This window comes from Humulus lupulus, chromosome X (genome assembly GCF_963169125.1).
Source record: "Humulus lupulus chromosome X, drHumLupu1.1, whole genome shotgun sequence".
In the NCBI taxonomy this organism is placed as follows: domain Eukaryota; kingdom Viridiplantae; phylum Streptophyta; class Magnoliopsida; order Rosales; family Cannabaceae; genus Humulus; species Humulus lupulus.
The window spans coordinates 165,093,779-165,237,957 of record NC_084802.1 but is presented as its reverse complement, the minus strand read 5'-3'; positions in this window follow the sequence as shown (position 1 = coordinate 165,237,957).

Sequence of the window (144,179 nt, the reverse complement as noted above, 5' to 3'; positions counted from 1 at the left end):
CATGAGGCCTCAGAGCCTGGAAAATTCATTTTTCTTCATTCTTTAATTTCCTCGGATCTTGGAGCATTCATCTTCCGTGGTTCCTTGAATTCCTTGGAACCTTGAACATTCATGTTGCTTGGTTCCTTAAGGTCCTTGGAATGTGGAGAATTCATTTTGCTTGTGTAACTCCCTACTACCTTAGAGTCGTTACCATGTGATTTTAAAATGTTCCATTAGCTCACTAACTGAGGTTTTAGACTGAAAAGTGTGATTAAATCGGAATAAACTCATTTAGTGAAAATTAAGTATAAAAGGTTTGGACATCAATAAAAGTTATAAAAGTGATACATTGGGATTCCAAACTACTGTTTCAAAATATATTTACAACTCAAAAGTTAGAGTACAGTCGACCTAAGCAACAAAGTCAAACGTTCAGAATGTGTCCCTAAAAACAACCCTAGTTGTGGCGGCAAGGTAGGCCAAACATGTACGTGCTGCTCCATGCCCTCCAACTTATGCTTGGTCGACCTTTCCCTTGACCTTACCTTCACCATAGAGCACTTGTGAGCTAAGGCTCAGCAAGAAAACTCACACACATAGCATATAACAATTCATTCCAGTAAATGCATCACTTTAAATAGATAACAGACTATTCACATAACGAACTATGCCGACCCAGGTGCATTACCAGGCATTGGGTTCATGGTATTCACTGAACGGATGAGTACAAAACCCTAGAAGGCCATGCCATGGCAGCCTGCATTCAACATGCTTGATGTTGTTCGGCCTACATTCAACATGCTTATCGCCTTTCCCAACTTTGCTAATCCCAGCCTTCGCCGATCAGTCATAATCATACAAAAATACATAACAATTATAAACACTCATACATATCATTAAGCATAGACAGTCGGGCCATGCCCTGATCTATGGGCATAAAAAAATTTCTTACCTGTGTCCTGAACTGACTTACTAGTGCGATCCCGAGCACGATTCCCTAACCCGAGCCTTGGCGATAAAACCTAGTCACAACGCAATAATAATGAACACCCATTGTTATACCCAAATTTCGAGCCATGAGAATTGTGACCTCGAAAGCTAGATTCATAATGAATGAACTCGTAAAGTCTGGAATATATTCGAAATCTAAACATCGAGCCTACGAAGCAAAGACGACTTCGAAGATGATAGCCTCGAAATCCTCACAAGCTTGAAAGATAGACCCCGAGGTGCATCTGTTCTCGGGGATGATCTCGGATCAGGGGCTCCGAGCCTGACGCATGTACGAGCTCGAAGTCATGTGGCCTCGAGAGATGTTATGGCTCGAAAGTCAATAAGAAACTTGGGAGAATAGGGCCTTGGTGATATAGGATAACAACTTTGAACATCCTAATGAGTCATCTATAAGAGACGCGGTCTACATTTATTACTGTAAATCCCCTACAATCAAGGGATATTATTTGATCAGCTATATGCCCCCTGATGTTCAGGGGACGTTTCCTTTTATATCGGATTGCAGGCATTTAATGCCATTTAATTTATTTGCATATATAGAGTAACTTCTCGAAATATGTGGGAGAGTATTCTGAAATCTTCTCTATAAATAGAGAGGTCATGCACCATTGTAAGGGACCGAATTTTTGTGATCTTGAGAGAAAACTCTGGAAAATTCATCCTTGAAGAATTTTCAGAGGTCATCTTAAGTTTAATAACAAAGAATCGTGGACTAGGCAGATTTAACTGCTGAACCACGTAAAAAATCTTGTTTGTATTATCGTATTTTTTGGCCATTACTGATTATTGTTTTCGTGCTCTTCTTTCACTGTTGACGAAAAACGGCGTCAACAGTTTGGTGCTTTCATTGAGAGCCTTAAGCATTCAGTCCCTGAGTAAGTTATGGCCACTAATAATCAGGACGCTCCTGAAGAGAATTACCCAAGACGTCCTGGGAAACAACCAATGGAAAACCCAGATGTTGAAGAAAGAAGTGGATCTTCCGATTCTCGGGGACCACCTGCTCCACCAAGGGATGAGGATATGTATTACAATCCTGAGGGGTATGTTCCCATTGTGGAACTTGAGAACCGGAAACTGAAACAGCAGTTGGCAGAGGCCAAAAAACGGAATGAGGAGTTGGCAAGGATAGCCGTAGAGGCGCAGGTGGCTCAGCCCCCACCTCCGCATGAAAACCAAGCCCCTCCTCCAAAGGACGTACACGTTCCTCCCCGCAGACCCTGTGGGCGTCCACGAAAAGATGCTGCCACAAGGAGGCCGGCTCAACCTCCGGCACCAGCAGAGCCATTCGCTCCCCCTAGGCCGCAGAGAAGTACTCGAGCTAGGGCCCCGATTAATCCACCTGTGGAAGTACCTGCAGGAACTGAGAACAACCGAGCCCCTGCAGAGGCTCGGACTCAAATCCCTGGGAGCGCACCAAATGCAACCAACCCATCTCGGGCAAACTCCGGACCGTCTAGGCCACGAAACGGATGGCAGCCACTGTCACCCATACGGTTCCCTCCATCACCTAGAAGATATCCTTCACCCCCTCACAGGAATGCTCAACCATTTCGAGATCAGGGCGAGAGGCGTGCGGGAGGGAGATAAGGAAACGGGGAAGCTTTCCAGGAGCGGAGAGGCGCCCCATCAGAAAGAAGTCAAACATCTCGGTCTCGCACGACGGAGACAAGGCGGCATGGAGGAGATCCATCTCAAAATAACTATGTGACGAGTTTTACTAGTGACGACTCTGGAGATACCAGGTTGGTCAGCAAGCATGATCGAGGTCGTAAGAATACTGGAAGCCGCAGAAATCGCCCCGACCTGTGAGAACACCTGAATCAGAGTCGGGGTAATGTTGACCCGATAAATCCGGACCTGAGGGATCGCTTGAATAGGTGTAAAGATCCCTTACGGAGGCGCGAGCCTGAAATTGTGATCGATGACAACCGATTCCATACAGTACCTCTCGCGGACCCAGTCCAAGAAAGAATTGATCAGCTTGAAAAGGCCTTTAGGCTTTTGAAAAACGAGCAAGAACACGACCGATATGAAGATTCTGACGAGGAGCTTGAGCCGTTTGCTCCCCATATTTCCAATACTCCATTTCCCCAAGGGTTTTGGATCCCTCACGTCCCAACGTTTGAGGGAAAGACCAACCCGTATAGTCATCTGAGTACGTTCAACACCATAATGAGAGCCAGTAACGTGGGCTACGAGCTCAGATGCATGTTTTTTCCAGCATCATTGACAGGACTAGCCAAAAGCTGGTTTGAAAAATATAAGAGACACTCAATAACTTCTTGGGAGCAGCTGTCTAAAGACTTTAAGAAGTAGTTCAGAGCCATGATGGGGGTTAGACCAGAGGCATCAACCCTAACTAATGTTCGGCAACAACCGGGCGAAACATTAAAAAGTTACCTCACAAGGTTTAACCTGGAAGTTGCCCGAGCTCGGAACGTAGATGACAGTGGACACCTAATGGTTGTCCAAGCCGGAGTAATGCCAGGAAGTGCCCTCTGGGACGACATGCAAAGGAAACCGGTGAGGTCCATAACCGAGTTTAACAGACGAGCGCAGAGGTTTGTCAATGTAGAGGAAGCGAGGTCGACACTTAATGTGACTTCCCAGCCTGAAACTACAACGATAAACGTCAACTCTGCCTCAACCTCGGCGGACCCAGTAGCTTCAAAGCCTGCTGTAGAAAACCCCTCCAAGAGAAAAAAGAACGAAGGGAGTAACCCCGAGGCCGAGGGAGGAAAGAAAAAGAAAGGGGAGAGATATTTCTCCGTGTACAGAGTGTACACCGAGCTCAACGAGTCTCGGGAGAACATATACCTGGCCAATGAAAACTAGGTCCCCTTTAGGCGTCCGGACCCGATGAGAAATCAAAAGTCCAAGAGGGACTCTAGTAAGTATTGCCAATTTCACAGAGACACTGGACATACTACCGATGAATGTCGACAGCTAAAAGATGAGATCGAAGGATTGATCTTGAGAGGTTATTTCAGGCAATATGTCAAGAACCAGAGTACTAGTCAGGCGGCCGTGAGCCAGAAAGTAGCCGCGCCTCCACCTGCACAAAACAATAATTCTCGAGCTCGGGAAGAAGATAGGCCCCCGCCGATAGATGGAGAGGATGTAATAACCATCTCGGGAGGGCCTCATCCCGCAGGAATAGGCAGGAATGCCCAAAAGAGATACATTAATGAGCTGAAGACTGGGGACGGGTCTCCCTATGAACCCAAACCTAGGGCTCCAAAAAGCTAGAGGATTGAATCCCAACCAATAACCTTCACTGAGGAAGACGCGTCCCATGTCCAGTTTCCTCACCATGATCCACTGGTCATCACTCTCCAGCTGGCCAATAAAAGGGTCCACCGAGTTCTCGTAGACAATGGGAGCTCAGGCAACATTCTCTATAAGGCAACCCTTGAGAAGATGGGACTCTCCCTTCGCGACCTGAAAGCGTGTGCAACTACTTTATACGGACTTTTAGGAGAAGGGACCGCCTGCATGGGATCCATCGAGCTCCCCGTAACCTTGGGAGACTACCCAGTCTCGGCAACCAAGATGATGGAGTTCGTAGTAGTAGATCTACCTTCAGCCTACAATGTGCTGCTCGGGAGACCCGCCCTGGTTGGGCTGGGGGCAGTCTCATTAGTAAGGCATCTGGCCCTTAAGTTCCCGACCCCAAGCGACGTTGGAACATTGAAGGGAGATCAATTGGCTGGGAGGGAATGCTACAGCATCTCCTTGAGAGGAAAGAAACAGACAAGCGTACAAACACTCGTCATTATTCCAAATAAAGACGGCATAGTCTTAGAGATTGATTAAGAGATTGATCCAAGGGTTGAGGAGAAAGCTAACCTCAAACCTTAGAAGAGCTCGAATAAATTCAGCTCGAGGAAACCGATCCCTCGAAAAAAGTGAAGGTTGGAAAATACCTCCAAGATGAGACAAAATAGCAACTAATTTGCTTTTTGTAGAAGAACCAGGATGTCTTCGCATGGTCACACTCGGACATGGTGGGAATAAGTCCGAATATAGCTATCCACGCACTGAATATAGACAAAAGCTTCCCTCCGAAGCAACAAAAGCGAAGACAGCTGGACGAAGACAGAAAGAAGGCACTAAAGGAGGAGGTTGATAGGTTAAAGGCAAACCAATTCATTAGGGATGCATTTTACCCTGACTGGGTAGCCAATCCAGTGTTGGTCCCAAAACCCAATGGAACATGGCGGACCTGTATTGACTATTCAGACCTCAACAAAGCTTGCCCGAAAGACTGTTTCCCATTACCAAGGATTGACCAGCTCGTGGATGCCACGGCGGGGCATGGCCTGATGTCCTTCATGGATGCCTATTCTGGATATAACCAGATTCCCATGCATGCCCCCGACCAAGAACATACGAGCTTCATAATGGATAAGGGACTATACTGTTACAATGTCATGCCATTCGGGCTCAAAAATGCTGGGGCCACATACCAGCGGCTTGTGAACATGATGTTTTCAGAACAGATAGGCAACAACATGGAGGTTTATGTTGATGACATGCTTGTCAAGTCTCAACTTAACAATAACCATGTTGATGACCTCGAAGAGTGCTTTGGCGTGCTCCGAAAGTATAACATGAAACCGAATCCTCAGAAGTGCACTTTCGGGGTATCTTCAGGAAAATTCTTGGGCTTTATCGTGAACGCTCGTGGAATAGAAGCCAACCCGGACAAGATCAAGGCCCTGATTGACATGCCCTCATCTCGAAGACACAAGGATGTTCAAAGTTTGACTAGCAGGATGGCGGCCCTAAGTAGGTTTATTTCAAAATCTACGGACCGTTGTCTCCCATTTTTCAACCTTTTGAGGGGAGGAAAGAAATTTGAATGGACAGAGGAGTGCGATCTGGCATTCCAGGAACTTAAGAAGCACCTCGCTAAACCCCCTATCTTATCAAAACCTGAAACGGGAGAAGTATTGTACCTATACCTTTCCACCACCGAACACGCAATAAGCGCAGTACTCGTTCGAGAAGAAGAGAAGGTACAAAGACCCGTTTACTACATCAGTAAAAGATTACTGGGGGCAGAGTCAAGATACCCCCTGATGGAGAAGCTGACGCTTAGTCTAATTCATTCATCTCGTAAGCTCCACCCCTACTTTCAAGCGCATCCCATTCATGTGTTGACTGATCAACCACTTAGGCAAGTCTTGTCTAAACTAGAAGTTTCAGGTCGACTTCTTAAATGGGCAGTTGAACTCGGACAGTTCGAGATCACCTACCACCCGAGGAGGACCATTAGGGCACAGGCGTTGGCGGACTTTATAGTAGAATGTACTGGCATGACCAACGACGAAGTCATAACCCCGGCCCACGAGCTGTGGAAACTATACGTCGATGGCTCACCCAATGAAAATGGATCGGGGGCAGGAATCATTTTGATTAACCCCGCAGGAAGCAGATTTCATTCTGCCTTAAGATTCAAATTCAAGGCGTCGAATAATGAAGCCGAGTACGAGGCTTTACTGGTTAACAAAATTGTATAGCGAAGGAGCTCAAAGCTAAAGCAATACATTGCCACAGCGACTCCCAGCTCGTGGTTAACAAAATCTTAGGAGAATACCAGGCTCGTGGCACGAGAATGGCAGCTTATTTGGTGTAACGACCCAATTTCACTAATAAGGCTTAAGGGCCTTGATTAGTGTGCCAGGAGGGCATGTTGGGATTTATGTGTGATTTTATGAGTTAAAAGCATGTTATATGACTATTTGTTTATCTGAGATGCATGGCTATGTATATTAGTATGCATGTAGGCCCGGATCGTGTTAGAAGGGCATAATTGTAATTTTGGCCATGTTGGGCATAGCTGTATTGATATGTGATGATTGTTGAGACCACAGTGGTATGTGGGTGTATCTATGATTTGTGACTCGAGGCGATCCCAGTGAGCAGGCTAGCGGAAAAGTCATGACGAGAATTTATACCCGGCTCGGGGCGAGCCTGGGGGTATAAGCAGGAATTCAGAGAATAGATTGAGATTAATTTTGATGATGGGGAATACTTATTTGGTGATTTATCAGGTGTTGGAAAGCAACGGGAAAATATTAGAGACACTTGAGGATTAGCGGGAATTGGGTAAATTGACTAAAATGGCCCTACGTGGACAAAAAGGGTTTAGAATTAATAGGGAGGGCATTTTGGTCAATTGGATTTGTAGAGATTGATTATTGGGGATTTATATACTTAGTGGGATTGTTAGGAAAAGTGTAAAGGCTGTGGAAAAGAAAGAAAAAGGAAGAAAAGAAAAGAGAGAAAAACAGAGGGGTTTTCCAAAGGATCGGTTTGGGGTTCTAGCACCTCTTCTCATAAAATTTCTTGGGGCAAAGCTCAGTGGGGTGCTAGGATAGGCTGAGCATCAAGAATCTTAAGGTTATACTTGAAGATTTGGCAAGGATTAGCAAGAACACATCAACTTTTGAGGTAAGTTTTTAGAGATTTCAGTTTAAGGGTTTTTGATGGTTTGAGCTGTGTTTTGAGCTGAGTTGATGGGAATTTTAGGGAATTTCTGGGCAAGCTTTGAGGATGAACAAGCTAAGGAGGTCTAGGGTTGAATCAAGGTCGAAATTTGCATCAATGGTAAGAATTCTAAGCCTTTAACTTTGTTGTTGATTGAATTTCTGGGTTTAGGGTTGTTCATGGTGAATTTGGAGATTTGGGTTGAATGTGCTTGGGTTTTGAGTTCTTGGGATGCTTGGGATGAGTGTGAGGTGTTTATAAGCTTGATTTTGGGTTTGGAAAAGGTTTGGACAAGTTTGGGGTTGAATTGGTTGAAGGAAATCGCAAGAAGCGACTTTTGGGTTCTGCTGGGCTGCAACTAGCGCTACAGCGTTAGTCAGTGGGCGCTGTAGCACTAGCCCCTGTTCTGGGGGGGGGGAGTGTTCTGCTTGTAGCGCTACAGCGCCCTCTTTAGAGCGCTGTAGCGCTGCACTGTTCACAGAACTGGATTTTTGGGTTTTTGATGAGGGATTTTGACCTAGGGTTCGGGGCTCGATTCCGCCACTTTGTTTTGGGGATTTAGGACTTCCCGGGGGCTCGGGATTGGTCCCGAGGCTAGGTATTCGGACTTGGGGTTCGGTGTTGACTTTGACCTATGTTTTTGCCTAGGTGTGCGCTAAGGCTCGAGTGGGATCGTGCTCAAGGAGTCAGGTGATCTAAGCTATTGATTGGAAAGGTAAGAAAACTATAACACCCGTAGGATGGGGCATGGGCCCATAGTGTGATTGCGGGGCATGGCCCTATATTGCATGTTGCATGATGAGATGATTGCAGGGCATGACCCTATATTGCATTACATGTTAGGGTGCAGATTTAAATGAATTGATATTCGTTTGAATGTTATTTTGAGATATACTATATGTGTGATTATAGTGAAATGAACGGCTATGGCCGAGGGCGGCAAGGCCGAGAACGGCAGCAGGGCCGGAAGTAACACTTAGCACATGGGATGCTTATAGTTAGGGTAGGACCCAGGGAATACATGTGATATCCCTACGGTGAGGACCGAGATCCCAGGCTTTGGTAAGGCTTCTGGGGCGGCATGTCCGTGTTTGCTTAGTCTAATGGTTGACTTGTTTATCTGTGGATTATCTGATATGATAAACTGTATAAATTGCATATGTTATGTTCTGCATGAGTTTTCTTGCTGGGCTTCGGCTCACGGGTGCTCTGTGTTGCAGGTAAGGGCAATGACTGAGTCAACCAACCATGAGTACGGAGAGCGTGAAGCGACGCGTACATGTTTGGCCTGCTCGACTGCTTTGGTTGGGGGTTTTTAACGAGAAATGGCTGTAATGATCTATGATTTTTATAACTAATCAACTGTAAGCTTATTTCAAGATGTAAATAGTTTTCGAACCTTATTTTGGGATCCCAAATGTTTAATACTAGAAGTTTTTAATGAAACGACGCATTTTCAAAGATTACAGCCTCAACTTTTTATTAGTCACACTTTTGTTTTAAAAACCTCGGTTAGCGAGTTCATTGCACACTGTTCTGTCTTAAAACTCACTTGGTAACGGCTCTAAGGTAGTAGGGCGTTACATTTGGAGAAGGCAAAATCCGCATTGGAGTGTTTCGAATTTTATACAATCGAACAGGTTCCCTGAGAGCGGAACTCAAATGCAGATGCCTTAGCTCGGCTCGCCACCTCCGCCGAAAATGAAGAGCTGAATGTTGTGCCCATAGAACACCTATCGGCACCTAGCATTAACAAGCCAGAGGAGGAAGATGTGTGTATGATTGAAACAGAGCCTACCTGGATGACCCCAATAGTTGAATATCTTGAGAACGGAGTCCTTCCAAAAGATCGGAACCAGGCTCAAAAGTTAATGTATCAACTACCCTGGTACACCATTTTGGACGGAAAGCTATACAGAAGGGGATATTCCATGCCATTACTTTGGTGCGTAATTCCACCCGAAGCTAAGAAGATCATTGAAGAAATTCATGAAGGGTTCTACGGAGATCACACCGGGGGGCATAGCCTATCCAAGAAGATCATACGCCAAGGATATTTCTGGCCTACTATTAAAACGGATTCTTTCGAGTACGTGAAGAAATGCGACAAATGCCAGAGATTCGCCACGATTCCCCGAGCTCCACCATCCGAGCTGACCATGTTGACTTCCCCATGGCCTTTCGCGGTATGGGGAATTGACCTCATAGGCTCTCTCCCAACTGGCAAGGGTGGAGTAAAATACGTTGTAGTCACTGTGGATTACTTCACGAAGTGGACGGAGGCTGAACCATTGGCAACAATAACTTTTAAAAAGATCCTTGATTTCGTGGTAAAAAACATCGTATGCCGGTATGGGGTGCCAAGGAAGATTGTATCCGACAACGGAACCCAGTTCGATTGCGACTTGTTCACCAAATTTTGTGAAAAGAATGGAATAATAAAGAGTTTCTCATCAGTAGCTCATCCTCAGGCGAATGGCCAGGTCGAGGCTGTGAACAAAAATCTCAAGAGTTCTCTAAAGAAAAAGTTGGAGGAGGCGAAGGGACGATGGCCCGAAGAATTGCCCCAAGTCCTATGGGGATATAGGACCACAGCTCGAACATCAACGGGGCATACCCCGTTCTCTCTAGCATACGGTTGCGAGGCAATGTTTCCTATTGAGGTCGAAATCCCAACAATCCGAACTCATATTTACGACCAAAATTCAAACCACACTCAGCTCGAGGAAACCTTAGACCTGATTGAAGCAAAGAGAGAAGAGGCTCAGTTGAGAAACGCTGCCTACCAGCAACGAGCTACCAGGTATTTCAACAAGAGGGTTCGAGATCGAAAGTTTGGAATGGGGAATCTGGTGTTGAGACGCGTATTTTTGGCAACACGATATCCGGCAGCTGGTGTGCTCGGGCCGAATTGGGAAGGACCATACCAGATAGAGTCAGTCATCCGGCTCGGTGTTTACAAGATAGCAAGATTGGATGGGAGCCTGGTACCGCGAGCATGGAATGGCGAACACCTAAGACCTTACTACCAGTAGTATAGGAAAAGTGTTGCCTATAACCATGATTTTCTATCTATATTAATTTTTCTGCTTTTGAATTCCATCAAATTTGTCCCTAAGTTCATCGGCCATCTTAAGCTGAAGATCCCTCGACTCTTGGGCCAGAGACATACTCGTGTGCACCTCGTTGGTCAGCTTATAATTAAGCTGTGCTGAAACGACAAGGGCCTGAAATACAAAGAATGAATTAGATCGCGAGCCGAGACACAAGCAATTAAAGGAGAGTCGCGAAGGCTACAGCAGAAGTGAGTTCAATACTCTTATCATAAAGAGCATTACAGTCTGAGGCCTTGTGCACAAGGTCCCAATGGTCGGCGCCAAAGCCTGAAAATCTCTGACCCACTCGAGAGAGAACGTCCGAGCTAAGCACAGCCCCTTGGGTCCCAGCAGCACCGTCAAGCACGAACTCCTCAACATGAGGTCGGGCCGTCGGCAGTAGGACCTTTGAGACGGAAGGTTTCTTCGGGGGCCGGCCGACTGTTATTTGAGTGTCGGCTGGAGGAAGCAAGGTGGGCGCGATTGAACCAGATGCATCAACTTGGACATTTGGCTCCTCAGGTGTGCTCGCCGTAGCCTGAGCCGTTGGGGTCTTCTCAGAGCGTCTGGGGACCTTGGATGGTCGGTCGGACCTCCGCGAGGCTCTCGGACGCTTACTCTTCTGAGCTCCAGCTCCCTCATCACTAAAAAGCACAGTGTCAAGGTCGGGATCCATGGCACCTGCACAGTTCCAATCGAAGTTAAATATAATGCAATTAAACTTGGAAGATAAAAAAGAAAAACCAAGTATAGAAAGACCTAACTGGAACTCTTCCCCGAACTTGAGCTCGGGGACCATGAAATTCCGCCATCTTCAGAAGAGGCGGGGGGAGTACCTTCCCTATAGGTGGACGTCAACCTCGAAAGGTCCCTATAGTCATTTGTCCCATGTTGGACGGCTATCCTGTCCCACACCTCGTTCAGACTATATATGGTGTCATACTTCCCGAGCCAACTATCAAACCTATGAACTCGGTCGTCTACCCAAGTCCAAATATAGAAGTGGTCCCTATCATTCGGGCACAAGACTAACCTATCGAGTTTGTATTTTAATAAGGTAGGGCACCACATTCTCGAGCTAAGGATGACTTTACCTTGATCATCCGAGTCTGAACTTGAGGCTTCATCGTTAGCCTCATTCCCCGATGGCGGGCTTCTTCGGCGAGCTGGGGGTGGAGGCCTCGCCTCTCTCCTTGGAGGGAGGACGCCTGTGGGCAAAGGCACCTCCTTCCAACGGTCATACTTTTTATTGGACCAGTCCGAGGTGGACTGGCCATCTCCCAAAAGCCCACAATCTAGGAGCTTACTCTCATGCAAAAGGTACGAGAGAGACCTCCTGACGTAAGGGAGTTGGAGCAGAGTCTCCCTATGCCCCTTCATTATCTCGTCGGGAGTAGGATGGTGAAAATTGGCTGGAAAGCAAGACACATTTCAATTAAGTACGGATTTACAAATAAAATCCCGAGCACGGAGATAAAGAAGATTGGAATACTTACGAATCCGTCTGAATGAGTAGCATCGAGACGGGGACAAGCCATCAGTCCAGAAGAAGGCTTTCTTAAAATCAGGTGGGTGATTAGGAAGATCCTCAAACACATTTTTCTCTTTGGGATAGCTCGAAAGGTAGTAAAATTCGTCTCCTCCCCGAGCTCAGGAGGGATTGCTTTTCAGAAAGAAGAGGTATAAAATCTCCTGCGGCGAAGGTCCCTTCCACTTCAGCTCGTGGTATAATGACCTCTGGGCAGACAGAACCCTGTAAGAATTGGTGTTGAGCTGGAACGAAGCCAACCCAACAAAATCCGTGAAGTCCTTGAAGAAAGACTTCAAAGGCAGTAGCGCTCCTGCCTTCATGTGTTCCTGACTCCAGGCCGCGTACCTCAGCCTGTTGTCAGGGTTTCTAGTCCCTGGAGCATGGTAGCTGCGTTCGCTAGCGGTCGGAGCTCGACATCTCAAGGAGCTCGACAACCTGAGGCCATGGAAGGCCAGAATATCAATTATCTGATTTGTCGAGGTAATCGAGCTCCAATAGTGCTCGGCCTCAAAGATTTCCCTCCTCGGTTGCGAGGTAGAAGACTCCCCCATGAGTGAAAATTGGAGCTCTCCCGGACTATATGCAACGGTCACTTTCAATTTAGGGTCGAGCGGGATCGACCTGGGCCCTGAATTAAATTCTGGATAAATTGCCTCTCGAAGGGTTCTCCTTTTCTTCTCTATGACCTCGTCAATTTGGCGGCGATAATGAGCTCGAATCTCCTCTTGTTCACCCGCGAGATCGTACTCGCGAATTCGACGTTGATTCCGAGCAAACAGCGACTCCGGGCTCAGGGTTTTGGGCGAGTAAGGGATTGCCAGCAACGACCCCCACCGTCTTTGTAGATTCTGTGACATCTAGCGAGAAAGAAAAAATGGTGAGGGCCATGCATGCAAGAGTTCAAAGGTTACAAGCTTGACAAGACAAACTCGGAGCTTAAGAACGAAACGAGCTCGAAACTAAGACCCTTATTAATGAGTCGGAACGTGTATTCCACGAGAAAGAGGAGGAGAGTGGACAAATTTTTTTGAAAATCCCGAAGATCATGGGAAAAAGTGTAACGCCCTACTTCCTTAGAGCCGTTACTAAGTGAGTTTTAAGACAAAACAGTGTGCAATGAACTCGCTAACCGAGGTTTTGAAACAAAAGTGTGACTAATTAAAAGTTAGGGCTGTAATCTTTGAAAATGTGACGTTTCATTAAAAAGCTTCTAGTATTAAACACTTGGGATCCCAAAATAAGGTTTGAAAACTATTTACATATTGAAATAAGTTTACAGTTGATTAATCATAAAATCATAGATTATTACAGCCATTTTCGAATAAACCCCCAACCAAAGCAGTCGGGCAGGCCAAACATGTACGCGTCGCTTCACGCTCTCCGTACTCATGGTTGGTTGACTCAGTCATTGCCCTTACCTGCAACACAGAGCACCCGTGAGCCGAAGCCCAGCAAGAAAACTCATGCAGAACATAACATATGCAATGTATACAGTTTATCATAACAGATAATCCACAAATAAACAAGTCAACCATTAGACTAAACAAACACGGCCATGCCGCCCCAAAAACCTTACCAAAGCCCTGGGGTATCGGTTCTCACCGTAAGGATAACTCATGTATCCACCGGGCCCCGCCCTGACTATTGCATCCCATGTGCTAGGTGTTACTTCCGGCTCCACTGCCGTACCCGGCCTACGCCGCACCCGGCCCTTGCCGTTCATTTCATTACAAACATATATAACATAAATCAAGCAACATTCAAACATATGCCAATTTATTTTAAATCTGCACCCTAACATGTGATGCAATATAGGGCCATGCCCGGCAATCATCTCATCATGCAACATGCAATATAGGGCCGTGCCCGGCAATCACACTATGGGCCCACGCCCTATCCTACGGGTGTTATAGTTTTCTTACCTGTATTCTGAGCCCCCTGATGCACTAAAGCCGCGAGCACGGTCCTCTAGCACGAGCCTCACCAACAACCTAGTCACAACACACAAGAAACATCCCTCAATACTAATCAACCCAAAACCACTTCTCGGGACCAATCCCGCACTCTCGGGACCTCTAAAACCTTAAAACAACACCCCAGAGACATCCCCCGAACTCCCGGAGCAAAGGCCTAAAATTGCCTAAAAATGCCATCCTGAAATTAGCCTTGTGCCGCGGCACCCAGAAACCAGAGGCTCCCCGCCGCGGCAAGCAAAACCCGTGCCGCGGCACGCCCTCGGAGACCCAGAATTCTGGGTTTTTCCTTCGCGTTTTCCCGAGCTTCAACCTCTCCAAATCACCCTAAACCAATATCTAAACCCCAAAACTCAATTCCAAGCTTCATATGAACAACTTAACAACCTATAGGCACTAGATACAAGGCCAAAACATCAACACACTCAAGAATCCACCCCTTGATTCCCATTTTCAGCAACTCAAACCAAAAACTCAAACACACTAACTCAAGCTCTAGATTTTACAAATCAAAACAGAAATCAAAACTTAAATGTGTATAAAACCCTTACCTCAAATGGAGAACCCACACAAAGTCCTTGATCTCCTCCTAGACTCCGACTTCTCCTTCTCTTCTTCTTCTTGCCCTAACTTCTTTCTCCTTCTCTTTCTTCTCTTCAATTTCTATCAAGCCTCAAGTGACATAAATGCCCAAACCGTATACCCCTAAATCCCAGCTGCAAAATGTCTATAACCCTTGCCAAATGACCATTTTACCCTTTCCTACTAATCCTCCTTAGCTAAACCTCAAAGGACACTTAAGTTTTTTCATTTCTACCACTTTTTACCTTAAAACTTGTTACCCACAGCAGTAACTAATGGTTACCCAGGTTACTAAATCCCCAATAACCATTACCCGCTAAATCTCAACTTAACCATAAAATTCCCAAAGTACCCCTAGGCTCCTCCCGAGCCGGGTATAGAAATCCCGTTGTGACTCTTGAGTTAACTAGCTCTCTAGGACCGTCTCGGCACGTGCATTACCATAATTAAACCACACCCACGTGGTACAATTCACAGAATACAATTATCACATATCAATACAGTTATGCCCAACATGGCCAAATATTACAATTACGCCCTTCTAACACAATCCGGGCCTACATGCATACTAGAAAACATAGCCATGCATCTCAGTTAAACAAATAGCCAAATAACATGCTTTAAATCATAACCATGCATTTAACTCACAAAATCACACATAAATCCCAACCTTCCCTCCTGGCACACTAATCAAGGCCCTTAAGCCTTATTAGCGAATTTGGGTCGTTACAAAAAGAGTGGTGGTTATCCAGAAAAGGTAATCTTGGGTAGCGTGAGTTCTTTAAAACCAAGGTTTTATACCCGATATCTTGGTGTGCAAGATATGTCCTTTAAAATTTTAAAACCTAGAAAAAAGAAACCTTATTCTACACAAAAACTGGTTTTGAAACCAGAGATTTAAACCTAGTATGGGAACGTAAATGTAGAAGCCTATCGATCAAAAATTTCCTAGCATATCATACTAAGGAAATATATCCGCGCACTCCCAGAAATAACAAGAACAATATGAACAGAAACTGGCATAAGGGAAAATAAAAATTGGATACTTACACAATAATGGCGATTGCAGAGAAATCATTGATTGAAGGAGAGGCTGCAGGTATGAGCTTACGATCTCGAACAAACTGGCGGTCCTTTGCTTCTTCGGCTGAGAGAACATGCACAAGCAGGGAGTTCTCAGGGAGAGTTTCTGGTTTTGTTTTTGTTCTTTCTTCTGATGAGCGAAAAATAAGAGGAAGACGATGAATGGGGTCTTATATATAGATGGTAAAAGGGGACTAATCTGGGACATTGAATAAAACCCTTGCAAGATCCAATGGATAGGGATTACTGATATGATGGTGCCAGAAAGGTGGCATACGAATGATTGTGGGCAGATTTCCAAGGTACTCGAGTACCCTGAATGGGAAATACCCAACTGACACGTGTCCATTCTCAAGTATGTGACGATACGGTTCCCGAAGAAAGTAGTTCAAAAGTTTCCTTCTCATAGGATTCGAACAAATACTTTTGAGGGGGCAAGATGTTATACCCAGATTTCGAGCCATGAGAATTGTGACCTCGAAAGCTGGATTCATAATGAATGAACTCGTAAAGTTTGGAATATATTCGAAATCTAAACATCGAGCCTGCGAAGCAAAGACGACTTCGAAGATGATAGCCTTGAAATCCTCACAAGCTCGAAAGATAGACCCCGAGGTGCATCTGTTCTCGGGGATGATCTCGGATCAGCGGCTCCGAGCCTGACGCATGTACGAGCTCGAAGTCATGTGGTCTCGAGAGATGTTATAGCTCAAAAGTCAATAAGAAACCTGGGAGAATAGGGCCTTGGTGATATAGGATAACAACTTTGAACATCCTAATGAGTCATCTATAAGAGACGCGGTCTACATTTATTACTGTAAATCCCCTACAATCAAGGGATATTATTTGATCAGTTATACGCCCCCTGATCTTCAGGGGACGTTTCCTTTTATATCGGATTGCAGGCATTTAATGCCATTTAATTTATTTGCATATATAGAGTAACTTCCCGAAATATGTGGGAGAGTATTCTGAAATCTTCTCTAAAAATAGAGAGGTCATGCACCATTGTAAGGGACCGAATTTTTGTGATCTTGAGAGAAAACTCTGGAAAATTCATCCTTGAAGAATTTTCAAAGGTCATCTTAAGTTTAATAACAAAGACTTGTGGACTAGGAAGATTTAACTGCTGAACCACGTAAAAAATCTTGTTTGTATTATCGTATTTTTTGGCCATTACTGATTATTGTTTTCGTGCTCTTCTTTCACTGTTGACGAAAAACGACGTCAACGCCCAACAATACCTAAACCAATTAAAAACTTTGAAATAATATTCTGGCCTCCGAGACCTCGAATCCTACTATACTGGGTAGCAGAATCTTTCCCGAGCCCATAAATTTGAGTTTTGCAGCTTAAAACCCTGATTTGGCCAAAAACCCATATTTGCGTCGCGACACCATAAATTAGAGCCACGACACCCCCACATTTAGAGTCGCGACCCTCTTCAAGTTAGAGAGCCCATATCTCAATTTCTCTGGACATTCGCCGCAATGCACCCTGCCCAGCGTTGCGACACTAAGGCGATTAAGAAAATCCCCTTAGGCCCCTAAGTTCATGCAGGCCGCGACGCTCAAGAACAGCGCCGCGGTGCGACCCCGCAAACCCAGAATTTCCTACGATTTCATAAATCACAAATCCTTCCCAATCCACCCCAAACTCAATTCGTAACCCAATTTAACCACAGAATTATACAAGCAACTCAAACTAAGCAATAAGTAACAACCCATAGCTTCTAAAACACAAAATTACCACTTAATATCCTAAAAACTCAGACTTAAGTTAACATCTATAACTCAGACAAATACTTAGATTAAAACAGGATTTAAGCTTACCTCAACAACGATTTCGTCCAGGAGGTAACTCACCAACACATCCAACTTTAAATCCTCAATTCGCAGCCTCAAATTCTGAGCTTTTCCTTCAAAGTTTCCCAAAACACTCCAAGCCACAAAGAGAGAGAGAGTAAGCTGTAGAGAGAGAAAGAGGGAGAGAATGTTTCTTCTGATCAGTTCTTGAATCCTAATGTCTAAGTTATACCTTTGCACCACAATGACCAAATTGCCCCAAAGTTAACTCTTATCCTTTTAATACCACTAAGGGAAAATCCATCATTTGCCACATTCCTGGTAATTCCTCGAGTATTTTGATAAATCCCCGATTAATCTCGACATACCCAAATAATCGATAAATAATTACCTGTTACAGGGTAGATCCCAAACGCACGCCAAATTAAAAAAATACCCCTAGGCTCACCCCGAGCCAGGTATTCGACCCCGTTTTGACTATTCCGCTAATCCGCTCCCTAGGACCATCTCGGAATGAACATCTTAAATATATCTCCACAATACTGTGATCTCAGTCATAACACACATAATTTACATTTATGCCCTCAATGTGCCAAATTTACAAATATGCCCACATTACCACGAACGAATCCACATGCATATTTAATTTACCAAAACAATCATATCTAGTCATATAATCATCTAATTCAAGTAATCATGTACTATTACACATATATCACAATTAACCAGGTAATAACACAATTAAATCAATTATTTCCCCCCGGCACTCTAATACAGGCCCTAAGCCTTATTAGCAGAATCAGGATGTTATAGCTTGGTTCCTTGGGGTTCTCGAAACCATGAGCATTCATTTTACATGGTTCCTTGAGGTCCTCAAAACCTTGAGCATTAATCTTGCTTGGTTCCTTGACGTCCTTGGAACCTCGAGCATTCATTTTTCTCGGTTGCTTGACGTCCTCAAAATGTGGAGCATTCATTTTGTTGAGTTCCTAGAAGTCCTCGGAACCTTGACCATTTAGCTTTGCTTGGTTCCTTAAGGTACTCGAAGTCTTTAAGCATTTATCTTGCTTGGTTCCATGAGTTCCTTGAGGCCTAGATCATTCATCTTTCTTGGTTCTGCGAGGTCCTCAGAACCTTTGAGCATTAAGTTTGCTTGGTTCCTAGAGATCATCAGAAACTATGAGCATTCCCATTGCTTGGTTCCCTTGAGGTCATCAGAACCTGGAGTAATCATCTGGCTGGGTTCCTAGAGGTCATAGGAACATGGAGCATTCATCTTGCTTGGTTCCCAGAGTTCCTCGAAACCTTGAGAATTCCTCTTGTTTGGTTTCTTGAGGTCCTCAGAACCTTCAACATTAAAATTTTCTTGGTTCCTAGAGGTCCTCGAAACCTATAACATTCATTTTGCTTGGCTCCTATAGGTCCTTGGAACCTTGGGAATTCATGTTTCTTGGTTCCATGAGGTCCTCGGAAACATTGAGAATTCCTTTTTGCTTGGTTCCTTGAGGTCCTCAAAAACTGGAGCATTTATTTTTCTTGCTTCCTTGAGGTCCATGGAACTTGGATTATTCATTTTACTGGGTTCCTAGAGGTCCTCGATACTTTGATTAGTGAGCTTTGCTTGGTATCTTAAATTCCTCAGATTTTGGAGCATTCATTTTCCTTTGTTCCTTAAGGTCCACTAATCATGGAACATTCATCTTCCTTGGTTCCTTGAGTTATTAGAACCATAAGCATTCATGTTGCTTAGTTTCTTGAGGTCCTCAGAACCTGGAGTACTCCTTTTGCTTGGTTCCTCCAAGTTCTCCAAACCATGAGCATTCATTTTACTTTGTTCCTCAAGGTCCTCAGAACCTTGAGCATTCATTTTGCTTGGTTCCTTGAGGACCTCAGAATGTGGAGCATTCATTTTGATGAGTTCCTAGAGGTCCTTAGAACCTTGAGCATTCAACTTTGATTGTATCGTTGAGGTCCTCGAAACCTGGAGTATTCATTTTGTCGGGTTCCTAGTGGTCCTCGGAACCATGAGCATTCAACTTTACTTTATTCCTTCAGGTCCTCAGAACTGTGAGAATTCATTTTGCTTGGTCCCTAGAGGTCCTCTATTCCTTGGGCATTAATTTTTCTTGGTTCCTTAAGGTCCTCAGAACCTTGCAGCAGTCATCTTTGCTTGGTTCCTTAAGGACCTCAGAACCTGGAGCATTTATTTTTCTTGCTTCTTTGAGGCCCTCAGAATATGGAGTATTCATTTTCCTGGTTCCTAGAGGTCCTCAGAATCTTGATAATTCAACTTTACTTGGTTCGTTGAGGTCCTTAGATCCTAGAGCTATTATTTTGCTTTATTCCATGAGGTCCTTGGAATCTGGAGCATTCATTTTTCTTAGTTATTAGAGGTCATTGGAACCTTGAGCATTCAACTTTTCATAGTTCCTTATTGTCCTCAGAACATGGAGAAATTATCTTGCTAGTTCCTTGAGATCCTCAGAACCCAAAGTATTCATTTTACTTTGTTCCTCGAGGTCCTCGGAACCTGGAGCTTTCATTTTGCTTGGTTCCTATAGATCCTCAGATCCTTTAAGAATTTATCTTGCTTGGTTCCTTGAGTTCCTAGGAGCCTGAAGCATTCATATTTATCGGTTGCTAGAGGTCCTCAGAACCTGGAGTATATGTTTTTCTTGGTTCCCAGAGGTCTGCAGGACATTTGGGCACTACTCTTGATTGGTTCCTTGAGTTCCTTGAAACCAGAAGCATTTATTTTGCTTGGTTTGTAGAGGTCCTTGGAACCTTGAGCATTTAGCTTTGCTTGGTTCCTTAAGGTCCTCGGAACCTGGAGAAATCATTTTGCTTGGTCCCTAGAGGTCCTCGGAACCTTGAGCATTTAGCTTTGCTTAGTTCTTTCAGGTCCTCAGAATGTGGAGAATTCATTTTGTCTGGTTCCTTTCAGTTATCGGAACCATTAAGCATTCATCTTGCTTGGTTCCTTAAGTGCGTCAGAGCCTGGAGCATTCATATTACTTGGTTCCTAGAGGTCCTCGGAACGTGGAGCGTTTATTTTTCTTGGTTCCTAGAGGTCAGCAGAAACTTTGAACATTACTCTTGATAGGTTCCTTGAGTTCCTCAAAACGTGGAGCATTCATTTCGCTTGGTTTCTAGAGGTCGTCGGAACCTTGAGGATTCAGTTTTTCTTGGTTCCTTAAGGTCGTTGAAACCTGGACCCTTCATTTTTCTTGGTTTCTAGAGGTCCTCAGAACGCATTCATTTTGTTTGGTTCCTTGATGTCCTCAGAACCTTCCAGCATTCATCTTTGTTTGGTTCCTTTAGGTCCTCAAAACCTTGAGCATTCATTTTGCTTGGTTCCTCGAGGTCCTCGGAAACTGAAGCTTTCATTTTGCTTTGATTCTATTGGTTCTGGATTCCTTTATGCATTTCTCTTACTTGGTTCCTGGAGTTCCTCATAGCCTATAGTATTCATCTTGCTTGGTTGCTAGAGGTCCTTGGAGCTTGCAACATCTATTTTTCTTTGTTCCTAGAGGTCAGTAGAACCTTTGAGCATTACTCTTGATTGGTTCCTTGACGTCCTCAAAACCTAGAGCATTCATTTTTCTTGGTTCCAAGAGGTCCTCAAAACCTTGATCATTCAACTTTGCTTGGTACCTTGAGGTCCTTGGAACATGGAGCAATCATTTTTCTTGGTTCCTTGAGGTCCTCGAAACATGGAGCAATCATTTTGCTTAGTTCCTAGAGGTCCTCCAAACCTTGAGCATTTAGGTTGGCTAATTTCGTTGAGGTCCTTGGAATCTGGAGCATTCATTTTGCTTGGTTCCTATAGATACTCGGAATCTTTAAGCATTTATCTTTCTTGGTTCCTAAGTTCTTCAGATCCTGGAGCATTCATATTTCTTGTTTGCTAAAGGTCCTTGGAACCTGAGCGTTCATTTTTTTTTTTGGTTCCTAGAGGTCCGCGGAACCTTTGAGTATAACTCTTGATTGGTTCCTTAAGGTCCTCAAAACCTGGAGCATTCATTTTTCTTGGTTCCTTGAGGTCCTCGAAACCTTGAGCATTAAACTTTGCTTGGTTCCTTGAGGTCCTTGGAACCTGGAGCAATCATTTTGCTTGGTTCCTAGAGGTCCTCTGAACCTTGACCATTAGGTTTTCTTAGTTTCTTGAGGTCCTCGGAAACCTCGGAACCTGGAGTGTTTATTTTTTCTTAGTTCCTAGAGGTCAGTGGAAATTTTGAGCATTACTCTTGATTGGTTACTTGTGTTCCATGAAACTTGGAGCATTCATTTTACTTGGTTCCTATAGGTCCTCAGAACCTTGGGCATTCATTTTATCTTGTTCTTTGATGTCCTCCGAACATTTGAGCATTCATCATTGTTTGGTTCCTTGAGGTCCTTAGAACGTGGAGCATTTATTTTTCTTGCTTCTTTGAGGTCCATGGAACCTAGAGTATTCTTTTTGCTGGCTCCTAGAGATCATTGGAACCTTGAGAATTCTGGTTTGCTGGGTTCGTTGAGGTCCTCAGAAGATGCAGCAATTATTTTGCTTTGTTCCATGAGCTCCTCGAAACCTGGAGCATTCATTTTGTTTGGTTATTAGAGGTCATTAGAACCTTCAGAATTCAACTTTGCATGACTCATTATGGTTCTCGAAACACAGAGCATCCATCTTGCTAGTTCCTTAAGATCCTCGGAACCTAGAGCATTCATTTAGCATCGTTTCTAAAGGTCCTCGGAACCTGGAGCATTTATCTTTGCTTTGTTCCTTAAGGTCCTCAGAACCTAGGGAATTCATATTGCCTTATTCCAAGAGGTCCTCGAAACTTTTGAGAATTCATCTAGTGTGGTTCATTTTGGTCCTTGGAACCTGGAGTATTCATCTTGATTGGTTCCTAGAGCTCCTTCGAACGTTGAGCATTCATCTTGCTTGGATCCTTGAGGTCCTCGGAACTTAGAGCATTCATTTTGCTTGTTTATTATAGGTCATCAAACATTGAGCATTCAGTTTTGCTTGGTTCCTTAAGGTCCTCAAAACATTGATCATTCATCATGCTTGTTCCTTGAGATCCTCAGATGCTGGAGCATTCATTTTGCTTGATTCCTAGTGTGACGACCCAAAATCACTAACAAGGCTTAAGGGCCTTGATTAGCGTGCATGGAGGGCATAATTGGTTTATGTGTGATTTAATGATTAAATGCATGATTAGATGATATGCATGATTATATGATTATATGGATATGTGAAATGCATGTTTATGAGTATTAGCTATGCATGTGGGCCCTGCTTAGTTTAAAAGGGCATATTTGTAATTTTGGCTCGTTGAGGGCATAAATGTGAATATATATATGTGATATTAGTGCGAGACCACATTATTATGTGGATGTATTTGGATTATTCGGCACGAGGCAATCCTAGTGAGTGGTTTGGCGAAATAGTCATGACAGGGATTTATACCTGGCTCGAGGGAGCCTAGGGGTATTTTTTGGGAATTTAGGAAATATATTGGAGATTATTAGACATTGGATAAATAATTGGAGATTAATTGGATGATGGGATTTAAGTGGTAAATATTAGGAACACTCAAGGAATTAGTGGGAATTGGGAACAAATGACTATTATACCCATCGATTAAGTTAAAGGTTAGTTTTATTTTGGGAGGGAAAAATGTTCTTTCCAAAGTCTAAGGATATACTTAGTGTTGGGAATTGGAGGAATTAAAGCTTGAAAGGGCATTAAGGGCAACCTAGGGTCAGATTCATCCATCTGAGGTAATAATTTCTGGCTTTAATTGTCTGGGTTTTCTGGTTTTAGATAGTGTTCTTGTGCTTAAGAGCTCAAGTTTGGTTTCTATGTTTGGTGAGATTCTTAGCTATTTATTAGGTTGTGTTGGATGAGATATAGTGATTCATGGACTCAATTTTGTGTTTGATTGATGATTGGATTAGATTTTTGGAGCTTTGGCTCGGGAAAGTTCTAGGAGAGAAATCCTGAAATTTGCATATCTGGTGCTAGCGCAGTAGCGCTAGTCTGTGTTTTTGGGGGGCTTGAGTCTCTGACTCTAGCACTGTAGCGCCCATCAGGTAGCGATGTAGTGCTACTCAACCTTCTGAAAATTGGATTTTGGGAACTTCTTAGGGTTTTTGCTTGGGGGCTCGGGGCGACGATTTCACCACTTTTTTTGGTGGAATTAGAGGTCCCGTGAGAGTAAGTTTGGTCCCGGGATTGTCCTTTGGAATTCAAACTCATCGAAGTACCATTTATGGATTATGACTAGATGTACGCTAGGGCTCAGAATGGGATCATGCTCGAGGGTCGTCTTTATTTACCAAGCACTCGGAATTAAAGGTAAGAAAACTACACCCTTATATGATTGTGAAGGACTGAGATTCCCTGTACTTGAATGCATATATTGTGTGATTGTGATATGCTATGTGAGCATGAAATAAACAACCTAAGAGTGTCGAGAATGATATTTGCGCACAAGATGCGACTCGGCCATTGGTAGCTGAGTATAGCTAAATAATCACTGAGCTTGGCTTAAGCGGGTCGGAGTCAGTGGGTTAAACACTAGGCTCAGCCTAAGTGAGCTGAATAGAGTGGATTAAATAGAGGGTGCGGCCTAAGGGTTTCTACCTTGAGTATTATATCATTAATATTGTTATGTTATCATTGTTTTCTGATGTGTATAACTTGTTTCATACTGAGATGAATGGCTTATGAATAATTGATTGACCTCTCTGATTTGATGACCATTATGGCATGCTAAATACTAGGTTAACAATTTTACGGATTATTTGATTGTCTGTATTGTTTATGCTTTGCGTTATGGTTTTCTTGCTGGGCCTTGGCTCACGGGTGCTACATGGGGCAAGTAAAGGCAAGGGCAAGGTGGACCAATCTTGAGTTGGAGAGCTCTTAGGCAGAATGTACATAATCAGCTTCTTATTCGCCACGGCCGAGGGATAGTGCAGGGACAGGAAAACTGTCCTTTAAAAACCTGCTTTGGGATCCCATGTACTAGACGTTTATTTAAATGAGAAATTTCTCGTTTATGACCAAAATATTTTAACCCTAACCTAATTATGACTTTAGAATCACATTTTCAACTACATGACTTGATTAGCAAGTCTTGCAGATTTATAATCACACTGTGTAACGACCTTGGTTATCCAGTGTGTTACAACTTGGTATTAGAGCGTTGTATGAGCGGTTCAGAAGACAACATCCTCTAACTTTTGAGGGGGACTAGATCCACTAAAATCCAAACAGTGGATGAGTGTGATTACCACTATCCTGGATTTCATGAGGGTAGAAGGTCATGACAGAGTGCCCTGTGCCATATATATGCTGAGAGAGGATGCCCGCATTTGGTGGGAAGCGGCATCACAAACTAGAGATGTTACTACGCTGGGTTGGGATGGATTCAAGGACTTGTTCAGTCAAAATTATTACAACGTTGCCGTCAGGGCAGCAAAGGTTAATGAATTTGTGGGGTTAGTTCCAGGCAACATGACAGTTACAGAGTATGCCCTAAAATTCAATAGACTTGCGAAGTTCGCACCAGATCTTGTGCCTACTGATGCTGCTAAGCAGGATAGATTTATCAAATGGCTTAATGGTATGATAGCCTAAGATGTGAGAATTACAACAATACCTGGGGGGCCGACTTATGCCTAGGCTGTTGAGAAGGATTTTACCGCTGAGGAGGTGGAGAATAAGATTTTGAGGGAGAAACCTGCGAGACGGGAGGTTTGGAGAACGGTGCCACCATATTCAGGATCTGGTAGGGGTGGGGCCCTTAGTGATTTAAAGAGGAAGACTCCTGACACTTCGAACGCTATTGGTTCTGATAGGAGGGGTCGGGATGTTCAGGGTGGCCACCAGGGAGCGGTGACACATGGAGGTGTTACCCGGAGTGCACGAGGTGCAAAAGATGCCATCCGGGCGAATGTCGGGCCATGGCCTGTTATATGTGCTGGGTTGTGCGACACCTTAAGAAGGACTGCCCAACAGTGAAGAAAGGGGATGCAGGGTAGGTTGACAGCTTGACTCCAGCTTGAGTGTTTATCTTGATGCAAGAAGAGGCCGAGGCTAGTCCCTCGATGGTGATAGTTTAGCTTTCTAGTGTTGGTTCTCCATTTACTGTATTGATTAACTGTAACACCCCAAGTTGCTAATAAGTATTAAGACCTTGTTTAGCGTGCCTGGAGGGCAATAAATGAATTAGCATGATAATATATGAATTTGAATGATTATGTGATTAGTAATGCATGTTTAGGTGGTATATAGATGCATGTGGGCCCCGTTTGTATGTTAGGGGTAAACTGGTAATTTTAGCCCGTTGAGGGCATAAATGTGATAATTGTATTATGTGATTTGTACCACGTGAGTGTGGTGTTTTTATTGTGATGCACGCGTCGAGACGGTCCTAGTGAGCTAATTAGTCTAAAAGTCACAACAGGATTTTATACCCGGCTCGAGAGGAGCCTAGGGGTACTTTGGGAATCTTATAAGTTGGGTTGAGAATGAGTGGTTATGGTTATTGGTGTTTGAGTAACCTGTGTAACCATTAGTTACTGCTGAGGGTAACAAGTTTAGATGGAAATTGGTAAAATTGTAATATAGGTGAAAGGACAAGAGTGCCCTTGTGGTTTAGTTAGGAAAGGATTAATATGAAGGGGTAGAATGGTCATTTGGCAGGGGGTTTAGACAAATTTCAGCTGGGATATAGGGGTACTCGGTTTAGACACTTAGTCATATTATGGGTTTTGTTAAAAATTGAGAGAGGAAAAGCTAGAGGGAAATCTAGGGCAAGAAGAAGAAGAAGAAGAAGAGTAGAAGGAGCTGAAGTGGGAATTTAGGAGGAGAATCAAAGAAGCTTAAGGTTGAATTCTCCACTTGAGGTAAGGATTTTATGCAATTTTAAGGTTTGTTTCTATTTTGGTTTAAGGAATTGATGCATGGTTTAATTTTTGAGCTATGGGTTTAAATTTTCTGAAGTTGAAATCAAAGGTGTGGATTTTTGGGTGTGATTGTGTTTTTGATCTTGATACTAGTGTTTATAGGTTGTAGATGGTTCATTTGAAGTTTCAAATTGGTGTTGGGGTCTAGGTGTGTGTTTAGGTTGGTTTAGAGGTGTTTTGGTTCAGGAAATTGCAGAAGAAAAACCCATAATTCTGGTTTCGCATAGGGGCGCCGTGGCCCTGTTCTTCGGCGCCACGGCGCGAGGCTAAGTCAGGGGGGGAGCTTTCTTACTTTTCTGGGCACCGCGACTCTCACGGGTAGCGCCGCGGCGCTAGGCTATATTCAGGATGGGAAAATTTGCATTTTTGGGCATTTGTTCCGGGGGCTCAAGGGATGTTTTCGATGCATTGTTTTAGGAATTTGGAGGTCCCAAGAGTGCGGGATTGGTCCCGGAAAGTGGTTTTTGATTGGTTAGTATTAAAGAGTGTTTTATTTGTGTTGTGACTAGGGTTTCGGCGAGGCTCAAGTTAGAGGACCGTGCTCGCGTCTTTGGTGCACTGTGAGGCTCGGGATACAGGTAAGAAACTGTAGCACCCGTAGGACAAGGCATGGGCCCGTAGTGTTATTGCAGGGCACGTCCCTAGATTGCATTGCATGCTAAGGTGTAAACTTAATTGAATTATTATATGTTTGAATGTTATTTCAAGTTGTACTATATGTGTTTATAGTAGAAGGAACAACAAGGGATCCGAGAACGGCAAAGGGCCGAGAACGGCGAAGGCCGAGAACGGCAGCGGGGCCAGAAGTAACATTTAGCACATGGAGTGCTTATAGTCAGGGTGGGACCCAAATGGACACATGGAATATCCTTACGGCGAGGACCGAGACCCCAGGCTTTGGTAATACTTCTGGGGCGGCATGACCGTGTTTGTTTAGCCTGATGGACTACTTGATATCTGTGGATTATCTGATATGTTAACTATATAATATGCATGTGTTATGTACTGTTTGAGTTTTCTTGCTTGGCTTCGTCTCACGGGTGCTCTGTGTTGTAGGTAAGGGCAAAGATAAAGTCAACCAGCCATGAGTATGGAGAGCGTGGGGGCGGCGCGTACATGTTCGGCCTGCCCGACTGCTTTGGTTGGGGGCATTTTGAAAAATGGTTGTATTAACCTGTTCTTTTGATGGATAATCGATTGTAAATCTATTTTTGATTTGTAAATATTTTGTAAACCTTATTTTTTGGGATCCCAGATGTTGATACTTGAAGTTTTCAATGAAACTAAGCATTTTCAAAGATTACAGCCTTAATGTTTGTTTAGTCACACTTTTGGTCTTAAAAACCTCGTCTAGCGAGTTAGTTGCACATAATTAGTCTTTAAACTCACTTAGTAACTGCTCTAAGGTGGTAGGGCGTTTCATTAACTCTGGTGCTATGCATTCATTTGTTTCTATTAAGGTGATTGATAGGTTGTGTAGAACTAGTGAGTATTGTACTATAAGATTCAGGACAATATTGCCTACAGGGGAACTAGTAGTTTGAAGGAGATGGATTAGAGCACCACCAGTGATGGTTGATGGTAGGGAGTTATCAGTAGATGTGATTGAGTTAGGTATTGAGGACTTTGATATGATTCTAGGAATGGATTGGCTGGTTAGATATGGGGCTACCATTGATTGTAGGAAGAAGATTGTCACCTTTGAACCTGAGGGAGAGGATCCCTTTGTTTTTGTGGGTGCGGTATGTGGACCCCGCATACCCATGATATCGGTGCTGAGAGCTAGGGATTTATTATAGGAAGAATGTATAGGTTTCCTGGCTAGTGTTGTGGATACTACTAGAGTGTTGCCAACCGGGCTGGGAGAGACCAGATTAGTTCGTGAGTTCATGTATGTGTTCCCTGAGGATTTACTAGGGCTACCGCCACCGCCACACAGGGAGATTCAGTTCGTCATTGACTTAGCACCGGGGACAGAGCCAGTGTCAAGGGCACTATATAGGATGGCACCAGCAGAACTGAAGGAATTGAAGATACAGTTACAGGTGCTCCGGTTCAGTTTGTGAAAAAGAAGGACGGGACTCTAAGGATGTGTATAGATTACAGAGAATTGAACAAGTTGACCGTCAAGAATAAGTACCCTCTACCGAGGATCGATGACTTGCTTGATCAGCTGCAGGGAAAGATGGTACTCTCAAAGATTGATCTTCGATCTGGTTTTCACCAGCTGAGGATCAAGGATGAGGATATACCGAAGATGGCCTTCCGAATGAGGTATGGGCACTATGAGTTTCTGGTCATGTCGTTTTGTTTGACCAATTCCCCAACAGCCTTCATGGACCTAATGAACAAGGTGTTCAAGGACTTCTTGGACCAGTTTGTAATTGTCTTCATCAATGACATCTTAGTGTACTCCAGTTCAAAGGTAGAGCATAAGCAACATCTTCGACAGGTCTTGCAGAGATTAAGAGAACACCGGTCGTAAGCCAAATTTAAGAAGTGTGAGTTCTGGCTACCAGACATGACATTCCTTGGACATATCATGGGTGGGATGGGATTAAGGTGGATCCAACCAAGGTGGAGGCAGTGAGAGACTGGTCGAGGCCAAAGAATGCCTCAGATGTTAGGAGTTTCCTCGGATTAGCAGGTTACTATAGACGGTTCTTGAAGATTGTTGCACCAATGAAAGAATTGACATGGAAGAATTTGAAGTTCATATGGTCAGACAAGTGTGAGAATAGTTTTCAAGAATTGAAGCTACGACTTATTACAACACCTATGCTGAGTCTTCCTTCAAAGGAAGGAAAGTTTGTGGTATATTGCGATGCGTCAAGATTGGGTTTGGGCTGTGTGTTGATGCAGAATGAGAAGGTTATAACTTATGCATCATGACAGCTGAAGAAGTATGAGCAGCGGTACCCTACCCATGATTTAGAGTTGGTTGCGGTGGTATTGGAACTGAAGGTGTGGTGACATTGTTTGTGTGGGGAGAAGTGCGAGATATACACCGATCATAAAAGTTTAAAGTACTTCTTCACCCAGAAAGACCTGAATAGGAGGCAGAGGCATTGGCTGGAGTTGGTAAAAGACTATGACTGTGATATTCTTTACCACCCAAAGAAAGCCAATGTGGGGGCAGATGCTTTGAGCCAGAGAGGCCTGGGTTAGTTGTTTAGTTCTACTCAGATATCTAGAGAGTTTGTTGATGAGATGTCCAGAGTGAGGATAGAGTTGGTGGTGGGATGGTTGTCTGACATTACTTTGCAGTCGACCCTACTAGAGCGGATTAAGGAGGGTCAATTAGTAGATGCACAGTTACAGGAGGTTAGAGAGAATGCCTTAGCGAGAGCAGCTAAGGACTATTCTATCTCTGAGATGGGTTTGCTACGGTATCAGAGTCAGATTTGTGTTCTGGCTGATGTAGGGATTAGATGAGAGATATTAGATGAGTCCCATACTATGTCGTACTCACTTCATCCAGCCACCATGAAGATGTATCAGGATCTACGGACATTGTATTGGTGACCTGGGATGAAGAAGGATGTGGTAGAGTACGTGGCCAGGTGTTTGACCTGTTAGTAGGTGAAGGCTGAGCATCAATGACCAGCGGGGTTACTACATTCTTTGGGTATTCTAGAGTGGAAATGGGAGGATATTACTATGGACTTTGTGGGAGGTTTACCCAGGACGGTGGGGCTACATGACTCGGTGTGGGTGATAGTGGATAGATACACTAAGTCAGCTCACTTTCTGCCAGTGTGGATGACTTATACTGTGGACCAGTATGCAGAGCTATATGTTAGGGAGATCGTACGTCTCCATGGGGATCCCAAGTCTATAGTGTCAGATTGGGATCTTATCTTTACTTCCAAGTTTTGTGGTAGTTTTTAGAAGGTTATGGGCACTCAGTTGAAGTTCAGCATGACCTTTCATCCTTAGGCGGATGGATAGTCTGAGAGGAAGATTCAGGTGTTGGAGGATATGCTTAGGGCATGCGTGATCGACTTTGAGGGATCTTGGAGTAAGTATCTCCCATTGATTGAATTTTCATATAGCAACAGTTATCAATCAATGATTGGAGTAGCTCTGTATTAGATGTTATATGGGAGGAGATGTAGATCGCCCATTCATTGGGATGAGAAGGGTAAGAGGAAGTATTTGGGACCAGATATGGTTCAGAAGACTAATGAGGCTATCGAGAAGATCCGATCTCGAATGCTTGCTTCCCAGAGCAAACAAAAAAGCTACGCTGATCCTAAGCGTAGGGACGTGGAGTTTCAGGTTGGGGACCATGTGTTTTTGGGAGTTTCACCGCTGCGAGGGGTGAGAAGGTCTGGGAAGAAAGGCAAGCTGAGCCCTACATTCATTGGACCTTTTGAGATCCTGGAAAAGATCAGACAGGTGGCTTATAGGTTAGCCTTGCCAGCGTCATTGTCAGGAGTTCATGACGTATTCCATCTTTCTATGCTTCAGAAGTATGTCTCAGATACAATGCTTATGTTGAAGTATCAAGACTTGGAATTGCAGACAGATTTGTCTTATGAGGAGCGACTGGTTCAACTTTTAGGCAGGAAAGATAAGATTCTACGGAACAAGACGATTCCTCTAGTTAAAATGTTATGGAGGAATAGCAGGGTCGAAGAGTCGACATGGGGGCTTGAGTCAGTAATGCGGGATCAGTATCCCGAGTTATTCAGGAAAAATTTGGAGGACGAAATTCTCAGTAGGAGGGGATAGTTGTAATGACCCAAAATCGCTAACAAGGCTTAAGGGCCTTGATTAGCATGCCTGGAGGGCATAATTGGTTTATGTGTGATTTATTGATTAAATACATGATTATATGGATATGTGAAATGCATGTTTATGAGTATTAAATATGTATGTGGGCCCTGTTTAGCATATAATGGCATATTTGTAATTTTGTCTTGTTGAGGGCATAAATGTGAATATATATATGTGATATTAGTGCGAGACCACATTATTATGTGGATGTATTTGGATTATTCGGCACAGGGCGATCCTAGTGAGCGGTTTGGCAAAATAGTCACGGCGGGGATTTATACCCGACTTGGGGGAGCCTGGGGGTATTTTTTTGGAATTTAGGAAATATATTGGAGATTATTAGACATTGGGAAAATAATTGGTGATTAATTGAATGATGGGATTTAAGTGATAAATATTAGGAACACTCGAGGAATTAGTGGGAATTGGGAACAAATGACTATTATACCCCAAGATTAAGTTAAAGGTTAGTTTTATTTTGGGAAGGCAAAATGGTCTTTCCTAAGTCTAAGGATATACTCAGTCTTGTGTTAGGACAAAACAGAGAAGAATTCAAAATAATCTAAGGAAGGAAAGAAGGAAAAAGGTCTTAGCTCACTCTCTCTGCTCACCCATCTCCCTCTCTCATGATTGTTCCTTCTCTCACTCTCCCTTGTGGATTTTGAAGCTGAGAATTCAAGAGGAGTCTAGGATAGGATTTGGGGCATTGATCTATGAAGTAACTGAAGGAGTTCAGCTGGAATTAAGCTCCCAAGTTGAGGTAAGGTTTAAGGTTTTTGAGTTTGCTGAGTTTTGTTGAGGTTGATTTATGAGTTTGGATTTTGGGTGGATGTTGAAGGACTTAAGCTTGGGAATTGGAGGAATTAAAGCTTGAAAGGGCATTGAAGGAAACCTAGGATCAGATTCATCCATCTGAGGTAACAATTTCTTGCTTTAATTGTCTGGGTTTTCTGGTTTTAGATAGTGTTCTTGAGCTTCAGAGCTCAAGTTTTGTTTCTGTGTTTGGTGAGGTTCTTAGCTAGATTTTGGGTGTTATTAGGTTGTGTTGGATGAGATATAGTGATTCATGGACTCAATTTTGTGTTTGATTGATGATTGGAGTGGAATTTTGGAGCTTTGGCTCGGGAAAGTTCGAGGAGAGAAACCCGTAAATTTGTATTTCTGGTGCTAGCGCTGTAGCGCTAGGTTGAGAGCGCTATAACACTAGTGAGCGTTTTTGGGGGGCTTGAGTCTCTGACTCTAGCAGTGTAGCACCAATCAGGTAGTGCTGTAGTGCTACTTAGCCTTCTCAACTTGGTTTTTGGGAACTTTTTTGGGTTTTTTCTTGGGGGCTCGGGGGGACGGTTTCACCACTTCGTTTAGTGAAATTAGAGGTCCCGAGAGCGTGAGTTTGGTCCCGGGATTTTCGTTTGGAATTCAAACTCATCAAAGTACCATTTATGGATTGTGACTATGTAACGCCCTGGATAGCCAAGACCGTTACACTGTGTGTTTATAAAGTGCCAGACTTGGTAATCAAGTCGTTTAATTAAAATTGTGTTACTGAAACTATAAAAGAACTAGGGTTTAAAATGGTTTGGTTTCAAAAGCCACATTGTCATTAAGAAGCATCATCTGTTTACACGGGATCCCAAAAATGTTAAGTTTGAAAGACTGTTTACAAAAGACACAAGGTTTATACACAATATCAGGCCATGTTAAGGCAAAACAGACAATTAGATAATCCCTGTCCTGATCCACTCCTCGACTATGGCGATCGAACAGCTGGCTATGTACATTCCACCTCGGAGCTCTCCATCTCAGGCTTGGTCCAATCTGCCTTTGCCTTTACCTGGACCACATAGCATCCGTGAGCCAAGGCCCAGCAAGAAAACACAACAACAGAGCACAAGCAATCAACAGACAAATCCATATCTCACATTGCATCACAAGTTCTCAAACATATAATCATTCAGTATGACCAAGTATTCAACATACTAAGCATATCAATTCATATCACATATCACTGCACAAATGATAACTAGGGCTAGCGCTCTCAGGCTGCTCCCTCCGTTATCCCACTGACTCCGGCCCGCTTAAGCCGAGCTCAGTGAATATTAAGCTGTCCTTAGCTACCAGTGACCAAGCCGCGCCCTATGCGCAAATATTATGTACGTCACTCTTAGGCCGCTCTTACATGTCCCATGGCGTAATACCATCATTGACACGATACAATTCTTGGGAGCACTTAGTCCCATCACAACATATAATCGGGTGCAGTTTTCTTACCTTTTAATTCACTAGCTTTGATCCCTCGATTCCTTGAGCACGATCCCCCACGAGCCCTAGCGCTCACCTAAACACAACCATAGGCCAAATTCATCACCAATCCTCAAGTCCAAAACCTAGCCTCGGGGCCAATCCCGAGCCCCTGGGCAGTCCTAGTTCCACCAAACAAGGTGGTGGAATCAAACCCCAAACCCTAGATCAAAAGCCCTTGCAAATAACCCTAAAATCGCCTTCAGAAGGCAGGGTAGCGCTACAGCGCTCATGGGAGGGTGCTACAGTGCTAGAAACAGAAGCAAAACCCCATCAGCAAACTTGGCCTAGCGCTACAGCACCCAAAGGCTAGCGCTGTAGCGCTAGTCACAGACTGGCCAACACCAATTTTTCCCTCCTGCGATTTCCTTGAACCAACCTCAACCAAAAATCTTCCAAATCTTCCCCAACCTCAAAAACAACCTTATGACCGTACTCCACTCATCCCAAGCACCCCAAATACCTAGAACTCAAGCACATGCATCCCCAAACTCAAAATTCACCATAGCCACTCCTATGCACTAAAACTCAGTAGAAACCAGCTGAACAACAAAGTTAGAGTTAAGGGTTTATACCTTTGGTGGAATTTTGACCTCAAGGTGCCTCTAGACTTCCTTGGCTTGCTTCTCCTTAACCCTTGGCCTGAACTCCCTAAAGTTTCCATCCAATTCAATTTAAACACCATAGCTCAAAAACCAGAAACAAAAAATGAAGGCCTCTAAAGTCTTACCTCAAGTGTTGATGAACTCTTCCTAAACCTCTGCCAATTTCTCAATCCTAGGTTAGGATCCTTGATGCTTAGTTTATCCCAGCTTTCCTCTGAGCTCTGCTCCAGAAATCCTCAAGAAACAGATGAAGGAAATATAAACCGACCTAGAGAACTCTCTCTGTTTTTCTCTCTTTCTTTTCCCTTCCTTTTCCTTCTTTTTCATACTTCTACCCTTTCTCTACAATTCCCATTAACATAAAACCTCAGCATATCTATTCCTTACATGCCAAATGACCCTAATGCCCTCCCCTTTGTTTCTAATCCTTTAGTCCACTTAAGGGCATTTTAGTCATTTTACCCAATTCCCGCTAACACCTCGAGTGTCTCTAATATTACCCGCTTAATTCCCGATACCTCACTGATCAACAATAATATTCCTCAATGTCAAAATAGACTCCGATATATTTGCTAAATTCCCATTTATACCCCTAAGCTCACCCCGAGCCGGGTATAAATCCTCCCCATGACCTTTCCGCTACTTTGCTCACTAGGATCGTCTCGAGTCACAGATCACAGATATATCCACATAATAACGTGGTCTCGACAATTATCACATATATCAAAGCAGTTATGCCCACAATGGCCAAAATTATGATTATGCCCCTCTAACCTAGTCAGGGCCCACATGCATACTAATACACATGGTCATGCATCTCAAATATTCAAATAATCATATAACATGCTTTAAACCATAATCATGCATGTTAATCATTAAAACCACACATAATTCCCATTATGCCCTCCAGGCACACTAATCAAGGCCCTTAAGCCTTATTAGCAATTTGGGTCGTTATAGACTAGGTGTACGCTAGGGCTCGAAATGGGATTGTGCTTGAGGGTCGTCTTTATTAGCCAAAGCACTCGGAATTAAAGGTAAGAAAACTCCACCCTTATGTGATTGTGTGGGACTGAGATTCCCTGTATTTGAATGCATATATTGTGTGATTGTGATATGCTATGTGAGCATGAAATAAACAACCTAAGAGTGCTTGGACTGATATTTGCGCACAGGACGCGGCTCGGCCATTGGTAGCTGAGTACAGCTAAATAATCACTGAGCTCGACTTAAGCGGGCCGGAGTCAGTGGATTAAATAGAGGGTGCGACCTAAGGGCATTCTCCTTGAGTATTGTATGATGACTGTTGGTATGTTATCATTGTTTTCTAATGTGTATAACTTGTTTAATACTGAGATGAATGGCTTATGAATAATTGATTGACCTCTCTGATTTGATGACCGTTATGCCATGCTAAATAACTGGTTAATAACTTTATGGATTATTTGATTTTCTGTATTGTTTATGCTCTGCGTTATGGTTTTCTTGCTGGGCCTTGGCTCACGGGTGCTACATGGTGCAGGTAAAGGCACGGGAAAGGTTGACCAATCTTGAGTTGGAGAGCTCTTGGGCAGAATGTACATAGTCAGCTTCTCGTTTGCCACGGCCGAGGGATAGTGCAGGGATAGGATACCCTGAAATGCGTATTTTTCCATTAGAGTTGCTTATGGTTGTATATAACTTTGAAATTTTGTAAACTGTCCATTAAAAACCTGTTTTGGGATCCCATGTACTAAACATTTATTTAAATGAGAAATTTCCCGTTTATGACCAAATTTTTTTAACCCTAACCTAATTATGACATTAGAATCACGTTTTCAACTATATGACTTGATTAGCAAGTCTTGCAGATTTATAATCACACTGTGTAACGACCTTGTTTATCCAGGGTGTTACTCCTAGAGCACCTCGGAACCAGGAGAATTTAACATTGCTTGGTTCCTTAAGGTCCTACGAACTTGGAGCATTCATTTTGCCTTGTTCCTAGAGTTCCTCAAAACCATTGAGAATTCCTCGAGCATGGTTCTTGGAAGTCCTTGGAACCTATAGCATTCATCTAGCTAGGTTCCTAAATATCCTCAAAACATGGAGTATAAATATTACTTGGTTCCTAGAGGTCCTCAGAACCTTGAGCATTGATTTTTTCTTGGTTTCTTTAGGTCCATGAAACCTGGAATATTCATTTTGTTTGGTCCTCGGAACAACCAAAATTCATTTTGCTTGATTCCTTGAGGCCCTTGGATCCTGGATCATTCTTATTGCTGAATTCCTAGATGTCCTCGGAACCTTGAACATTCACCTTTGCTAGGTTCCTTGAGGTCCTCGGAATCTGAAGCATTCAGTTTGCTTGGTTCCTTGAAGTCCTCAGAAGCTGAAGCTGTCATTTTGCTTTGTTCCTATATGTTTGGGAACCTCTAAGCATTTATCTTATTTGGTTCCTTGAGTTCCTCGAAGCCTATAACATTCATCTTCCTTGGTTTCTTGAGGTCCTCGGACCCTGAACCATTTATTTTTCATGGATCCTAGAGGTCAGTGTAACCTTTGAGCATTACTCTTGATTGGTTCCTAGAGGTCCTCGAAACCTGGAGCATTCATTTTGCTTGGTTCCTTGAGTTCCTCGGAACCTTGAGCATTCAACTTTGATCAGTTCCTTGTGGTCCTTGGAACGTGGATTAATCATTTTTCTTGGATCTTAGAGGTCCTCAGATCCTTGAGCATTTTTCATTTCTTAGTTCCTTGAGGTACTCGGATTCTGGAGCTTTCATTTTTCTTAGTCCCTGTAGGTCCTCGAATCCTGTAAGCATTTATCTTGCTCGGTTCCATGAGTTCGTTAGAGCTTGGAGCATTCATATTGCTTGGTCTCTAGAGGTCCTCAAAACCTGCAACATTTATTTTTCTTGGTTTGTAGTGGTCCGCGGAACCTTTGAGCATTACTCTTGATTGGTTCCTTAAGTTCCTCGAAACCTGTAGCATTCATTTTACTTGGTACCTTGAGGTCACCGGAACCTTGAGCATTCAAATTTGCTTGGTTCCTTGATGTCCTCAGATGCTGGAGCATTCATTTTTCTGTGTTCCTAGAGAACCTCGAAACCTTGGGCATTCATTTTTTTTGGTTCCTTGATGTCCTCGGAACCTTTGACCATTCATCTTTGCTTGTTTCCATAAGGTCCTCGGAAACTACGACATTAATATTGCCTTATTCCTAGAGGTCCTCAAAACATTTTAGAATTCCTCTTGTGTTGTTTCTCGAGGTCCCTAGAACTTGGGGCATTCATCTTAGTTGGTTCCTAGAGCTCATCGGAACCTTGAGCATTCATCTTTCTTGGTTCCTTCAGGTCCTCAGAACTTGGAGCATTTATTTTGCTTGGCTATTAGAGGTCATTCGAACCATGAGCATTCAACTTTGCTTCGTACCTTAAGGTCCTCAGAACATGAATCATTCATCTTGCAGCTTCCTTGAGATCCTTAGAACCAGAAGCATTCATTTGGCTTGGTTGCTTGAGCTCCACAAAAGCTAGAGAATTTATCTTTGCATTTTCCTTAAGGTCATCGGAACCTAGATCATTCATTTTTCCTTGTTCCTGGAGTTCCTCCAAACCTTTGAGCATTCCGCTTGCTTGGTTGCTTGAGGTCCTTTTAACTTGGAGCATTCATCTTGCTTGGTTGCTAAATGTCCTCAAAACATGGAGTATTCATTTTTCATGATTCCTAGAGATCCTTGGAACCTTGATCATTTAGTTTTGCTTGGTTTCTTGAGGTCCTCAATACCTGGAACATTCCTTTTGCTTTGTTCCAAAAGGTCCTTTGAACCTTGAGCATTCAAATTTTTTGGGTTCCTTAAGGTCCTCGAAACCTGGCGCATTCATTTTGCTTTATTCCTAGTCGTCATCAAAGCCTTGGGCATTCAATTTGCATGGTTCTTTGTTGTAATGCCCCGGATTCCCTAATGTGGTTTAATGGCCGGATTAGTAGGCCGGGAGGGCCATAATTGTTTAATTATGCCATTAAATGTGTTTAGCATGTTTATGAGAATTATATTATAATATAATGTTAATTGTATGCATGTCGATGTTATATGTTGAGACCACATTATGATGTGGGTTTGCTCGAGCTATTCGACATGAGACGATCTTAGATTATTGATTAGCGATTTAGTCACAACAGGTTTAAGTGTCGGGACTTGGGTTGAGTCTCGGGGTGATTTTGATGATAAGAGCGTTACCGGGAGACATAGGGTAACGGGATGTGAATTATTGGTGTTTGAGATTATTGAGAATAGCGGGAATTGGAGAGCGTTAATTATGATTAACGAGCTAGGAAGGAAGTACCAAATATGCCCTTGGGAGCCTTTAGAAAGTATTAATTGACCTAGGGGTAAAATGGACATTTCACCCCTAGGATAGATATAACTCTTGATGGCTGAAGAAAGTAGTGGAAAAACAGAGTATGCAAAAGAGTTCTCCCGTTCCTTTTTCTCTTCACCTTTCTTTGTGGTTTTTGAACCAATTTTGAGGATTCAAGCTTGGGAAGCAAGCCTAGGGAGTTTGGGAGTGTGTTCCACCATTGAAGACCATCATAAGCCGAGCTTTGGGTAAGTTTCTAACGATGGTTTTCTCTGGTTTGCCTTGTTTTGGTTCTGTTTTGCAGCTGAGATGTTTAGGGTGAATTCATGGTTTTGTTGGGAGTTTTGGCTAGGGTTCCCATGCTTGTGATGTTTGGGGTGTGTTAGAATAGTTTTTGGGTTCATTTGGCATTAAGAATGGGATCTGGAAGCTTGGAAATCGAGTTAGAATCGAAGGAGTTGAAGAAGGTCGGTTCAGGGGAGATTGGATCTGGAGGTAGCGCTACAGCGCCCACCTTAGGGCGCTATAGCGCTCCTCAGGAGGCTTTCTGGCTCTTGGGAGGTTCTGTGTATAGCGCTGTGGCGTTAGGGGTTAAGCGCTGTAGCGCTACCCTGTTCCTTCTAAGTCCCGTTTTGAGTGTTTTTAAGGGCACTGAGGATGCTGAGTTATGTGTTGAGGGTTTGGTCAATGCCAAATTATTTCTGTGAGATAGGTGAAAGGAGTATTCAAAGAATATCTGAATTGAACTTGTGATTGTCTGGATTGACAGCACAATGATATAATCTGGTTGGAACGTCATTAAGGTTGAAGAATGCCTGGGAAGTGAGAGTTTCCCTAGGCGAGCAAGATGGTACATGTGGTTGGGTTAAATTCCATGCCCTCTTACAGATTAGAATCAATTGTTGAGTTGCTACGACACCTCAAGACAGGAGGAAGTGATGGTCTATGCGTGATGTTGGTTAAAGGATTCGACTAGAATTGGAGTAGAATTTATAGTTTGCTTAATAGCCAGTGGATACTTGGGATTATCATCGTATAAAGGAACAAGAACGACAGTTAAGGAAATCCCAGATGAAAGGAATTAAAGGAAAGTCTTAATTGAGTTAGCTAAGGATTTTACAATGTTGTGTATAAGTTTATCGTGATATAAGGACCAAATCTGGACTCTGATGGACACCGAAATTACATGGAAATTCTGGATGAATCTCATACTACTCTTTTGGTCTTTTCATCCAGATATTAGGAAAAAGGTATAATAATTTGAAGGTTTTATATTGGAGGCCTAGGTGGAGAGGAATACAATGAATGAGGAACAAAAAAATTCGTAACTTGATAGTAGTTTGTGATAGGCATCGCAGCCTTTGAGTATGTTATAATGGGAGTAAGGAAATGTCGTGAAAGGTATCGTGGAGAGACTACCAGGATGGTTGGGTCATCATGGACCAGCGTCTGGGGAGAACTTGCTTTTGTCAGTAAGGATAATTGATACAACTAACCAGTACTCAGAACTCTGAGGGAGATGGATGGTAAGCCTCCATCGAATTTAGGGATTAATTTCATTGAGAGAGGACTTTATCTTATTCTCAGGTCTTGGGAAGGTTAAGGAAGGCGATGAATAGAGAATCGAAATCTGATGAATTTTATTACTTTCAGACTGATGGTAAATCAGAGAAAAAGGGAGTTATTCAGATGTTGGAAGAGCATTTGATAAGATGGGGTGTAATAAAGATTGTATATCATCCGTTCACTGGAATGAGATAAGTGAGATGTTGTATTTGGATCCGGAGATAGTTTAGGGAATCATTGGGATTATTAGAAGATTGGAACGTGGAAATTCGCTTTTTAAAGTAAATGGAAACGCTTTACTGAATTGGGAAACTCATACATTGATTGTTAGGAAATTTGCAGTTAAGGTGGAGTTACTCCATGGGGAGCGACCAGTTCGGTTATGAGATTGAAAGCAAAAGGTTTAAGGAATAGGATTGTACCTTGAGTTAAGGTAACGTTCTAGAACGGTAAGGTCAAGGAATGACCAGAGTGGTTGGAGTCAGTTATGTAGAATGTAGTACAGATAAAATTTCGAGGACGAAATTTCTGTAAGGGGGGAATAGTTGTAACGACCCAAATTTGCTAATAAGGCTTAAGGGCCTTGATTAGCGTGCCTGGAGGGCATAATGGGAAGTATGCGTGAATTTAATGATTAAGACGCATGATTATGATTTTAAGCATGTTATATGACTATTTGAGTACTTGAGATGCATGATTATGTGTATTATGATATGTGATAATTCTAGCCCGTTGAGGGCATAAGTGTGATAATTATGTGATGTGATTTGTACCACGTGGGTGTGGTGATATTAATGCGATGCACGTGCCGAGACGGTCCTAGAGAGCTAGATAACTCAAAAGTCACAACGGGATTCTATACCCGGCTCGGGAAGAGCCTAGGGGTATTTTGGGGATTTTGTAATTTAGTTCTTGTGAGATATTGGTAACCGGTGGTTTGGTAACTTGTGTAACTGTTAGTAACCATAGAGAGTAACAAGTTTGGTTAAAGGAAGTGGTAGAATTGTAAGGAAGTAGGAATGACAAAAAGGGCCTTGAGGTTTAGTTGGAATGGGAAATAGATGGAAGGGTAAAGTGGTCATTAGGCAAGGAATTGGATTACTTCAGCTGAAGGAAAGGGGGGTCACGTATAACACTTGGTGGGGAATTGATTTATGCTGAAATGTGAGGAAAAGATAGAAGAAAAGAGAAGAAGAGGAAAGCTGAAGTTGGGGGACCTAGGAGGGGAGCTTTGATGGTTCTAGGCAACTAAATTGAGCATAAATCAAGGTTACTCAGAGGTAAGGGTTTGTCTATAATTTGTGTGAGTTTCAAGTCTGATTTTTGGTTGATAAGTGTGAATTGAAACAAATTGGTGGCTGGTTTTGTATGAACTCAGAATTGGGTAATCAAAGGGGAAGGAGGTTTAAAGCTAGAGGTTGGACTCACCACTCAAGGTAAGGTTTCTGTGTAATTATTAGGCTTATTTCTATTGAGGTTTAGGGAGTTTGGAATGTGGTTTGTGTTTGGGTTCAAGTTGTTTCTAATTTTCTGGTTTGAGTTACTAAGCATGAAATTCAAGAGTGAATCTTGGGAATAGTTGTGTGAATGGGCTTGGGTATGATGTTTCTAGGGTGCTGTGAGGTTTACTAAGTATTTAGAGTTGGTTTTGGGACTTAGGATGGAGTTTGGGGTGATTTGGAGTAAGTTAGGCTCGGGAAAAACGTGAAGGAAAACCCAGAATTCTGGGCTCGCGAAGGCGTGCCGCGGCACTGTTCTTGTGTGCCGCGACGCGAGGCCCCTGACTTGCTGGGTGCCGCGGCACAATAAAGCTGTGCCGCGGCCCAAGGCCAATTTCAGGGCATGAATTTTTGCAATTTTGGGCCTTTGCTCCGGGGGTTCGGGGGATGTCTCCGGGGTATTGTTTTAAGGTCTTGGGGATTCCGAGAGTGTGGGATTGGTTCCGAGAAGTAGTTTTGGATTGGTTAGTGATAAAGGATGTTTCGTTTGTGTTGTGACTAGGTCTTTGATGAGGCTCGGGATTGAGGACCGTGCTCGCGGCTTTAGGGCATCGGAAGCTCGGGTTACAGGTAAGAAAGCTGCACCTGAGTATGTGGTTAGGTTGGGACTAAGTGTTCCCTATGTTTGTATGCATTGTTATGCGAATGTGGTTAACCATGTGGTCACGATGGGACTAAGAGTTCCCAATATTTGTATATCATGTCGTGAGATGGTGTTATTACGCCATGGGACATGCGATTACCGGCCTAAGGGTGTCGGAATCATTATTTGCGCACTGGGGCGCGGCTCAGCCACTGGGAGCTGAGGCAGCTTATTTATCACTGAGCTCGGTGAAGCTGGCCGGAGTCAGTGAGTATTACACTGGGGGCGGCCCTAATGAGCCGAAGACAGTGTGTTAAATAGAGGGTGCGACTAAGGGCGCCAACCCTGATTGTTATTTGATGGATATGACAACTTATTGTTTGTGAATGTGAGTATTGTGTTATGGATATAGTTAGTTGACTGTCTGGATGACAACTGTTATCACTACTTGAATAAGTGTTATGAATTGATGAATTTCTGGTTATGCACTGTGGAATAATTGGTTATTGATGTTAATCTTATTATGTTATTATGCTTTCTTGCTGGGCCCTGGCTCACGGGTGCTACGTGGTGCAGGTAAAGGCAAGGGTAGGCTGAATCAGCCATGAGCTGGAGAGCTCTGGGGGCGAGGTGTACAACGTCAGCTGCTCGGCCACCACGGTCGACAAATTGTACAGGAACGGAAACCTAAAATGTATATTTTGCCATTAGAGTGCCTTGAACTATTTGTAACTTCTAGAACTTGTTGCAACTTAGACATCTAAACCCTGTTTTGAGTCTCCATGTATTAAACTGTCATTTTTAATGAAAATAGCCTGTTTGTGACCAAAATCTTTTTATTCCTACTCTGATAATGGTATAGAGTTTACACTTTGTTTGAATGATTTGATTAGCAAGTCTTGCACTATTTTAAACACACAATGTAACGGTCTTGGTTATCCAGGGCGTTACAGGCGGGGACTGTAAATTTGAAACGGTAGTGACTCTTTTGTATTACGAACTACTTGTAAACATTTTGAAAGGCTCATGAGCAGTTTATTTACGTAATGAAATGTACCCTTCCTTTTTTATTGGCTTTTGCCTTAACCTAATAATTACACCTAGATCACGTTTTTAACCAAAGGACTCGGGTAGCGGGTCAAATTTTCGGTTCACCATTCACCGTAACTATTCTGGGGTAACCATGGCGTTACATTTGAGGTCCTCGGAATCTATGGGCGTTCATCTTTGCATGGTTCCATGAGGTACTTAGATCATGGAGCATTCATTGTTTTTGGTTCCTTCAGGTCTTCGAAACCTTGAGTATTCATTTACTGAGATCCTAGAGGTCCTCAGATCCATCAGCATTCAGTTGTGCTTGATTACTTGAGGTCCTCAGATCTTAGAGCTTCCATTTTTCTTGGTTCCTTGAGGTCCTCGGAACCTTGAGCATTCATTTTGCTTGGTTCCAAAAGGTCCTTTTAACCATGAGCATTCAAATTTTCTTTGTTCGTTAAGGTCCTCGGAATTAGGTGCATTCATTTTTCTTTATTCCTTGTGGTCCTTGGAGCCTTGGGCATTCAATTTTCTTGGTTCCTTGAGGTCCTCGAAACCTTTGGGGGTTCATCTTTGCATGGTTCCTAGAGGTGCTTAGAAGCTGGAGCATTCAATTAGCTTGGTTCCTTGAGGTCATCGAACCTGCAGTATTCATTTTGCTAAGTTTCTAGAGGTCCTCGGATCCCTGAGCATTCAGTTTTGCTTGATTCCTTCAAGTCCCTAAATCCTAGGGCATCCATTTTTCATTGTTCCTATATGTTCTGGGAACCTTTAAGCATTTATCTTACTTGGTTCCTTGAGTTCCTCGGAACCTGTAGCATTCATCTTCCTTGGTTTCTTGAGGTCGTTGGACACTGAACCATTTATTTTTCTTGGATCCTAGAATTCAGTTGAACATTTGAGCTTTACTCTTGATTGATTTCTAGAGGACCTCGAAACTTGCAACATTCATTTTGCTTGGTTCCTAGAGTTCCTCAGAACCTTGAGCATTCAACTTTGATTGGTTCCTTATGGTCCTTGGAACGTGCAATAATCACTTTTCTTGGTTCTTAGAGGTCCTTGGAACATTGAGCATTTTGCATTGCTTAGTTTCTTGAGGTACTCAGATCCTAGAGCATTCATTTTGCTTGGTCCTTATAGGTCCTCGGATCCTTTAAGCATTTATCTTTCTTGGTTCCATGAGTTCGTCAGAGCCTGGAGCATTCATATTGCTTGGTTGCTAGAGGACCTCGGAACTTGCAACATTTATTTTTCTTGGTTCATAGAGCATTCTACTTTGCTTGGTCCTTTGAAACTGGAGCATTCATTTTGCTTGGTTCCAAGAGATCCTTGAAACCTTGTGCATTCATTTTGTATGTCCTCAGAACCTTTGAGCATTCATCTTTGCTTGTTTCCTTAAGCTCCTCGGAACCTACGACATTCATATTGCCTTATTCCTAGAGGTCCTTGGAACGTTTGAGAATTCCTCTTGCGTGGTTTCTTGAGGTCCACAGAACTTGGGGTATTCCTCTTGATTGGTTCCTAGAGATCCTTCGAACCTTGAGCATTCATCTTCCTTGGTTCCTTGAGGTCCTCTAGACTTAGAGCATTCATTTTGCTTGGTTATTAGAGGTCATCCGAACCATGAGCATTGACCTTTACTTGGTTCCTTAAGATCCTCAGTACATGGATCATTCATCTTGCAGCCTCATTGAGATCCTCAGAACTAGGAGCATTCATTTGGCTTGGTTGCTAGAGCTCCACAAAAATTGGAGATTTTATCTTTGCATTTTTCCTTAAGGTCCTCAGAACCTGGAGCATTCATTTTTCCTTGTTCCTGGAGTACCTCAAAACCTTTGAGCATTCATCTTGCGTGGTTGCTTGAGATCCTTTTAGCTTGGAGCATTCATCTTGCTTGGTTGCTAAAGGTCCTCAAAACATGGAGTATTCATTTTTCATGATTCCTAGAGATCCTCGACACCTTGAGCATTTAGTTTTGCTTGGTTGCTTGAGTCTTCTAAACTTGAAGCATTCATTTTCCTTGGTTCCAAAAGGTCCTTTTAACATTAAGCATTCAAATTTTCTTTGTTCCTTAAGGTCTTCAAAAACTGGTGCATTCATTTTGCTTTATTCCTAGTGGTCCTTGGAGCCTTGGGCATTCAATTTTCTTGGTTCCTTGAGGTCCTCGAAACCTTTGGGAGTTCATGTTTGCATTGTTCCTGGAGGAGCTTAGAACCTGAAGCATTCCTTTGGCTTGGTTCCTTGAGGTCCTCGAACCAGCAGTATTCATTTTGCTAAGTTTCTAGAGGTCCTTGGATCCATGAGAATTCAGTTTTGCTTGATTCCTTGGGGTCCCCAATTCCTAGAGCATCCTTTTTGCTTGGTTCCTTGAGGTCCTTAGTGCCTGGAGCATTCATTATGCTTTGTTCCTTGAGGTCCACGGTACTTGGAGCATTCATCTTGGTTGGTTCCTTAATGTCCTCAGAACCTTGAGCAATCTTACTTGGTTCCTTGAGGTCCTCGGAACCTTGAGCATTCTTTTTTCTTAGTTCCTTGAGGTTCTCGAAACCTTGAGCATTCATTTTACTTGGCTCCTAGAGGTCCTCTAAACCTTGGGCATTCATCTTGTTTATTTCTTTAACGTTCTTGAAACCTAGAGCATTCATTTTGCTTGGTTCCTTGAGGTCCTTGGAACCTTGGGCATTCATTTTGCTAAATTCCTAGAGGTCTTTGGATCCTTGAGCATTCAGCTTTGCTTGATTCCTTGGTGTCCTCAGAACCTTGAGCAATAATTTTGCTTGGTTCCTCGAGGTCCGCAGACCAAGCACGATTAATTTTTCATTTTTCCTAGAGTTTAGTGGAACCATTGAGCATTACTATTGAGTTATTACTAGAGTTCCTCAAAAGCTGGAGCATTCATTTTGCATTGTTCCTAGAGGTCCTCGGATCCTTGAGCATTCGGCTTTGCTTGGTTTCTTGAGCTCCTTGGAACCTGGATCAAAATAAGTTTTATTGGTTCTTAGAGGTCCTTGGATGCTTGGGCATATAGCTTTGTTTAGTTCCTTTAGGTACCCGGATCCTGGAGCCTTCATTTTGCTTGGTTCCTATAGGTCCTCAAAACCTTTAAGCATCTATCTTGCTTGGTTCCATGAGTTCGTCGGAGCCTGGAGCAGTCATATTGCTTTGTTGCTAGAGGTCCTCAGAACTAGGAGCATTTATTTTTCTTAGTTCCTAGAGGTCCACGGAACCTTTGACCAATACTCCTGATTGGTTCTTTGTGTTCCTTGAAACATGGAGCATTCATTTTGCTTGGTTCCTAGAGGTCATCGGAACCTTGAGCATTCAGTTTTTCTTGGTTCCTTGAGTTCTTCGGAATCTAGAGCATTCATTTTGCTTTGTTCCATGAGGCCTTAGAACATTGGGCATTCATTTTGTTTAGTTCCTTGATGTCCCTGGAACCTTTGAGCATTCATCTTTGCTTGGTTCCTTGAGGTCATTGGAACCTGGAGCATTCATTTTGCTTGGTTCCTAGAGGTCCTTGGAACCTGGAGCATTTATTTTTTCCCCTTTCCTTAAGGACCTCAGTACATTGGGCGTTCATTTTGCTTGGTTCCTTGAGGTCCTCAAAACGTTTGAGAATTGCTCTTACATGGTTCCTTGAGGTCCTCAGAACCTGGGGCATTCATATTTGTTGTTTCCTAAAGCTCCTTGGAACCTTGAGCATTCATCTTGCTTTGTTCCTTGAGATCCTCAGAATTGAGAGATTTCATTTTGCTTTGTTATTAGAGGTCATCGACACCTTGAGCATTTAACTTTGCTTGTTTCCTTAAGGTCCTCAAACATGGATCATTCATCTTGTAGGTTCTTTGAGATCTTCACAACCTGGAGCATTCATTTTCTTGGTTCCTAGATCTTCTTATAACCTGGAGAATTTATCTTTGCTTGGATCCTTAAGGTCCATGGAACCTGGAGCACTCATTTTGCCTTAGTCCTGGGGTTCCTCAGAACCTTTGAGCATTCCTCTTTCTTGGCTGCTTGAGGTCCTTGTAACCTTAAGCATTCATCTTGTTCGATTCCTAAAGGTGAACAAAACATGGAGTATCCATTTTTCTTGGTTGCTAGAGGTCCTCGGAACCTTAAGCATTTAGTTTTGCTTGGTTGCTTGAGGTCTTCAACACCTGGAACATTCCTTTCGCTTTGTTCCAAAAGGTCCTCTGAACCTTGAGCATTCAAATTTTCTTTGTTCCTTAAGGTCCTTGAAACTTGGCGCATTCATTTCGCTTTATTCCTAGTCGTGCCCGATGCCTTGGGCATTCAATTTTCATGGTTTCTTGAGGTCCTCAAAACCTATGGGTGTTCATCTTTGCATGGTTCCATGAGGTCCTTAGACCATGGGGCATTCATTTTTCTTGGTTCCTTCAGGTCCTCGAAACCTTGAGTATTCATTTTAGTGAGATCTTAGAGGTCCTCAGATCCATCAGCATTCAGTTGTGCTTGATTACTGGAGGTCCTTAGATCTTAGAGCATCCATTTTGCTTGGTTCCCTGAGGTCCTCAGAACCTAGAGCAATCATTTTGCTTGGTTCCTTGAGATCCTCTGAACCATGAGCATTTAGCTTTGTTTAGTTCCATGTGGTACTCGGATCCTGGATAATTGATTTTGGTTTGTTCCTATAGGTCCTCAGAACCTTAAAGCATTTATCTTGCTTGGTTCCTTGAATTTGTCGAAGCCTTGAGCATTCATATTGCTTGGTTGCTAGAGGTCCTCAGATTTGGAGCATTTATTTTTCTTAGTTCCTTGAGGTCCGAGAAACCTTTCAGCATTACTCTTTATTGGTTCCTTGAGTTCCTAGAAACCCGGAGGATTCATTTTTTTGGTTCCTAGAGGTCCTCGTAACCTTAAACATTCCGCTTTGATTGGTTCTATGAGGCCCTCAGAACCTGGGGCATTCATTTTGCTTGGTTCCTAGAGGTCCTCAGAACCTTGGGTATTGATATTGTTTGGTTCGTTGATGTCCTCGGGACCATTGCGCATTCATCTTTTCTTGGTTCAATGAGGGCCTCAAAAACTGGAGTTTCCATTTTGCTTGGTTCTTGAGTTAGAAACTTGGAGGATTCTTTTTGCTTTGTTCCTTGAATTTCTTGGAACCCCGAGCATTCATTGATTTTCTCGGAATCTAGAGCATTCATTTTGCTTGGTTCTTTGAGGTCCTTGGAACTTGGAGCATTCATTTTGCCGAATTCCTAGAGGTCCTTGGAACATTAAGCATTCAACTTTGCATGTTACCTTGAGGTCCTTGGAACATGGAGCATTCATTTTGCTTGGTTCCTCGAGGTCCTTGGAAGCTGAAGCTTTCATTTAGATTTGTTCCAATAGGTCTGGGGAACCTTTAAGCATTTATCTTAATTGGTTCCTTGAGTTCTTCAAAGCCTATTGCATTCATCATGTTTGGTTGTTAGAGGTCCTCAGACCTTGCACCATTTATTTTTCTTGGTTCCTAGAGGTCAGCAGAACCTTTGAGCAATACTCATGATTGTTTCCTAGAGGTCCTCAAAACTTGGAGCATTCATTTTGTATGGTTCATAGTATTCATTAAAACTTTGAAAATTCATCTTGCATTGTTCCTTGAGGTCGTCGGAACCTTGAGCATTCATCTTGCTTGGTTCTTTGAGGTCCTCAGCACTTGGAGCATTCATTTTGCTTTATTGCTCTAGGTTCTCAGAACCTTGAGCATTCATCTTAACTTGTTCCTTGAAGATCTCAAAACCTGGAGCATTTATCTTGCTTGGTTTTTTGAATTTATCGGATTTAGGAATATTCATTTTGCATGGTTCCTTGAGGTCCTCGAAACATGGAGGATTCATTTGGCTGAGTTCCTCGGAACCTTGAGCATTTAGTTTGCTTGGTTCCGTAAGGTCCTTGAATCCAAGAGAATTTATTTTGCTTGGTTCCTAGAGGTCTTCGGAACATTAAACATTCATTTTTCCAGGTTCCTTGAGGTCTTTAGAACCATTGAGCGTTCATCTTTGAATGGTTCCTTGAGGTTCTCAGAACTTGGGGCATTCATTTTGCTTGGTTCCCTGAGGACCTCGAAACCTGGAATATTCATTTTGCTTTGTTCGTAGAGGTCCTTGGATCCATGAGAATTTTGGTTTGCTTGGTTCCTTGAGGCCCTTGGTGCCTGGAGCATTCATTTTGCTTCGTTCCACGTGTTTCTCGGAATGTGGAGCATTCATTATGTATGGTTCGTAGTAGGCCTGGGAACCTTGAGCATTCATCTTGCTTGGTTCTTTGAGGTCCTTGAAACATTGAGCATTCATCTTACTTGGTTCCTTGAGGTCCTCAAAAGCTAAAGCATTCATTTTTCCCTGTTCCTCGAGGTTCTCGGAACCTTGAGCATTCATTTTCCTTTGTTCCTCGATGTCCTCAGAACGTTGAGCATTCATCTTGCTTGCTTACTTTGGGTCCTCGGAACCAGAATCATTCGTTTCTCATGGTTCCTTGAGTTTCTAAGAACATGGAACATGCATTTTGCTAATTTCCTAGAGTTCCTCAGAACCTTGAGCATTCAACTCTGCTTGGATCCTTGAGGTGCTCAGAACCTAGAGAATTCATTTTGCTTTGTTCCTTGAGGACCTTGGAACCTGGAGTAATCATTTTGCTTTGTTGCTAGAGGTACTCAGATCCATGAGCATTTAGGTTTGCTTGGTTCCATGAGTTCCTCAGTTCCTAGAGCATTCATTTTTCTTTGTTCCATGAGGTCCTCGGAACCTAGAGCGTTAATTTTGTATGGTTCGTAGTATTCATCGGAACCTTGAGCATTCATCTTGCTTGGTTCCTTGAGGTCCTCAGAACCTCGAGCATTCATCTTTCTTGGTTCTTTGAGGTCCTCAGAACCTGGAGCATTCAATTTGCTTAGTTGCTCGAGGTTCTCAGAACCTGGAGCATTCGACTTTGCTTGGTTCCATAAGGTCCTTGGAACCTGGAGCATTCATTTTTCCTAGTTCCTAGATGTCCTCGAACCTTGATCCTTCACTTTGCTTGGTTACTTGTGGTCCTAGAACCGTTGATCATTCATCTTTCCCTGGTTCCTTGAAATACTCAAAACATGGAGCATTCATCTTGCTTGGTTTGTTGAGTTTCTTGGATCTTGGAATATTCATTTTGCATGATTCCTTGAGGTCCTCAGAACATGGAGGACTCATTTGGCTGAGTTCCTCGAAACCATGTGCATTCTGCTTTGCTTGGTTCCTTATTATCCTCAGAACCTAGATCATTTATTTTGCTTGGTTCCTAGAGGTCTTCGAAACATTGGGCATTAATTTTTCTAGGTTCCTTGAGGTCTTCAAAACCATTGAGCATTCATATTTCCTTGGTTCCTTGAGGTCCTCTGAACCTGGGGCACTTATTTTGCTTGATCCCCGAGGACCTCGGAACCTGGCGTATTCATTTTGCTTGGTTCCTTGAGGTCCTCGGTGCTCTGAGCATTCATTTTGCTTCATTCCATTAGTTTCTCGAAACCTGGAGCAATCATTTTGTATGGTTCGTAGTAGACCTAAGAACGTTTAGCCTTCATCTTGCTTTATTCTTTGAGGTCCTCGGATCCTTGAGCATTCATCTTGCTTGGATCCTTGACGTCCTCGGAAGCTAAAGTATTCATTTTTCTTGGTTCCTCGAGGTTCTCGAAACCTTGAGAATTCATTTTCCTTTGTTCCTCGAGGTCCTCAGAACCTTGAACATTCATCTTGCTTGGTTGCTTGGGGTCCTCTGAACCAGAATCATTCATTTTTCATGGTTCCTTGAGTTTCTAAGAAAATGGAGCATGCATTTTGCTAATTTTCTAGAGTTCCTCGGAACCTTGAGCATTCAACTCTACTTGGTTCCTTGAGGTGCTTAGAACCTGGAGCATTCATTTTGCTTTGTTCCTTGAGGACCTTGGAACCTGGAGTAATCATTTTGCTTGGTTCCAAGAGTTACTCGGATCCATCAACATTTAGGTTTGCCTAGTTCCATGAGTTCTTTAGTTCCTGGAGCATTCATTTTTCTTCATTCCATGAGGTCCTTGGAACCTAGAGCATTCATTTTGTATGGTTCATAGTTTTCATCAGAACCTTGAGCATTCATCCTGCTTATTTCCTTGAGGTCCACGGAAACTTGAGTACTTATCTTGCTTGGTTCTTTGAGGTCCTCAGAACCTGGAGTATTCAATTTCCTTAGTTGCTCGAGGTTCTCGGAACCTTGAGCATTCAACTTTGCTTGGTTCCTTAAGGTCCTCTAAACCTGTAGTATTCATTTGGCTTAGTTTCTAGAGGTCCTCGAACCTTGGTCATTAATTTTGCTTGGTTGCTTGTGGTCCTCAGAACCTTTCAACATTCATCTTTGCTTTGTTCCTTGAAGTCCTCAGAACATCGAGCATTCATCTTGCTGGTTCCTTAAGATCCTCGGCCCCTGGAGCTTACATTTTTCCTGGTGCCAAGAGATTCTTGTAACTTGGAGCATTTATCTTGGCCCGGTTCCTTAAGCTCCTCAGATCCTGTGACATTCATTTTGCTTGGTTCTCTGAGGACCTCGGAACCTGGAGAATTTATTTTGCTTGGTTCCTTGGGATCCTCGGTGCCTGGAGCATTCATATTTCTACGTACCATGAGTTTCTAAGAATCTGGAGCATTCATTTTGTATGGTTCATAGTAGACCTGGGAACCTTCAGCATTCGTATTGCTTGGTTCTTTGAGGTCCTCGGAACCTTGAGCATTTATTTTTGCTTGGTTCCTTGCGGCCCTTGGAAGATAAAACTTTCATTTTCCTTAGTTCCAAGAGGTCCTTGAAACCTTAGGAATTCATTTTTTTTTGGTTCTTTGATTTCCTTGGGACCATTGAGCATTCATCTTTTCTTGGTTCCATGAGTTCCTCAGAACCTGGAGCATCCATTTTGCTTTGTTCTTTAAGGTCCTCGAAACCTTGAGCATTCATCTTGCATGGTTCCTTGAGATCCTCAGAAGCTAAAGCATTCATTTTATTCAGTTCCTCGAGGTTCTTGGGCCCTTGGGCATTTGTTTTTCTTTGTTCCTCGAGGTCCTCAGAACCTTGAGCATTCATCTGGCATTCGTCGAAGCCTGGAGCATTCGTATTGCTTGGTTGCTAGAGGTCCTATGAACTTGGAGCATTTACATTTCTTAGTTCCTTGAGGTCAGAGAATCCTTTTAGCATTACTCTTGATTGGTTCCTTGAGTTCCTCGAAACCTAGTGCATTCATTTTAATTGGTTCCTAGTGTCCTCAAAACATTGAGCATTCAACTATGCTTGGTACTTTTAGGCCCTCGGTACCTGGAGCATACATGTTGCTTTGTTCCTTGAGGTCCTCAAAATTTTTTGCATTCTTTTTCTTTTGTTCCTTGATGTCCTCGGGACCATTGAACATTCATTTTTTCTTGGTTCCATGAGGTCCTCAGAACCTGGAGCATCAATTTTGCTTGGTTCCTTGATGTCCCCGGTGCCTGGAGCATTCATTTTGTTTCTTTCCATGAGGTCCTCGTAACCTGGAGCATTCATCTTGTTTTGTTCCTTAAGGTCCTTAGAACCTTGAGCATTAATCTTGCTTGGTTCCTTGAGGTCCTCGGAACCTGGAGCATTCATTTTTCTTGGTTCCTTGAGGTCCTTGGAACCTGGAGCATTCATTTAGATAAATAACTAAGGGTCCTTGGAACCTTTAGCATTTAGCTATGCTTGGTTCGTTGAGGTCCTCGAAACCTGGAGCATTCATTTTGCTTGTTTCCTTGTTGTCCTCGGAAGCTGAAGCTTTCATTTTGCTTTGTTCCTATATATTCTAGAAACCTTTAAGCATTTCCCTTACTTTGTTCCTTTAGTTCCTCCTAGCGTGTAGCATTCATCTTGAAAGGTTGCTAGAGGTCCTTGGACCGTGCAACATTTATTTTTCTTGGTTCCAATAGGTCAGAGCAACTTTTCAGCATTACTCTTGAATGGTTCCTCGTGATCCTCAGAACCTAGAGCATTCATTTTGCACGGTTCCTAGAGGTCCTCGAAGCCTTACCCATTCAACTTTGCTTGATTCCTTGAGGTCCTCGGAACCTTGAGCAATCATTTTGCTTGGTTCCTAGAGGTCCTCAGAAGTTGTAGCATTCATTTTTCTTTCTTGGTTCCTATAGGTCCTCAGAACTTGGAGTATTCATTTTTATTGTTCCTAGAGGTCCTCGGAACCTTGAGCAATCAGCTTTGCATGGTTCACTGAGTTCGTAAAAAACTAGAGATATCATTTTTCTAGGTGCCGTGAGGTCCTCAGAACCCAGAGCATTCATTTTTCTTGGTTATTTGAGGTCATCGAAACCTTGAGCATTCAACTTTACTTGGTTCCTTAGGTCCTCATAACCTTCTACCATTCATTTTTGCTTGGTTCCTTGAGGTCCTCAGAACCTGGATCAGTTATTTTTCTTACATCCATGAGGTCCTCGGATCCTGGAGCATTCATTTTGATTGCTCCTAGAGGTCCTCGGAACCTTGAGCATTCAACTTTGATTGGTTCCTTGGGTTCCTCAAAAACTGGAGCTAGTATTTTTCTTTGTTCCCTGAGGTCCTTGGAATCTGGAGCATTCATTTTTCTTGGTTATTAGAGGTCATCGGAACATCGATCCTTGAAATTTTCCTGGTTCCTTATGGTCCTCGGAACAGGGAGAATTCATCTTGTTGTTTCCTTGAGATCCTCGGATTCTGGAGCATTCATTTTTCTTCATTCCTAGAAGTCCTCGGAATCTGGATCATTTATCCTTGCTTATTTCTTTAAGGACCTCAAAGTCTGGAGCATTCATATTGCCTTCTTCCTAGTGCTCCTCAAATCATTTCAGCATTCCTCTTACGTGGTTCATTAAGCACCTCGGAACCTCAAGAATTCATCTTGCTTGGTTCCTAAAGATCCTCGGAATCATGAGCATTCCTTTTACTTGGTTTCTTGAGCTCCTCAGAACCTAGAGCATTCATTTTCCTTGGTTATTAAAGGTCATCGGAACCTTGAGCTTTCAAATTTTCTTGGTTCCTTAAGGTCCTTAAAATATGGATCATTCATCTTGTAGGATCCTTGAGATCCTCGTAACCTTTGAGAATTCGTCGTGCGTGATTCCTTGAGGTCCATCTAACCTAGAGAATTCATTTTGCTTGGTTCCTAAAAGTCCTCAAAAATTGGAGCATTAATTTTTCTTGTTTCCTAGAGGTCTTCGTATCCTTGAGAATTCAGTTTTTCTTGGTTAATTGAGTTCCTAGAAACTTGGAGCATTCATTTTTCTTGGTTCCTAAAGATCCTCGGAACCTTGAGCATTCCTTTTGCTTGGTTCCTTCAGGTCCTTAGAACATAGAACATTCATTTTCCTTGGTTATTAAAGGTCATTGGAACCTTAAGCTTATAGATTTTCTTGGTTCCTTAAGGTCCTTAAAATATGGATCATTCGATGAGATCCTCGTAACCTTTGAGCATTCCTCGTGCGTGGTTCCTTGAGGTCCTTCTATACTAGAGAATTTATTTTTCTTGGTTCCAAAAAGTGCTCAAAACCCGGAGCACTCATTTTTTTTTTCTTTTTCTAGAGGTGTTCGTATCCTTGAGAATTCTGTTTTGCTTGGTTAATTCAGTTCCTAGAAACCTGGAGTGTTCATTTTGCTTGGTTTCAAGAAGTTCTCGCAACATGGATCATTTATCTTTGCTTGGTTCCTTAAGGTCCTCGGAACATGAAGCATTCATCATCCTTGGTTCCTTGAGCACCTCGGAACGTTGAGCATCAATATTGCTTGGTTCCTTGAGGTCCTCAGAAATTTGGATTAATCATTTAGCTTTATTCCTCGAGTTTCTCGAAACCTTGAGCATTCATTTTACTTGGTTCCTTGAGGTCCTCGGAACATTGAGCATTCAACTTTGCCTAGTTCCTTGAGTTCCTCTCAAACACAAGCTATTATTTTTCTTGATTACTTGAGATCCTTAGAATCTAGAGCATTTATTTTGCTTGGTTATTAGAGGTCATTAAAACCTTGAGCATTCTACTTTTCTTGGTTCCTTATGGTCCCCCAAAACTTTTACAATTCATATTTGATTACTTCCTCGAGGCCCTCAGAACTTGAAGCATTTATTTTTCTTACTTCCTTGAGGGCCTCGAAACCTGGAGTATTCATTTTGATTGTTCCTAGAGGTCCTCGGTACCTTGAGTGTTGCACTTTGCTTTGTTCCCTGAGTTCCTCAGAATATGGAGCTATTATTTTTCCGGGTTCCATGACGTTCTCGGAACCTGGAGAGTTCATTTTGATTGTTTATTAGAGGTCATCGAAACCTTGAGCATTCAAATTTTCTTGGTTCCTTATGGTCCTCGGAACATGGAGCATTCATCTTATTATTTCCTTCAGATCCTCGAAACCTGGGGAATACATTTTGCTTGGTTCCGAGAAGTCCTCAGAACTTGGATCATTTATCTTTGCTTGGTTCCTTAAGGTACTCGAAATATGGTGCATTCATATTGCCTTCTACCAAGAGATCCTCGGAACGTTTTAGCATTCCTCCTACGTGGTTCATTAAGGACCTCAGAACGAGGAGAATTCATCTTGCTTTGTTCATAGAGCGCCTCGAAACCTTTAGCATTCCTCTTGCTTGGTTCCTTGGGGTCCTCAAAACATGGAGCGTTCAATTTCCTTGGTTATTAAAGGTCATAGGAACCTTGAGCTTTCTGCTTTGCTTGGTTTCTTAAGGTCCTCAAAATACAGATCATTCATCTTATTGGTTCCTTGAGATACTCGTAACCTTTGAGCATTCCTCGTGCGTGGTTCCTTGAGGACCTTCTAAACTAGAGAATTTAATTTTCTTTGTTCCTAAAATTCTTCAAAATCAGGAGCATTCATTTTCCTTGTTTCCTAGAGGTCTTCGTATCCTTGAGAATTCAATTTTGCTTGGTTAATTGCGTTCCTAGAAACCTAGACCATTCATTTTGCTTGGTTCCATGAAGTCCTCGCAACCTGGATTATTTATCTTTGCTTGGTTCCTTATGGTCCTCGAAATATGGAGTGTAACGCCCTGGATAGCCAAAACCGCTACATTGTGTACTTATAAAGGTGCAAGACTTGCTAACCAAGTCATTAATTTAAAAACGCGTCACTAAACATGTATGAGCTAGAGTTACAAATGTTTCGGTCTCAAAAGTTTCATTTTATATAATTAAGCAGTTATATACACGGGATCCCAAAAGAAACAGAGTTTAAAAGTTGGATTACGGACTTCTAAAATAATACAAACAACTGTCAGCCATACTAAGGCAAAATGGACAATTTCTGGTTCTCGCGTCCCTACCTAAACCTCAACCGTGGCGGCTGAGCAACGGGCCATGTACATTCTGCTCATAGAGCTCTCCAATTCAAGGCTGATCAAGTTTGTCCTTGCCTTTACCTGCACCACGTAGTACCAGTGAGCCAAGGTCCAGCAAGAAAACATGATCTGCAACACAAGCAGTAATAACAGATAATAAACTCACTAAGCATGAACCATCATCATATAATCAACATTAATCATTCAGCATATATTCAGAATCATGGATGCAGTCAAACACTTATAACATTCATATCACACAATAATCAGGGCCGACAACTTAGGCCACACACTCTATTTATCCCACTGACTCCGGCCCGCTTAAATCGAGCTCAGTGCATATTAAGTTGTCCTCGGCTAATAGTGGCCAAGCCGCGCCCTTTGCGCTATTGTACCCCTTGGCACCCTTAGGCTGTTGGATCACTAATTAGCTTGCATGGCATAATACCATCTTTTCAAGCATACACAATAGGGAACCCTTATTTCCATCACATATATTCAATCAGGTGCAGTTTTCTTACGTTTAATCTATGCGGTTACTGATTATGAGCAACGCTACTCAAGCACGATCCGTTCCCAAGCCCTAGGTTTTATCACCTAGTCACAACCAAGGTATAGGGTTCCATTAATACTCAAAGAAGGGTTTACAGATACAAAACTAACTTCGGAGAATTTGAATTACACCAAGCAAGGTGGTGAAATGGATCCCGAGCATTCTAAACCACATTCCCATGCCTAAGATCCCCAAATGTTCAAGTGTGCACCTAAGGAATGCGACCCTTGAAGCTTAGCCGCGGCCCTGCCCTCAAAATAGAACCAAGGGCATGCCTGAAAAAAGACATGCGCAGCGGCCCTTGCTTTGGGCACCGCGGCGCTCACCCTTGGCCGAGCCCTCCTGGCTCATCTTCATACTAGGGTCGCGGCGCTCTAGAACAGAGCCGCGACCCTTCCCTTCATGCCCAGAAAACCCACCATTTCCAACATCTAAGCCTCATCCAAAGCCATCCCAAAGCTCCCCATTTCAAAACCAATTAATCCCAACACCTTTAGAATGACTTAAACAACATAATTCAACAGAAAACCCAGCCTAACACACATTAAAATCTCTTTTCAATTTCTGAAACTCAAGAACTTCAAAACACCCAAACAACCATGCAAAACTCAAATTTAAACTTCTACATCATGAATTAAAACTTACCTCTTCTGCTGAACTCCTTTTCTAAGCAGAATCCCTATTAATTCCCAAGTTTTCTAGCTCCAATTCAACCTTAAACATCAATATCACAATCACCTCATTACTCAACCAAAAGCTCAAAGTTTCTAACTTCAAAACACAGTTTAATTCTTACCTTAGCCTTGAATAAATGTTCCCTGGATAATCCTTGAGCTAGCCTATAATCCCCCTCTGAATTCTTTTGAAATCCCATCTCAAATTCCAGCAATTTTCTCCAAAATTCTCCGTGTTCCTTGTGTTTTCTTCTTAGTTTCCTTGAGAGAGAAAAGAGCTGAGAAGGGAAAGGGTTGGTTTATTTCTTTCTAATGTTTTCCTTAAACTTTAGCCTAATCTTTTCCCGTTAAGTCAATCCTGAGGCTCTGGGTGTCGGAAACATCCCCGAGGGAAAAACGGTAAATTTCCCCAATATTCCCGCCTAGACTTTCTAACCTCAAATATATCTCCATATATTTATTTTCATAACCCGATAGTCTAAATAACTTCCCGATACCTAAAATACCCCTGACTTAATCCAAAGTCAACCATTAAGCCCCATTGTGACTTTTCCCGCTATCTAGCCCTAGGATCGCCTCGCGTCGTGCTCTGCAAGCCTACCCACATAATAATGTGGTTCTCACAAATACCATATATATATCACATTAACATCAATATAGTCAGACAAGCATTATTAATAATATAATTATGCATTTAAGTCAATAAAGTCATTCAAATCACATTTAACCCAATAATGCACTCCCGGCACACTAATATAGGCCCTTAAGCCTCATTAGCGAATTTGGGGACGTTACAACTATCCCATCCTAATGAGAATTTCATCCTTGAAATTTACCTGAATAGCTCGGGATACTCATCCTGCATCACTATCTCTAACTCCCAGGTCGCTTCCTTGACCTTGCTATTTCTCCACAATACTTTCACTAACGGAATTGTCTTATTCCGTATGACTTTGTCCTTCCGATCCAAAATCTGAACAGGTCGTTCCTCATAGGACAAGTCTATCTACAACTCTAAGTCCTCATACTTCAGCACATGTGTTGTATCAAAAACATACCTTCGCAACATGGAGACATGGAACACATCATGAACTTCTGATAGAGATGGTGGCAAGGCTAGCCTATAAGCCACTTGTCCAATCCTCTCTAGGATCTCAAAAGGTCAAACAAACTGAGGGCTTAGCTTGCCCTTCACTCCAAACCTCCTCACCCTTCTCAGTGGTGAAACTCGCAGAAACACGTGGTCCCCTACCTGAAACTCCACGTTCCTACGCAAAGGATCAGCGTAGCTTTTCTGTCTACTCTGCGAAGCAAGCATTCTGGATCGAATCTTTTCGATAGCCACATTGGACTTTTGAACCATGTTTGTCCCCAAATACCTTCTTTCACCCATCTCATCCCAGTGAATGGGTGATCTACACTTCCTTCCATATAACATCTCATAAGGAGCCACTCCAATCGTGGACAGATAACTATTGTTATATGGAAATTTGATCAACAAAAGATACTTACTCCAAGATCCCTCGAAGTCAATCACACACGCCCTAAGCATGTCCTCTAACACTTGAATCATCCTCTTAGACTGTCCATCAGTCTGAGGACGAAAAGCTGTGCTAAACTTCAGCTGAGTCCCCATGGCTCTCTGCATAGCTCCCCAAAACTTGGAGGTATAGATAGGGTCTCGATCAGATATAATAGACTTTGGAACCCCATGGAGACGAACTATCTCTCTCACATATAACTCTGCATACTATTCCACTATATAGGCCGACCTCACTAGTAGAAAATGAGCTGACTTGGTGTATCTGTCTACTATCACCCACACCGAGTCAGAAAGTCCCAATGTTCTGGGTAATCCTCCCACAAAATCCATGGTGATGTCCTCCCACTTCCATTCTGGGATACCTAATGGTTGGAGCAATCCTGTTGGTCGCTGAAGCTCAACGTTAACCTGCTGACATGTCTAACATCTAGCCACATACTCTACCACATCCTTCTTCATCCCGGGCCACCAATATAATGTCTGTAGATCCTGATACATTTTCGTGGTACCCGGATGAAGTGAGTGTGACGTAGTGTGGGACTCATCCAGTATCTCTCGTTTGATTCCCTCATCTGTCGAAACACAAATCCGTCCCTGATATCGAAGAAACCTATCTCAGAAGCAGAATAATTCTTAGTTGCCCCTGCTTAGACATGCTGCCTAACTTCCTGCAACTGCACATCCACCAACTGACCCTCCTTGACCCGCCCTAACAGGGTCGACTGCAAGGTAATATTAGCTAACTGGCCTACCACCAGATCTATCTTCGCCCTGGCCATCTCATCAGCTAACTCCCTCAAGATCTGGGTGGAGCTATACAACTCCCCTGGGCCCCTCCGGCTCAACGCATCTGCCACCACTTTGGCCTTCCCAAGGTGTAAAGGATATCACAATCATAATCCTTAACCAGCTCCAACAAATGCCTCTGCCTCATGTTCATATCCATCTGAGTGAAGAAATATTTCAAACTCTTGTGGTCAGTGTATATCTCACACTTCACCCCATACAGATAATGAAGCCACACCCTCAGTGCGAATACCACTGCTACTAGTTCCAAATCATGAGTCGGATACTGTTGCTCATAGTCCTTCAGCTGCCGAGATGCATAGGCTATAACTTTCTCATTTTGCATTAGCACATAGCCTAAACCCTTCCTCGATGAATCACAATAGACCACAAGCTTTCCTTCCTTCGAAGGAAGACACAACACAGGTGCAGAAATAAGACATCGCTTCAACTCTTGAAAATTGTTCTCACACTTCTCTGACCAAACAAACTTCTGATTCTTCCTTGTCAACTCTGTCATTGGTGAAGAAATCTTTGAGAACCCCTCTACGAACCATCTATAATTGCCTGCCAATCCAAGGAAACTCCACACCTCCGAGGCATTCCTTGGCCTCGGCCAATCCCTCACCGCTTCTACCTTGGACGGATCCGCCTTAATCCCTTCTGCACCAACTATATGCCAAAGAAAAATCACCCCTGGCAACCAAAACTCACACTTCTTAAACTTGGCGTACAACTGATGCTCCCTTATCCTCTGTAAAACCTGTCGGAGATGCTGCTCATGCTCTGCCTCCGATTCGGAGTAAACAAAGATGTCGTCGATGAAGACAATGACGAACTGATCCAAGAAGTCCCTGAACACCCTATTCATCAGATCCATAAAAGCTACCGGGGCATTGGTCAGACGAAAATACATGACCAAGAACTCATGTAACGACCCCAAATTCGCTAATGAGGCTTAGGGGGCTTGATTAGTGTGCCGGGAGGGAATTATTGGGTTAAATGTGATTTGAATGACTTTATTGACTTAAATGCATAATTGTATGATTATATTGGTGTTAATGTGATATATATATGGTATTGTGAGAACCACATTATTATGTGGGTAGGTCTGCAGAGCACGTCTTAAGGCGATCCTAGGGCTAGATAGCGGGGAAAAGTCACAACAAGGCTTAACAGTTGATTTTTGATAAGTCGGGAGTATGTTTGGTATCAGGTAGTTATTTAGACTATCGGGTTACGAAAATAAATATATGGAGATATATTTGAGGTTAGGAAGTCTAGGCGGGAATATTGGGGAAATTTACCGTTTAGCCCTCGGGGACGTTTCCGGCACCCCGAGTCTCGGGATTGACTTAACGGGATAATGTTAGGCTAAAGAAATAGAAAACAGTAGAACAGAAAATTAGACCGACTCTTTTCTCTCTCTCCTCTCCCAAGGAAAAACAATGAGTATTTTGGAGAAATTGTTGGAATTTGTGCTGGGATTTCAGAGGAATTCAAAGGGGAAATTAGAGGCTAGCTAAAGGATTGTCCATGGAACATTTAATCAAGGCTAAGGTAAGAATTAAACTGTGTTTTGAAGTTAAAAACTTTGAACTTTTGGCTGAGTCATGAGGTGATTGTGATTTTGGTTTTAAGGGCAGAATTAAGGTGGAAAAGCTTGGGAAATGACTTAGATTCTCCTTAGAAAAGTGGTTCTGTAGCTAAGGTAAGATCTAATATAAGGTTTAATGGCTGAGTTATAGTGATTTCATGGCTGGGTTTTGTGTTTTTTAAGTTAGAAAGTTTCAGTAATTGAAATGGGTTTTTGATGGGTTTCTATCCTATGTTTTAGCTGGGTTGTGTTGTTGGAATCTTGCGGGAAGTTTTTGGATAATTGAGTTGTGGATTTGGGGTGGTTTTGAGTGAGTTTGCATGAGGTTTGAGAGTTAAAAATGGAGGTTTTTCTGGGTTCGAAGGGGTCGGGCCGCGGCCCTTCGAAGCCGATGGGGGTTGAGGAAGGAGGTCGGGCCGCGGCATGGTCAAAGTAGGGCCGCGACCCTTACCTGTTTTTGTGCTTTGGGAGGCCTCTGGTTGGGGCCATGCCGTGGCATGAATGGCTAATGCCGCAGCCCTGAAGGGATTTTGGAATTTTGAGATTCTAGGCTTGGGAATTTATCCTAGGGTGCTCGGGATTGAATCTTTTACCATGTTTTGTGAAGTTCAATGTTCCAGAGATTAGAGCTTTGTCTAGAAGCTCATTTAAGTTTGTTGATGGTATCCTTCACCTTGGTTGTGGCTAGGTTATAAAAGCTAAGGCTCAAGAACGGATCATGCTTGAGGAGTGTTGCTCATAGTCAATAATCGCAAAGATTAAAGGTAAGAAAACTGCACCTGGTTGAATATCTGTAACTGGACTAATGGTTCCCTATTGTGTATGCTTGAAAAGATGGTATTATTCCATCCAAGCTAATTAGTGAACCAACAGCCTAAGGGTGCCAAGGGTTACACTAGAGCACAGGGCGCGGCAGGGCCAATGGTAGCCGAGGACAGCTTAATATGCACACAGCTCGATTTAAGCGGGCCAGAGTCAGTGGGGTAAACAGAGGGTGCGGCCTAAATTGTCGGCCCTGATTATTATGTGATATGAATGTTATAAGTGATTGATTGCATCCATGATTCTGAATATATGCTGAATGATTAATGTGGATTATTTGATGAGAATTCATGCTTAGTGAATTATCTGTTGTTATTGTTTGTGTTGCACATCATGTTTTCTTGCTGGGCCTTGGCTCATGGGTGCTACGTGGTGCAGGTAAAGGCAAGGGCAAGCTTGATCAACCTTATTTGGAGAGCTCGGCGAGCAGAATGTACATGCCCAGTTGCTCAGCCGTCACGGTTGAGGTTTAGGCAGGGACGCAAGACCCAGAAATTGTCCATTTTGCCTTAGTATGGCTGACAGTTGTTTGTATTATTTTGGGAGTCTGTAATCCAACTTTTAAACTCTGTTTCTTATGGGATCCCGTGTATATAACAGCTTAATTATATAAAATGAAATTTTGAGACCAAAACCTTTTTAACCCTAGCTCGTACATGTTTAGAGACACGTTTTAAACTAATGACTTGATTAGCAAGTCTTGCACCTTTATAAGTACACAGTGTAGCAGTCTTGGCTAACCAGGGCGTTGTAAATCATAATGCCCATACCGTGTACGGAAGGCCATCCTTGCTATATCCTCATCTTTGATCCTCAGCTGGTGATAATCAGATCGAAGATCAATCTTTGAGAACACCATCTTCCCCTGCAGCTAATCGAACAAGTCATCAATCCTTGCTAGAGGGTACTTATTCTTGATAGTCAACTTGTTCAATTCTCTATAATCTATACACATCCTCAAAGTCCCTTCCTTCTTCTTAACAAACAACACTTGAGCGCCCCATGGAGAATAACTAGGCCTGATGAATCCCAAATCCAGAAGTTCTTGTAACTGTATCTTTAACTCTTTCAATTCGGCTGGTGCCGTTTTGTACGGTGTCCTTGACACTGGTTTTGTCCCCGGTGCTAACTCAATCTCAAATTGAATCTCCCTGTGCGGCGGCAACCCTGGTAGATCCTCAGGAAATACGTCTAAGAACTCACACACCAATCTGATCTCTCCCGACCCTGCCAGCATAACTCTAGCAGTATCCACTACACTGGCTAGAAAACCTATGCATCCGCCCTGCAACAAGTCTCTGGCTCTCATCGCTGAAATCATGGGTACGCGGGGTCCACATACTGCACCCACAAAAACAAAAGGATCCTCGCCCTCAGTCTCAAAAGTAACCATCTTCTTCCTCCAGTCAATGGTAGCCCCATATCTGACTAGCCAGTCCATCCCCAAAATCATATCAAAATCCTCCATATTTAACTCAATCAGATCCACTAAAAGTTCCCTACCATCAACCATCACTGGCAGTTCCTTAATCCATCTCCTAGAAACTACCAGTTCCCCTGTAGGCAACAAAGTCCCAAACCCTGCAGTCCGATACTCACTAGGTCTACACAATCTATCAATCATTCTACTAGAAACAAAAGAATGTGTAGCACCAGAATCAATCAATACTGTAAAAGGAAAGCCAGCACTAGAAAGCTGACCTGTCACTACCGATAGACTAGCCTCGGCCCCTGCCTGAGTCAAGGTGAATACTCGAGCTGGAGTCAAGCTATCCACCTACCCTGCTTCTCCTTTCTTCACCATTGGGCAGTCTTTCCTGAGATGCCCTACTGATCCGTACACAATGCATGCCTTGGCCCGACACTCGCCCAGATGGCGTCTTCTACACCTCGGGCACTCCGGATCGGTCCGCAATGCCTCGCCGCCACCCTGACGGCCCCCCTGACCCCTCCTATCAGGACCAGCAGCAATCGAAGTGTTAGGAACCTTTCTCTTGAAGTCACTGGGGCCTCCGCCCCTACCTGTCCCTGAATAAGGAGGCACCACTCTGCGGCCCTCACGCCTCAGTGAACTTTCCCTCCATATCTTGTTCTCCGCTTCCTCAGCGGTAAGAGCCTTCTTTACGGCCTGGGCATAAGTTGCTCCTGCAGGTATCGTTGTGATCCTAACATCTCAAGCTATCATAGCATTAAGCCCCCTGATAAATCGATCTTGCCTAGCAGCATCAGTAGGCACAAGATCTGGTGCAAAATTCACAAGCCTATCTAATTTTAGAGCATATTCAGTAACAGTCATATTCCCCTGCACAAGACTCACGAACTCACTGACCTTTGCTGCCCTGACAGCAACATTGTAGTACTTATGACTGAACAAGTCTCTGAAACCTTCCCAACTTAAAGTAGTAACATCCCTGGTCTGTGATGCCACTTCCCACCAGATGCGGGCATCCTCTCTCAACATATAAGTGGCATAGGCCACTCTATCATGCCCTTTTACTCTCATGAAATCCAGAATTGTAGTAATCATGGTTAGCCATTGCACAGCTTTCAATGGATCCAGTCCACCCTCAAAGATTGGGGGTTGATGCTTCCTGAACCACTCATACAACAGCTCCCATCTGTTTCCGTCCTCCCTAGACTGCACAACTGGTACCACTGCAGGTGATACAATAGGGGCAGCACTCATTGATGGAGCCTGCTGTCGCAGAATACGGATCTGAACATCTTGACTCTGTAATCGAGCCTGCATATCTGCCCTTAACTACTACCAGTTCTCAGGGACTGGCGGAGGAATCTGGCCCTGGTCATCATCGCGGGTCCTGGACCTAGTGTCGGCTTGTCGTGTAGATTTTCTTGGATGCATAGCTATCCAAGTCAATTTGCAAATAATGACTCGGCAGTAAGACCATGATGACAGGGTAAAAACTTCTCCAAGATCCACCAATAGAACATAACCAATCGCAAATATTCAACATATAAGCATCAATCCTCATGCACTGGCTGCTAATAAGCACGCCTCCAATCTCATTACACAACAGCTATGAAACAGGCATTCATCCATGTACAATATACAATTAATCACCCAAATATTCTCATACATGCACGGCTATTGTAACGCCCTACTTCCTTAGAGCCGTTACCAAGTGAGTTTTAAGACAAAACAGTGTGCAATGAACTCGCTAACCAAGGTTTTTAAAACGAAAGTGTGACTAATCAAAATCTTAGGGCTGTAATCTTAGAAAATGCGTTGCTTCATTGAAAACTTCTAGTATTAAACATTTGGGATCCCAAAATAAGGTTTGAAAACTAATTACAATTTAAAAATAAGTTTACAGTCGTTTAATTATTAAACCACAGATTATTACAGCCATTTCTCAAATAAACCCCCAACCAAAGCAGTGGGGCAGGCCAACACATGTAGGCGTCGCTTCACGCTCTCCGTACTCATGGCTGGTTGACTTAATCTATGCCCTTACCTACAACACAGAGCACCCGTGAGCCGAAGCCCAGCAAGAAAACTCATGCAGTACATAACATATGCAAATTATACAGTTAATCATATGAGATAGTCCACAGATAAACAGGTCAACCATTTGACTTAAGCAACCCGGCCATGCCGCCACAGAAGCCTTACCAAAGCCTGGGGTCTCGGTCTTCACCGTAAGGATATCACATGTATCCATGGGGTCCCACCCTGACTATAAGCACTCCACGTGCTATGTGGTACTTCCGGCCCCACTGCCGTTCTCGGCCTTTCGCCGTTCTCGGCCTTTCACTATTCATTCAACTATAATCATAGATAGTCTAACTCAAATAACATTTGAACATATATCAATTCAATCAAGTCTGCACCCTAACATGTAATGCAATATAGGGCCAAGCCCTGCAATCACATCATGGGCCCATGCCCTGTCTTACGGGTGCTATAGTTTTCTTACCTGTCAATTTGATAGCTTTCAACACTTGACTCCTTGAGCACGATCCCACTCGAGCCTTAGCGCACACCTAAACACAGCCATAGGTCAAAGTGAACACCGAACCCCAACTCCAAAAACCTAGCCTCGGGACCAATCCCGAGCCCCCGGGAAGCCCTAGATCCCCAAAACAAAGTGATGGAATCGAGCCCCGAACCCTAGGTCAAAATCCCTCAACAAAAGCCCAAAAATCCCTTTCTGTGAACAGTGCAGCGCTACAGCGCTCTAAAGAGGGCACTGTAGCGCTACAAGCAGAACCTCACCCCCCAGAAATAGGGCCTAGCGCTACAGCGCCCACTAACTAGCGCTGTAGCGCTAGTTGCAGCCAGACCACACCCAAAAATCGTTTCTGCGATTTTCCTTCAACCATTCTCAACCCAAACTTCCCCAAATCTTTACCAAACTTAAAATCAAGCTTATAAACACTCTCCACTCATCCCAAGCATCCCAAAATCTCAAAACCCAAGCTCATGCATCCCAAATCTCAAGATTCACCATAGATGAACCCTAAACCCAGAAATTCAGTCAAACACAAAGTTAAAGCTTAGAATTCATACCGTTGATGCAATTTCGACCTTGATTCATTTCCTAGACCTCCATAGATTTCTCTTCCTCAAAGCTTGCCCAGAAATCCCCTAAAATTCCCATCATCTCAGCTCAAAACATAGCTCAAACTAGCCAAACCCTTAAAAACTGAAAACTCTAAAAACTTACCTCAAAAGTAGATGTGTTCTTGCTAATCCTTGCCAAATCTTCAAGCCTAACTTTAAGATCCTTGATGCTCAGCCTATCCTTGCTCTCCACTGAGCTTTGCCCCAAGAAAAATGGAGAGAAATGGTGCAAGAATGTACAAATTGATCCTTTGGAAAAACCCCTCTGTTTTCTCTCTTTTCTTTCTTTCCTTTTTCTTTCTTTCTCTCCACAGCCAACACACTTTCTCTATAAATCCCACTAAGTGTAAAGCCTTTTCTAATCTATCTCTAAAAAGCCAAATGACCAAAATTCCCTCCCTATTAATTCTAAACCCTTTTGTCCATGTAGGGCCATTTTAGTCATTTTACCCAATTCCCGCTAATCCTCAAGTGTCTCTAATATTTTCCCGCTTCTTCCCAATACCTCATAAATCACTAAATAATATTCCTCGATATCAAAATAAATGCCAATAAACTCAACAGATTCCTATTTATACCCCAGGCTCGCCCCGAGCCGGGTGAAAATTCCCGCCATGACTTTTCTGCTAACCTGCTCTCCGGGATCGTCTCGAGTCACAAATCACAGAGGCACCCACATCACAATGTGGTCTCAACAATCATCACATATCGATACCGTTATGCCCAACATGGCCAAAATTACAATTATGCCCTTCTAACACAATCAGGGCCTACATGCATACTAACACACATAGTCATGCATCTCAATTGGTCAAATTGTCATATAACATGCTTTAAATCATAATCATGCATTTAACTCATCAAAGTCACACATAAATCCCATCATGCCATCCTGGCACGCTAATCAAGGCCCTTAAGCCTTCTTAGCGAATTTGGGTCATTACAACTATGCAAAAAAACATGCCTCAATATTCTCACACAACAGTCAAGGGCCAGGCCCTATCAGTATCTCATGCTTTCTATTAATCCAATAAATAATAGCACTCATAACTCATTTCAGGCATATAAGCACATAAACACATATACACATTACCGAACCCTGATTTGAGCATGTCTCTAGCAGCGAATGTACATATCCAGCCTGTCTTCAGGAACCCTTAAATCTAGGACACTCTGATACCAAGTTGTAATGACTTGGATAGCCAAGACCCCTACACTGTGTACTTATAAAGGTTCAAGACTTGCTAATCAAGTCATTAATTTAAAAATGTGTCACTAAACATGTATGAGCTAGGGTTAAAAAGGTTTTGGTCTCAAAAGTTTCATTTTATATAATTAAGCAGCTATATACACGAGATCCCAAGAGAAACAGAGTTTAAAAGTTGGATTATAGACTTCCAAAATAATATAAACAACTGTCAGCCATACTAAGGCAAAATGGACAATTTCTGGGTCTCGCGTCCCTGCCTAAACCTCAACCGTGGCGGCAGAGCAACTGGCCAAGTACATTCTACTCGCAGAGCTCTCCAATTGAAGGTTGATCAAGTTTGCCCTTGCCTTTACCTGCACGACGTAGCACCCGTGGCCAAAGCCTAGCAAGAAAACATGATGTGCAACACAAGCAGTAATAACAGTTAATAAACTCACTAAGCATGAACCCTCATCATATAATCCACATTAATCATTCAACATATCTTTAGAATCATGGATGCTGTCAAAAACTTATAACATTCATATCACATAATAATCAGGGCCGACAACTTCGGTCGCACCCTCTGTTTATCTCACTGACTCCAGCCCGCTTAAACCGAGCTCAGTGCATATTAAGTTGTCCTCGGCTACCAGTGGCCAAGCCACGCCCTGTGCGCTAGTGTACCCCTTGGCACCCTTAGGCCGTTGCATCACTAATTCGCTTGCATGGCATAATACCATCTTTTCAAGCATACACAATAGGGAACCCCTAGTTCCATCACATATATTCAACCAAGTGTAGTTTTCTTACCTTTAATCATTGCAGATACTGATTATGAGCAACGCTTCTAAAGCACGATCCCTTCCTAAGGCCTAGCTTTTATCACCTAGTCACAACCAAGGTATAGGGTTCCATTAATACTCAAATAAGGGTTTACGGAAACAAAACTCACTTCTGAGAATCCGAATTCCACCTATCATGGTGGTGAAATCGATCCCGTGCATTCTAGACCACATTCCCATGCCTAAGATCCCCAAATGTTCAATTGTGCACCTAAGGGATGCAACCCTTGAATCTTAGCCATGGCCCTGCCCTCAAAACAGAACCAAAGGCATGCTTGAAAGAAGACACACGCTGCGGCCCTTGCTTTGGGCGCCGCGACGCTCACCCTTGGCCGAGCCCTCCTGGCTCATCTTCATCCTAGGGCCGCAGCGCTCTAGAACACAGCCGCGACCCTTCCCTTCGTGCCCAGAAAACCCACCATTTCCAACATCTAAACCTCATCCAAAGCCATCCCAAAGCTCCCCATTTCAAAACCAATTAATCCCAACACCTTTAGAATGACTTAAACAACATAATTCAACAGAAAAACCCAGCCTAACACACATTAAAATCTCTTTTCAATTTCTGAAACTCAAGAACTTCAAAACACCCAACCAACCATGCAAAACTCGAATTTAAGCTTCTACATCATGAATTAAAACTTACCTCTTCTGCTGAACTCCTTTTCTAAGCAGAATCCCTGTTAATTCCCAAGTTTTCTAGCTCCAATTCAACTTTAAACATCAATATCACAATCACCTCATTACTCAACCAAAAGCTCAAAGTTTCTAACTTCAAAACACTGTTTAATTCTTACCTTAGCCTTGAATAAATGTTCCCTGGATAATCCTTGAGCTAGCCTCTAATCCCCCTCTGAATTCTTTTGAAATTGCAGCTCAAATTCCAACAATTTTCTCCAAAATTCTCAGTGTTCCTTGTGTTTTCTTCTTAGTTTCCTTGAGAGAGAAAATAGTTGAGAAGGGAAAGGGTCGGTTTATTTCTTTCTACTTTTTTCCTTATACATAACCTAATCTTTTCCCGTTAAGTCAATCTCGAGGCTTGGGGTGCCGAAAACGTCCCTATGGGCAAAACGGTAAAATTCCCCAATATTCCCGCCTAGACTTTCTAACCTTAAATATATCTCCATATATTTATTTTCATAACCCGATAGTCTAAATAACTACCAGATAACTAAAATACCCCTGACTTAATCCAAAGTCAACCATTAAGCCCCATTGTGACTTTTCCCGCTATCTAGCCCTAGGATCGCCTCGAGTCGTGCTCTGCAAGCCTACCCACATAATAATGTGGTTCTCACAAATACCATATATATATCACATTAACATCAATATAGTCATACAAGCATTATTAATCATATAATTATGCATTTAAGTCAATAGAGTCATTCAAATCACATTTAACCCAATAATGCCCTTCCGTCACACTAATCAAGGCCCTTAAGCCTCATTAGCGAATTTGGGGTCGTTACTTGGAGAACTCATCTTCCTTGATGCCTTGAGTTCCTCGGAAACTGGAGCATCAATATTGCTTGGTTCCTTGAGGTCCACAGAATTTGGAGTATTCATTTAGCTTTGTTCCTTAAGTTTCTCAAAAAATGAGCATTCATTTTACTTTTTTCCTCACGGTCCTTGGAACCTTGAGCATTCAGCTTTGCCTTGTTCCTTGTGTTCCTCACAAACAGGAGCTATTATTTTTCTTGGTTGCATGAGATCCTTAGAACCTAGAACATTCATTTTTCTTGGTTATTAGAGGTCATCAAAACCTTGAGCATTCAACTTTTCTTGGTTCCTTATGGTCCCCAAAACCTTTTACAATTCATGTTTGATTACTTCCTTGAGGTCCTCAGATCCTGAAGCATATATTTTTCTTACTTCCTTGAGGTCCTCAGAATGTGGAGTATTCATTTTGATTGTTCCTAGGGGTCCTCGAAACCTTGAGTGTTGAACTTTGCTTAGTTCCATGACGTTCAGAGAACCTGGAGCGTTCATTTTGATTGGTTATTAAAGATCATCGGAACCTTAAGCATTCAAATTTCTTGGTTCCTTATTGTCCTCAGAACATGGAGCATTCATCTTATTGTATCCTAGAGATCCTCAGAACCTGGAGCATTCATTTTTCTTGGTTATGAGAAGTCCTCGTAACCTAGATCATTTATCTTCGCTTGGTTCCTTAAGGTACTTAGAATCTAGAGCATTCATATTGCCTTCTTCCAAGAGATCCTCGGAACGTTTCAGCATTCCTCCTATGTGGTTCATTAATGACCTTAGAATGTGGAGAATTCATCTTGCTTGTTTCCTAGTGCTCCTCCAAACCTTTAGCATTCCTCTTGCTTGGTTCCTTGAGGTCCTCAAAACCTGGAGCATTCAATTTCCTTGGTTATTAAAGGTCATAGGAACCTTGAGCTTTCATCTTTGCTTGGTTTCTTAGGGTCCTTGAAATATGGATCATTCATCTTGTTGGATCCTTGAGCTCGTAACCTTTGAACATTCCTCATGCATGGTTCCTTAAGGTCCTTCTGACCTATAGAATTTATTTTTCTTGGTTCCTAAAAGTCCTCAAAACCTGGAGCATTCTTTTTTCTTTATTCCTAGAGGTCTTCGTATCCTTGAGAATTCAGTTTTGCTTAGTTAATTAAGTTCCTAGAAACCTGGAGAATTAATTTTGCTTGGTTCCTAAAGATCCTCAAAACCTTGAGCATTCCTCTTGCTTTGTTCCTTGAGGTCTTCAGAACCTAGAGCATTCAATTTCCGTGGATATTACAGGTCATCCAAACCTTGAGCTTTCAACTTTTCTTGGTTATTTAAGGTCCTTATAATATGGATCATTCATCTTGTTGTTTCCTTGAGATCCTCGTAACCTTTGATCATTCCTCGTGTGTGGTTCCTTGAGGTTCTTATAACCTATAGCATTCAGTTTTGTTTCATTAATTGAGGTCTTGGAAACCTGGAGAATTCATTTTGCGTGGTTCTGAGAAGTCCTCGCAACCTGGATCATGTATCTTTATTCAGTTTCTTAAGGTCCTCGGAACCTGGAGGATTCATATTGCGTTCTTCCTAGATGTCCTTGGAACATTTGAGCATTCCTCTTGTGTGGTTCCTTAAGGTCCTTTGAACCTATAGAATTCGTCTTGCTTGGTTCCTAGAGAACCTCGGAAGCTTGAGCATTGCTCTTGCTTGGTTCCTTGAGGTCCTCAGAACCTGGAGCATTCATTTTCCTTGCTTATTAATTGTCATTGTAAGCTTGAGCATTCAACTTTGCTTGGTTCCTTTAGGTCCTTAAAATAATGACCAGTCATCTTGTTGGTTCCTTGAGATCCTCGTAATCTGGAGCATTTATTTTGCTTGGCTCTTAGAGTTCCTCAGATCGTGGAGCTTTTATCTTTTCTTGTACTTTAAGGTCCTCGGAACCTGTAGCATTAATTTTGCATTTTTCCTAGAAGTCCTCTAAACCTTTGAACATTCCTCATGCATGGTTCCTTGTGGACCTTGTAACCTGGAGAATTCATTTTTGTTGGTTCTGATAGGTCCTCGGAACCTTGAGCATTCTATTTTGCTTGGTTGGTTGAACTCCTCAAAACTTGGAGCTCATTTTGCTTGGTTCGAAGTGGTTCTTTGAACCTTAAGCATTCAAATTTGATTGGTTCCTTAAGGTCCTCGGTACCTGGAGCATTCATTTTCTTTGCTCCTAGATGTCCTCGGATCTTGGATCATTTATCTTTGCTTGGTTCCTTAATATCCTAGAAATCTTGAGCAGTCATATTGCCTTCTTCCTAGAGGTCCTCAGAATGTTTTAACTTTTGTCCTATTTGGTTCATTAAGCAACCTAGAGAGAGAATGGTTCCTGAGAGAGAGAAAGTGAGTGTTGAGGGTGTTATGTTGTTTTTTTTCTAAGTGTTCTTGTGAAGTTAGCTCAACCAAGTCTATCCTTAAATTCAAAATGACCAAATATCCCTAGGTCTATTCTTAATCCTTTAATGCCTCCAAGGATAAACCCATCCATTTCTTAATTCCCACTAATTCCTCGTGCATTCCTATAAATTGCTAAACAATCCTAGCATACCCAGATAATCGCTAAATAGCTACCTGTAACCCGATAAATCTAGAACACTCGCTAAGTTCCCAAAATACCCCTAGGCTCACTCCGAGCTGAGTATTTGACCCCGTTGTGACTTTTCCGCTAATATTCTCCTGATAACTCTTGAAAAAAGGGTTATTTCTTGTGCTTTTGAGCGTGTAAATGTCGAAAAATCAAGAGTGATAGTTTATTATTAACTATTGTAGCTAACTTTTTGTTTTTATGATTTTAGTTGGTTTAATTTGTTTGTGTAGTTTTTAAGAGCTAAGGGGTTGAAAACAATATTCTCATGGATAGATATTTGTATAAAGAATGAAACTAGAATTCTGAAGTTATCTAAGCTAAATTTTGATGTTGAAATATTAGATTTGTGGTAGCAAAGTAGATTTTGCAGAAACATTTTGATCAGGTTTCATTTTGCTGATTGGCAATTCATTAAGTGAGTGGCTGAGGTGGCAAGTACATGGGGCATTAGTCAATGTGGAGGCAATTTTCAGAGAATAAAAGAAAAGGAAGCTCACATGTGAAAGGAAAGAGGGGTAATTTTGTGCTTAGACTACTAAATTGGGAAACCTAAAGGAAAAGAAAAAAAAAAAAGGGAAACCAGCCGCATATAAAAAGAAAGGAGTCAACATTTGAGAGAATAATTCTAGAGTTTCCATTAGAGAAAGTAGAAAAAGGGAAATGAAGAAGAAGAAGAAGAAGAAGAAATTCTAAGTTTGAAGATAAGAATCAAAGGAAGAAAAGGAAGAGGAGGAATATGAGATTATTGATTCATCATCTTTGGCTTGTTTTCTCCTCTTTAATCTCATTTAAGTTTTGAATTTCTTTAACTTTTTCTATTTAAATCCCCATGGGTTGTTTTGATTTTGGATTTGTGCTCTTGAATTCATCCATGAACTAAATCTTTTGAGGCTTAAATTATTGAGGAACTCTATGTCTTAATTCTAATTTTCTAGCATTTTATTTTAGCAATTGACCCATTGTTCATTCAAATGTGTTTATTTATGATTTCTTGTTGTTTATTTTCCACCAATTTCAAGATATTGAGTTATATTTGTGCTGGGAAGTTTGAATATAATTGATAGATTTGAATGACACAAGTCAATAATCTTGTTAGGTTATGTTTGTGAATAGTATAGGAATGTGTTATTTACCTCATGTAACCATTATGAATTATTGCTTAAATTCTTGGTTCTTAAACTTTATTGGCATAGGCATATGTTAAATTAGGTGGAAGAATTATTACCATAGGATTTGGAAAAGTTTTATGAATTAATTTGGAATTCTTGTTAACTCTGCGTAATTTTGCTGAGATTTTGCTGCAACTAAACATACAAGTCAATTGACATAAAAGGATTTAATAATTCAATCCCATTTCACCAAATTGAATTTATCTTGCCTTTAGATGTCATCTTAGTTTATTTCAAGCATTTTTAATTTATTTGTACCACTTTTAAATTGTTTGGTAATTGATTTGCGCACAAGTATTTTCTATTTCAATCCCTATAGAGACCATACTCAACTTATCATTATTTTACTTGTTTACTATGTACACTTGCACATTTTTGATCCAATTACATCACAACTGTAACACCCTGGATAACCAAGGCTGTTACACTGTGTTATTTAAAATAGTGCAAGACTTGCTAATCAAGTCGATTGAACAAAATGTGATCCTAAGGTCAACCATCAGGTTAGGGTTAAAAGATTTTGATCATAAACGGTCAATTTTCATTAAAACCGATGTTTGATACATGGGATCCCAAAAATAGGGTATAAGTGGTAATTTACAATCCCCAAAAGTTAATACAACCAAAAGCCAGCTAATGGCAATATACAAGTTTCAGGGCTCTGTCCTTGTACTTTCCCTTGGCTGTGGCAGACGAGCAGCTGACTATGTACAATTCTCCCCCAGAGCTCTCCAACTCATGGTGGGTCCAACTTCCCTTTATCTTTACCTGCCCCACGTTCCACCCGTGAGCCAAGGGCCAGCAAGAAAATCATAAACAACATGCACATATAACAACAGTAGTATTCAATCAATCATAACACAACCAGTTCAATTATATAACAGGATACAAGCATTAAACTAACCAAAGGTAATCATATAATCTCAAGTTCATATCTCAACTAGTTACACAAATATTCAGGGTTGGCACACTTAGGTCGATCCCTCTGTTTATCTAGCTGACCCTGGTTTGCTTAGGCTGAGCTGCATTTAGTACGCTAATCATCACCCCTGACACTCTTAGGCTGTTCATTCTAATATACATAACAATCGTACAATCACACAGTACACATACTGAAGTATTGGGAACCTCAGTCCCGTTCAAAACCATAAGGATGCAGTTTTCTTACCTTGAATCCCGAGCGAAGAATAAAGAACAGTCTTGAGCACGACCCTCAATCCTGAGCCTTAGCAATAAACCTAGTCACAGTGTCATTCGATAACCATCAATTCCTAATCCTAATAAATATTTAGGAAACAAAAACTAGCCTCCGAGACCTCGAATTCTACTAAACCGGCTAGTACATTTCGTCTCGAGAGCCTAGACTCGAATCCCCGTGCCTCCCCAAGCCTAAAATCTAGCTTAGGTCAAAATGGTCTAGGCGGGCTGCGACATGGCCCTGAGGGTCGAGGTGTGCCTCAAGTCAGAGGCACAGCCTCATGCTTTTGGTGGGAGGCGAACAACGACTTGCCTCCTTGGGTCGGGGCATGCCCTCAAGTCAGTAAGCCCTCCTAGGGAATTCTGGGCATGCGGGTCGCAGCGCTCATGAGAAGGGTCGTGGCGCGCCCCTACGAACCCAGAATTCCCTAGGTTTCCTCAGCATTCTACCCCACCAACAGCTCAAAAAAATTCCTCTAACCATACTCCCAAACCAATACCTAATTCATGAACAAATCTAGGACTATCAATCACATATTTTAAACATAAGACACCAAGAATTTTGCTGAAGCTACCATCCCAATTCAGCAGTAATTCATCACCCTAAGCTCAGTCCAATTTCGACCTAATGATCTAATTTCCTAGCAGAAGAACAAGATGTAATTTCAACAATCAAGGGTCTAAAAGACCTTTTTCCTTTATCCAACTTAAAGCCCCAACACAAGAGGGGGAGAGGGGGTGAACGTGAGTGAGAGGAGAAAGGAGAAGGTTAGAAATTTCCCTAACACATCTGAGTATATCCTTAACCCAAAAGACCTTTTTGCCCTTTAAATTTATTCAACATTCTAATGGTTTCTAAGGGTAAAATGGTAATTTTCCCCAGTTCCCGCTAATTCTTCAAGTGTTCCTAACATTTACCAATTAATCTCGTCGTGTCCAATTAGTTACCAAATATTATTCATTACTAAATAAAACCCAAAATATTCTCTAAATTTCCCAAAATACCCCTAGGCTCCCCTGAGTCAGGTATTTAAACTCCGCTGTGACTATTTCGCTAATTCGCTCACTTAGACCGTTTCGAGTCATATACTGCAAATATATCAACATAATAATGTGGTCTCAACCATTTATTACATAAAATCACATTTATGCCCTCAACGAGCCAAAATTATAGATATGCCCTTATGAACAATTGGTCTCAACCACATGCATATCTAATACTCATAAACATGTATATCGTATATCTACATAATCATATTAGTCATGCATGCCACATAGTCACACATTTAACCAATTAAACACACATATGATTCCAGTTATGCCCTCCTGGCACGCTAATCAAGGCACTAAACCACATTAGTAATTTTGGGTCTTTACAACAATGTCTCCCTAGAACCGCCTCGGACCACTCATCTCAAATATATCTCCACAATACTATGGTACTACTCATATCGCATACATAACACATAATTGCATTTAGGCCCTCAACGGGCCTAAATTATAAACATGCCCTTATTAGCAAGGCGATCCACTTGCATATCTAATTCACCAAAACATGCATATATATTCACGTTATAATATAACTCAAGTAATTAAGTACCGATACACATATATCATAATTAATCAAATAATAATACAATTAAATTAATTATTTTCCTCCCCACACACTAATCAAGGCATCGAGCCTTATCAGAGAATTTGGAACGTTACACTACGCATCACGACAGCTGAAGGAATATGAATAGCGATATGCTACCTATGATTAGGAGTTTGCAGTAGTGATGTTATTGCTGAAAGTGTGGTGACATTATTTTTATGGTGAAAAGTGCGAGATATACACTGATCATAAGAGCTTCATGTATTTCTTCACAAAGAAGGATTTAAACATGAGACAGAGATATTGGCTGGAGTTAGTAAAAGATTATTATTATGAGATTCTCTATTATCCAGGAAAAGCCAATGTAGTGGCAGACGCATTGAGTTGGAGAGGCCCAGGACAATAGTTTAGTTCGAAGCAGATATTGAAGAAATTGGCAGAAGACATGACAAGAGCGGGGATAGAGTTGGTGGTGGGCTTGTTAGCCAATATTACCTTGCCCTCTTTTGGATATAATAAAGGAGGGCCAGATGTGTGATTCTCACTAAGTTCAGTAGCTGGAGTGGCTAAGGATTATTTCGTTTCAGAGATAGGTTTGCTGAGAAACATGGATCAGATTTGTGTCCTGATGGACGTGGCTCTTAGACGAGAGACCCTTGATTAATCTAACACCACACCATATTCATTACATCCGGGCACCACGAAGATGTAACAAGATTTAAAGACATTGCATTGGTGGCCTAGGATGAAGAGAGATGTGGCTAATTATGTAACGCCCCAAAAATGCTAATAAGGTTTAGTGCCTTAATGATTGGGCCGAGAGGGCATAATTGGATATATGTGTGATTAATTGATTAAATGTGGGACTATGTGGCATACATGGTTTATATGACAATATGGCAATATATATATATATACGCATGCTTATGTGTATTAAATATGCATGTGGGCCCGTTCTTGTTGATATGGACATATTTGTAATTTTGGCCCGTTGTGGGCATAGATATGATTATATGTACTAAATGATTGAGATCACATTATTATGTGGATATATCTGTAGTATTCAACTTGAGGGGATCCTAGTGAGTAGATTAGCGGAATAGCACAACAGGCTTTAATACCCTGCTTGGGATGAGTCGTTGATTGTAGATAAACCTCGAGAGTTATGCCTGCAAGGCGATCAATTCGACTAGCCAGCATCAGGGTTGGGGCTAGAGATGATGAGCAGGGCCAGAACCCTCCATCAGTCCCTGATTACTTGCACCATTTTCTTGCTGACATGCAAGCTAGGCTTCAAAGTCAAGAGGAGAAGATTCGCCTTCTGAGGCAGCACGCTCCGCTAGGGAGTGCTGCACAAAACTTGCCACTTGTTGTGGCATAAGTTGTATAGTCGCCTGATATTGGAAACAATTGGGAGCCACTTTATGAATGATTTAGGGAGCAGTATCCTCCAACTTTTAAGGGAGGACCAAATTCACTTAAGGATGAACAATGGATGACTATGATTGCCTCCATCATGGATTTCATGAGTTGGGTTGGGTTTAGAGAATTGTTCAACCAGAAATATTATAGCATTGCCATCAGGGCGACAATGGTGAATGAGTTCATTGGGTTCGTACAGGGCAGCATGACAGTTGCTGAGTATGCCCTAAAGTTTGACAGGCTTGCGAAAGTTATACCTGATCTAGTGTGTACAGATGCAGCTAAGCAGGATAGTTTGTTCAAGGGATTAATGCTATGATAGCCCAGGATGTGAGGATCACATCAATACCCGGGGGGACAACTTATGCCCAAGCAGTTGAGAAGGCCCTCATTGCCGAGGAGGTAGAGAACAAGATTTGGAGGGAGTGCGCTGGGAGACGGAATGTTCACATGGTAGTGCCTCCACTTACAGGGTGTGGTAGGGGCAAAGGCCCTAGTGATCAGAAGAGGAAAACCTCTGACACGTCGACCACTGCTGGTCCTGATAGGAGGGACCGGGGTGTCCAGGGTGGCCGCCAGGGAGGGGGTGAGACTTGGAGGAGCTACCTAGAGTGTGCTAGATGGAGGAAGCGCCATTTGGGTGAAAGATTGATTGACATTGAAGAAAGAGGAACCAGGGAAGGTGGACAGGTTGACTCTAGCTCGAGTGTTCGCCTTGACACATGCAGAGGCTGAGGCTATTCCCTTAGTAGTGACAGGTCAACTTTCTAGTGCAGGCTCTTCATATACTGTATTGATTGACTTTGGTGCTACACATTAATTTGTTTCTAGCAAAGTGATTAATAGATTGTGTAGGCCTAGTGCCAATGATGGTGGACAATTGGGAGCTATCAGTAGGCTTAATTGAGTTGACTATGGATGATTTCGACATGGTTTTGGAAATGGATTTGTTAGACAGATATGGGGCAACCATTGATTGTAGGAAAAAGGTGGTGACTTTTAAGCCAGAGGGTGAGGACCCCTTTGTTTTTGTGGGTACTATTTATGGACCCTGCATTCCTATGATATCAGCATTAAGAGCTAGGGACCTATTACAAGGAGGTTGTACAGGTTTTCTAGCCACTGTGATGGATACCACTAAGATCCTACCAGTGGGGCCAAGGAAGACTAGACTGGTATGTGAGTTCTAGGATGTGTTTCATGAGGACTTACCATGGCTTCCGCCGCACAGGGAGATTCAGTTTGTCATTGAGTTAGTGCCAGGTACAGAACCAGTGTCGAGGGCAATATACCGGATGGCTTTGGTAGAGTTTAAAGAGTTGAAGATATAGTTACAAGAGCAACTAGATTTGGGATTTATCAATCCTAGCTTCTTGCCATGGGGTGCCCCAGTTTTATTTGTGAAGAAGAAGGGTGGGACTTGGGAGATGTGTATAGACTACAGGGAGTTAAACAAGTTGACTACTTGTTCGATCAGTTGCAGGGTAAGATGGTATTCTCAAAGGTTGATCTTCGACCTAGTTATCACCAGCTGAGGATCAAGGATGAGGATATTCCAAAGACGGCCATCCATATGAGGTATTGGCATTATGAGTTTTTCGTCATGTCGTTTGGATTGACCAATGCCCCAACAACATTTACGGATCTGATCAGTAGGGTGTTCAAGGACTTCTTGGATTCGTTTATGATTGTCTTCATCGATGACATCCTGGTTTACTCTCGTTTGGAGTAATGCATGAGCATCATCTCTGCCTTGTATTGCAAAGTTTAAGGGAACATCGGTTGTATGCAAAATTTAAGAAATGTGAGTTCTGGCTACCGGAGGTAACATTCCTTGGACATATTGTCAGGAGATGGGATTAAGGTGGATCGAACCAAGGTAGAAGTAGTTAGGGATTGGCCAAGGTAAAGGAACGCCTCAGAAGTCAGGAGTTTCATTGAATTAGCTGGATATTATAGAAAATTCGTGGAAGGGATTTCAAAGATTTCCATACCATTGGCTGAGTTGATGCGGAAGAATCTAAAGTTCACGTGGTCAGAAAAATGTGAGGGTAGTTTCTAGGAATTGAAGCGACGATTGATTACTGCTTTAGTGCTGAGTCTTCCTTCAGATGGGGACAAGTTTGTAGTATACTGTGATGCATCGAGACTAGGATTCGGATGTGTGCTGATTCAGAGTGGGAAGGGTATTGCCTACGTGTCGCGGCAGCTAAAGAAATATGAACAACGGTACCCTACCCATTATTTGGGAGAGAAGTGCAAGATATACACCGATCATAAGAGCTTGAAGTATTTCTTCACCTAGAAGAACCTAAATATGAGACAGAGACGTTGGCTAGAGTTTTCGAAGGTTTATGACCGTGACATCCTTTATCACCCAAGAAAAGCTAATGTAGTGGGAGATGCTTTGAGCCGGTGGGGCCAAGGACAGTTGTTTAACTTAAAACAAATATAAAAAGAATTGGTAGAGGAGATGACCAGAGTGGGAATAGAATTTGTCGAGGGCCAGTTGGCCTATATTACTTTACATTCTACCCTCTTAGAGAGGATAAGAGAGGGCCAGATGGGTGATACGTAGTTGTAGGAGGTTAGGAGGGATGTCCTAGCTGAATTAGCTAAGGATTATTCCATTTTAGAGACGGGTTTGCTAAGGTATAATGATCGGATAGGTGTTTCGATAGATATGGGTATTAGACGATAGATTCTTGATGAATCCCATACTACAACATACTCACTCCATCCAGGCACCACAAAGATGTATTAGGATCTACAGACATTGTATTGATGGCCTGGGATGAAGAAGGATGTGGTTGAGTACATAGCAAAGTGTTTAACCTGTCAGCAGGTAAAGGCTGAACACCAGCGACCAGCGGGGTTGTTATAGCCTTTGGGTATTCCCGAGTGGAATAGGGAAGATATTACCATGGATTTTGTTGGAGGTTTGCCTAGGACGGTGGGGCAACATGACTCGGTGTGGGTGATAGTTGTCAGGTACACTAAGTCAACTCACATTTTGCCAGTGAGGACAACTTATACTGTGGATTAGTATGCAGAGTTGTATGTGAGGGAGACTGTACGTCTTCATGGGGTTCCTAAGTCTATAGTGTCAGACCGGGATCCCGTATTAACCTCCAAGTTTTGGGGAGGTTTATAGAAGGCTATGGGAACTCAGTTGAAGATCAGTACAACCTTTCATCCTCAGACAGACTGGCAGTCTGAGAGGAAAATTCAGATATTGGAAGACATGCTTAGAGCATGTGTGCTAGACTTCGAGAGGTCTTGGAGTAAGTACCCTCCGTTGATTGAGTTCTCGTACAACAATAGTTATTAGTCAATAATTGGAGTAGCTCCATACGAGATGTTGTATGGAAGGAAGTGTAGATCGCTCATTCATTGGGATGAGAAGGGAGAGAGGAAGTATTTGGGACCGGAGATGTTTCAGAAGACTAATGAAGCTATTGAGAAGATCCGAGCTTGACTGCTCGCTTCGTAAAGTAGACAGAAAATCAACGCTGATCCTAAGCGTAGGGACGTGGAGTTCAAGGTAGGGGACCACGTATTTCTGTGAGTTTCACCATTGCAACGGGTAAGAAGATTTGGGAAAAAGGGTAAGCTGAGCCCTAGATTCGTAGGACCTTTGGAGATTCTGGCGAGGATCGGGCAGTTAGCCTACAGTTTTACTCTGCCATTGTCGTTATCAAGAGTTCATGACGTATTTCACATCTCAATGCTTTGGAAGCATGTATCTGATACGACCCATGTATTGGGATATGAGGATCTGAACCTACAAACAGACTTGTCATAGGAGGAGCGACCAGTTCAGATGCTATACAGGAAAGACAAGATTCTAAGGAACAAGAAAATTACTCTAGTCAAAGTCTTATGGAGGAATAGCATGGTCGAGGAAGCGAACTGGGAGCAAGAGTCGACTAAGTGGGAACAATATCCCGAGTTATTCAGGTAAATTTTGATGATGAAATTTTCAGTATGAGGGGATAGTTGTGACGTGCCAAACATGCTAATAAGGTTTAGTGCCTTGATTAGCATGTCGATAGGGCATAATTGAATATATGTGTGATTAATTGATTAAATGTGTGACTACATGGCGTACATAGTTTATGTGAAAATACAATTATATATATATACACGCATGCTTATGTGTATTCAATATGCATGTGGGTCCATTCTTGTTTATAAGGGCATATTTGTAATATTGGCCCGTTCCAGGCATAAATTTGATTATATGAGCCAAATGATTGAGACCACATTATTAGGTGGATATATTAGCAGTATTTTGCTCAGGGCGATCCTAGTGAGTAGATTATCGGAATAGTCAAAGTAGGGTTTAATACTCGCCTTAGGGTGAGCCTAAGGGTATTCTTCGAGCTTAGTGATTATTTGGTAATTGAGAATTTGTAGGATGACTCGAGGAATTAGTGGGAATTGGGGCTAATGACCATTTTGCCCTCATGGGCAATAAAGGGACTGAGTTATTAGTCGGGGCATTTTTCCCTTTATGATTATGGGATATAGTAGAATAAGATTCAAGAAATAATCAGACAACACTAGAACATCAGTTAGCATTCTCTCTCTCTCACACTTTCACGTTTTCTCTGTTCCTCTTTTGTGCCTTGAGAACCTTGGACTTTTGAAGAGAAATACTTAGAAATTAAAGCTTGGAGACTGAAGAGTTGAAGCTAGGACTGGTTGAGGTGAAGCATAGGGGCAGAGTCATCATCAAGGTAAGGTTTTATCTATGAATTAATGGTGGAATTTTTCTATTAGTCTAAGTGTTTCTAAGCACTTAAATTTCGAAAGGGTTTTAGCTGAATTTTGAGTTCCTAGGAGAATTTTGGTTAGCAGTCTAGGTGATTATGTTACTTTGAGTACACTGTTGAGGTATAGAGGCTCGATTTCTAGTTCTTTGCATGTTAGGATAGACTTTGACGGATTAGTTTGGGAGAAAATGCAGGAAAAGCCGCAAGATTTTTGGGTTCACAGGGGCGTGTCGCGACTCAGTTCATGGGCACCGCGGCCAGCTTGATCTCAGAAGTGCTGAGGTTCTTGCTGATTCTTGGGCGCATCGTGGCCCACATACCCCTGGGATTTGGGGTTGGCGCCTCTGACTTGGGGGCGCGCCGCAACCCTTAGGGCCAGGTCACAGTCTGCCTAGGCAGCCTTCGCTAAAATAGGGTTTTGGGCTCAAGATATTAAACTTAAGCGCTCGGGATGAATTCTACTACCAAGTTTAGTAGAATTTAAGGTCCCATAGGCTAGTATTTTATTCCAAAGCATTTAATTAGGTTGGATTTTAATAGTTATGCATTGCCACTTGTGACTAGGGTTACCGTTAAGGCTGGGGATTGAGGATTGTGCTTGGGACCGCTATATATCTTCAACCCGGGATCCAAGGTAAGAAAACTGCACCCGAGTTATGAATGGGGCTGAGATCCCCTGTAATGAACATATGTGAGATTATAAATGTATTTGTTATTGGAAATATCTGATAGGCAGGTTAGGTCGTGCTGCTTTCAATTGCATGTTTCACAACATGTATATATGCTATGTTAATTTGAAAGTTCGGCCTAAGGGAGCCGGGGTTGATGTTGAGCGTGCTGAACGCAACTCGGCCTAATTGAGCCAGGATCAGCTAGATAACTAGAGGGCTCAGCCTAAGGGTACTGACACCTAACTAATTGTATTAAGTTTGAATTATATGTTTGGATTAAACTGTTTACTGTCACCAAGCTTATTGCTTGTATTATGCTATTGATTGAACTGGTTGATCTAAGTTTACTTTGCACACTTTGTTGTTATCTATGCTTGTTAAATTTAGTTTTCTTGCCGAGCCTTGGCTCACGGGTCCTATGTTGTGCCAGTAAAGGCAAGGGAAAGCTGGACCAGCCATGAGTTGTAGAGCTTTGGAGGCGGTGTGTACATCGGCAGCTGCTCCACTGCCACTATCGAGGGATTTACAGGGCCTGGAGCCAAAATTGTATTTTGCCATTTAGGCTGGCTATAGTTGTATTTACTTTTTAGGGTTGTAATCGCCTTGTAAACTTTAATTTTGGGTTGCCGTGTATCAAACTCTTATTTTATTGAAAGTCAGCCATTTTATGATCAAAATCGTTTAACCCTAACTTGTCAGTTAAGTTTAGAAACACGTTTATGTTCAAACGACTTGATTAGCAAGTCTCACACTATTTTAAATACATAGTGTAACAATCTTGTTTACCCAGGGCGTTACAGATTATTTATCTATGTGTTTAACCTGTCACCTGGTGAAGGCTATTGAGAAGATCCATGCTCGAATGCTTGCCTCACAATGTTAACAGAAGACTACGTTGACCCTAAGTATAGGGATGTGGAGTTCCAGGTAGGGGACCACATATTTCTACAAGTTTCACCACTATATGGAGTAAAAAGGTTTGGAATGAAGGGCAAGTTGAGCCCTACGTTTAAAGGATCTTTTGAGTTCCTGGAAAGGATTGGATATGTAGCCTATAGATTGGTGTTCCCCCTATCATTATCAGAAGGGCATGATATGTTTCACATCTCAATGCTTTGGAAGTATTTATCAGATACAACCCATGTATTGGGATATGAGGATCTTAAACTACAGACAAACTTCTCTTATGAGGAGCAATGAGTTCAGATCCTAAACAGAAAGGACAGTATGCTAAGGAATAAGACGATTTCTCTAGTTAAAGTTTTATGGCGGAATAGCAAGGACGAGTAAGCGATCTTGGAGCTAGAGTCAGATATGCGGGAACGGTATCCAGAGCTGTTCAGGTAAATTTTGAGGACGAAATTTTCAATAGGAGGGGATAGTTGTAACATCCCAAAGTTGCTAATAAGGCTTAGCGCCTTGATTAGCGTGTCGGGAGGGAAAAAATGGATTTAATTGAATATATGTATGATTATGTGAAATGTATAAGTTATATTAAGATATGACTATTTATGCATGCTTATGTGTATTAAATGTGATTGTGAGCCCATTTTTGTGAAAAAAAGCATTTTGATAATTTTGACCTGTCAATGGTATAACTTTAAAGATATGTGTTATGTAATAGAGACCACATTATTATGTGGATATATTTACGATAACTGGCTTAGGTCGATCCTTTAGAGCGATTTTTCAAAAAAGTCGCAACGGGGACTTATACCCAGCTCGGAGTGAGCCAAGGGGTATTTTGGTAACTTTGCATAGGTTACGAATTACTGGAACACTATTGGAGGAAACATTCATATTTAGAGTGTTAGCAATCTAATTGGGAAATGAGGGATGCAAATTGAGGTTTAGTGGGATTAGTGGCAAAATGAATAATTTTCCCTTGGGGGATACTTTGAGTAGGAGTATAGAGTGAGGGTATTATGGTCATTTGACCAAGGGGATTAGAGAAGTTCCACTTGGTGGCTGGCCAGTGAAGGACTCACATTTTTTCTCCTAAGGCTCTCTCCCTCTCTTGGTTTTTCTCAACTCACCCTAGGAAAGACACTTGAATTAGGGGGGAATTTTTGGAACTTTGGAGCAATCACTGAGCAACTGAACAACAATGGAGGCTTAGGAGTTGTTAAAGCTGCATTTAGCCAAGAATTTTTTAAATCCAAAGGTGAGTTGTTATTTATGTTTACTTTTCAGTTGGTGGAGTGTTCTTGATGAGTTTTATGGGAACTTTTGGGTTTAATTTTTGGAATTTGTAAGCTTTTTATGTTTAAGGGAATTGGGTAGGCATAGAATCTGTAGTAGAGTGAATTTTGGATTCAAAATTGGTCTGGAATCATGAATTGTTGTTATAATTTTCAGATTTGAGTGGGGGCTTGTGTTGAAGAGCACTATGTTATGAATTTTTGTATCTTTGGGTTTTTGATGTTATTAGTGATGCTATGATGGTGTGTTTATGTTGTAGTACTTACTTGTGGGTTGTTTTGTGACCAAAATCTATTGACAAGTCAGTTTTGGGTCGATTTTCTAGGTCTGGTACGCAGGGTAATCGTTGGGGCTTGGTTCGGGGAAGAACATAAGTACCTAGGCTCCTTTCCGGGTTTCTGACGATCTAGCAAGACCGTGCTAGGTTTGGGTGCGATCGCGCTAGTGTCTCACAGAGTGGGGATTTTGATTTTAAATTTGGGTTTCGTAGTTAGTGGCGCGACTGAGCCAGGACCCTTGAAAGCCCAAACTTTTTGTTGGTGCGACCGCGCAAGAAGCCTCTAAATGTGTATTTGCTGATTTTTAGGATTTTGGCTCAGGGAGTTCGGGAATACTTTTGGTGAACCACTTGGGTGCTCGGGGGACGTTTCTAACGTCCTGACAACTAGGAATAGTATTCTTAATAGTAGGGTTAGGGTGAGGCTCGGGATATGAAGTTAAGCCCTAATACGAGTATGTTTATATTGTGATTAGATTATCACAAGGCTTAGGATTAAGATCGTATTTCAAGCCGTATTGTCTATGGCACGAAACTCGAGGTAAGAAAACTGCACCCTAGATATGGTTAGGGCACAAGTCCTGTTAATAAACGTGACTCTGACTGCAATTGTGATTATCTGATTAGACATGCTTGTATATGCTGCATCTGGTTGTGCGTTATTCAATTTATATGTTTGATTATATCTAATCTGAACGCTCAGCCTGAGGGCGCCAAGGACGGCAGTAAGCATGCGGAATGCTGACCATTTAGATAGGGCAACCTGGGAGTGAAATATGCACTTGGTTCGGCCTAACACCACTAAAATAATCAGAAGTGCAAACTGCACTTGTCTAACTCATTGACTGTTCAATTGGATTATTTGCTGTAAGCTCGTTGTTTATATTATGTTACTTACTGAATCTGCTGATTTAATTTTTTTTTCCTGAACCTTGCCAAACGGGTGCTATGTGGTGCAAGTAAGGGATAGGGAAAGCTGGACCAACCATGAGTAGGAGAGATTTAGGGGTTGCTTGTACATTTGTAGCTGCTCAATTGCCACGGTCGAGGATTCAACAGGGACTTAAGTCAAAAACTTAATTGTGCCATTTAGGCCGACTTACATTGTAATTAATTTTGAAGTTGTAAATTCCTTGTAAATGTTTATCTTGGGATCCCGTGTATAGACTGAAACTTTTAAATGAAAATAACTATTCCTATGATCAAAATTTTAAACCCTAATATGTTAATTACCCTTAGCTACATGTTTATATCCAAATTATTTAATTAGCAGGTCCAACACTAATTAAAATACACAATATAATGGTCTTGGCTATCCAGGGCGTTATACTCGACCTGCCTAATACCTGGAGTAAAAACACTATGACAAAGGGAAGGCAATGACAAAAGGTTTTTTATCATAATCTTAAAAAATGGTGGACCTAAAGTGAAGGGAATTATCTACCTTTATGCTACATCTAGGGTAGCAATGATTGTGGCGTACGACCAAGTGATCCACACACTGAAGGATGGATACATTTAGGTACGGATCAACCGGGTGTTGATTCAGGAGCTGCCTTAGGTTGAATTGGACTAGCTTGAAAATGGCAGTAGCTCGATTCAATTCCCTATATAGGCTACCTTGGCCAGAGGTGCCAGCTTGTCCCCCCAATTTAGCTCGGCTTTGGTCAGGATCTTGTTTATGCTCAAGAACCTTTGTTTTGCACACCAACTATGCGACCTCCTCCTCTTCATCAACCTATTCAGCAGCTGGGATGAGCTCCTATGGAGGAGGGAGCTCGAGGAGGGGTTCTTGGAGCCTAATTTCATGTCTCTGATTCATGCATATCAGCTTGCAGGCCACCATGGTGGAATCATTTACCACCATCCAGAACTTTTTCTCCTTGCCATGAATACGGGCCACAGTGTCATATTGTCCTCCAAGGGTCTCTAACCGCTCTGTTCTCTTACCAAATAAGGTTAGGGCCATGATTAGGGGGAAAAGATGGAAAATTATTGAAAATTATGTGATTTACTTATTAAATATGTGTTTATGTAATATATATGTGTATCATTGTCTGATTACATGAGTTATATTATAATATGACTTGATATGTGTAACGGCCTACTACTCAAGAGTCGTTACCGTGTCATTTTAAAATGTGCCATTAGCTCGCTAATGGAGGTTTTAGACTAAAAAGTATGATTAAATTAAAGTGAAGAATCGTTTAATGAAACTTTAATTGAAAAGGTTTGGACATTCATTAAGACTATAAAAGTATTACACTGGGATCCCAAAATATTGTTTACAACATATTTACAACTCAAAAGTTACTTTACAGTCGACCAGCCGTGGCGTCCAGGTAGGCCAAACATGTACATGTCGCTCCATGCCCTCCAACTCATGCTTGGTTTGCCTTTCCCTTGCCCTTACTTGCACCATAGAGCACCCGTGACCCAAGACCCAACAAGAAAATCCACACACAAACCATATAACAATTTATTCCAATAAATGCATAACTTAAACAGTTACAACAGACTATTCACATAGCGGCCTTTGCTAATCAAGGTGATTTATTAGGCACTAGATTCACAGTCTTCACCAAATGGGTGAGTTCAACACCCTAGATGGCCATGCAATGGTGGCCTGCATTCAACATTCTTATTGTCGTTCAACCTGCATTCAACATGCTTATCATCGTTCCCAACCTTTGTCGATCCCGACATTTACCGATCAGTCATAAATACACAAAAATGGCATAACGATAGTAATCATTCATTCATAACACTAAACACATATAATCGGGCCATGCTCTGCTCTACGAGCACAAACTATTTATTTTCCTGAGTCCCGAGCTGACATTACTAGGTGATCCCCAGCACGATCCCTAACCCTGAGCCTTAGCGGTAAAAACTAGTCACAACGTACTAATAAATAGCCATCACAATCTAAATCAATTAAAATCCTTCAGAACAATTTAGTAGCCTTCGAGACCTTGAATTCAACTAAATCGGGTAGTATGACCCTTCCTGAGCCCCTAAGTTATTATTCCCAGGCCCAAAACCCTCAATTAGCCACTATTTTCCATTTGAGTCGTGACCCTCCTCTTGGTGTCGCAGCCCTCGTCAAGCCAGAGAACTCTAGGCCCTCACTTGGGGGACAGTGCTGCAACACTTGGGAAATTTTATAGACCCCCTAGGAATGCATGGTTTATGCGGGTCACGGCACTCAAGAACATCGTCGTGGCGAAACCCAGCGAACCCAGAATTCCCCCTGTGCTTTCTCGAGCCAATTCCACTGAAATTCCTCCTTAACAACACCCAAACCTAGAATTGTGTCTAGAATCCATATCAATGAAACATAATCAGTATGACTAGCTCATAAACTACTCCATACTATTACAAAAAATCCAAAACCTGCCTAAAGTTTAAACCTCAAGAAAACCTCTAAACGACTGCAGAAAATCTAAGAAAAATCAAGACTTACACCTTACATTAGTGGTGATTTCGACCCTAAGCTAAATCTCCAACACTTCAAGCTTCAAATCCCTAATTCCTGAGCCAATTCTCCAAGAGTGCCCCAAAGTCTCCAAGCAAACCAAGGGAGAGAGAGTCAGCCAAGTAGAGAGAGAGAGAATGAAAGGTTGGGTTTCTTCTATTTGTTTTTGGTTCCTTCTACAGAATTCTAAATCTTTGTCTATCCCTTGGCATCACAATGACCAAAATGCCCCTTTATGAACACTTAGCCCTTTAATACCATCAAGCGCAAATCCATCATTTGCCACATTCCCGCTAATTCCTCGTGTAGTGCTATAAATGCCCAATTAATCCATGCATACCCAAATAACCGCTAAATAACTACATATTACCTGGTAAATCCCAAACATACACAAAATTCCAAAATGCCCCTATGCTCACCCCAAGCCGAGTATTTGTCCCCATTAGACTATTTCGCTAATTCGCTCCCTAGGACCATCTCAGACCACACATCTCAAATATATCTCCATAGTAATGTGGTCTCAATCATAGCACACACATAAAGATATATATACTCCCAAAAGGGTCAAAAATTACAAATATGCCCTTATTGACAACAACGGGCCCACATGCAATTTAATTCACCTAAACATGCATATATATTCACATTATAATATAACTCAAGTAATTAAGTACTAATGCACATATATCGTAATTAATCATGTAATCATACAATCAATTCATTTATTGCCCTCATGGCACGCTAAACAAGGCATTAAGTCTGATTAAAAAATTTGGGGCATTACAACTATCCCCTCCTTATAAAAAAAATTTCCTCGAAATTTACTTGAATAGTTCGTGAATCGATCCCGCATATCAGACTCAAGCTCCCAAGTTGCCTTTTCTACCTTGTTGTTTCTCCACAACACTTTCACTAAGTCAATGGTTTTTTCTGCAACACTTTAACCTTTTGGTCTAGGATCTGAATCGGTTTCTCCTCATAAGACAAATCTTGGTCCAATTCAAGATTTTCATAACTCAGCCTGCAACGCCCTGGATAGCCAAGACCATTACATAGTGGGTTTGAAATAGTGCGAAACTTGCTAATCAATCCGTTTTGATAAAAAGGTGAATCTAATGACACAAATAGGTCAGGTTTAAAAGATTTTTGTTATTAATGAGTAATTTTCATTAAAATAAGTGTGTGGTACATGGGATCCCAAATCAAGGTTTAAATAACTTAATTATAGAATTTCCAAACTTTATAAACAATCAAGCCACTCAAATGGAAAAATACACGTTTTAGGTTCTCGTTCCTGTACAATCCCTCAACCGTGGCGACCGAGCAGCTAACAATGTACACCTCGCCCCCAGAGCTCTCCAACCCATGTTCAGCTCGTCATACCCTTCCCTTTACCTGCACCACGTAGCACCCGTGAGCTAAGGTCCAGCAAGAAAACATAATATTTAAAACACATTCAATATTAATAACCAGCTATCTCACAAGACACAACTAGGTACTCAACAGAAAACAACATTCACCTATTCAATAATAACGATCAACAAACTAACAATCTGTCATTCAAATAACCGAAATATCATATTCATCAGAATATCAACAATCACATGACAATTAGGGCCGAAAACTTAGGCTGCACCCCCTATTTATCCCACTCACTATGGCTCGTTTAAATCAAGCTTAGTACATAATAAGCTGTCCTCAGCTACCAGTGGTCGAGTCGCACCCTGTGTGCAAGTGTAAACTCCGGCGCTCCTAGGCCATTCGTTTACTATTTATATGGCATGATACCATCCATTTACAATTCACATGGCATAATACCATCCTCTTAAAAAGAATACAAAATAGGGAACCCTTAGTCCCAATACAAATCCACAACTGGGTGCAGTTTTCTTACCTTTAATTTCCAAACGCTCTGATTACAAGAGATGCCCCTTGAGCACAATCCGTTTCCCGAGCTCTAGCTTTTACCTAGTCACAACGAAAATAAGGAATTCCATTAATATTCGAATAAAGGTTTTCGGGTAAAGTTCTAGCTTCCGGAACATCGAATTCCACCAAATACGGTGGTGGAATCGATCCCGAGCACCCTAGGTTAGGTCCACGCGCTTAAAACCTCCATTTAGCCAAAAATGCCCTTTAGGGTCGTGGCCCTAAAAACCTGCGCAGCGGCCCACCCCCAAAAACAGAGGCTAGGCCTCTCTGCTCACAGACACGCGCCGCAGCGCTCCTCTACCGCAGAGCCTCCCTGGCTCTTCCATGCTCCGTAGGGTCGCGGTACTCCAAAACAGAGCCGCGACCCAGCCCCGCTAACCCAGAAAAACCACCATTTTTAATATTCAAACCTCATCCAAATCCACCCTAAACCATCCCAATAATAGAATTCTATTATCACAACTCTCTAACATGCTTCCAACAGCAAAACCCAGCAGAAATCTAGGCTAGAAACTCATCAAAACAACATTTCAATCTTTGAACGCACAAACTCAAGAACACTCAAACCAGCCATAAAAACACTAGAATTCAAGCATTAAATCATAATTTTGGGCTTACGTTCACTACAGAAAAAAATTCTCCAAGCTATTTCTAGGCTAACTCCCAAGTTCCTAGCTTCAATTTAGTCTTCAATTTCAAAACCCAAAAATCTCTTATAATTCAACCAAAGTCACAGAATTCTAACAACCATACATAAAACTAACAGCCTACCTTAGATTCTAGTTAGTTTCTCTAGCTTCCACTGAGTTAATCCTCCAAATCCTCTGCTCAAATCCCTGAATTCCAGCCAAATGCCCTTTGTTTTCAGAAGTTTTCCATAAGAGAGAAGGAGAGAGAGAGAGAAGGGTCGGTTTAGCTTTTGTTCCAATGCTTTCTAAAATTTACTTAGTCTATCCTTAGGTACTTAAGTCAATCCGAAGGCTCGGGGTACCAAAAACATCCCCGAGGGCAAAATGGTAAAATTCCCCAGTATTTTCACCTAGACTTCCTAACCTCAAATATTTCTCCAATTATATATTTCCAAACCCGATAACTCAAATAACCATCCAATACCTGAAATACCCCTTGACTTGCCTTAAGTTAAGTACCGGATCTCGTTGTGACTTTCCCGCAACTTGCTCCCTAGGATCGTCTCGTAAGAAAACTACAAGCACAAATATCCACATAATAATGTGGTCCTAACAGCTTATCACAAATAATCATGTTTATGTCCTAACGGGCCAAAATTACAATTATGCCCTTGCAACAAAACAAGGCCCGCATGCTTATCCAATACTCATAAACATGCATTTCACATAACCATGCATATCACACCATTAATTCACATAACTTCCAATTATGCCCTTCCTGCACACTAATCAAGGCCCTTAAGCCTTATTAGTAATTTTGGGTCCTTACAACTATCCCCTCCTTATAATAATTTTGTCCTCGAAATTTACTCGAGCACATCATACAGTAAACCTCATACCTCTGACTAATATCTCCAAGGTCCAACGCCTTTACACCTAATCTTTGATAACACTCGAACGTGAGTAACAATATTGTTCCACAAAATCTTGTCTGATAACTATTCTTTCTTTAACTTCTACTTGTACACCAGATCTACGAAAACTCCAGAGTCTGTTTAGTTCACATCGATCAATTCATTGATTTATTTTCGATGCTAGAAATACTTATGAGTCATCACCCCCTACCAGGGTGAAATCAGCTAATAGGCCCTCGGCCTAACCCTTGGTACAACCTCAGAGTTCCTATTGAATTGGGAGCTAGGGCCCCCCTTTCTTTCTCAGAACAATATACTTTCCATTGCCCGCACTTACCTAGAGAGATACAAATCTCTCATCCTGGAACTTTGTATTCCAAAGTTAACAATTTACAAGTTCCTATGTCCTTTAGGTAGGCACATACTCCTACCTTAAGAATTCCAACAACTTCTTGGTTTTCCCGCCTGGACTAATACTGAACCGCAATATCCACTATCTTTATCTTATCTACTTTACGTGGCACTCCTCACTTTTATCTCACCATATCTTATGCCATATCACCTTAGCTGTATACCAACTTCCTTTACCGTAGCTGTCTCATCAAAGAATACACTTTCCTTAATATCCCAAATGTTTTCACATTCAACACCTATCCCTTAACATAACAGTTAAGCCGCCAGATTGCTATCCTATCTGCAACCAATCAGTAATTCCAGATTCCTACTCTGTTCTTTTTTTTCTCTGATCCCTTTCCAAAACTTGGAAAACTAATGGGTCTCAACTTAGCGTTAGCAATGCCCCATTACCCGTTCATACGTACCAAATTACATTAACTCGTTCAGCTGAATTACAACTTTCCCTGTTCAATCACCTTACTTGTAGTCCAATGTGGTCTATTCCTGTGATCCACCACCATATCGCTTTATCTTTCAATATTCAAGCACACTAAATTCTGTCACTCGCTCAAACTTTCCGGTACAACATACCCTAGGGGGTGGAACGATATTCATTTGGAATTCCCATCTCCACGCTAAATTTCCATCAGATCATTCATCCAATCCTTGTACCTTAACTCATATTACATTCATAGGGTTCTTCCCCATCAGCACAAGATCAACACTCATAGTCCCATTATCCGATGGAATATATACCTGTTCATCACCAGTCACTAATGCCATACCAATCTCAATTGTTACCTTGTCATTCCACTCCATTGAAATCTGTGGCGTTCTTTTTAACTAACACACCTTTCCCAAATAAGAGATCCGCGTCCAATTAGATTTTCCCCTCATACAGCCGAGGATATCTAACACCAATCATCATCCATTACATTTCACTAAATCTTGGTCTCAACGTTATCTTTCATATAAATGATCGAACACTCATTACCTTACTCTATGCATACCCTGCCTACCTACCACTTTCGGTATATCAACCATGTTCCCATTTTACCTTCCGCAAGACTTGATCCATCCACACATCAGCTTGAGTCTGGGCGTGCCCAACTTATGATGCACCCTCACACTTTCGTATCTTTATCAGAAGTTAGGTCCTTTATGCTACCCTTCTATATTCAACCATAACACACATATTCCTGCATTACCAAGTGCTAGTCAATTCTTACCCCGTCTTCTTAATTTTCGATCTAACACCATTCATTCGGTCTAATCTTCAAGTTATACTGTTCCTCTAATTTCTGGTGTAGCAGTCTGTGAAGATACTTATGTGGTAGATCACGCGTTTACCAGCCTTGTTGTGCTCCCTATCCTTCAGATGTTTTTCAATAGTTTCTTTGTGGCTTCAAATCAAATTTCTTCATACATGTCCCTTCTTCTTGTAGCACTATTCTGAATACCCCTGGCGAAACCAAACTGATACTTCATGGAACCTTACCTGTGACCCTGCTTCCTTAGTACTAACATCATCTCCGTAGTCCAACATACCACCCATAAACCTGAAGAAGACTTGTCCACACCATGCTTATATTTTCTGCTTGAAGAACTTACCTGTGTTGCTGAATCTTGAACCAGTTAAAAACTTTTGTTACCAATTCATCACACCCTACTCGGTACAAATAGTAATTCCTTAAATGTCACTTACCTTGATCTCCGGCTGGTAATAACCAGATCGTAGATCAATTCCTAGAAATATTGTCCTGTCTTATGACCAAGCATGTAAAACTTTTCACCCTTAACAGACGATACCGACAATTCCCACAATATGATGCTCTGTCTGATCCGAGGTCAAACTTCTTCAACTGCTTCAGTAATTCCTTCTGACAACAAATACCATCTTCCACAATGTTCCTGTTATCAAACCTACCTGTAGCCTGACCTTGAAGCACACCCAATCTTTCCTTGTATGCCAATCTGAATTTCCTACTAATCATCTTAGTTTCCATTCAGTCCAACTAAAATACTCCAACTGATATCCTCGACAATCCATGGTTGTCTCTTAACAAATTCACTCTCACTCCGGCCCATGTCGAAGCATCCATATGACGAGCTCTATTGTTCTCACCACAAACATCTCGATTACTTGTATCCCAACTTCTCTTCTGGAAGTGCCTAATTCCTCCCTAACAAACATTAATATCTTCAACTCCTCACACAGTACCCTTGAGGTACATTTTCTATATCTGAACCTTTCTTGGAACATTCTCACATCAAACTCTCCCAGCTCGTTATATCACCAAAACGTGAACTACTCAGTCAACCGATCGTCTTCAAGGAACTAGCCTCAGACTTCTTCTATAGCAAAACACCCTAGTCATCAATTTCCCTAACCATGGGAAATCCATCCTAACATACCAAATCATTCATGTAGAAATCATGCCTTCACTCGATATCCTTCCAGGTGGCGTCCACTACCTCAGGTGCATATCAAACAACTTCACTAGTTCCCGTCACCACCCTGACGACTACTCTCACAATCAAACCCCCTTCATATTAGAAATTAAGTTCCATAGCACTACTTGGGGTTTTCCTACCTCGATTACCAAAGTTCTGTCCTTACAAAATTCCACCAATGGAAGTACTGTCCTTTGCATCTATTGCCCCACGACACTCATGCTCTAACCTCATTCCCCAAATCTCAATTAACATGACCCTCACTGCTTCCTAAACTCAGACGAAGATCTCATACATTGTAGCGACCCTAATGCTCTAATCCACACCAGAGTTTGATCCTCCACTGAACCATCATTTCTCAAAATGAATTACCTAACTCACAAACTCATTGATATACACTATCGTTACCATATCCTTCAAGGTCAAGCTTATAATCCTATTGGTCTCCACAATTCAAACGATGCCTCTATAACCTCTTTTATCAAATCACCATCTGAGTTCTTTCCAACCCATCATGCCAATATCTCACTCTGAATACCATTTCATGGCATCCTTCTACCACAAGTACTTAACGCAACTCCTTATTTATGACCTCTCATCTTCATACACCCAAGGATGGAATTAGCTTTGCCCATCCACTAAACAATTCTTAGGCAAACCCAAACTTTCCTTCTCAAACCAAAGGATAACGCCTTCTAGACCTTCCATTTAATACTCTTTATCTGCCTGTATCCTTATATTAAACCCACATCATTTACTCACATACTAGAGAACATCTCTGTGACTTTTAGGGACCCCAACTATCATCTGCAACCCTCCTATAATACAAGGCCAAGTCTACATAACCATTCTGGATACAAACAATCTGAGTTCATCCGCCACTGCTAACTAAACTTCTCAGCTCTAAGGTTCACACTCTGAACCCTAACCACAACATTCATGCACACATAGAGCATAATCAACAATTCTACGCACTTAACTACCAAATTCATTACTACCATGTATATTCACACTCTATCATGCTTCCTACAAGCCAATAAACAAGCATAACATATAAATTCAATTCAGACAGTTAATCACATACAACCAGTATGCAAACCATTATCCAAATATTCATTCACATGCAACAGCAATGTTGATCAGCACGCCTCAATCTCATCACACAATACTCAAGGGCCAGGACCTATCAGTTCTCATGCTCCCTATTGTCATACAGAATAATACATTCATATTTCAAGCAAAAACTTAAGCATATAATCCCATATATTCAATTATAGAATCTTGAGTCGAGCTTGTCTTTAGCGGCGAGTGTACATGTCTAGCCTATCTCCAGGCACCCTTAAACCTAGTACGCACTGATACCAAGTTGTAATGCCCTAGATTACCAAGACCGTTACACAGTGTGTTTGAAACAGTGCGAAACTTGCTAATCAAGCCGTTTAGATAAAAAGGTGAACACAAATAGGTCAGGTTTAAAAGATTTTTGTTGTGAACGAATAATTTTCATTAAAATAAGTGTTTGGTACATGGGATCCCAAATCAGGGTTTAAGTAACGTAATTACAGAATTTCCAAACTTTATAAACAATCAAGCCACTCTAATGGCAAAATACATGTTTTAGGTTCTCGTTCCTATACAATCCCTCGACCGTGGTGGTCGAGCAGCTGACAAGGTACACCTCGCCCCTAAAGCTCTCCAACCCATGGTCAGCTCGTCTTACCCTTGCCTTTACCTGCACCACGTAGCACCCGTGAGCCAAGGCCCAGCAAGAAAACATAATATTTAAAACACAATCAATATTAATAACCAGCTATCTCACAAGACACAACCAAGTACTCAACAGTTTACAACATTCACCTATTCAATAATAACAATCAACAAACTAACAATTTGTCATTCAAATAACTGACATATCATATTCATCAGAATATTAACAATCACATGATAATTATAGTCGAAAACTTAGCCCGCACCTCCTATTTATCCCACTGACTCAGGCCCGCTTAAATTGAGCTCAGTGCATAATAAGCTGTCCTCAGCTACTAGTGGCCGAGCTGCGCCCTGTGCGCAAGTGTAAACTCCGACGCTCTTAGGCCGTTCGTTTACTATTTATAGGGCGTGATACCATCCATTTACAATTCACATGGCATAATACCATCCTCTTAAATAGTATACAAAACAGGGAACCCTTATTCCCAATACAAATCCACAATCGGGTGGAGTTTTCTTACCTTTAATTTCCAAACCCTCTGATTACAAGAGATGCCCCTTGAGCACGATCCGTTTCATGAGCCCTAGCTTTTACATATTCACAACCAAAAGATGGAATTCCATTAATAATCAAATAAAGGTTTCTGGGTAAAGTTCTAGCTTCTGGGACATCGAATTCCACCAAACACGGTGGTGGAATCGATCCCGAGCACCCTATGTTAGGTCCCCGTGCTTAAAACCTCCATTTAGCCAAAAATGCCCTTTACGGCCATGACCCTAAAACCTGTGCCTCGGCCCGCCCCCAAAAACAGTGGCTAGGCCTCTCTGATCACAAACACGCGCTCGGCCTTCCCCTGTGGCGCCGCGACGCTCCCCTACCACAGAGCCTCCCTGGCTCTTCCTTGCTCCATAGGGCCACGACACTCCAAAACAGAGCCGCAGCCCAGCCCCGCGAACCTAAAAAACCACTATTTTTAATATTCAAACCTCATCCAAATCCACCCTAAACCATCCCAATAAAGCAATTCTATTATCACAACTCTGTAGCATGCTTCCAACAGCAAAACCCAGCAGAAATCTAGGCTAGAAACTCATCAAAACAACATTTCAATCTTTGAACCAACAAACTCAAGAAGACTCTACCAGCCATAAAAACACCGGAATTCAAGCATTAAATCATAATTTTGAGCTTACCTTCACTGCAGAACCAATTCTCCAAGCTATTTCTGGGCTAACTCCCAAGTTCCTAGCTTCAATTCAGTCTTCAATTTCAAAACCCAAAAATCTCTTAGAATTCAACCAAAGTCACAGAATTCTAACCACCATACATAAAACTTACAACATACCTTAGATTCTAGTTAGTTTCCCTAGCTTCCACTAAGTTAATCCTTCAAATCCTCAACTCAAATCACTAAATTCCAGCCAAATCCCCTTTGTTTTCAGAAGTTTTCCTTAAGAGAGAAGGAGAGAGAGAGAGAAGGGTCGGTTTAGCTTTTGTTCCAATGCTTTCTAAAATTTACTTAGTCTATCCTTAGGAACTTAAGTCAATCCCAAGGCTCGGGGTACCGATAACGTACCTGAGGGAAAAGTTGTAAAATTCCCCAGTATTTCCACCTAGACTTCCTAACTTCAAATATTTCTCCAATTATTTATTTCCAAACCCGATAACTCAAATAACTATCCAATACCTGAAATACCCCTTGACTTGCCTTAAGTCAAGTACCGGGTCCCGTTGTGACTTTCCCGCTACTTGCTCCTTAGGATCGTCTCATAAGAAAACTACAAGCACAAATATCCACATAATAATGTGGTCTTAACAGTTTATCACAAATAATCATATTTATGCCCTAACGGGCCAAAATTACAATTATGCTCTTCCAACCAAACAGGGGACATGCATTTCACATAACCATGCATATCACACCATTAATTCACATAACTTACAATTATGCCCTCCCCGCACACTAATCAAGGCCCTTAAGCCTTATTAGTAATTTTGGGTCGTTACACAGCCCATCTCCAGGATCTGATACATATTATCGGAGCATAGGCACATGAAATACATTGTGAGTTCCTGATGAAGCTGGAGCCATAACAAATATGTATGCCACCTCTCCAATTAGTTCTGGGATCTCAAAGGAGCAACAAAACCTAGGACTTAACTTTCCTTTCACTCCAAATGTTTTCACTCCTCTCCAAGGAGAAACTCTGAGAAACACATGATCACCGACTTAATACTCTACACTCCTACGTTTCAAGTCTGAGTAACTCTTCTGTCTACTTTGTGAGGTAAGCATCCAAGATCTTATCTTCTCAATTGCCTCGTTTGTCCTCTGAACTGCCTCAAGACCTAAGTACTTTCTCTCTCCCGTTTCATCCCAATGAATGGGCGATCTACACTTCCTCCACATAACATTTCATAGGGAGCCACACTGATAGTCGCCTAATAGCTATTATTAATATAAAACTCAATCAAAGGGAGATACTTACTTCAAGATCCTCAAAATCCAACACATAGGTCCGCAACATATAATCTAGTATTTGAATCGTCCTCTCAAACTATCCATCCGTCTGAGGATGATAGGCGGTACTGAATCTCATCTGTGTGCCCATAGCATTCTACAGGCTCTCACAAAATTTAGACATGAAGGTGGGGTCCTTGTCAAAAACTATCGATCTCGGAGCCCCATGGAGACGCACGATCTCCCTCACATATAACGAAGCATACTAATCCACCGTATAAGTTCTTGTAACAGGAAAGAAGTGGGCTGATTTGGTGTACCTATCCACAATCACCCACACAAAATCATGTTGCCCCACTGTCCTCGGTAATCCAACCACAAAGTCTATGGTGATATCTTCCTACTTCCACCCTTGAATCCCTCAAGGCTGCAACAACCTTGATGGCCTTTAATGTTCAGCTGACAAGTTAAGCACTTGGCTACATAATCTACCACGTCCTTCATTCTGGCAACTAATATAGAGTCTTTAGGTCTTGGTACTTCTTCGTCGTACCCTGATGTAGAGAATAAGGAGTGGTATGAGACTCGTCCAGAATCTCTTGCCTCATACCATAATCCATCAGAACACAAATCCAATATTTATACCTCAACAGATCTACCTCTAAAATAGAAAAGTCTCTATTAAGTCTATGTAAGGCTTCCTCCCTATGTTTCCTCAACTAAGGATCCTCCTTCTGCGTTTCTCTAATTCTCTAAAGGAGTGTGAATTGAAGGGCAATGTTTGTTAGCTAATCAACTACCAGTTCAATTCCCGCTCTTGTCATTTCTTCAACTAGCTTTTCTGATATCATTCTAGAACTGAATAACTTCCCTTGCCCTTCTGACTCAATGCGTCGGCCACTAGGGGTGTTCATAAAACCGCCCACGTCGCACAAACCGCCCACACCGCACCGCAATTTTGGGTTTAGAACCCTTCGCGGTGCGTTTGCGATTTGTATTTTTGCCAAACTGCACGATGCGGTGCGGTTTGCGGTTTAAGTTTTATAAATGCAGTTCAAACCACACTGCACCGCATCATTATATATATTAACTTTTTTATATTATTTTTTTTAATTTTTACTACGTTTAAAGTTAATGCATAAATATTTATATAGTATAATATAATATACACAATATCTATAAAGAAATATAATGTTTCATAGGATGCTAACACATATTCTAGTTCAGTCTAAAGAAATTCCTCCTTAATTAAAATTATATTTACTTTTCTATTACATCTTTTATTTGTTATTAGTTTGTTATATTTTTATTGTTTTGCTTAAAGTTTATTAGGTTGTTGTACATTTAATGGTTTTGTTAAACACTCTATGGTTATGAGATTTATTATGAATCTTTCTTAATTATAATATTTAATTGTTAAATTATTTGGCGATAGGTATAGACCGCCAAAACCGCACCGCACCACACCGCATTTTTGGGGTGCGGTTTATGCGATTTGAGGTCTATGCGGTGCAGGTTACGGTTTGGAAAATTTTTCAAACTGCATATGTGGTGCGGTCCAAAAAATAAGAGAAAAACTGCACCAACCGCACCTCGAACACCCTTATCGGCCACCACATTGTCCTTTCCAAGATGGTACAAAATCTTTCAATTGTAGTCCTTTACAAACTCCAGCAAACGTCTTCGAAGCATATTCAAATCCTTTTGAGTAAAGAAATACCTCAAACCTTTATGATCATTGTATATTTCACATTTCTCTTCATACAGGTAATACCTCCATACCTTCAGTGCGAATACAATCACTTCTAGTTCCAGATCAAGAGTGGGATACCTTTTAGTCATACTCCTTCAGCTGTCTAGACGCATGGGCTATCATCGTCCCAGCTTGCATCAATACACAACCCAAACCCTACCTCGAAGCATTTCAATAGACTACAAACTTTTCCCTATCTAATGGAAGACTCAATACCAGAGCGGTGATCAGTCGCCGTTTCAACTCCTTGAGACTATTCTCACATCTATCTTCTAGACATACTTTGTCCTTTTACGCGTCAACTTAGTTAACAGTGTGGCTATTTTGGAGCATCCCTCAATGAAACACTAATAGTACCATGCTAGTCCCAAGAAACTTATAACCTCTAGTACAGTGCTCGGTCTCAGCCAATCTATCACTACCTCTATCTTGGTTGGGTCCACCAGAATTCCCTTCTTACTCACAATGTGGCCAAAAATGTTACTTAAGGTGGCCAGAAATTCATTTACCAAACGAAGATGTTTCTCATGTTCTGCTTCAGATTGGGAGTTCACCAGTATATATCATCAATGAGTATGATCACAAACTTATTGAAATAATCCCTAGACCCTATTCATCAAATCCATGAAGGTCGCAAGGGCATTGGTTAACCCAAAATACATGACCAAAAATTCAAAGTGTTCATACCTCGTATGGAACAAGGTCTTTGGTATATCCTCCTCCTTAATCCGTAAGTCCATCTTAGAGAATACTGTCTTCCCTTGTAGGTGATCAAACATGTCATCGATCATGGGCAATGATTACTTATTCTTAATAGTTAGCTTATTCAGCTCTCTATAATCGATGCACATTCTGAAGAACCCATCCTTCTTCTTCATGAATTGCACTGGAGCACCCCACAGTGAAAAGCTGGGCCTAATGAATCCTAGATCCAGTAATTCCTGCAACTGAGTCTTCAGTTCTTTTAACTCTGCTGGTGCCATTCTATTAGGTGTCCTCGATACTGGTTATGCTCCTAGTGACAACTCTATGACAAATTCGATCACTTAGTAGGGTGGCAATCATTGCAGGGCCGCAGAAATACATCAAGAAACTAACACACCAATCTAGTCTCACCTGGTCCAACTGTAGGTTTCTAGCTTTCAATGCAGAGATCATAGGTAGTCTCAGTCCACTCATTGTCCCCACAAACACAAAGGGTTCCTCTACTTCCAGCTCAAAAGTTACCATCTTACGCTTGCATTCTATCATCGCCCCACACTTTGACAACCAATCCATCCCAAGAATCATATCAAAGTCATCCTTAACCAGTTTAATCAGATCTACAGACAACTCCCTACTGTCTATCTCTACTAGTAGTGCTATAAACCGGCTCTAGCATACAGGACAAAAGGTCTACACAAATGATCTATTACCCTAGCAGATACAAATGAATGCGTAGGTCCTGAATCAATCAATGTAGTAAATGAAGAACCAACACTAGAAATATGACCTGTCACGACCAAGGGACTAGCCTCAGCCTCCATCTGGATCAAAGTGAACACTCTAGCTGGAGTGAGGTTATCACTCCTCTTTGGTTCTTCTTTTCTGGCATGTGGGTAGTTCTTCCTCAAGTGACTCACACTCCCACAGATGAAGCATGCTCTGACTCTACACTCCCCAGATGTTGTCGCCTACATTGTGGACACTCTGACAAGCTTCTCCAGTTCTGTCCCCCGCCCAACGGCCAACAAAGGCACCCCGTGCCCTCCTATCTAGACCAGAAGGAACAAAAGAATTTGGGCCCTTTCTCTTCTACTCACTGGGGCCACTACCTTAGGTAGAACCAGTGAAGGGAGGAACCGTCCTCCGAGCATTGCGCCTTGCAACGCCTTATTTCCAGATCTGATCTTCATCACCCTCAGAAGGAAGAGCTTTTCCACTACCTGAACATAAGTTGTAGGCCTTGGATCTAGTGTTAGCTTAACATCACCTGCTATCATCACATTCAATCCCCATACAAATTGATCTGTACCAAATCTATTGCGAACTTAGCCAACCGGTCAAACCTCAAGGCATACTCCGTGACGGTCATCATATTCTGAGTCAAATTGGTACATTCATCGTCCTTTGTAGCTCGAACTACAACACTGTAATATTTCTCATTAAAGCATCCCTGAATTCATCCCAAGTCATAGTAGTCACATCTCACCTCTAAGACACAACTTCCCACCAGATACGGGAATCTTCCCTCAACATATAGCTGTCACAAGCCACCCTCTCGTTTCCTTCAACCCTAATAAAATCCAATATGGAGGAAATCATGTTCATCCCCTGCTCTACGCACAGTGGGTCTGGACCGCCCTCAAAGGTCGGAGGGTTCTTGTAACGACCCAAATTTGCTAATAATTCTTGGAGCCTTGATTAGTGTGCCTGGAGGGCAATAATTGTTAAACTATATTAATTTATGTGAATTTAATGAATATGTGGTTAGAATGCATGTTTAGGTAAAATAAATATGCATGTGGGCCCCATTTGGTTGTTAGGGGCAAATTGGTAATCTTAGCCCGTTGAGGGCATAAGTGAAATATATGTGATGTTGTTGTTATAACGGTGATATATTTGTGATGCACGTTCCGAGACGGCCCTAGGGAGCTAATTAGTTTAAAAGTCACAACGGGATTAAATACATGGCTCGGGAGGAGCCTAGGGGTATTTTGGGAATATTATAACTTGAGATTGGGGATTTGTAAGTATTGGTTAATGGTATTTTACTAGTTTGAGTAACCATTGGTAACCAGCGAGGATAACTACCCTAAGTGATAAAATGGTATATTTGTAAGGGATGTGAAATGTCTAGGATGCCCTTGAGGTTTAGTTAGAAAAGGGAATTAGAAGGAAGGGTAAAATGGTCTTTTGGCAAGGAATTAGATAACTTCAGCTGAGAAGAGAAGTCATTCACATTTTACACCTAGATGCTCTTGTTCTTGCTGGAAGTTTGAGGAGAACCTAGAAGGAAAGGAGGGAAAAGGAAGAGAGCTGGGATTGTGATATCTAGGAGGAGAATTAAGTGGGTTTGAGGCAACCAAAACCAAGTGGAGGCCAAGATTTTCTCAGAGGTAAGAATTTATGTTTGTTTTGTTAAGTTTCTAAGCTAGATTTCTACGTTGTTAGCATGAAAATTGAAAGTTGGTGTGTGGCTATTTGGTGGATTCTTGGGGATGAAGCTTGCCTAGGTTCAGTTTTGGAATAAGAGGGATTTTACGTGTATTTTTGGGAAATTGGAGAATATTTTGGGATTTATTGGATATTGAATAAGTATTTGGTAATTAATGGCACACGACAGGGTAAATTATATAATAGTAGGAACACGAATTAGCGAGAATTGGGAGGGAAATGACCATTTTACCCCTAGGATTAATTTGTGGACTAAGAAGCTATGAGGGGAAAAACAGTCATTTTAGGATTTAAGAGTTATATTCTATAAGAATCCAGACATAGCAAGAATTTATCAAGAACTCTCATATCTCTCTCACTTGCATTCCCCCACTCTCACTCTCCCTCTATTTTACACTTTCATGCTAAGGAAAAGGGCAGAAGGAACTTAGACTTGAGCCTAGAGGTTTGGAAGGAATTTAGCTAGGAAAAGCTAAGGAATCTAAGCTTTGGAACTAAATTGAAGCTGAGGAGTTAGGCTACAACTAGAGGTAAGAATTTGGGATAGCTTTCTTTAGAACTCTGCTGGAAACCATGTCAAGGTTTAAGTTTGCATGGAGGCTTAGTTTTGGTTAGTTGGTTTTGGGTGTTAGGAAGTATAAAAATTGTTGATAAGGGTGGCTATAATGATTAAATTGTGGGAATAAGAACTCTGGGGTTGGTTTTGAATTTTGGCTGAAAGTTAGTTTGAAAGAGGTGAAGAAAACCCATAATTTCTGGGATCAAAGGGCGCGTGCTGCGACCCATCCTAGGGGTACCGCAGCGCATGTGGCCAGTAGGCTTGGGTAAGCTCTCTGAGGTTGGGGTGCATCATGACCTTAGGAGGCTAGTCGCGACCCGCCTCCCTTGTGGCTTGTGTTTTTGGTCTCTGACTTAAGGGCGAGTCGCGACCCTTGAAGCCAAGTCTCGGCCCGCCTAGGGATTTTTACCTTGGGTTGGCTTCTAGATTTGATAAGGCTCGCGGGTTCGAACCTAAGCACTCGGGACAATTTATATTACCCAGTTTAGTAGAAATTGAGGTCCCGGAGGCTAGTATTTATCTCCTAAGTATTTATTTGGATTAAAAGTTGATAAATACCTATTGTCCAATGTGACTAAGTTTATCACCGAGGCTCAAGACTAAGGATCGTGCTTGGAACTATTCTATTATCTCCGCTCATAATTCAAGGTAAGAAAACTGTACCCTTGAGTGGTTGTAACGGGGTTGAGATTCCTAATACTTGAACATGTAAACTGTTTGGCTAAATGATTGATTTGGCATATGAGAATGAACGACCTAAGAGAGCCGAGGCTGAAAATTTGTGCATAGGACGTGGCTCCGCCACTATGAGTTGCGGATAGCAAAGTAAACACTGAACTCGCCCTAAGCGAGCCGGAGTCAGTGGAGAGGGCGCGGCCTAAGGGTGCCGACCCTGAATATTTTATACTCATTAAATTACTGAATATATATGTTTACTGATATAAATTTGATGTCTATGATTTGTTGATTAATTGGATGACGATTTTATGATTGAATGATTATCATCACTGATTATGTAATATTGTTATGGTTTCTTGTTAGGCCTTGGCACATGGTTGCTACGTGGTGCAGGTAAAGGCAAGGGTAAGATGGATCAACCATGAGTTGGAGAGTTCTGGGGGCGAGATGTACATTGTCAGTTGCTCATCCGCCACGACCGAGGGAAAGTAGAGGGACAGATCGTAAAATTTGTATTTTTCCATTAGAATGGCTATTGGATTGTATATAACTTTTTGGATCCCATGTACTAAACATCTATTTAGCGAACAATTAACCATTTATGATCAAAATATTTTAACCCTAACCCGATTGTTGACTCTAAGATCATATTTTTATGCAAAGGACTTGATTAGGAACTCCTGCACTATTTTAACTACATAGTGTATCGGTCTTGGTTATCCAGGTTGTTACACCAAAACCCTCAATTAGCCACTATTTTCCAATTGAGTTGAGGCCCTCCTCTGGACACTGCTCCCTCCTCAAGTCAGAGAACTCAAGGCTCACACTTGGACGACACGAGTCGCGGTGCGCCCTATCCTTTGACATGGGTTTCGGAGACCCCAGAGGCCTGCTAGGTTCATGTAGGCTGCGATGCTCTAGAACAACGCCACGACACGACATTGTAACCAAGAATTCCCCTTGTGTTTTCTCGAGCCAATTCCACTGAAATTCCTCCTAACCAAAACCCAAACCAATAATTATGTCTAGAATCCATATGACCAAAATGTCCTTCGGCACCACAATAACTAAAATACCCCTATATGAACCCTTCTCCCTTTAATACCACCAAGGGCAAATCCGTCATTCGCTACATTCGTGCTAACTCCTCGAGTAGTCCTATAAATCCCCAATTAATCCTAGCATACCCAAATAAATGCTAAATAACTACTCGTTACCCGATAAATCCCGAACACACGCCAAGTTCCCAAAATACCCCTAGGCTCACCCCAAGCCTAGTATTTGACCTGTTGTGACTATTCCGCTAATTCGCTCGGACCGCCTCAGAACACACATCTCAAATATATCTCCACAATACTATGGTCTCAATCATAGCACACACATAAACATATATATACCCCCCAACGGTTCAAAAATTATAAATATGCCCTTTTTAACAAGAACAGGCCCACATGCATATTTAATTGTCCTAAACATGCACATATTTTCACATTATAATATAACTTATGTAATGAAGTAATAATGCACCTATATCACAGTTAATCACGTAATAATAGAATTAAGTCAATTATTGCCCTCCTAGCACTCTAATCAAGGCACTAAGTGTTAATAGCAAATTTGGGGGGGTTACAATATGCATGTTTAGGTGTATTAATTAAACATGTGGGCCCGTTTCATATTAGAAGGGAAATTTTCATAATTTGGCCCATTACGGGTATATTTGGAATATATGTGCATATATGTGTGAGACCACATTATTATGTGGATATATTTGGGTTACTCAGCACGAAATGATCCTAGGGAGCAAGTTAGCGGGAAAGTCAGAGCAAGACCTGATACCCAACTCATGGTGATTCAAGTGGTATTTTGGGTATTTTGTATATTACCGAGATCTCAGGTAACGAGGATAATTATTCGAGGATATATTCGAAGTCAGTGAGATTAGGAGGGAATTTGGGGGAATTTCACCATTTTACCCTCGGGAACGTTTTTGGTACCCCGAGCCTCGAGATTTACTTAGAGTTACTTGAACTCTAAGTAACCTCTCATATATTGAAAAACAAAGAAAAACAGACGTGAAAATACTCTCTCTCTCTCTCTATTGGGAATTCTTGCGATCTAGGAGAAATTGAAGCTAGTTTAGGCTCTGGATTACTCGAAGAAAAGCTTGGCATAGTGTTGGGCAACAAAGGTAATGATTTCTAGCTAGAAATCTATGTGTTGCTCTAGTTTTAAGCTAAGTTTTAGAGTTTTAGAAGTTCAATCTGAATTTGGAAATTTGATGAGGTTTTGGCCAAGTATTAGCTTGGGTTTTGTGGGTATTGAGGTGCTGAGTTGTTTGGGAACTTTGTTCTTGGGATTCAACTATGTTTGGATAGGTTTTTTGGTGAGATTTGGCTTGAAGAAAATCGGGAAAAAAACTGGGTTTTCATAAAGAGACGCGACTCTGTTCTTGGGGCACTGTGGCTCTCATGAACTTAGGGAGAATGAGGTGCCGAACCTCCATTTCAGTCACGACACCAATAGGGGCCCGCCGCTGCACGTGTGGTCCAGAGGAGAGCCTTGGGCTCTCTGACTTGAGGCGGGACACAACTTTTTGGCCTTGGGCCGTAGTGCTTGAAGGGTTTTTGAGCCCCGAGAAGATTTTGAGTGTGGGAACGCAAACTTAAGGGCTCGAGATCGATCCTACTACCTGGTTATGTAGAATTCGACGTTAAAGAGACTAGGACTTGGCCTGAAAGCCTTTATTCACTCATTTTTAACGGGATTCTATATTATGTTTGTGACTAGGTTATCGTTAGGTGCTTTGAACCAGGATCATGCTCGGGGGTCATCCTTAATATACATTGCACTCGGAGCTAAGGTAAGAAAACTACACCCATTATGTGATACATGTGATTAGGGCTTCGCCCAGTTGTTGACTATAATTATGGATAGGGATCGGGCCACTGAGATTGAATGTGATTAAGGCTATGTTTGTGCTCGTTGATTAAGCATGCTTTAATGCTCTGTGTTTTGAAAATTATTATTAATTGCTTACATTGTCTGCATAATAAGGGCTCGGTCCCATTAAGGAACTTGATTAATACTATATATGTATTTAATTAGCTGAAATATATGATTAATATGTATGCATACTTGGATTATCTAAAGTATGCTTATCTGTATCTGTATCTATTTGTGTGAATATCTGAATGTCTGATTAAGGCCTTGACTATTTAGTCAAGGGCAGCAATAGTGCGTTGTGCATTGGTCGGGAGGCTTAGGCCTAATTAGGGACATACTATTACATTGCTCGACCCTACGTTCATTGGAATACAAAGAGCTTGGCTAGCTCTATGGATAGTTACTCAGAGCAAAGGGCAAGGGCCCCAGGTGACTCTATGGCCACATAGCTAGAGCATAGGGCCCCGGGTTGACTCTATGGACATCTATTGTAACGCCTTACTTCCTTAGAGCCATTACTAAGTGAGTTTTAAAACGAAAAATGTGGAATGAACTCGCTCACCGATGCTTTTAAAACAAAAGTGTGACTAAGAAAAAGTTAAGGCTGTAATCTTTAAAAAATGCATTGTTTCATTGAAAACTTCTAGTATTTAACATTTGGGATCCCAAAAAAAGGTTTGAAAACTATTTACAACTTAAAATAAATTTACAGTCGATTAATTATTAAAATCACAGATTATTACAGCCATTTCACAAATAACCCCCAACCAAAGCAGTCGGGCAGGCCAAACATGTACGCGTCGCTTCACGCTCTCCGTACTCATGGCTGGTTGACTCAAACTTTGCCCTTACCTGCAACACAGAGCACCCGTGAGCCGAAGCCCAGCAAGAAAACTCATACAGTACATAACATATGCGATTTATATAGTTAACATATCAGATTATCCACAGATAAACAAGTATTCCATCAAACTAAACAAACACGACCATGCCGTCGTAGAGGCATTACCTAAGCCTGGGTCTCGGTCCTCACCGTAAGGATATCCCATGTATCCATTGGGGTCCCACCCTGTCTACAAGCACTTCACGTGCTAAGTGTTACTTCCGGCCCCACTGCCGTTCTCGGCCTTTCGCCGTTCTCGGCTCCTTGCTGTTTCATTCTAATATAATCACAAATAGTATAACTAAAATAACATTCAAACATATATCAATTCATTTAAGTCTACACCCTAACATGTAATGCAATATAGGGTCATGCCCTGATATCAATTCTATTAAGTCTGCACCCTAACATGTAATGCAATATAGGGCTGTGCCCTGCAATCACACTATGGGCCCATGCCCTGTCCTACGGGTGATATAGTTTTCTTACCTGTCAATTTGATAGCTTTCATCACTTGACTCCTTGAGCACGATCCCACTCGAGCCCTAGCGCACACCTAAACACAGCCATAGGTCAAAGTCATCACCGAACCTCAAGTCCGAAAACCAAGCCTCGGGACCAATCCTTAGCCCCCCGGGAGGTCCTAGATCCACAAAACAAGATGGTGGAATCAAACCCCGAACCCTAGGTCAAAATCCCTAAAAAATAACCCAAAAACCCCTTTCTGGGAACAAGGTAGCGCTACAGCGCTCAAAAGAGGGCGCTATAGCGCTACAAGCAGAACCGCACTACACAGAAACAGGGCCTAGCGCTACAGCGCCCAAAGACTAGCACTGTAGCGCTAGTAGCAGGCAGGCAACTCCCAAATTCTTTTTCTGCGATTTCTTTGAGCCAATCTCAACCCAAACTTCCCCAAATCTTTACCAAACTCAAAATCAAGCTTATAAACACTCTCTACTCATCCCAAGCATCCCCAAATCTCAAAACCCAAGCTCATGCATCCCAAATCTCAAGATTTACCATAGATGACCCTAAACCTAGAAATTCCAAATAAAATCAGTCAAACATCAAAGTTAAAGGATAAGAATTCATACCGTTGATGCAATTTCGACCTTGATTCAATTCCTAGACCTCCTTAGCTTGCTCTTCCTTAAATCTTGCCCAGAAATTCCCCTAAAGTTCCCATCATTCAGCTTAATTACACAACTTAAACCAGCCAAACCCAAAAACTCAAAACCCTAAAAACTTACCTCAAAAGTTGATGTGTTCTTGCTAATCCCTTGTCAAATCTTCAAGTCTAGCTTAGGATCCTTGATGCTCAGCCTATCCTAGCTCTCCACTGAGCTTTGCTCCAAGAAATTTGAAGAGAAATGGTCCTAGAATCCACAAATCGCCCCATTTGGAAAAACCCCTCTGTTTTTCTTTTTCTTCCTTTTTCTTTCTTTTCCACAGCCATCTCACTCTCTCCATCAATCCCACTAAGTATATAAAGCCTCATTTAATCTATCTCTAAGAATCCAATTGACCAAAATGCCTTCCCTATTAATTCTAAACCCTTTTGTCCATGTAGGGCCATTTTAGTCATTTTACCAAATTCCCACTAATTCCTCAAGTGTCTCTAATATTTTCCCGTTGCTTCCCAATACCTGCTAAATCACCAAATAATATTTCTCGATATCAAAATAGACCCCAATATACTCATCAGATTCCTATTTATACCCCAGGCTCGCCCCGAGCCGGGTATAAAACCCCGCCTTCACTTTTTCGCTAGTCTCCTCTCTCTGCGATCGTCTCGAGTCACAAATCACAGATACATCCACATCACAATGTGGTCTCAACAATCAGCACATATCAATACAGTTATGCCCAAAATGGCCAAAATTACAATTATGCCCTTCTAACACAATCAGGGCCTACATGCATACTAATACACATAGTCATGCATCTCAAATAGTCAAATAGTCATATAACATGCTTTAAATCATAACCATGCATTTTACTCAATAAAGTCACACATAAATCCCAATATGCCCTCCAGGCACACTAATCAAGGCCCTTAAGCCTTATTAGCGAATTTGGGTCGTTACAACTATCCCCTCCTTATAAAAATTTCATCCTCGAAATTTACCCAAACACATCAGTCAGTAAACCCACAACTCTGACCATAATTTCCAAGTTCCACCACCTTACTTTACTTCCCAACAACACTCTTACAGGAGTAACAATCTTGCCCCACAAGATCTTGTCTAATAGCCCTACTTTCGTTAGCCCCTCGTTAACACCGCAACCCTGCTGAAGCATCAGGGTCTGCCTAGATTACAATGACCAATTCATTGTCTTATTCCTGATTCCAGAGATACCCAAAAGTCATCACCTCTACTAGGTGGGATCAATTGGTAGGCCCCGCTGGTCTAACCCTTAGTACAACTTTAGAATTTTTGTTGAATCAAGAGTCAGGACTCTTCCTTCTTTCTCTGAACACCATACAAATCCTCGTCTGTTATTACGTAGAAAGATACAAATCTTTCCTTCCGGGACTTTATTTTCGTAAATTTAACAATTACCAGTTCTTTTATTCTTCCAAATAGGCAGACACTCTTGCCTTAAAAATTCCAACAATCTCTGTGGCTTTCACTCTGAACCAATGCCAAACCGTAGTATTCACTACCTTTCACCTCTTACCATGTCCTATGTCGTGTTACTTTAACAAGACGCCAATATTTGCCACCATGACCAACTTATCAGGGATTACACTTCCCTTAATATTTCAAGTATTCGCATAGTCAACGCTTAATTCTATAAGGTATCTGATAAGCTTTCAGACTGCTATTACACTTGCAATCAACTGATAATTCCAGATTCCCACTCTGTTCTCTTTGTTCTCTAGTTTCTTTCCAAAAATTTAAAATACTATAGGGTCTCAATTCAGTATCATCGGCGCCCTACCCTGAAACCAACTACTTTAACTCAATCAACTGAGTTAAAACTTTTCATGTCCAAACACCTTACTTAAGGTCTAAAGTGGTCTATTCCCACGATACACCACCACATCACTTAATCCCTCAGTGTTCTAAAGAAATCACTAAATTCCGTCACTCGATCAACCCTTCCGATACAACGTACCCTAGGAGGTGGTATGATATCCATTCAGAATTCTCATTCAAATACCAATTTCTAATTGGATCCCTCATTCGATCCTGGTATCCTAACTTGTATCACCTTGACAGGGTTCTTCCCTGTTTCAACCGAAGCACACTCTTTGGAATCCATAGTTTAGTGACACTCACTAGCTAATCATTACCTACCAACGTTACGCCAATCTCAGTCGTTGCCTTGTCCACTCCATTACAGTCTATGGCGTTATTCCTTGACTGACACACGCCTCTCAATTAGGAGTTCCGCCTCCAATTAAATTTCCCCTCGTTCAATCGAGGATTACAAACACTGATCGTCCGTCTATTACTTTTCACCACATCTGGGTCTCAACGTTATCTTTCTTAAAAATACCAATCACTCAAGTACCTTATGATATGCATAACTGTCAACTTAACGTTCCAAGTATATCAACCATGATCCATTCTTTCACCTCCCGCAAGGTTCGATCCATCCTCGTGTCGATTTGCGCCTGAGAGTGCCCAATCCGTGATGCACTCCCACAATTCCATATCCTCATCATGGATCAGGTCCTTTATGCTATCACTCTATACTTAACCATATCACACACATATTCCAGCATCGCCAGATACCAATCAATTCTTACCTTGTCTTTTGAATTTTCCTGACTTGACACCACTCATTCCGTCTAACCTCAAGTTTTACTGTTCTCCTCATCTCTGATGTAGTTGTCTCCGGAGATACTTATGCAATAGATGACGCGCTTACCACTCCTCTTATGCTTTCCATTCTTCATTAGCTCCTTTGTGGCTTCAGATCAAATCCTCTTACCTGTCCTTTCTTCTTGTAGCTCTACTCGGAGTACTCTTAACGAAACCCAAACTGATTCTTCGTATAGCATTACTTGTGACCCTGCTCCCTTAGTACTAACGTCTTCCGCATAATAGTCATTTGCTCTCCCTGTCCATCTCGGAGTAATCGACACATACTGCTTGTGAACTTGAAGGGGACTTGCCTATACCATTCTTGTATTCTCCACTTTAAGAACTTACCTCTGCTGATGTAGCTTAAACCAATCTAGAATCTTTGTTACCAACTCCTCACACCCTACCAGGTGCAAAATAAAAATTCATGAAATGTCTCTATCCTTGGTTCCTAGCTGGTAATAACCAGGCCATAGATCAACTCCTGGAGACATCGTCCCATCTTGTATCCAACATTGTACTTTTCGCTCTAACCCGACGATGCTAACAATCCCCGCAGTACAACGCTCTGGCTACTCCACGGTCAAATTCCTTCGATTGCTTCAATAGATTTTTCTGTCAGCCAATACCATCTTTTACAACATTCCTTATGCCAATCCTATCTGTAGTCCGACCTTGAAGTACCCCCAATCTTTCTTTACATACCCATATAATTTTCCCACTGGTCAGCTCAGTTTCCACTCAGTCTCATTAACATACTCCAGATGATATCCTCTACAATCCATGGTTATTTCTTAACTGATAACTCTCTCACTGTGACTCATGCTGAGGCTCCCATAAGACAAACGCTGTTGTTATTACTATGCACTTCTTGGTCACTTGCATCCCAATCCATCTGCCAGAAGTTTCTAATTTCTTCTCAATAAGTATTACCACCTTCAGCCTCTCATATAGCACCCATGAGGCAAATTCTCTATGTCTAACTCCCTCTCGGAACATTCTCGACACAGAGTTCTTCCAGTCCGTTACGTGACCAATTCATAAACCATTCAGTTGAATACTCATCCTCGAGGAATCAGCCTCGAACTACGAATGTAGCGAGGCATTCTAGTTTTCTGTTCCCTCACCATGGGAAGTCCATCCTAACATATCGAGTCATTCTATGTAGAAGTCATGCCCTCACCTGACCTCTTCCCAGGTGGCATCTCCTGCCTCTGATGCAAAGCAGATAACTTTATCGATTTCCATCACTATCCTGACGGCTATCTAGTCAATCAGGTTTTCCCCCCTTTCTCGCAAAACTAAGAGCTATCAAGCTTTTCGGGGTTCTTCTGCTTTGATTACCGAAAATCTATCCTTACTATAATCCATCAAAAGAAGCACTGCCATTTGCAGCTCTAGCACTCATGCTCTATACATCATTCATCAGTTCTTCGAACCACATGGCCCTCTCCACTGTCCCCATACAGATGGTGAGTACACACATCGGAGAGGCACAAATACCTTAGACTATTCCAGATTTTAAATCCTTAAATGGGTCATCATCATTTTCAATTGCATCCGTCCGTATCAATTTCCCGAAATGAATTACTCAATTCGCAAAGCCCATAAATTTACACTGTTGCTACTTTATCATTCTAAACCAATCTCATAAGGCCTCCATTCTCCATAGTTCAAATCATGTCTTTATAGCCTCTTCTATCAATTCATCATCTAGGTTCTTTCCAACCCATCACGCCAATGCCTCAGCCCAAGTGCCGTTTCCAGGCATCCCTTTAGCACAATACTTAACACAACCCTTTAGTCATGGGCTCTCATCCCCTTATAACCAAGGGTGGAATTAACTTTGCCCATCCACTGATAAATTCTTTGTCAACCCGAACTTTCCTCAAAACCAAAGGATAACACCCTTTAAGTCTTTCATATAATACCCCTATCTGTCCATACTCTCACAATACCAACACCGGTAACCTTACTGTTAAAACATATAAATCAGCTATTTTCCCAGAGAAGTCTGCTATCCTTTTGTTACATCTCAACTATTAAACTCCACAGCTTACTCACACACTAGTGACCCTCTGCTACTGCATTCGGGGATAAATGGAGATCTCTAACTCCAACTTTTATCTAGAATCCCCCTTCAACACAATATCAGGTCCACTTAACCCTTCTAGGAACAAACAATTCGAGTTCATCTGTCGATACTGACCAAACTCCTGAGCTCTGTGGTTCATACTCTGAACCAAACCACAACTAGATCCAAATAACCACAGCTATCATGCATACACAAAGCATATTTAGGCCAAAACCATAATGATATACATTTAGCTACCAGATTTTAACACCACTAAGCATACCCAAGTCTCAACATGCTTCATACAAGCCAATAAACATATATTACATATGAATTTAATTCAGACAATTAACCACATACACTCAATATGTAAACCATTATCCCAATATTCATCCACATACATAATAATATTATTCAGCACGCTTTAATCTCAACATGCAATAGCCAAGGGCCCAGCCCCAACAGTATCTCATGCATATGTCAACTCATTCCTCATGCTCCATATAAATAAGCAGGCAAACAGGGCATTCAAAGATATGTTCAAACATGTCAATCAGTCATACCAACCAACCCTGAGTCGAGCTTGTCACTGACAGCGAGCGTACATGTTCGGTCAATCTCCAGAACCAATAAACCTTGGCTCGCTCTGATACCAAGTTGTAACACCCTACTTCCTTAGAGCCGTTACTAAGTGAGTTTTAAAAAAAAAATGTGCAATGAACTCGCTAACCGAGGTTTGTAAAACAAAAGTGTGACTAAGCAAAAGTTAAGGCAGTAATCTTAAAAAAATGCGTTGTTTCATTGAAAACTTCTAGTATTTAACATTTGGGATCCCAAAATAAGGTTTGAAAACTATTTACAACTTAAAATAAATTTACAGTCGATTAATTATTAAAATCACAGATTATTACAGCCATTTCTCAAATAACCCCCAACCAAAGCAGTCGGGCAGGCCAAACATGTACTCGTCGCTTCACGTTCTCCGTACTCATGGCTGGTTGACTCAAACTTTGCCCTTACCTGCAACACAGAGCACCCGTGAGCCGAAGCCCAACAAGAAAACTCATACAGCACATAACATATGCGATTTATATAGTTAACATATCAGATTATCCACAGATAAACAAATATTCCATCAAACTAAACAAACACGGCCATGCCGTCCAAGAGGCATTACCTAAGCCTGGGTCTCGGTCCTCACCGTAAGGATATCCCCTGTATCCATTGGGGTCCCACCCTGTCTACAAGCACCTCACGTGCTAGGTGTTACTTCCGGCCCCACTGCCGTTCTCGGCCTTTCGCCGTTCTCGGCTCCTTTGCCGTTCTCGGCTCCTTGCCATTTCATTCTACTATAATCACAAATAGTATAACTCAAATAACATTCAAACATATATCAATTCATTTAAGTCTGCACCCTAACATGTAATGCAATATAGGGCCGTGCCTTGATATCAATTCAATTAAGTCTGCACCCTAACATGTAAAGAAATATAGGGCCGTGCCCTGCAATCACACTATGGGCCCATGCCCTGTCCTACGGGTGCTATAGTTTTCTTACCTGTCAATTTGATAGCTTTCATCACTTGACTCCTTGAGCACGATCCCACTCTAGCCCTAGCGCACACCTAAACACAGCCATAGGTCAAAGTCATCACCGAACCTCAAGTCCGAAAACCTAGCCTCGGGACCAATCCTTAGCCCCCCGGGAGGTCCTAGATCCACAAAACAAGATGGTGGAATCAAACCCCGAACCCTAGGTCAAAATCCCTCAAAAATAACCCAAAAACCCCTTTTTGGGAACAGGGTAGCGCTACAACGCTCAAAAGAGGGCCCTATAGCGCTACAAGCAGAACCGCACCACCTAGAAACAGGGCCTAGCGCTATAGCACCCAAAGACTAGAGCTGTAGCGCTAGTTGCAGGCAGGCAACTACCAAATTCTTTTTCTACGATTTCTTTGAGCCAATCTCAACCCAAACTTCCCCAAATCTTTACCAAACTCAAAATCAAGCTTATCAACACTCTCTACTCATCCCAAGCATCCCCAAATCTCAAAACCCAATCTCATGCATCCCAAATCTCAAGATTTACCATAGATGACCCTAAACCCAGAAATTCCAAATAAAATCAGTCAAACATCAAAGTTAAAGGATAAGAATTCATACCGTTGATGCAATTTCGACCTTGATTCAATTCCTAGACCTCCTTAGCTTGCTCTTCCTTAAAGCTTGCCCAGAAATTCCCCTAAAGTTCCCATCATTCAGCTTAATTACACAACTTAAACCAGCCAAACCCAAAAACTCAAAACCCTAAAAACTTACCTCAAAAGTTGATGTGTTCTTGCTAATCCCTTGTCAAATCTTCAAGTCTAGCTTAGGATCCTTGATGCTCAGCCTATCCTAGCTCTCCACTGAGCTTTGCTCCAAGAAATTTGAAGAGAAATGGTGCTAGAATCCACAAACCGCCCCATTTGGAAAAACCCCTCTGTTTTTCTCTCTTTTTCTTTTTCTTCCTTTTTCTTTCTTTTCCACAGCCATCTCACTCTCTCTATCAATCCCACTAAGTATATAAAGCCTCATTTAATCTATCTCTAAGAAGCCAATTGACCAAAATGCCCTCCCTATTAATTCTAAACCCTTTTGTCAATGTAGGGCATTTTAAGTCATTTTACCATATTCCCGCTAATTCCTCAAGTGTCTCTAATATTTTCCCGTTGCTTCCCAATACCTGATAAATCACCAAATAATATTAATCGATATCAAAATAGACCCCAATATACTCATCAGATTCCTATTTATACCCCAGGCTCGCCCCAAGCCGAGTATAAATCCCCGCCTTGACTTTTCCGCTAGTCTGCTCTCTCTACGATCGTCTCGAGTCACAAATCACAGATACATCCACATCACAATGTGGTCTCAATAATCAGCACATATCAATACAGTTATGCCCAAAATGGCCAAAATTACAATTATGCCCTTCTAACATAATCAGGGCCTACATGCATACTAATACACATAGTCATGCATCTCAAATAGTCAAATAGTCATATAACATGCTTTAAATCATAACCATGCATTTTACTCAATAGAGTCACACATAAATCCCAATATGCCCTCCAGGCACACTAATCAAGGCCCTTAAGCCTTATTATTGAATTTGGGTCGTTACATCTATTCAGGTCAGCGGGCCCCAGAATGAACCTATAATCAATTATTTGTAATTGTATGCATGCATGAGTATGTTGTTGTTGTTGGGCATGCTAGATATGTATCTGGAATCTGTAGTTATTGTTCATGCACATGTTTAAGTTTACTTGATGAGCCTTGGCTCACGAGTGCAATGTGGTGTAGGTAATGGAAAGGAAAGTTGGACCAGTCATAAGTTGTAGAGCTTCGGTGGCGGCGTGTACATATGTGGTTGCTCGACCACCAAAATCTATGTCTATCAAAGGATATCTCAGAGGAACTAGGGTTGTAACCCTTTTTTTGTTGCTTAGGTCGGCTGGCTATAACTTTTGACTTGTATAAACCCTTTGAAACATCAATTTGTATCATTTTAGGATCCTAAGTATGTACTATACTTTTAAATGAAAAGTCAACGTTTCCTTTTGACCAAAATTTTTAACCCTAACTCTTGATATTAACCTTAGTTACACGTTTATAACCAAATGACTTGATTAGCAAGTCTGACATTATTTAAAGTACATAGTGTAACGGTCTTGGATTAGGAGAAAGTTAGAAAATTCAAGTACAATGTTCATGGAGTTGAGAAACTTACGAGGATGGTTTAAATATCGATGGGTGCAGTTCTTGAACCCGTTTGAAATAAAGAATTGATCCTTGTAGTCATTCGGATGGGTGGGGAGGTCAATGATGGAGGCTCTGCTGGGGAATCTGGTGAGGTAGTATAAGCCATGACCTTGTCCCTTTGACTTTAGATTTTTCTTGAGCCAAAAGAAAACATAATATCAGCGAGGGTTGGGACCTCCCACTCGTGCTTCAAAAATAGATATTTTAGCCCCACCAAAAGTCGGTGCGAATTTGGGGAGAGCTGGAATGGTGCTAGTTCCACGTTGTTTCAAAAATCTACGAAATACTGGCCTAAGGGAAGAAAGGAACCTACCCTCAGTTGATCATCACTCCAAGCCCCAAAGTCATCCTAGAGCAGAGTGCAGCTCCACTCTCTCTCCATCGAAGGGCGGGTGAAAAGATCCTCGATCCCACGAGTCAGTAAAATTTTATTCACCTGCTCTGAGTCTTTATCCGGGATTCAATATGCTCAACCTCAACGTAGGTGTTGGGGTCAACCACGATATCCTAATCCACCACTGGGCCGAAGTGGGGAATAAGGGTCTTAGATGCCATTTGCTTACCCTTATTCTTAGTTTGGGAAAAAGAGCTCACCAGTAACTTCTTCGGGTTGGCCATAATTTAGTTCGCCTACTGACATAACGACCTGTTAGAGGCTACCTACGATACAACCTTACTAGGATGATAAAGGTAAGGCAACTTGAGGTTTTGGATTCGATCTAGTCAACCTAATATATATACGAGCTGAGATTTCCCACAGTGCCAATACGTTTGCCCACGTGCAGTCAGTGATCACACGCTGTAACCTTATAAATCCTCTTTGGAAATAAGGTTTAATGCACAACCACTTGAGAAGCTGTGACCCTTAAGTTACCTAGAACGAAACCTAAAAACCCTCAAGTCTTCACATTAAAATGTTTAGAAGATCCTCTCCCAAAATATCCCCCATTTTTGTGCATTATTTCTAATAAGATCTAGTGCTATTGTTTTTGGCCTACAGAAACTTATAGTAAACTCAAACATAACCAAAGTAGGAAAATATACTTACAATTTGGTTTTTCGGTAGAGCAAATGATAGTAACTCCAGAAATAATAACCTGAGGTTTTGGAAAATGACGGAACATAGAAAGCTCTGAAAGTATTTCGAGATGAAAGGGGAGGAAATTTTGTGAATGTAAAGGTGGTAAGATTCAAGTCTTGTTCTCCTATATATATGTAAACTTTGGGTGCCGATATAAGCAACACAATTAGATCAGTTCGAGATCCAATGTCCTAGATTAAATCAACCAAGTGACGACAAAAAGTTGACAAGACAGTTGTCACAGTACTCAAAACTCGAACAGGCACCAATTACAGACTGACACATGTCTCGTACTCGAGTAAGTGGGTAGGCAAGTTTTCACATAACAGAAGCCTTAAAACCCCTACTATGCATGTGAGAGGTCACATCATGCACGAGCAGGAGCATGGGGGGCAAATGTTGTACCCAAAAATACGAGCTGAATTACTCACCACAAGGTACAACTGGTGTGATCAGCAAGGGGAAAGATCGGGTAAAAGTTATGCAATCCCACATCGCCTGGGGAAGGTCAAGTGTGATCATTCTAAGATTGTGTAGGTATGGGACTACACAGTTGAAGAAGGCTTAAATGGATTGATGGGTACTACCTATAACAACAAGATGCATCTTCTTTTCGGCATCCCATCACTTGAGAACTCCAAAGTTAAGCGTGCTTGACCTGGAGCAATCTTAAGATGGATGACCTCCTGGGAAGTTTTTCAGGAAGCATGCGAGTGTGGACAAAGCACGCTGGAAAAACTCGTGTTGGTTTGTAGGGCCAGTCGTTATTCCAGGAAGCAGCCATAGTGACGTGGGGCGTTACAAATGGTATTAGAGCCTTGACCCAGTTGGAAGTGTGGCCGATAGTGACGTTAGACCCCTAAGGGAGGGTGATTGTGACAGTCAGAATCTCGTGATCTGCAAGGGTAAAGACCAGGTAAAAGTTGTGCAATCCCACATCGCCTAGGGAAGGTCAAGTGTGATGATTCTATGATTGTGTAGGTATAGGACTACACAGTTGAAGAAGGCTTAAATGGATTGATGGGTACTACCTATAACAACAAGATGCATCTTCTTTTCGGTAGCCCATCACTTAAGAACTCCAAAGTTAAGCGTGCTTGACCTGGAGCAATCTTATGATGGGTGACCTCCTGGGAAGTTTTCCCAAGAAGCATGCGAGTGAGGACAAAGCATGCTGGAAAGACTCGTGTTGGTTTGTAGGGCCAGTCGTCAATCCAGGAAGCATCCATAGTGACATGGGGCGTAACAGCTGGCAGACAAGCGTATGAAGAAAGCGTGCAAATAGAACATATAGCTAACTCTGGAGTGAGCAACTCGAGTCAAACTTTATAGATTACGGCAACCAAATAGAACATCTAGCTAACTCTAGAGTGAGAAACATAGCATGACCCATATCACTCCAGATTAGTTCTTCAATACTCAGCTATTTTGGATAGTTGTAGAACTTAAGGGAAACTCTTAGAAGGAAAAGAAAGACAGAACTCCTGAGATGTGTCTCTCTCTCTCTGTCGGCTCTTCCTTCCTCTCTTGGTGGATTTGATAGTTTTGGAGAAATTCTTGTGGTGAGGCTCTGAATTGAAGATGTGGAAGTTGGAGACTGAGGAATCAAGGTAGGATCAGTTGAGGATGGGTTTAGGGTCGTCATTTACAGAAGGGGTAAGTGAATTCTTGTGCTTCTCTGTTGAATTATGAGTTTGATATTGATGTTCTTGAGTTTCAAACTCAAGGTTTGAATTTTGGGCTGTGATGGAGTTTCGGTTTAGCTATTACTGTGGTGGTGTTGTTTAAGTTACTTGGGAATACTTGAGAGACTTATTTATGGCTGTAGTTCATGTCCAGGGTGGAATTTTGGTGATTTAAGTTCAGGAAAAACATAGAAAATGGTGGGATTTCTGGGTTTCAAGCTTGAGTCGCGGCCCTGTTCATCAGGCGGCTCGGCCCGTGTGTTAGAAGAGGTTGGAAAGCCTCAGGCAGCTAGGCGCACCGCGGCCCAAGGAAGGGATAGTCACGGCCTGTCTCCCTCAACCAGTGAGGCTTTTGCCTCTGACTTGGGTGCACTGCGGCCCTTAAGGGGCTGGGCCGTGGCTCTAGTATCAGATGTTGACCATTTGAGGGTTTTAGGTTTATGAACTCAAATATTAAGGCTCGAGAAGGATTTTACCATCCAGATTGGTAGAATCCAAGGTCCCAGAGACTATAATTGTAACCCAAAGTTATTTAATGGATTAGAACTTGATGGATGGCTATTGTTGATGCGTTGTGACTAGGTCTTACCGCTCAGGCTCGGATTAGGATTGTGCTCGGGATCGTTTTGGATTGTCATCTCGGGTCACCACGTAAGAGAACTGTTTGTACCCGTAGAGCTATGTGATGTGTTGTATTGCATGTCTTGTTTTATGTTTGTTATGTCATACATGTGATTATGACTAACCGGTAAGAGCCGGGAGCGGCAAGAGCCGGGAGCGGCAAGAGCCGAAATCGGCAAAAGTTGGGAGAGGCAAGGGCCGGGAGCGGCAAGAGCCGAAATCGGCACAAGCCAGGAGAGGCAAGGGCCGAGAGCGGCAAGGGGCCGAGATCGGTGTTAAGCACGCAGAGTGCAAAGCCGAGAACGACAAGGGGCCAAAAATGGTGTTGAGCACGTGGAGTGCAAGCCGTTAGGGCGAGACCCTCCTAGGATGCTGGAGTCATCCTCTCGGTGTAGACCGTGAACCCAGGGCCTGGAAAAGCGCCTGGGACGGCATGGCCGATATGTGTTTAGCCTATTGGCTGCTTTGTTATATGCACTTGTAATATTGAGTTATTGTGTGAATATACTGTCATATTATTATGTTGTCGTGTTATTGCACTGCTGTATTGTTAGGCTGTTATGCCATCGTGCTTTTGTGCTGGTCTAGATGCTACGTTGTTGAGCATGCTAGTAGGATCTGGTATATGTTTGTTGGTCTGATTGAATATGAGTTGTTAGATATATTTTTATTGCATATTGTGCTTGAAGTTCTCTTGATGGGCCTCGGCTCACGGGTGCTCTGTGGTACAGGTAAGAGCAAGGAAGTTGGATCTTACAACCATGAGTTGGAGGGCATGGAGCGGTGTGTACATGTTTGGCCTACCTGGCCACCACGGCTGGGGTATTTTAAAGAACACGTGGTAAATGTTTGGTTTTGTTGCTTAGGTCAACTGTACTGTATATATGGTTTGTAATTGTATTTCAAAATAGTGTTTTGGGATCCCAATGTAATATTTTTACAAATTTCAATAAAAGACCAACTTTTTATACTGAATGTTTATTAAATGAGTCTTTATTTTTATCCGAACACACTTTCTAGTCTTAAACCTCGATTAGCGAGCTAGTGGCACATTGATAAATCACTTGGTAATGGCTCTTAGGAAGTTGGGCATTATAGATTATATATGACAGGACCGATAAGAATTAACTATGTTTATAAACATGTCATTTGACATAAAGATTTTATTCTTATCCTAATAGATGATCATTTGTAGATCAGTCTAAATCTTGAATATTCATGAACTTCTGTTTGTGTTTATTGAATATTTTGATTCACTCGTTAAGGTTTCTTAGAATAATGAGCCTAATGACTTTTGTTTTGGGGATTCAATATCATGAATGGCTAAGAACATGAATTACAATAATGAAATCCATACTTTGCTAACAAATCGAATATTGGTTCCCTTAAGGGTTAATTTTGGAGCTGAATAGTTATTTGGCTCAAAACTATAGTCTGATTATAGATTAATATTTGCTGTGAATTAATGGTACTTAGGGATCAAGAGGTAATTATAAGGGTAAAATTTTAATCTTGACCAGCTCTAATTAACGAATCAATAAATAGAGGAAAAAACTACATTTATTGATTATATCAATGGACTACAAGAAAAAACTCTGTAAATATAATTCTATAAATACATTGAGTGAAATTCCATATTTATAGTGGGGTAATCACAGAATTGATAAATAAGATTATTGGATGAAAGACTTTCATTAAAAATCTGGTTTATTGGAACTTCGTATTATAGGTCCATGGTCCCCAGATCACCTCTGTCCTACACTATCAACAGTAAGGATGTCAAAAGAAAGATTTGTAGAGAGAAGGATTTGATTAAAAAGGAATTAATTTCCAGGGCAATGAAATAATTATGTGATAGTTATGGGCAATTGATTAATTATGAATTATATGATTATTTAACTATATAGATTTTATTTTGAAAAACTATAGGATAAAATAAATATTAAACTTGTTTGAATTAATATATAAAGATAAATTAATAATTATCTTATTTAGAATAAGATACTATTTATTTATTTAAAACTTATATATTAAGATAAAGTTAATTTTGAATTAACTGATATTTATTTTGGGATAAATATATTGTCTTAAATATTTATTAAATAAAAAATGAAAAAATTAGGTAAAACCGTAATGTGGCTCACACCACTCACTATATTGCACAATGAGTGGTGCCACACAGGGATATCTCCTATTTCTGGGATTTGAATTTTGAATTTCAAATAATTTATTTTTATTTAATATTTATATTTAATTATTATTTTTTAAATATAAGGTTATAAATAATCAATTTTATTTTTATAAAATGAAGATTAATTAAATAAGTTAATTATCTTTATAAAACTAAGAAGAAGGTTATTGAAAATACAAGAAAGTCTCCCTCAGAAACAGAAGAGATATGGATTTCCTAAACTTGAAAAATATTCAATTGCTCTTCTCTCTATCATACTTCTCTAGATCTCATGTGTTGAGTACATATGGAGAGTCATAAATCAATATTTTGAATCCTACATGCCCACACACATCCTTGTGTGTTTGAGGATTGGTTTGGAAGATCAAGGTGTGAGTCTTCAGAACTTGGATAGGAAGATCGTTGATTTTATACAAAAACATTCAAGGTCACTTGATAGGCTATAAGAGGTAATTTCTAATGTGATTGTATTTGATTTAATATATATATGTGTGTGTGTGTATGATCTTGGCTAGTATTAATAATTATTAAAAAGGACCCATTTCCCGCTGCGTATCTTTGATTTGCAATTTTAATAACAATACTTGGTACCAGAGCCATCTACATATATATATATATTAAATGTTGTGTGGGTTTCTTGCATTTGTTATATGTATGTTGAAATGTATATTGAATGGATGGATATATTTTTTAAATGATGGTTAAATGATGGATCTTTAATTATATGGTGCTATTGGGTTAGGAATTTGAGTTGATTTTTTGTAAATTTTATTTTTGAAATATGTAATTTAAAAAAAAAAATTGCACACAAAGAAAAGGAGGATCCGAGCCCCCAGCCAAGCTAGCGGCCCGAGCCCCAGGCTCCCGTGCGCATGGCCTCGACGAGCCCCCTGCTCGTGGGCAGATGCCACCTGCACCATGCACCAGCCCCAGGCTTGCCTCCTGCACCACTAGGGTGTCGCGCCCCTGTGCTGCTGGTGTGTTGCGCACCGCAGCCCTACGCCCTTGCTGCCGAGTCCCTATGCCAGCCACCATGTAGAGCCCACCCGAGCCTTGGCTCATGCCCTTGTGCCCTCAGCCCTAACCCTAGGGCACCACACTTGGTGCCCAAAACTATTGATCCTAATTTTGTGGATAAATCTTTTATTTAAGTAAATTTTAAATTATTTGAATTTAAAAGTTTAATTATCTTATTTTCTTTTTATTAGAAAAATTAAATATGTTTTAGTTGGTTAAGATTGTATCTTAATTTTAAATGATTATTTGATGCTGGTTATTTAATTATTTATATTCAACTAAATTAACAAGATGACAAAAATAGTTATTTAATTTAAAGTTAGTTTTAATTAAATAAATTAATTGGAAAGTTAGTTTCTGATTAATTAGTTGGGCCTAACAAATTGCTAAAGATTTGAAAGAAAGCATAAATGAGAGGAGAAGCATTCTTGGAGTCTTGAAAATATGTCATAGTCTATTTTGAAATTTTGCTTCTATTTTTTCAAAGGTTGTAAATTTAGAAATACCCTATAGTACTTGGTTCATCATTTATTATTTATTTATTTATTTATTATATATTTTTAATTAAATATTAATTAGTTTTTTATTGATAACATGATCACGCATTAGTCAATTACATGCCATTCATGAAACCCCACAAAGTTTTCATTAATCATGCATCTTTTAGAAACATGAATATTTAGGATTGTCCTAATTGTTTATGTGAATTGTTTTGGTGAAATCAATTGCATGTAAACTACTAAATATTAAATTAGTTAAAACTTGGTAACTCAAACCATAAAAAAGACAATAGTTTTTATAGGCCTTTAAGATAACCAACTTTATTTAAAAAGTACTTTAGTAAAGTTAGATAAATGTAATGGGTCATTATCTGGAAATACATTAACTGTAGAAACATGCTCTTTTATCATTAAATGTATTTTGTAATTAATTACATTCATAGGTTATTAATAAACTAGTAGTTAGTGTGGAATTAATCGAGCTGTTTAATAAAACATATTATTTCTAAAATAGTAAGTGGGAGAAGGTGAACATCTCAATGTGACCTATGGTATCCATTATTAGTACAACACCATGAGATCTGAATTGGGCCTCGAGGCGACTTTGTTTCTATCCCCCTAAGCAAGGTTTCTACACATATTAATACCAAGATTGGCTTCTTACGAAGGTAGGAAGAGTGATGTATTTTAGGCTTGATCAACCCTAAGATGGCACTCTCTAAGTTAAGTCATGAATTCCGAAATAATGGGTTACACTTACAAAGATTCAATTAAGCTTTTGTAGTGGATAATTGAATTTTGACCAAACCCGCGATAGTTTATTTTAAAAAGTACAAATAAAGAGTTATTTTGAGTTTTAAATCATAAAGATAAGATTGTCTTATAAGCTATCTGAATTTAACTTGACCGACGGTAAGGTGATACTTTATTTGTTGTGTAGTTTTATCGTGGAAAGGAAAATGTTTATTTATGTGTTATAATCGTTGTATTCATGCATCATTTTTACTTTATGAATAATTGATATTTTTAAAAAAATAGTAATTTTATTGTATTTTATTTTTGTTGTCATAAAATGTTGTCACCCAATTATTTTCCTATTATGAGCCCGGTGATGCATCTAATGATTAATGATTTGAGAAGATGAAGGAGGATGGATAAATTCAACTTTGTTGGTTTTTCTGGCTAAAAAGCTTAAACATATTTTATTATTCGTTACAAACACTTGAGCAATCAAAAGGAACTTGCAGATGGAACAAAAAGGGAAAGAGGAAGAGAGAGAAAACGTCTAGTTCTGGAAAGCGCTGAAGAAAGCCCTTTTAAAATACATTAGTTATTATTAAAAGGAAACTTTATTGTTGTTTGAACAATGTCTTAGTTTGTTTCTTTAAGTATTTTGAATTTTATTGCATGTGTTAACTTTAGAATAATTTCTTTATAATTTGATTATTCTTAATTTTTCTTTAGAAAAGTAATTGAATATTCGCACTTTAAAAATGATTTAATGAAAATTGAACAAACACTTAATAACACAAAATTATTGAAAGTAGCAAAACCACAAGGAAACAAAAGACAAAAAGTTTCAAAGGAGGATGACACATGTATGCCCCACGTCACTATGGCTGCCTCCTGGAATGACGACTGGCCTTGCAAACCAACATAAGTCTTTCCAGCGTGCTTTGTCCTCACTCGCACACTTTTTGGGAAAACTTCCTAGGTGGTTACCCATCATGAGACTACTCCAGGACAAGAACTCTTAACATTGGAATTCTCAAGAGATGGACTACCGAAAAGAAGATGCATCTTGTGCTCATAGGTAGTACCTCATCAATCCATTTATGTTGTCTTCATCTGTGTAGTCTCATACCTACACAATCTTAGAATCATCACACATGACCTTCCCCCGGGCGATGTGGGATTGCAAAGTTTTTACCCGATCATTACCCCTCTGGATCACGGGATTCTGACTGTCACAATACGCTCCCATAGGGGTCTGACGTCCCCGTCGGCCACAATTCCGGCTCGGTCAAGGCTTTGATACCATTTGTAACGCCCCACGTCACTATGACTGCTTCTAGGAATGACGAATAGCCTTGCAAATAGGTACAAGTCTTTCTAGCGTTCTTTGTCCTCACTCGCACGCTTCTTGAGAAAAACTTGCCAAGAGGACACCCATCATGAGACTAGTCCAGGTCAAGCACGCTTAACATTGGAGTTCGCATAGGTAGTACCCATCAATCCATTTAATCCCTCTTCAACTGTGTATTCCCATACCTACACATTCTTAGAATCATCACACTTGACATTCCCCAAGTGATGTGGGATTGCACAACTTTTTACCGGGTCTTTCTGTTACGAAAAGTTATACAGGATCTTTATTTATTTTCATGTAGATCTAATATTAACCAAATTAATAAGAGATAACCTAGAACATGTTTCTAAAATTTAATTCAAAGAGAAATAATGATAAGAATACTTACATTATACGCAGTTGAATGAATGAGTCCTTCATTAAGTTTCTCTAACCCTTATATCCTTTCCGTCGCAGAGTAGTATCAAGAAACTGAACTGATCTTCAATTTTCCTCACAGTCTTCCAAAGTATCCTTACAATCACCTAGACTAGGGTGGGAAATTCTCAACACATGAGATAGATTCAGAGAGAAGAAGAGAGAAGAACAATAAGGCTTCAAAAATGACATATGTTTAGAGACAATCTAAAACCTATCAGAAACTTGTGTTTCCGAAATTTGAACTTCTTATTTCATCTCTCACTTAGCACTCCTTTTATAGACTCAATTATTCTATTTAATTTAATTAAAAAATCAATAAAATAATAGTCAATTAACAGCCCTAGGTCGAAATTATCATGGGCTTTAGACCCGTGAAATTTCCCATTTGATTATAAGCCCATTGGACTTAAAATCAAGGCCTGTATTATTTTCTATTGATTTAATTAATTAAATAACTATTTAAATCCTTTATCAAATTAATTATTTATAATTTAAACCCTGATTTACATTTGTTTATTAATTTAGATACCAATTTATCTTAATTAATAAATCTACCATAATTTCTTTTTTCTTCTAAAAATTACATAACTCTGTGAAACTATCCAGAATTGACCTCGTCAACTTTGATAATTCTAATTAATAATTAAATCAATTAATTGAGACTATTTAGATGATTTTATCCAAGGTACAGTGGGGACCATGGGCTTATGAAATCAAGCTCCAATAAGTTATCATAAATCTAACAAATAAATTTACTACCTTATTAATTCTTCATGACTCCACTAAAGACTCGGTATTGCACTGTTGAATTCATAGAACGCTCTATAACAAATATAGATACACTATTAATTATCCATTGTTACAATCATAATTGTCACTCAATCCTCTATGGACGATCTACAATGAGATGGGACTAAAATACCGTTTTACCCCTCAAAGTATTTTTTCCTTAAAACACTTAGTTCCTTGTAAATAATATTTGAGTAAACAAATTTAATTACTAAAATGAGATCACTATAACCTTGAACCAAACTAAAAGGAAACCATCATTTCACTTCTTCATCAGAAGCTATAGATGTTCATATCTATGATTAACACTCCCACTCAATTATACTACCGAGTTCCCAAGATGTAAGTATTAGCTAGTCCGTAGGGTAAGCTGGTAACGAACAAGTCAAAGAACTCAAATAATAGAATCAGTTAGAATACTAACCACTTAGAATTGAGATTGAATTGACCTATGGTCAACTATATGATATGACTTGAATAAATAATAACAATATGTTTACTTATCCTATCAACAGTCAATATCGGACCAGTCCGGTGTAACAAATACATCTGATCTTATCTACTTTACTAATGTTCTAGAAGGAACATAACACAACAATGGGTAAGTAGATCGTATCGTAGATTGGTAAGTGAGTGTAAATCATGTGCGCTGACTAACCTTTGGACTAACTTATATTGAACATATAATCATATTTATATTCCACTGTTATTACGTTACTATAAATACGATTAGCTATATGCTTGGGATTTAATATAAGTTTATATTAAACAAATAATCATGAAAATAAAACACGTGAGCAAAGTGATTGACTAAGTCTAAAAATGATTTCTATTCTTTTATTGATAATAAATGAGATTACAAAGAAACTGAGTTTTATAGTAATATAAGTTCTATTCTTTTAATTAGGGCATAACACCCAATCGCTCATGTATTGTCACAAAATAACTCAAGCAGTTTATCCATTTCTTGAATAACACCAAGATTCGAATAGAACTTCTTTAGCCAGACTATTTCCTTAGCTGCTTTTGACACTGCTATCTACTTAACCTCCATGGTGGAATCTGAGATTGCAGGTTGCTTTACGCTTCTCCATATCACAACTCCACCCCCAAGAGTAGACACCATTGCAGAAGTAGACTTCCTGTCTGTAACGTCCTACGTTTTTGGGTACCTTTAAACGACTCGGGTCGGGATTTTTCCCCCGGGTTAAGAATATTATTTTAAATAATATTATATTTTGTTTGTAAGTATTCCATGAGTTATTGCTAGCCAAAATATGAATTTTGTGATTTTAAAAGTCAAGATAAGACTTTCGGTCCTGGACCGACACAAAAACCCTGATCGGGTAAAAATCTCGGAAAATAAAATGAAAAATCATGGCAATTATATTTTGGGCATAAAAAACATTCATAAAAGTTAAAGTTTGGTAAAAAATAATAAACCTAAAAGAAAATGGAAATTTTAGGGCATTTTGTGTTAAATGTCTAATTTTACCGAAATAGGGAATTTTATTCCATGAATGGACCTTAGGTTAAATTTTATTATGTGATTAATTAAATTAAATGTGAGAGACATTTAATTTAATTAATTAATGTTAATTTTGGTGATTAAAACTTAATAAGAGTGAAAAATGTGTCAAAAGCCAATTTGGACTTTTCTTCTTATGAAACCTTTTTGAACCTTTATTAAAAAAAAAAAATAATAAATGAAATGATTATATATAGCAAGGGTTGTCTGGCCATGTGGTGTTTTAGGTGGTGTGAACCCAACTTAATAAAGATAAATCTCATTTTAACTAAGTCAAGTCAAGTGGGAGGAAAACACTTGAGTGTTTTTTAGATAAATTAGATAGTATATAACTCTTCCATCCCTCCCCAACCGACCACACCACCCTCTCTCATTCACTCATCTGATTTTTTAAGACCATTCAAAGTGTTCTCTCAATATTCAACCTCAAGAACACCAAGGAAAACTTGGAGGCTAAGTCTTGGTCTAGGAAATATTTTCCCTAAGGTAAACCTTCACTAATCTAGGCTTTTGTAAAGTTTTTAAGCTTAGAGTTTCAAATAGCTAATTAACTATGTTGTTGGGGGAAGTTGGTTAGGGTTTTTGAAAGGTTTTGGAGGAGCCAAAGCTAATAGGAAGGTCCAAACCTTAAGCAAGAACACCAAAGAGGTAAAAAGTTTACTTTTGATGATTTTGTTGTAGGGTTTTTAGTTTTAAGCATTATTTTGTATATTTAATGCTTAAAGTTTCTTGTTGGTGATGTAATAAGGTTATGGTAGTTGTTTAATAATTTTTATGATGCATGTGTATTGATTTTTGAAAATGGGAATCAAAACCCCCAAAGGTTTTGTAGGATACCCTAAAACAAAACATATTTTGAGCTGTGACTTCCAAGGGGTCAAGCAGCCACTGTATATTGTTTTTGTAAAATTAAATTGTACTGTGATGTTTTTGATATTGAGTACATAAAATTGAGCTTTTGAAACACTAAAAAATGTTTAGAAATGAGTAAGTTATGCTATTTCAAAGATTAGGTAAAAAACTGTTTTTTCGTATTCTTATTTTCGGAACCAAGTTTGGACAGCCACTGTATAGGGCAAATGAACCCAGTTTTTTCTAAAATTTTGTGGACATATTACTGGCATAACCTATTATTCCACTGTAAAATTTGGTAAGAAAATATTAAACGGTTTGAAAGTTATTAACTGTCAAAGTTTGGAAAAAATAAGGACTTGAAAATAAGGTCATTTTTACTTCATTGTTGGAAAATGATTTCACCAATAAAAAAATGCTCATTTTGACCTAAGATTTTGCAAAGACCTAAATGGCATAACAAAAATGGAATTAGGAAATTTTGGTAACAATTGGGTAAGTAAATTTCAAGTTATGAACTAACGAAATATGTAGTTAAAAATGTGAAAATTAGGTTTTTCACACTTAGTGTAAAAATGAGATTTTGGAACATAAGGTAAAAAGTAAAATTTTGCTTATTTTCAAGATATAAATTGGTAAGTCTGGAAATCATATTTTCACTAAAATTATCCCTTTGAGTTTAAATGAATTATTTTTATTAAAGAGTTTTTATTCTTTCTAAAAATAAGAGATTTAATTTATTAATAGTTAATAAATTAAAAGAGGGTTTAAAACCCTATATTTTGAGAAAATAATTAAATAAATTATTTTCCTAGTAAGTAAAATTGATTAATTGCTTTTGGAAAATTAATTAGTCAAGATGAGAAATTTATAACGGTTTTCCTAATTAAGACAAATTAGGCAATTTTTCTTAAAACGGTTTTTAGATATTAAAATCCTTAAGAAAACAAAAAGGAAAATTTAAAGAGTTTATTTTCTTTAAAAATAATTAAGGAATTTATTTGTATTTTCTGGATATAATACCGGCTAAAATCTTACATATTTTAACCGACTAGTCGAAAGTGCGGGTTAATAGCAATATCTTGAAAGAATAAGATTTTTAGCGGAATGTGGGAAAATACCATTGTGATACCCGAGCCTAGGTATCGAGACCTTAGGATAGGTCTCCCCGAGACTTAGGGTTTAGTCTCGAATATTTTGTATGACTTTCCTTAATAGGTTTAAAACCAAATAAGGATTATAAATCCTTACAAGTGACTTTTATTAAAATGACCAAACTGCCCAAAATAATAATAATGAATTATTAGTGCCATAATTAATCCGAGTATACTGTATGGATAACTACAGTATTGGCTAAGCGTAACTGGACTGAACGTTGGAGGGTGAAAACCTGCTAAGCGCTAAGGACTCCAAGTAAGTCAACTTATATTGTATGGCTGCAACATGAAATGATTATTGTCTTGTATGTTAGTATAGGGATACATGCATATATATAGGCTGTCATAGAAAGTTGCTTAGAGACGTTAGTCTAGTGAGTGCTGATTTAGAAAATATGAACGGTAGAAGTTCGTCATATCCTAGACGGTTGATCCCCGTCACACTGCTTGATTTTATTTATGTCCGGTTCATTACCGCGACGAGTGGCCATGAGATGTGGATAAGCTGGTTAAACCTAGGGGCGCCAAGATAAATGGGACCTAGGGGCCCTCATGCTTACTTAATCATTGGACGATTAGAATCCGAGCAAGTGCTCTGATAAGTTATTCCCGGATAGCAGCCGTGAATATTGGCCATTCCGTGAGAGTGCCTAGAGATACTAGGGGTTTCCAAGATAGAGTGAGGTTGAACACCCTAGGGGCAGCTGCTCACCAGCACCACTGATTAACATAGAAGTCTCCGTAAAATCGTGTAAATTGGATTACACTCTTGAATATGTAGCGATGCCCTAGGTAACACGATAGTTACCCTTGATGAGAATATTTATTGGCTAGATCTTAGTGTGGGGACTCAGTTCTCTTTTACAGATTAGCAACTATGTTGGAGGGCGCGTTACGCATGAATTGTTGGAAATTGTCGAGCGTTGGTCTCGAATTATGTTGTGATATAATATATCTGCTTGCTCTGGGATTTTCTGAGTGCAGGGATATATTTGTTGAAAAGATATAGTTGTGATATAATATATCTGCTTGCTCTGGGATTTTTCTGAGTGCAGGGATATATTTGTTGATAAGAATTAGTTGCGATATAATATATCTGCTTGTTCTGGGATTTTCTGAGTGCAGGATTTTTATCTAGATATGAATTAATTTATCCTTGGTTATCAGGCATGACCATAAGTTTGCCAGGACGCTTTAGCGTTCTTGAAATTGATTGTGTAGGGTCCGGAACCCTAATTCTCTACTTGCTTTGTTTGAAAGTTGATCTTACTAAGCATTTTCGCTTACCTAGTTGTTTCATGTTGTAGGTAAGAGCAAAGGCAAGGCAGAGCAGTGAGCGCTGGAGTCTTCCTTGCAAATGTACATGTGGACCGACCTTTTGGGAAGCCGTTTTATTTTTGGAAATGTTGTGTAATTTTCCTAAACTAGGCTCACTCTACTCTTTATAAAACATGTTTGTAACTAAATGTTAAGTATGGCCATACGACTTTTTAAAACGTTTTTTTTTCTATGGGTTTTTGAGACATTTTGTTAAATGAAAACATTTATATTTCCGCATTATCGAGTCTTGAAAATCCGGGTCGTTACACTGTCATCGACATCAGTCTGAAAATCTGAATCGGTGTAACCTACAAGGTTCAAAACACCACCATTGTAGACTAACATATAATCCCTTGTCCGTCTTAAATACTTCAGGATATGCTTAACTGCTATTCAATGTTTTGGTAGTAGGTTTGACTGATACCTGCTCCCTACTTCCACTGCATAGCAGATATCTGGTCTAGTACACAACATGGCATACATCAGACTTCCAACTGTAGATGCACAAGGAACTTTTTTCATTTCATCTCTTCAGGATTTTGGGGAGACTGCTTCTTTGAAAGATGAATTCCATGGCGGGATGGAAAACGTCCTTTCTTGGAATTTGTCATTGAGAAACATTTAAGCACTTTATTTATGTAAGTTGCTTGAGATAGAGCTAAGAGTCTGTTCTTTCTATCCCTAATGATCTAGATACCTAGAATATAACTTGCTTCACCCAAATCCTTCATCTTGGATTGAGTGCTCAGACAATTCTTCACATCTGATAATTTCTTAACATTGTTTCCAATGTGTAAGATATTGTAACGACCCAAATTTACTAATAAGGCGCAAGGGCCTTGATTAGCGTGCCGGAAGGGCATAATTGGTTTATGTGTGATTTTAATGATTCGCAACATGATTATTTGAATATATGGTTATGTGAAATGCATGTTTATGAGTATTAAATATGCATGTGGACCTTGTTTAGCTTATAAAGGCGTATTTGTAATTTAGGCCCATTGAGGGATTATATGTGATTAATTTTTGAGGCAACATTATTATGTGGATATATTTGCAGAATATGGCTCGAGACGGTCCTAGTGAGTGGATTGACAAAATAGTCATAGTGGGGATTTATACCCGGCTCGGGGGAGCCTAGGGGTATTTTCGGGAATTTAGAAAATATATCGTGGATTATTAGACATTGGGTAAATAATTGGTTATTAAATAGATGATGGGATTTAAGAAGTAAATATGTGGAGCACTCCAGGAATTAGCGGGAATTGGGAACAAATGACTATTATACCCTTAGATTGAGTAAATGATTCCTTTTATTTTGGGAGGGTAAAATAGTAATTTCCTAAGTTTAAGGATTTACTCAGCATTTTGTAGAACAAAACTGAAGGATAGGGAATAATCCAAGGGAAATAAATAAGGAAAAAGGCTCTTAGCACTCTCTCTCCCATCTATCACTATTCTTTCTCTCTCACTCTCCATTGTGGGAAGTTGAAGCCAAGAATTAAGAAGGGGTTTAGGCTTGTCCTTGGGGCTGGTGATCATTGAAGATTTGGAGGAAATCAAGCTGGAATTGGAACTAGAAAATAGAGGAAAAATGCAGGGTATTGAGCTGAGTTGATGTGAAGGTTTCTGTTGGAAGTTGGGTCACAATTTATTCTTTGTGCTTTGCTAAGTAGTTTAGGTTAAATTTTGAGTTCTTGAGTATGGATTGAGTGATGAATTTGGCTGAACTTATGAGGTGAAAATAGCTGATGAATTTGGTTAATGATTTTAGTTTTGTGGCTAAGGTTTTGAGGATTAAGATAGGGGATTTGTTCTTGAATTCGTGGTTGTATTGGTGTGGAATTAAGGGTTTGTGTTGGGAAAATTTTGGGTTGTGTTGGTGTTCTTTGCTAGGGAGATGGAGGAGGAAAAACCCAATTTTTCTGGGTTCGAAGGGGGCACGTCGCGACCCAGCCTAGGGCTGCGGTGGCGCATGTGGCCCTTCTCGCTTGGCCTTCTCTCTGAGAATGAGGAGGAAAAACCCAGTTTTTGTGGGTTCGGAGGGGGCGCCGCGACTTACTAGGCCAAGTCGTCGCCCGCCTCCCCTTTTGGCTGGGGTGCTTACTCTCTGATTTGGGGCAAGTCGCGACTCATTTAGCCTAGTCGCAATCCGCCTGTGGTTTCTAGCCTTAGAATCATTTTAAGGATTGTTGGGGCTCGGGGATTTGAACCTAGACGCTCGGGACAATTTCCTACTACCCGGTTTTGTAGAAATGGAGGTCCCGGAGGCTAGTTTCTGTCGTCTAGGTATTTCTTTTGATTGGAAGTTGATAAATACCATTGGGCCTTGTGACTAGGTTTATCGCCAAGGCACGAGGCTAAGGACCGTGCTCGGAACCAGTTCACCATCTCTGCTCGGAATCAAAGGTAAGAAAACTGCACCATTTTGTGTGATTGTGTTGGGACTAAGATTCCTTACATTGAGTACAAATGTTGTATGCTTATGATATGCCATGTGAGCATAAAATAAACTGCCTAAGAGGGTCAGGAATGTTTTTTGCACACAGGACGCAGCTCGACCACTGAGAGCTGAGGTTAGCTAAACAATCACTGAACTCGGCCTAAGCGAGCCAGAGTCAGTGGGTAAATTAGAGGGTGCGACCTAAGGGTGTTGACCCTGAGTATTGTATGATGACTATGATATGTTTTCTATTGTTATGTTGTTGTTTATGGCTTGTTGAATACTAGTTTAAATGGCTTATGATTTGTTGATTTCCAGTGCTGATTATGTGTCTGTTATATTGTGCTGAATACCTGTTTAACTGCCTTACTAATCGTTGATTGTCTGTATTATTTATGTTATGCTATATGGTTTTCTTGCTGGGCCTCGGCTCACGGGTGCTACGTGGTGCGGGTAAAGGCAAGGGTAAGGTGGACCAATCCTGAGTTGGAGAGCTTTGGCGGTGGGATGTACAAAGTGAACTGCTCGTCCGCCACAGCCGAGGGATAGTACAAGGACAGGAAAACCTGAAATGCGTATTTTGCCGACTTGTGAGTGTATATGAATTGTGAAATTTTGTAATGGTCCTTTAAACCCTTTTTTTGGGATCCCATGTACTAAATGTTCAACTAAATGAAAATTTATCTATTTATGATCAAAATCTATTAACCCTAGCTCGATTATGGTTTTAGGGTCACATTTTCAACTAAACGACTTGATTAGCAAGTCTTGTACATTTATAAACACATAGTGTAACGGTCTTGGTTATCTAGGGCATTATAGTTATCATCTACATAAAGAACCAGGAATACCACTATTTGATTTGCCTTTAGTTGGTAAACACAAGGCTCATCAAAATATTGTTCAAAGCCATAGGTTTTGATTATTTCATCAAACCTAAGGTTCCAGGAATGAGAAGCTTGCTTAAGTTCATAGATGGACCTATTCAACTTGCAAACTTTTCCTTCTTGTCCAGCTACTTTAAATCCTTCTGGCTGATCCATATAAATGACTTCGTCAAGATTCCCATTAGGAAAAGCTGTCTTGATGTCCATTTGCCAGATCTTATAGTCGAGAGCGGCTGCTATGGATAGGAGGATGCGAATGGACTTAAGCATGGCTACTGGACTAAAAGTTTCCTCATAGTCAACTCCTTCTCTTTGCGTGTAACCCCTTGCAACTAATTGAGCTTTGTAAGTCTTGATATTTCCATCAACACCTCATTTCTTCTTGTAGATCCACTTGCACCCAATGGCCCTAAAGTCACTAGGTGCTTCCACAAGATCCTAGACGGAATTTGAGTACATGGACTCCATTTCCTGTTTGAAAGACAACAGATCATCATCACTAGTGTTACCAACAACCATATTGGTTTCACCGTCCAAACCATAACGAACTGGGTTCCTAGAAACCCTCCCACTGCGACGAGGCTTCGTGACTGTGTTCCCCAAGAACAGTGGTACTTTCTTCATTTAAATCAACTTGCGTCGGTTGGACATGAAGAATGTGAATTTCATCATCTACTAACATTGATGATGGTGGAATATTGGTTGGAGTCAATTCTTTAACCATCTCCTCTAAAACTGCTTTGCTGCGTGGTTTGAAATTTCGGACATAGTCATTTTCCAGAAAAGCAGCATTCCTAGAAGTAAACACTTTCTTTCCTGAAAGACTATAGAAAAGTCCACCCAGAGTACCTTTAGGATAGACAACAAACAAGAAAACTTCAGTTCGCGGTTCTAGCTTTCCTTCCTTTCTCCTTAGGACGTGGGCGGGACACCCCCAGATTCTATAATGGTGTAAACTAGGTTCACGACCATTCCAGCGTTCTAAAGGTGTTTTGGGGATTGATTTAGACGGCACGACATTGAGAATGTCGTTCGTGGTTTCAATTGCATGTCCCCATAACAAAGTTGGTAAAGTTGAGTAACTAAGCATGCATCTAACAATTTCCAATAAAGTTCTATTCCAGCGTTCCACCACACCATTTTGTTGTGGAGTACCTGTGGCAGTAAGTTGTGATAAAATCCCAAGTTCAGTTGAATGATCTTGGAATTGCATATCCAAATATTCTCCACCCCTATCAGATTGCAAGATCTTTAACATTTTTACCTAATTGGTTCTAAGCCATTGCAAGGAATTCGTGAAACTTTGAAAATGTTTCTGATTTCCTATGCATTAGGTAAAGACATGAGTATCTAGAGTAATCATCAGCAAAAGTGATGAAATACTCAAAAACCACCCCTGGCTTGTACATTCAAAGGTCCACAAACATCTGAATGCACAAGTCCAAGTGGTTCTTTGGCCCTATCACCCTTTGTAGAGAATGGACGCTTGATCAGTTTGCCTTCTAGATAAGATTCACATACAGGTAATTCACCTTACGGTGAGTTCCCTCAAAGTCCCGTCCTTTGTAAGTATTTAAATCCTATCATAGCCAATGTGACCTAGTCTGAAGTGCCATAAATATGTCATATTATTGTTAACTGTCTTTTGACGTTTATTGGTCCTAGGTTTAGGTACTTTGAATAGGTCATTGTTAAGAGCGAGGGGTTCGTTAGGTCGTAGAATATAAAGCCCATTTTCCAAACATGCAATACACAATTGTAATCCATTGAAGGAAATAGATAAATTAGAACTTGTGAAAGTCATAACAAATTGTTCTAATTGCAACATGGAAACTGAAATTAAATTTCTCCTAAAATCTGGAATAAAAAATACATCATTCAAAATTCAATATTTATTTCTGAACTTTAGACAAGCTCTTCCTCTAGCTTGGACCGCAACGAACGCTCTGTTCCTAACTCTAAGCTTTAAGCAGCCTTCATCCACTTCCACCCATGTTTCAAGAAGTTGTACAAAGTTGCAAACATGGTTGGTAGATCTAGAATCTATAATCCAAACAGATTTATCATTCTCTAAAACACATGTTTCTAAGATATATGAACTATAATCATTACCTTATTTTTTTGCTGCTAGAAACTTGGGGCAATCTTGTTTCCAATGCCTATTCTCTTTGCAATGAAAGCACTTACCTTTAACATTCTTGTTTTTTCTTGTTCATCCTCTTAGGTGTCTGTGCACTAGGTTGTCCACTCGTCTTTGTAGCCTTTGCAGGCATGGGGTTGGTTTTTTGTCCACCTTTCCTCTTGTTTCCAGCTTTTGAAGATGAAGCTTGGTTAGCTTCAGCCTTAGATAGATCAGCAAGATCAGTAGTAGTCTTATTTTCTCCTCCCTTACTAGCTCCACCAATGATAGGCTCAAAAATCTGAAGCTCGTTCATGAGCTGCGTCAGACCATAGTTGAGTTGATCATGAACGTGTGGACATGGTGCCATTCGAGCATTCATGATGTCATCACGTATGTGCGGAGACGGTGCTATCCAAGTATTTACGGTGCCATCACGAACGTGCGGACAAAGTGCTCGTTCTGGGGATTCCTCAATCATGACGAACTTGGAGTTGTCACCAATCAACTCTATGTTGATATTCTGCTTCCAATTAAGGAAGTTTTCCCCAGTGAGTTTCTCCATCGAAAGTTGAGAAAGGATGGGAGTAGACACAGCCAAACTTAAAACTATTGATTATCAATAAAATAGAAATCAATCACTTTGGCTCAATAAAACTCCTATTCACACAAATTTCAAGAAACAACACAACATATATAAAAAAAATATGTAAGATATGAGAAAAATTACCAAAATTATGATATATCTATTTCTTTAGGTTTTTAACTAATCTATGATATCCTTGTCCCGGTTGGCGAGAGTAAAAAATTCCACTAGTTAAATAAAGTTGTAAACTTATTTAATTATTGACACCATTATTAACTACCTATTATTCGATCAAAATAAGAAAACAAAATCTCTTATTTTATGAGCTAGACCCACGGTTTCGATAATCATAGATTTATTCCTAGTAGTCATCGTAGGGATTGACTTCTAATTATCTATCTTTTGAAATCTAACCTTATCAAAATAACTAATGAACACCTTCCGTAGGGGGACGAATCAAAGTGTCTCGAGTCCCCATTAAGCAATTGATTATGTTAAACCAACGGTGGAGATCGAATAAAAATTATTAAAATAAGCTCATTATAAAATTAAAAAAAATAGTAGTTTTATTATTCATTTTCAGAAATTGATGACTATGGTTCTCAAAAAATTGTAAGATTAGAATTCTTAAAACTAAAGTCCTGTAATATCCTATTAATTCTAAAGTGTCATGTTGAAACAAACTCAATTAATTTAGAATTAATTTGTTGCTACTCAATATTTAGGTTTAACTAATATAATGAAACTATACAACTAAGTCCAACTCAGGCAAATGGGCTTTAACAATTGAGCTTGTATGGAGGAGGGTTGGGTCCAGTATGTCGTTCCCACTACTAAAGGCCCCTAAACTTGCATACAAGGTCCAAAAGACAGGAATTTAAACATTCGTTGTATTAATTGTTATTAATTGATTAGGCACACTATAGTCATGCAAAGCAAATGAGCCTTCACAAGTGGAATCACCCACAAGAGAGGAATTTAAACTTTACATTTTCTAATGGAGCCAAATAAAACCTATCATTTTATGAATATTTTATTTGGCAAAATCCATATATCTAACAACATATATGAGCCATTATATGCACCTAAGCCCAATTGCAGAAATACCACATATAGTGCAAACATACATGTTATAATTGGATGGGCCTAATCATGTTACTATATGAGAAATTCTATGAATTTATTAAAAAATACCATAATTTATTTCATTTGCAAAAATGCCACGATTAATTATCTAGAATTTATCAAAAATTCGAATTAATTAAATATTTACAAAAATAAGTCAATTTAAATAAAATTTATCAACAATTAACAAAAGTTAATTTAAATTTCATTTATCAACATTCAACTTGATTTTAGGTTAATTTGAAAAAAATATATTAATTTAATTTAAATAGGATTTATCAACAATTAACCCAAGTTAATATAAATCCCATTTATTAAAAAATATTTTATTAATTGGTTGAAAAAAATGATATTTTTCAAAATTTAACCAATTTTAAAATTTAAAATCAATATATTAACTATTTTTCAAAAATATCTTGTGTTGTTACAACAATAAGCTAATATTTTAACCATAAAAGAAACAAAATATTAACAGTTATAACAACCCTAAAATATCTTAAACCAGTTAATCAAAGTCAAATATCCATGAAAATATATAACTAACAAATTTCAAATAATTTAAATATTAAAAACTATAGAATAAACAAATATTTATATTTTCAAATAAATATTTAATAAAAATAGTAAGTATTTAAAAGAAAATATCTTATATCTTAATTCTAATATTTTTAATATTTTAAAAAGATTTAAAATTAAGTTGTTAGTTTATTTTTAAATTTGAATTTGAATCTTTGTTGGAAATATCTAATTATTTAAATCTCAACTAACAAAAATATCTTATTTAAAAAAAAAAAAATTCAAATGCAAAACCAAATCTAATATTTTTGGTTTTGATTATAAATAATTTATTTTCACAATTTAATTTTTTATTTTAAAAAAAATAATAAAATTTGATGAATTGTACCTGTGTCAGGTACTGTTCACGGTGCCTGGTGTGCACGCAAGTGCGCGCGCGCGCGGGTTTGCATTGGCTGCCGAGGGACGCGCGTGCATGTGGGGCTGGTGTGTGCGCAGGAGAGCGCGAGCGGGGTGCGCGGGTGTGCACACCCATGGGCAGTTAGGCCAAATTTTTTCGAAAAAAATTTTAGTGCAATTTTTCAAACCAAAAACATTTTCTAATTAATTTTTAACATGTTTTACACAAAATAAAGCATATATAAAAGTAAACGTAATAGAAAACACAAAAATAAAACAAAAAAAATTGCTAATTATCACATAAAATTCAATATGCTTCATAAAATTATGAAATCCATCCAATTATTCACACACATCAAATAATTCAATTTTTAACATGTTCATGTATGAAAATAAAGATTACCAAAGGCGCTCTCATACCAGTTGTTGGGAAAACTTATACATGATCTTTATTTATTTTCATGTAGATCTAATGTTAAACAAATTAATATGAGATAACCTAGAACATGTTTCTAAAATTGAATTCAAAGAGAAATAATGGTAAGAATACTTACATTATACACAGCAGAATGAATGAGTCATTCCTTCAGTTTCTCTAACCATTGTATCCTTTCTGTCGCAGAGTATTACCAAGAAACTG